Raw genomic sequence first — 116,312 nt, 5'->3', positions numbered from 1 at the left:
AGTAACTCGGAGGTGAGAAGGGAAATTCTGCCTCATCCCCAGGGCAGCTACTATGACCCCCCCAACTTGAGACCGTCCTCTAAGTCTGACTGCAAGGTCGCTCAGGCCTTGCTAGCCAAGCCCATTCCCTCAACAACAGGTCACCACCCAATGGCCCCTAAAGGCTGACTGCTTCTCACTGTGGCCGATGCAGGCAGAGTACACCAAAAGCAAAACCCGCACTTTCAAGTTCCAGTGAGATCAAAGGCAACGTAATGACCGGCATAGAGTGTGTGATTAATTACCTAGGGTACCAGGGTGAACTGGGGCTGGCCCCAGGGGAGAAGAACTTCATCAAAATGGCAACAAGTTTTCTGAGAAGAGGCCTGGCCAGTGGAAAAGGGGGCTTGTGCACAGCTGCTAGGAAAAGAATGAGCACAAGTCCCAGAAGTCAGGTCCCTGCTCCAGCCAAGACACCGTGACAGCCCTGCCTGTTCCTGGCCAAGGATAGAGCTGTGGAGCCAGCCACCCAGCCCAGAGATGGCAATGGGGCTTCCACAATGGCAATGTTATCTATGGCTCCATCATGACTTAGAGCCAATCCAGATGCCAGGTGGCAAGGCATGGTGAGATCTCAGGAAAGAGCAAATAAACAGGCCTGGGGCCAACTATTTCAGGGGGCTCACCAAAATTATGTTGTCCATCTTCACTTGCTGGGACAAGGAGGCTATGTTCTTATTCCATTCTAGAGCCCTGAGAGTCACAAGAAACATGCATTTGACCAGCCTTAGCTGCATCTCTCCTTAGAGAAACTGTCCTTGGCCACTGACAGCTGGCCAAGGATTTGGGAGATCTTGAATTCTAGCCAAATCTTCCATCAAGCTTAAGGTCCACATGGGGTAACCTGGCCTGTGTATCTCAACAAATCAGTCAGATTCCTGCAAGTCAGTTACTTGAGCTTGCAGAGTCCAAGTAATTGGCTTCTCAGCAATGCCGTTCAGTTGATAAGTATCTGTCACACACTGATGCTATGCACTAGAAATGCAAAAGGCAAGAGGCCTGGCCCGGCTATGGAACAGCTCAGTTCAGCAGAGGAGAGAGCTGATAAACAGACAAGAAGAGTCTGTGGCAAGTCTCAACATAAACCATGGAAGCTCAAACGAGAGGCATCTGGCCTAGGATTAGCAGGGAATGTGGTGGAGATCAGGGGGTAGCTTCCTGGAGGAAGAGACATTTCAGCTGAACTTTGAAGGAGCATAGGGATCCATGAGATAAACAAGGAAGAAAGGGCATTCTAGAAGAAATAAAATGAGCAGGGGCATGGGAGACATGACACAGCATGGTGTGTGCCAGGGACGTGGTGTTTCAATGTGGCCACAGCCCTGAGTGAGGGCCATAGCAAGTGATGAAGGACAGAGGGGTGCACCTGAAGTTGATCCCTTGTGAAAGTGCCAGCCCCTCTTTTCCATAGTCATGGCATCTCCTCCATCCACATGCCAGCCAGCTGGATGGCCACTATGTCTGGGATTACTTTTAAGAAACAGGGTCCATCTTCTGTACCCAGACCCCAAACCATGTGAACACCTGAACAACCAGAAGGCAGGTGTCAGTCAGCTGGAAAAGTGGGCTGAGAAGGGGACTCAGGAGGAAATCGATGAGTTTGGTCTCTTTCAGTCTTCAAGAGTCTTAAAAGCCAACCAGATGCTCCTCTGGTCAATTCAAGCATCCTCTGGAGAAGCTATTTTGAGTTCAAGCACATCCCCCTTGAGCGACTCTCACAGGTGCTGAGAGCCAGGCAGCAGAAAGCCATTTTTCCAGCCTAAAGAAACATTATGCAGGGATTCAAAAGCTGATGTTTCCCAGGTTGCTGTGAAGCTAGGCGCTGTATATTGTGCTCCTCAACTACCCCTACTTCTCCTGTCCCACCCCCCGTGAACACAGCCTTTATTCCAAGGGGAGGGCACCTTCTCCAGTGCCCTCTCCAGTGGAGCCAAATGCTGAGACCAGCTCGGTCATGGAGACCCTAACCCAGCAGCACTAGAGGAATGAAAGACACACACAGAAATATCACATGTGGAGTGGGAAATCAGGGGTCTCACAGCCTTCAGAGCTGACAGCCCCGAACAGAGATTTACCCACATATTTATTGACAGCAAGCCAGTGATAAGCATTATTTCTATAGGTTGTAGATTAACTAAAAGTATTCCTTACGGGAAACAAAGGGATGGGCCGAAACAAAGGGATGGCGCTGGCTAGTTATCTGCAGCATGAACACATTCTTAAGGCACAGATCGCTCATGCTATTGTTTGTGGTTTAAGAATGCCTTAAGAGGTTTTCCCTGGGTGGGAGAAGTGTTCCTTGACCTCATTCCGGTAAACCGACAACCTTCAGCGTGGGCGTCAAGGCCATCACGAGCACGTCACAGTGCTGCAGAGATTTTGTTTATGGCCAGTTTTGGGGCCAGTTGATGGCCAGATTTTGGGGCCTGTTCCCAACAGCCAAACATGCAGGTGGAAAGAATTTGCTGAGTGTTAACTGCTCCCAGCCTCAGGCTAACACCTTCTCTGCATTCTCTCCTTTGAAGTACAGCACAGAAGAGCAGTCCCTGGAGCCGGAGAGCCTGGGTTCAAGTCCAGGCTCCACCGCGTACTTGCTGTGGTACTCTGGTCAGGTTACTTAACCTGCTCTGCCTCAGCATTCTTCACCCATGAAATGGGGATAATAGTAAGAACTACTTCTAGAATTATTGTGAGAACATCATTAGTTGCTACATGGAAAACCCCTAGAACAGTGCCCAGCACTTAATAAGCACACAATAACTGTTGGCTATTGCCATTACTATTCATCCACAGAGTAGTTCTGGAAGATAGAGTGGATGCTTCTTTATCAAGATCAAAGGGGGCTTTTTTTTTTTGAGACAAAAAAAAAAAAAAACTAACACCCTGCCGCCCAGTCTGAAGTGCAGTGGTGCAAGCTCACTACAACCTCCACCTTCCAGGTTCAAGCGAGTCTTGTGCCTCAGCCTCCTGAGTAGGTAGGACTACAAGCACCTGCCACCATGTCTGGATGTCTGGCTGATTTTTTTGTATTTCTAGTAGAGACGGGGTTTCACCCTGTTGCCCAGGTACCGTTGGTCTCAAACTCCTGAGTTCAGGTAATCCACCCGCCTCAGCCTCCCAAAGTGCTGGGATTACAGGCATGAGCCACCTCAGGGTTACACTTCCTTGATGAGTTTAATTCAGAAGTGACCAGGAGGCTTTGCTTAGCCAATGAAACACGGATGGGTGTGATGTGTGTTGCGTCTGAGCAGAGGTTTTTCGAGCCAGCTCATGGCTCACCACCTTTCTATGGCCCTTCTGCTATGAAATCAGCAGCATCCCATGGAGAGGCTGACGCAGCAGCCTGGGTTCTGGAGTGAAGCACCACTGGCTACCTGCAGCATGAGCAAGAAAGTAAAGCTTTGCTGCTGTAAACCACTGAGATTCAGGGATTGTGTGTCATGTGGCCTAACTCAGCCTAGCCCAGCTGACTCAGTCAGTGGGAGACACAGGCAGGAGATCCGCAGGCAGGCAGAGGGCGAGGCCAGGGCAACTCTCTACTTCAGGCAGAGTCTCTCTCAGGGGCCACATTTCCCCTGTGGCCCCATCATCTCCTCTTTTTGTCCCTCTGGCTCTAGGGAGGATAGAAGCCTCCTGCTGTCACTAACAACAGGGCTGCCCCCACCCCTGTTAGCCCTCTCGGGTCTTCCAACTGCTTCCCCATGTTAAAGTCTGTCTTTTCAACTTTCAGGCCTGGGTTCTACTGTCATGAGTGGACTCTACCCTAACAAAGTGGCGAAGCTGGAATTAGAAACCGCATCAAACTACCTCAAAGCCGAAGCAGTTCTCTCCTGTCCATCCTGCTGCAACTCTTGAAGACTGTAGTACTGATGTGGCAGATGGGAGGATTAAAGAAGAGTGATTCCAACACAATAATAGGGAAAAAATGCAGCATTTGGCCAAAGACAGGATATAGCCTCAAAATCCTGGTGGGAGGAGAGGAGGGGAGCAACATCACAGTAGGCAGGCAGGTAACTTGCCTGGCATGTGGTGGGGAGTCAGCAAATGGGAATAAAGCAGTGGCCTATAAAAAGAGGGTCCTACCCCTCGCCATCCTCACAGAACAGAAGGTGCTTTCCACAGCTCACAGCTACTCTGCTCAGCTGAACAGCCCGTGGGTGAAGGAAGCGAGGAACAAAAGTCAAAGAGAAAGGCAGATGAGTTGAGGGCCATTTAAAGAAGTTGTGAACAGTAAACCAAGCCCCAGTGAACTCTACATGTGTGTTGACCTCTCTCAACCTAGACCTGCTGGCACTACCCTGGAACCATAAAAGTTCATGATTCCTGAGTCCACTCAGCAAATCCCTATTCACACAAGAACATTCATCACCTTTCTTCCAAAAGCTTCCATGACACCAGGTAGAGCTATTTTCTTCTCCTCATACACAGAGTTTCTAGTGATTTAAAATTGTATTTTTATCATCTGTTCATGTATCTTGCTCTCCTTATAACTATGAACTTCTTGAGAAGAACATGCGTGGGTAAAACACCTTCAGATCACTTTGCAGAGCACCAATGGTTAAATTAAAAAGTGCTTGATTCATATTTTGTTGGAAGACAGGGAGGGTAAGAAATGAATAGATATAACCTTTACACAACTTCATCTAAGCTTTATCAAAACACAAAAACACAATCTATCTTGGTGATTATTGTATCAGAGGATCTAACATATCCCCTAGCACATAGGAGGTATTTAATAAGTATATCCTTCATTCATTTATCCAACAATTCTTTATTGAGAGCCTACTGCATCCGCTGGGTTCTAGGCACTAAGGACACCATAATTAAAGGACAATGAAGAACTCCGTTCCTCTTAGTGCTGACATTCTATGGGGTAGGCAGACCACAGACACATAATATCAAGTGATAGCAAGTGCTACTGAAAATACTTACAGTAAGAGGTCAGAGTGTGATAGAGCATGTCTCCATAGCTGTCAACAAAGGTTTCCTCAATCTCTTCTGGTGGACAGTGGACTACTCTTTTAGTGGCAAAGAGATTTCAGGCTGCGATGGGATCCTGGCTTTGCTGTGTACTGGCTTTGGGACCTTAAGAAAGTGACATAAATTCTTTGAGCCTCAGTTTCTCATCTGTAAAATGGGAAGAATATTGCCTATGTTAAGCATTGGTGTGAGGATTTAAATAAATAATTCATTTAGCACAGTTCTTTGTAGATAAATGACAATGCATACTGCTAGAGAATGTAGTAAAAATACAGGCACAAAGTCCCATATATCATCACCATCAAAATCATCATCATCACAGTAACAACCTCAAGCTCATATTGTGTTCAGGCTGTTTAAGAATTTCCCATGAACTCACATTTAATCTTCAAACAACCCAACTATTATTAGCCTTATTTAATAGATGAGAAAACAGAGAGAATTAGACTGAAGCCTAAACAGAGAGAATTAGACTGAAGCCTACAAAGGCTAAGTGGTTTGCCAAGGACAAATAGCAAGATAGTGCCAAAGTCAGGCCCAGGTCCAAACCTTCCAATTCCCAGGCCAATACACTTGCCAAGCAAGTTTCATCTCCTCTGACACCATATATCTACCAAGAAAATGGGTGTGAAGTGAATTCCTGCAGTCCAGCATCTACAAAGTATTCTGGAGAAGTTAACTGGGGTCTTCAAAAAGAGTTCTGTGATAGAGTACAATTGGGAAATGTTCTTGGGTTGGGCAGGATTAGAAAACTCTTTACCCGGCCGGGCGCTGTGGCTCACGCCTGTAATCCCAGCACTTTGGGAGGCCAAGACAGGTGGATTCACCTGAGGTAAGGAGTTTGAGACCAGCCCGGCCAACACGGTGAAACTCCATCTCTACTAAAAATACAAAACAAAATTGGCCAGGCGTAGTGGTGGGCACCTGTAATCTCAGCTATTTGGGAGGCTGAGGCAGGAGAATTGCTTGAACCCAGGAGGTAGAGGTTTACAGTGAGCCAAGATCACACCATTGCACTCCAGCCTGGGCAACAAGAGTGAAACTCCATCTCAAAAAAAAAAAAAGAAAGAAAGAAAGAAAAGAAAAGAAAAAAGAAAGCTCTTTACTGCTCATCTTTTGGAAGCGATTAATATGCTAATTATGCTAATGAGCATGGAGATTCACCCAGTCTCTTCCTCCATATCATATCGGCCACAGAACCCTTCCTTCCCAAGCATGGCACTGGCTGTCCCTGAATGTCCTGGGGAGGCGCTGCAGGGACCAGCCTGCAGACCCAACATTGTATTTTCCACGTTGCCAGGATCCACAGGTCACTACTTCTTTGAAATTCATTACTTCTCATTATGAGCTCTAGTGTTTTTTGTTTTTTTTTTTAAAAAGAGCATTTTTAAGAAACATTTCTCCCAAACCCTTTAATCTGTAAATGCCTTGTCTCTAATCAAATATGTACACATACATCCCTATTTCTCTGCTGGAATGGCCGTCTAAAAGGTTCGGTACCGAGTAAACAAGCCTGGCTAGTAAGCACTTGTCTCATGCTGATAAGCCCATCATTGGAGAAGCAGGAACAAGGCCACACTTGGCAAAGCAGGTGGCCTCCTCCAGGGAGCAGCTCAAGTGGGATGGAGTAGAGCTCCCAGCGCTGCAGCCCAAACACAGCTGCCCAATCAATCAGCTGGGAGTCCATCTCTTGCTCACCCTTGCCTGAAATGTTCACCATTAAGTGATCCCCTGAGTTAGATTAAGAAAAGCCATTAAAATGCATCACATTCAGCAGTTTCACAGCACTCCCAAACCCATTCTCCTTGGCCGATCTCCCTATCCTGTAACCCCCTTGTTTCTTTGCATTGTCCATGTTATAACTTAGATAACTTAGATTCACCACGTGCAGGAGATGCCACCGTAGCTGACTGCAGCTGCTGCTCGGGGGGACAGTTCCTGGGCACCCTGATGGCTTCTCATCTCAATGCCCTCTGAGGCTCAACTTTTCTACCTCAACTTCCTCTGGAGCTATGGAAACTGGCTCAGCCCCTAGCCCAGCAGTTCAGGAGAGTTAATGTCTGTGAGAACCACCCTCAACGATGGGGGATGAGACTCACTGGGTTAGACCCTCAGCCGCTTATGCTTCAGAGCTACAGTGTTGACTGCATTCTCCACAGCTCACTAGGGTCTCCAGCGGGGTTGAATTTATTGTGTAAACCAGCTCAAAAACACACCCTCAACTGGCTTTTCCTCTGTGAGGTTATAATTATCCTCAGTTAGCAGTAGCTACTGCTGGAAGAAACCACTCCTCCAAATTGTATTTAGCTTGTAAGTTTACCAGACAGTGGCCCAGGAGGGTCTCTTCTGGGCTGAACTAGACTGATCTTGGCTGGGTTTGCTCACGTGTGTGTGATCAGGTGGTAGCGAGGCTGAGAGACTGTGGGGAAAGTCTGGGATAGCTTTGCTCACCTGCCGGGTGGTTGACTGCCTGTCAGCTGGAGGGAAAGAGGGGACTGAGCCATGTGTCTTTTTTTTTTTCCTCTTGACAACAAAAGCCACATTCAAATGAGCCATGTGTCTTACACATGTGGTAGAAGCAGGGTTTCCAGAAGCAGCCAACACCAGTCTGCAAGTGCCTTCCATGCTTCTGCTTGTGTCATGGTAGCTGGTGTGGCATCCATGAGAAGAACCTGGCAGACCTCCAACTCCAGGGACTGTGCCTGACTGCATGAGTGTACTAGGACGGCTGGAACAAAATACAGTTGTCCCTTGGTATCCATGGCGATTGGTTTCAGGACCCCCAAGGATACAAAATCCATAAATGCTCAAGTCCCTGATATAAAATGGCATAGTATTTGCATATCACTCCACACATCCTCCCATCTACTTTAAATCATCTCCAGATTACCTATAATACCTGATGCGATGTAAATGCTAAGTGTAAATAGTTGTTATACTGCATTATTTTTATTGATGGATTGTTATTTTTAGTGTTCCTTTTCCTGAATAATTTTGATCCGTGGATGCTTAAATCCAAGGATGCAAAACTCACAGATTTGGAAGGCTGACTGTACCACAAAGTGGATGGCTTAAACAACACAAAAGTATTTTCTCACAATTCTGGAGGACAGATGTCCAAGACCAAGGTGTCATCAGGGTTGATTTCATTCTGAGAGCTCCCCACTTGGCTTATAAATGGCCACTTTCTTTCTGTGGTGTCACATCATCTTCTATACACGCCTGTGTCCAAATTTCCTCTCTTGATAAGGACACCCATCATATTAGATTAGGGGTCCACCATACTCCATAGGGCTTTGTTTTAATTAATAATATCAGCAAGGACATTTCTAAATAAGGTAACATTCTGAAGTATTAGGAGTTAGGACTTCAACATATGAATTTGAGAGGGAACAATTCAACCCATGTCCATGACCTAGAGCCCAGCTGCAGCACTCTGAAATTCAGCTCTGCACTGAGTTCAAGATCCCACAAGCTTCTCCCAGCCAGTAACTGAGCTTGGTAGGGATACTGAGGCAGGCCCCTTCCTGGGAGAAATGGGACTCCAGAAGTCCTGGACCCTCTCTATTTCTTTTTATACCTGCTTACAATTTAGCCAATTCTTTTCTGAGCTCATCTCTTTCTTACAGTAGTGACCAAGGGATGTTACTAACGTTCAGTTTCCCCATCTTTTCACCTTAAGCTTCAAGTTCCTTCAGCACATCATCCGCCCTTCAAGTTATTCCTACAACAGCTTTACCAAATATTTCACCACTGCATAACATAGATTACCATCTTTCCAACCCTCAGTAACGGTTCTCTTGCTGACTGCCATCTGGCTCTAGAGCCACATATTTTAGGCCTTGTGTTTTGGCCGCTCCCCACTCCTGGTACCATAACACCATCTATCAAATCTACCTGTAGGTCATGAAATTACATAGGGCTTCACCAAAACTGATGTGGAGGTCGGGGGAGGGACAATTGGAATGGAGCTCAGAAAGCTGCACTTGCAGAGTCATTTACGTAAGACTGACAGTGTGCTGCTGGTCCACATCAGAGGATGGAGATTACTATAGTCTGAATGTCTGTGTCTCTCCAAATTTCATATGTGGAGATTTAATCAAGGTGATAGTTTTAAGAGGTGGGGCCTTTAGGAGCAGATTAAGGCATTTGGGCAGAGCCATTCTGAATGGGATTAATGACCTTATAAAAGAGATGAAGATGAAGTCTTTTTTGTTGGTGTGCAAAGGTATTTTCTTAATGGCCCTCCAGCCCAGCCATCACAAAAATGCTTTCCAGCTCTCAGGGAGAACATTTCTGATGCATGCTGAATCCAGAATTCAAATGAAGCAAAATAAAGGCACCAGGGGCTCTTATGAGACTGAGTGACTCAAAATAGAGAGAATGTGGGGACTTGGGGAATAAGATTGATCATGAATCACCAAATAGAAAAATCCTGGGATGGCTTTCAAGAAGAATCCTCCTTGAGGTTTCAACTTTCAGGTACAAGCAAGTTTTCTCACTGCTCAGTACAGCAGGGTAAGGACAGCAGCCTCACAGCATCAGTCTAAGGATAGAATGGGTTAATATAGCTGGGCACAGTGGCTCATGCCTGTAATCCCAGCGCTTTGGGAGGCCGAAGCAGGTGGATCATGAGGTCAAGGGATCGAGACACCCTGGTCAACATGGTGAAACCCTGACTATACTAAAAATACAAAAATGCTAGCTGAGTGTGGTGGTGCGCACCTGTAGTCCCAGCTACTCAGAGGCTGAGGCAGGAGAATTGCTTGCACCCAGGAGATGGAGGTTGCAGTGCGCCAAGATTGCGCCACTGCACTCCAGCCTGGGTGACAGAGTGAGACTTTGTCTAAAAAAAAAAGAATGGGTTAATGCCTGAGAACTCTTTGGCACAGTGCCCAGCACAAATTCGGCAGTCACTCAGTGTTGGCTATCATCTTTGGTGATGTTGGCCCCAAACCCAGACTTCTGCTCTGGTCCTCGGCTCATACACCCACCTGGATAGCCCATATGCACTTTAAACATGAGTCCAAAATGGAATCCAAAGTATCAGATCCCCTTGTTGCCACCACCAGGTTTGCTTTCTTCTCAAGCTGCTGAGGGATCCACAGAAGCAGAGACCATGATGAGAACCCATCTTTAACTCTGGGTCGCTAGCACAGGGGCAGAGTAGGCAGTCACTACATCTTCAGAGCTTGTGAGTTTTATTTTGCTTTGTTTTGCAATCTGTCATCCCCACATTCTTACTATATAAGACAGTGCCTAGCCAGACAAGCATAGGTTTAAATCTCCACCTTGTCACTTCTTAGCTGTGTGACCCTGAGCGAGGAGCTTGAGTTCTCTGAGCCTCAGCACCTTTAGCTGTACAATGAGAATGAACAGACCTCCTCACAACGCTACTATAAAGAATTAACGAGGCCGGGTGTGGTGGCTCCCGCCTGTAATCCCAGCACTTGAGGCTGAGGTGAGTGGATCACCTGAAGTCAGGAGTTTGAGACCAGCCTGACCAACATGATGAAACCCTGTCTCTACTAATAATATAAAAAATTAGCCGGGCGTGGTGGTGGGCACCTGTAATCCCAGCTACTCGGAAGGCTGAGGCAGAAGAATCGCTTGAAACCAAAACCAGGAGGCAGAGCTTGCAGTGAGCCAAGATTGCACCATTGCACTCCAGCCTGGGAGACAAGAGTGAAACTCCATTTCAAAAAAAAAAGAGAATTAATGAGATCACTCTGCACAAATCCTAATGTGGCATATGATATGGGATGAGTTCTAGTAAATGAGCATTTTTTACACTCAAGATGTAAGCATGATGGTTTCATTATTAGACATGAGAGAATCAACTTCAGAAACGTTTAATCATTTACTTAAAATCACACAACTGGGACTCATACCCAAGCCCTTTTCTTCCTGGTCTGGTGTTCATTCCTTGTTGTCTGAAATGTCAAATCATTTTACCAGAATAGCAGGGGAGAGAGGGACAGAAAGTTGCTTAAATTATTGATTTTGTTTTAGCAGCCTCTCATCCTGCAGGAGGGGCTTGCAGTAACAAAGGCCTGGCACGTTTGAATTTGTTTTCAGTCCATTTTTTAAATCTTCATTCCCTTTAGCTCTTGTTGAAAATGGCTTCCTGCCACTTTGCACAGAAAAATCTCTTTCATGAAATACCAAAACCAAACAAAAAACAGGCCTTTGAAATGCTGTTTTGCCTCCTCCTAAGAGCTAACATTTGCCAGTTGTAAATTAACATTCCTTTCGCTTCTTTCAATAGAAAATCAATCAGGGCCCTAAAATCCCTGCACATCTGTATTTAATCCACAAATAATTCCATAATGTTCTATCTTAATGGGATATTGTGAGAAAAACATAAATGTCATCAACTTCTTTTACATGGAAAGAACAATAGGGCATGAACTTGTTTGTGCTCCTGATGTCCTTTGGAAATGGATTCCCAAGGACCAGGAGTGTTCTCCCCACCGACGATGCACAGTGCCACAGCAAGGACAGTCAACTGGGAGTTGGGAGACCTGGACTTCAGTTCATACCACTTTGCTGGGGTACTTGGGCAAGTCCCTCAGGGCCTCAATTTCCGCATCTGCACAATATGGGGAGTGGTCAACATGATTTCTGAAGTCTCTAGCCAGATTTCAAATTTGCTTACAGCACACAGAAAATTGCTAAAGAGAAAAAACTATAGTGGCCGTTTCTGTTCAGGCTGCAAAATCTTGTGCACTATTTACATATTTAGGTATGAACTGTCTCAAAGGGTCTTTCACTAAAAAATGAGCAACATGGAGAAACCCCATCTCTACTAAAAATACAAAATTAGCCAGGCGTGGTAGCGCATGCCTGTAATCCCAGCTACTCCGGAGGCTGAGGCAGGAGAATGGCTTGAACCCAGGAGGCAGAGGTTGCTGTGAGCTGAGATCGCGCCATTGCACTCCAGCCTGGGCAATAAGAGTGAAACCCCGTCTCAAAAAAATAAATAAATAAAGAGGATGTAGGCTACAGCCATATACTCTGAACATGCCCAATCTCATCTGATCTTGGAAGCTAAAAAGGGTCAGACCTGGTTAGTACTTGGATGGGAGAAAATGAAGGTGGAGATAGTTCTTTGTGAAGACACATGTGTGTGCTTATTTGTGCACTTGTGTGCTCGCAATTGCATCTTGGCCACATGTGTATTGTGGAGGCATCTGTGTGCCTCTGGAGTGTGTGTACATAAGTACCTGATGTGTGTTTGGCTGCAGAGGCACAGAAGGTCAGCAACAGCAGGTGGCTGCATGCAGAGACACTAATAATTACTCATTTTATACAAATTGTTTAGCAACAGTGTTAGCTATTTTACTGCTGACTTTACGAACAGAGAAAATGTGGCTGGACACAATGGCTCCTACCTGTAATCCTAGCACTTTGTGGGGGCTGAGGCAGAAGGATCCCTTGAGCTGAGGAGTTTGAGACCAACCTGGGCGACGTAGTGCGACCTTGTCTCTAATAAAAATTAAAAAAAAAAAAAACTATCCAGTTGTTGTGGTGCATGCCAATAATCCCAGCTACTTGGGAGGTTGTAGCAGGAGGATCACCAGAGTCCAAGAGTTTAAGGCTGCAGTGAACCATGATTGCTCCACTTCACTCCAGCCTGGATGACAGAGCAAGACCCTGTCCCCCTGCCACAAAAAAAAAAGAAAAGAAACATAGAATAGAAAACACCTCCTGGTTTGCATCCTGGAATAGAGAAATGAGCACAGGCTTTCAAATCAAACAGTAGTGATTGCATATCCTGCCCCTGGCACTCACCCAACATCTCTGAACCTGAATATTTTCATCCAGGTTGATGTAAGGATGAAATGGAAGAAGGTTTACAAAGTGCCTGGGGTATAGTGAAGGACTCAATAAATGTTCTTTCTCTTTTCTTCTATATTAGTTATCTATTGCTAAGTAACAAATTAACCCAAAACTTAGCAACTTAAAACAGCAAGTGTTTTTATGATAGTATCTGTGAGTCAGGAGCCCAGGCAAAGCTTCACTGGGTCTTCTGGCTCACAATCTCCCAAAGGCTGCAATCAAGGAGTAATATAAGGCTATGGTCTCATCTGAAGGCTCAACTGAGGGAGGCTTCCTTTCCAAGCTCACTCACGTGGTTATTAGCAGGTTCAGGTTTTGGCTGGATCTTGGTCAGACACTCCCCCCACCTCCAGTTTCTTGCTACTAGGCCTCTTTATAGAACACCCACAACATGGCTGCTGGCTTCCATCAGAACAAGAAAGCAAGAGAGAAAGAGAGGGTGAGCAGGATGGAAGTCATTGTCTTCTTCTAACCTCTCAGAGGTGCTGTTCATCAGTTTCACCATATTGTGTTTGTTAGGAGCAAGACATTAGGTTCAGCCAAGATGCAAGGGAGTGGAGAGGATTATAAAAGGGCATGAATACCAGGAGGCATGGATCACTGGAGGCCATCTTAGGGGCTGCTGGGAAGCCTGTCCTCCAGCCCCCAATGATTCACATCCCCCGCCCCATGCAAAATACACTTGTGTCCTCCCAAGATCCCTAAAAATCTCCTCCCCCTTCAGCATCAACTAAAGTTCAGAATCTCATCAAATCAGGTATTGGGGTGGGGACTTCTTGAGAATGACTAGTCACATGCAGCTCCTAAAGTACAATTCCTCTCGATCTGAGAGCCTGTGAAACTAGAGAGACACAGTATCTGCTTCCATACACCTAGCATTAAATGGTGTAACAGGCATGGGTTAGCTCTATATCTGTCTCCTTTTTCTCTGGATGTTTAATGAGAGAAGTATTTTAATTTTGTATTCCGCTAATTTATTCATTCAACAAATACTTATTAGGTACTGACTATAGACTCCTTATTTATTTTGCATTCCCATTTTGCCAACAAGGAATCTGAGAATCACAGGCAAAATATTACAGCCTGGCCCACTGAATTATTTTTCTTCTCTAAAAGGACCTCTAGGATTCTCCATCAATGAGGACTTTCTAGTCACAGCTGCATTGAGGTTTTAGTTTAGCTATTTAGACCATCAACCACAAAGACTATACATTCAAATTCTTTTATGTGGCAGAATATCTAAGAATAATTCAAGCTAATAAAAGATCTAGAGAATAATTAGATATATTCATTGTTAATAAGAGCCCATTTAATATTGTAGCAAAGGCAAGATCAGGGCAGGATCAAGGCAGATAAATTTCAAACATGCCTAATGATAGTGCAGACCAATGGTGTTTTTCGATTGTGGCTATATACATTCTAACACATTCAATTTTTTTTAAAAAGTGAAGCTTAGGCCCTATTCCTTAGAAATTCAGATTTAACTAATTTAGAGTGGGCCCCAGACATCAATATTTTAACTTTCAAGTGGTTCTAGGACAGACAGGTTTAGGGGCTACGGAGAGACCCAGAATGGCAAGTACTTAGAACATTCACACATCCCCCACCTCCCAAACTCCTAATAGAAATCATTTATTAACCAGGCTCCTCAATGTCATTGGTTGGAATGCAACTTTGTAGTCTTTCTCATCCCAGGACTCCAGGCAGCCCCTACCCATGAAGCCAAGTTGACATATGAACGAGGGCATATGTGTTACCCCTGACAAGCCATACTGGGCATGCTTTCCCAAATCTACAAATTATCAAGGATGTAGAAAAATAGAGCCCCCTCCATGCTGAGCAGATCTTACTCATGTAGACAACTGAGGTCTAATGGCCCATTGGAAAGGGCCATTGGAAGAGTGCAGGAAAAGGTTCAAGATGGAGAGGGAATTTACAACCAAGTCTAATAATGGTTTCAGAACCTCAAAATACTTCACCTGGAGAGGATCCATGGGCAATATACACGAAGGAGCTCTCCTCTTCCTGGGTCCCTCCAAAGAGTTGTGTAAAGCCCAAAAGGGGGGCTCTCCAGGAGTAGATGCTCTTCAAATCCCACTTCTATCACTTACTAGACGCATAACCTGGCTTGCTATTGAACCTCTCTCAGCCTCCTTTTCCTCCTTTTTCAAATGAGGACAATGGTGCCTATGTCACAAGAATATTGCAATGATTGCATGAGAAGTTGTATACAAAGCACCTCACCCAGTATATAGTCAACAAATTCTGGTTGTCACCTTTATTCTGTCAGTGTTGGTGGAGTGCTGGTACTCTCAGTTCACTAAGAGTTTTCAGGACAGGAATGGTCTTAGAAGAGAATCAGAACAATGTTCTGAGTGTTTTCCCTGGAACTGGCATTGTATTATTAATATCCTACAAATGGGAGACCTGTATCCCCTGGTCTCATACCTGGAATATCAAAATGGTACTTCATTAACAGTGTCAAAGCAAAGGTCTGATGGGTCTGCCTGCTCTTGTGAGTAGGGGTACTCATATTCCCTGTAAGCCCTTCCCCCAAATTGGCCTAGAGGCCCAAGGGGTTCCACACTGGCTCAACATTCTCCTCTTAACTCTCCCCTCATATCAACAACTTCCTCCTATCAAGCTTGACATCTTTTCCTATTTCTTCCTATTCTAGGTGTAGGCAAGTCTAGTTTGCTCTTTAGCCACTCTATCCCTCTCCTGCATATTGACTCTTGAATTCTTGATCCCTAGTAGCTTCCCACACTGCCTGTAAAATGGAGCACAGAACCACTACATAGAAACAGGAAGGTTCTGCCCTCTACTCTCAGCTCTTAAGGACACAGTCACGAGAAGACCATTTTTAAATTCTCATTGTGTAATGCCCTTACACATTCCACATGCATCACAGCACATAACTGTGACAATAAACTACAAGGTAAGCAACTAATTATTCCCTTTTTGGTATTTTTTAAAACCTAGGAAGGTAACTTAATCTCTTTGACTTCCAGGTCTCATGAACTAGAACATTAGAGAATCAAGATTTGAACCAGAGGTGATGGTTTTTAAAATATGTCTGCTAGATATCAAAATGAATGCATGGGATTTGATATATGTACATAGGTAGGCATAGAAATAGATAGAGATGCTCACGGATATGTGTATATGCACATATGAATATGTGTGCATGTATATACATGTATCCATTTCCCAACTCTTGTCTTTTAAGAGGATATAGAAACAATATCACCCCAGTAACAATAAACACCCTAGTGCCTACATCTTGATTTCTCCATATAATTTTCTACTAGAAGGAACCCTGGTCTTCTTGGAAAAATGGCTGATTCCAAGGCTTGGACAAGGAATATACAAGATGAGTCTGATATATCTCGTGTTGAAAAGTAACAAACTACTCAAAGAATAATGACAGCATGTCAAAAGGACACAAGAACCAACTTAAAGGGCTCCCACTAACCAAATCTAGGGCAACCTAAATATCATGATAAGTATGGATACCCTCAGTTCACTGAGAGATATGAGGTCAGGGACTGTCTTAGAAAACAGTGTTCTGAGTGTTGCCCCTAGACTGAGCATTGTGTTAATATCATATAAATGGGACACATGTGTCCCCAGGTCCCATACCTGGAATGTCAAAATAGTATCCATTAACAGCATCAAGTAAAAGATTATAACCTATTATAAAAACTAGAAACCTGGGCTGGGCATGGTGACTCAAGCCTGTAAATCCCAGCACTCTGGGAGGCTGAGGCGGGAGGTCTGTTTGAGCCCAGGAGCTTGAGACCAGCCTGGGCAACATAGGGAGGCCCCGTCTCTACAAAAAAAACCAATTACAATGGCATGGTGGCATATGCCTGTGGTCCCAGCTACTTGGGAGGCTGAGGTGAGAGGATCACTTCGGCCCTGGAGTCAAGGTTGCAGTGATCTGTGATCATGCCACTGCTCTCCAGCCTAGACAACAGAGTGAGACCCTGTCTCAAAAACAAACAAACAGAAGACTAGAAAACCAGGATTCTATGCCGATGTAAATAAATATATAAACAAATGTTCTTCCTTGCAGTAGAAAACCAACAATACATTTAGAAAGATGATGGAAGTTTTTTAAAAAACACCATTTGACAACCACAGTAATAACTGATTCAGGGAAAGGTCACTAATAAATGCTAAAACCAATGGATGCAAGTTTGAGAAATAATGGAATATCTTCATAGTCTCAAAGTATTTCTCCAAAGGAAATACATATTAATTATAAAGAGTAAAACAGTGAACAGCACCATAACCCCATGAGCAAAGTTAACGTTGCTAGTAATCGACTAATTAACAGCACCTGCCTCTCATGCCATGCGCTAGAGGAGCTCAGCATGGCATCTGTGATATTCCTGCCCAATGTGCATGACAGAATCTAATCATGGAAAAGCACCAAAAAACCTGAGTTGAGGGACAGTTCTACCAAGTAACTGGCCAGGTAATCTTCAAAAATGTTAGTGTCATGAAAGACAAAGCAGTGGAAACTTTCAAATTACAGGGGACAGCTAAATGCAACACAGGGCCTTGGATTGTTTTGTTATAAAGGACGTTATCGTGAAGTCTGAATAAAGTCTGTAGATGAGATGAGAGAATTCCCTGTTTTTAGGAAATATGCAACAAAATATTCAAGCGTAAATGGGCATCACATCTTAGATGACTCAGAAGAAAAAGGGAAGAACAGAGATAAGTGATACAGTGAAATATTGATGTTTTGGGGACCTGGGTAAATGATATTTAGGAATTATTTGTACCGTGTTGCGAGGTTTCTGTAAGTCTGAAGCTATGTGAGAACAAGTTTTTTAAAATAATGCATAAAATGTAAAACATCTCTTCTGCAAATTCTTTGGCACTTTTCCCATGAAGAGGTAACATCTAATCACCTCCCCCTGAATATGATTTCGACTTAATGACTCACTTCTAACCAGTGAATATGGTGTATGGATGCCTAATTATAAAAGAAGATTCAGCGTGTATCAGAACAAGGAAGTTCTGGGGCACGTGCTTTGTGTAATACACACTCTGTGTGGTTCGTGTGCCCATTGCTGAGATAAAGAAACTGGCACTCAGAAAGGTGCCCAAATTCGGATGACTAATAAATGGTGGAGCCAAACTTCACACCCAGGGCAGTGGAGCCTCCAATCCTAGGCAGGTGGCCTTGTGGACAGGGAGCTGGGACCTGGAGTCTGTCCGCCTGGCCAAGGCTGCAGCATGGGTATTTGGGGCTGAATAGTTCTCTGCGCACCATAAGTTGTTTAGCAACATCTTTGGCCTCTACCCACAAGATGGCAGGAGCACCTGACACCCAGTTGTGACAACCAAAAATGTCTCCAGACATTGCCAAATATCTGTGGGGTGCAGGGTGCAAAGTTCCCTCAATTAAGAACCACTGATCTGTAGTGAACCCTGGTTCCACTACTTACTTGTCACGTGACCTTGGACAAACAACCTTGTCCTCAAGGTCTTCTGTGCCCCCCTGTCCTCATCTGTAAAATGGAAAAATAATAACATGTGAGGTTAATGTGAGGAATAAATGAGAATCCAGGAAAACACTTGGCCCGTCATGTAAGTGCTACTTTGCGCATAACCCTAGGGTGCCTTCCCTCCAAACACAAAGCTGTGCACAGAGCAGGTACACAATGAAGATCTGCTGTCGTATAGCTGTGGGGATGAATCAATTAACCATTTCAGTAATAAATGAACAAAAAACTGAATGTCCTGATCTGTGCACTAGTGCATTTGCTGACTGAAGATGTCCTGGAATCCTCTTTCACCATCAAAGAGCAGTTAGGATTAAAGACTCCACGGCCAGGCTACCTGGGTTCAAGTTGAGCTCTGCCACTCAGGAGCTCTGTGACCACAGGCTGGTTATTTAGCCTGCCAATGCCTTCATTTCCTTATCTGTAAAATGGGGTAATAAAAGTGCTTACCTCACAGGGCAGTGAGAGTCAAATGAATTAACACATGTATTGTACCCAGCACAGGCTGGGACTCCATCATGCCTGCTGCAATTGCTGCTATGGCAATTGACATTAATCCTATCAAGCTCCTCTTTTATAGCCCTCCAGCCACACTCCTCTGAGGGCGCCAAGAACAATCCCATTTCCAACATTTGCACTTGCCACTCCCTCTGCCTGAATTACTCTCCTTCCCAGACATTAGGAGCCCTCCAACTCTTACTTCATCAAGGTCTCTCTTCATGTGGCTCTTGGGAAAGTCCTCCCCTGACCACCATAAATAAAACAGCAGCTTCACCACCCTACTCACCCTGGGTTTTTTGCAACATAGCAATTACCCCTGCCTGGCATTATCTATCCTGGTCAGTACAGCACAGTGCAATGCAGTGCAGTATAGTTCAGATCTCTTTATTGGCTTATCTCTCCCCCGACTCACATAAATGTTCCAAGACAGCAGAGAATTTGATTGACAACTATATTCCCAGCATCTAGAACAATGCCTAGAGTGTAGTACATAATTATAATGAATGGTGAGTGATACTTTACAGAAGGAAATTCCAAAGTCCTCACATAGTCCATTTTCCATAACACAGAACTTATTTAAACTGGAGCCTAGAACAGTGTTTTTCACAAAAGATTTTGCTTATAGCAACCCTTGCTTTAGAATAGAATATTGTAAAGACTTCCAGATCAGTTAGATTTGAGTTTCTCAAGCCGTGACTGTGGACTCCAGAGAAACAGTAACAGGAATTCCACCAAACAAGGTTCACGAGGTGAACGGCATTGGGAAATGATACAGAATCTTCTCCCACTGGAGGATGCATCATGCACAGGAGAAGCTCTAAGAAGTCCTATCGAGAAAACAGGTGTTGAACCTGGGTTTGCTGAACTTATTTCACCAGAGACCCCATCCATTAACATCTGCATCACAAAGCACAATTGGGTAAACAGTGATCTAGTTGAAGTCTTTCCATTTACAGACACAGACAGAAAATTGAAGCCCAGAAAGGTTAATTGACTCACTCAAGGTCATGCGACCATCTCCTGATCCTAGAGCTGTGTGCTTTTCACTGCCCCAATGTTGCCTAATGGTTCGCTTAGCTATCCATTCACAGGAGGTCAGAAACTGAACACGGTGCTCAGATTCCAGTATCATTTTGACTAAATTATGTATAAAAATTGATGTACTGAATAGGATTTCCTTTCAATCTCACTGTTCCAGAAATAGTCATTCATTCAACAAATATTTATTAAGCACGATGTGCCAGGAACTGCACATTTTGCAGTGATCAAGATATGGCTGCACAGAAGACTGACAATAAAATTAGCCTTAAAGAGATCAAAATTGATTGAACTGTCCTTGATAAAACGGCTTCAAAGCAGGGACTTGCAAGAAATTGCATATTCACATTTCATTTGCTTCCATTAATAGTGCTCACATTTAGATCTGATGGTAATAATATGCTCTCAACTGGTGTGGGTCTGGAATAAAACACTCCCCCTGGCTGTGCACACCGCAGAGAGGAAAAACAAAATGATTGGAGTCAGCTGGGCTTTTCTATTGAGCACCTCGACCTACAGATTTTCCAATTTCAAGTTCATTCACATTTCATCTCTGGCTTCTACATTTTACTTAAAAAGCATTTCCCTATTTGCTATTGTCCACTAAGGAAAATGCCTATTTAAAAATAGGGTTTCTTTTTTAAAGCATCTTGATTCACACATTTCAAAGCTCTTCAGAAAACACGATTTCTCAAAAGCCATGTCATTCTAAAACATGCTACAGATTTCAGATGGAGAAAGATTCAAGATATTATTCTACATGATCTTTTCAATGAACTGATCGCATCTGTCTAGGATTAAGGACAATTGTCTTATGTTACTTCAAAAAAGATTCCAAATGAGAAAAAAAAAAAAAATCTGGTCTTGAGAAGATCTAATGCCATGCCATTGAAGCCAGGTTTCAGCACAGAGCCAACATGGGTATAAGTAATAAAAAGAAACCTGAGAAAACAGAAGCCCCTTAAGGTCCTTTGCCCTGGTGTATCTTAAAGGCCAAACTGTAAAGAGATTAAACATGTACTTCCAGACCCAGCAAATATCTTCTTTGCATTTTAAGGATGCACTCATCGTTTCTTCAGAAGCAATCCTGAAACCCAATGTAGCAAAGCAAAGATAGTCACCCCACAATACAAATAATCTGTGTTTATTAGACACCAGAATGAATCAGGGAGACTTCTTAAGCTATGGTAAAGAGGACCCCACCAGCACAGAGAGAAGAAATGACATAAGCACAAAGCCACGGGAATCCAGACCCAGGAAAGCTGTGCTCCCACAGCATCACTGCACACACACACAACCTGCTGTTTAAAAATCAATTCAAACACAAACAAGTGACTGAACAAGCCATTTGTTTAAATAGGGAGGGGAGAGCATATTTTTTAAGGACCAAGTATCACTTTTTTTTTTTAAGGACCCAGCACCATACTCTCTTCTCTCATAGGATCATTGGTCCGTCTCTGGTAGGCAGGGTATATTTGACTGAGTTTATTGCAACTGCTTCTGCCAATTCTTTGAACTACCAATCGATGGGGTGAGGTTTCTAAGCACACGAGCTACTGCACAGAAACACATGATAAAGGGAGCAGCACTGGAAAGGCATGTATTTGCGTGTATGTGCATACATGTCAATGTCTGTGCGGTTATGCAGATCCATGAGGGGGTTTCTTAATGCAGTTTAATGGAATCCATTTGGGGTGAAAGGTGTTATTTTGTCTAAAGAAATCTCCCCCTCGCAGTCCAGCTCCCAGACAGACTCAGCAACAGGGTCACCATCTGGGGACGTCTGAGAGATCTGGGACATGCGATCGAAAGGACCCTCCACCTCGTCGTTGTCCACCTCCCTGATGCCGGAGGTAACGGCGTTGGGCATCATGTGGATGTAGGCAGCTGTGATTTCCTTGTGGAAGACGGTGTCTTGGTTGTAGGAGACGAGCTCATTGCTGATGTTCACCGTCTCCACCGGCGTGCGGGAGCAGCAGTGGCTGCACCCCAGCAGCTGGGCAAACACCTTCCGGAAGTCGGCGTTGAAGGCATAGATGACGGGGTTGAGTGAGGAGTTAGCCCAGCCGAACCAGACGAAGACGTCGAAGGTGGTCTCACTGACACAGGGGAAGCCGGCCGGAGGGCCTTCGGGGTGTCCACTGCAGAAAGGGACCATGCAGTTAAGGATGAAGAAGGGCAGCCAGCAACACACGAAGACCCCCATGATCACCGACAGGGTCTTGAGAACCTTGGTCTCCTTCTTGATGGAAGCGCGCAGGCTGGTGTCGGGCGCGCAGGCTGCGCTGCTCCGGCAGCTCTGCGCGTGCTCTGCAGCCCTCTCCAGGGAGGAAATCCTGCGGATCTGCACCTGGGCGATGCGGTAGATGCGCGTGTAGGTCACGATCATGATGGCCACGGGGATGTAGAAGCTGATGAGCGAGGAAGAGATGGCGTAGGTTCGATTCAGGCTGGAGTCACAGTTCTCTGCCCTCACGTCGGGCTCCCAAAAGTCCTCCTCCCAGGGCGTCCAGTTGGCCAGGTTGTTTGGCAGGTCCAGCCCGCCCCAAGAGGCTGCCTGGTCCCTGTGCCAGTTGAGCTGGACCGGAATGAAGGAGATGAGGATGGACAAGGTCCATGCCAGGCCGACCATGACCAAGGCCATGCGCTGAGTCATCTTGCGCTCGTAGCGGAAGGGCCTGGAGATGGCCCAGTAGCGGTCCACGCTGATGACGCACAGGTTCAGGATGGAGGCGGTGGAGCACATGATGTCGAAGGCCACCCAGACGTCGCAGAACGCTCCAAAGGGCCAGTAACCGGCCACCTCGGCGACTGCCTTCCAGGGCATGACCAGCAGCGCCACGAAGAGGTCTGACACGGCCAGGGACACGATGAAGACGTTGGTCATCTTGGCGCGCAAGTGGCGGCTCCGCACGATGGCTGCGCACACCAGCACGTTGCCCAGCAGGGTCCAGATGATGAGTAGGGTCAGCAGGCAGGCGGTGACCACCTGTGCGGGCCCCAGTGGCGGTGCCCCCGCCGAGCCCCCCACGGCGTTCCCCTGCGCCAGCTGCTGGTATAGCGCGAACTGCCCCGGGTACGCGGTGCCGTTGCTCCCTGGCGGCAGCATTTCGGGCTGGGCTGCAGGGGCGGTCTGTGCGCGGTCCCAACTTCAGCCCTGCGACCCCCAGGCAGCCCCATCGGGCACCCCGAGGATGCGCCCCCTCAGCCAAGGGACCCTCGAGCCCCAGAGGGCGCTCACCATGAGCTGCGCCGGGCCCCGGAGCGCGCGGGGACTTCTCTTGCCTCCTGAAGCGCCTCTGGCTCGGTGGCCGTGGTGCGCCCCTCCAGTCTCGGCGATGGGGACAGGAAGCGGCTGGTGCCCGCTGACAGCCAGGGCTGTTCTCGGGAGTCTGCAGCGCGCCGGACGGCAGCGGCAGCGGCTGTGTCTGGTTCGGAGCGAGAGAAGAGAGCAAGCCGCCACTGAGGGGCTGGGGCAGGCAGTCGCCGGCGCCGGGCTGGCAGTGCGGCGCTGCCGCGGTCCCTGGCCGCTCCCGGGCCCCGCGTCCCGCCCCCCCTGCGCCTCCGCGCTCGACTCCCGCCCCACCTGTGCCTTGGCGCCCTCGCTCACCGCGCTCAGCGCGCCAGAGTGTAGGGGCGATCCCGCAGGTCCGAGGGGCGCCCCAGCGCCACACCCTAGCCCCGGGCCGGGGAAAATTCTCCCCGGGAAAACCGAATGGTGCTTGGCGTATCCCTGGAGCCCTAGCCCTGGCCACGCTTGGGGAACAAGAGGTGGGGTAAGAATGAGGATGCGAGGGCTTCCGGAGGGGGAAAGAGCATTTGAAGGGTAAGCGGAGCGGCCTTGGATTACCCACAGACCTGAGTCCCAATCCTGACTTTATTCCTGGCTCTGCAACTTTAAGGGCCCTACGTAACTTTACCTGGCCTTGGTTTCCTTCTCCACAGCGTGGGATAATGATTCCTACTCCTAGGACAGTGTCAGAACTCAGGGAAGCCGTCTAGGATGAGGTGTCCAGTAGACAGTGTCTCCTAGGAACAGGCTCCGGCTTCCCCCAGCCCCTCCCTCAACACCCTGAGGCTGGGGCTTCACCTGACCTCTTGGGAGACTGTCCTTTTCCCCACCACCGCCCCCAGTCCTCGAGCGATTTTTCATTTGGGGAATAATTTGGAATTAACTCAGAAGACAAGAGGAGGAAGAGAGCCCCCCCATAGAGTTGGAAGCCTCTTCTTTGCAGGGCACTTTTATAGTCTTTTACTTTTTCAACCTTGAGAGGGATGGATAAATAGCTCAGTGTTTAACAGAAAAGGAACTGAGGGGGCCCAAAACCCAAAGTGAAAAAGAAGAATGATGGAAAACAATAAAGAGGGAAAACAGTGTTCCTGAGCTCTGAGTGCACCTCCCAGCTGACAAGTTGCATTTGTGAAGTGTTTCGGCCTCTACTGGCATTAAGCTCAGCTGAAGGCAGCTAGGAGAGAAAGGGATGTGACAGCAGCTAGCTGCATAGCTCCGGCTGCGACCTGCTGTCTCAGACACCTGCAGCATGGTGAGGTCTAGAAACAGATTGGACTTTCTCCTCCCTTCCTAGTCTCCCCCTCCACCAAACGCACCTGCACCCTGGACCAACATCTGCAAGTGGCCCAGCTTCTCAGACTTAAGCTGCTCAGCCTACGCAGTCCCTTCCCCCAGCCTCCTTCCCCCTCAGTGCTTTTTGCCGCTGGAGAGGGCAAGACCATCTCTCTAGGTGCCTAAACCTGAAACTGAAGGGCCATCCTCACCTCTGGTCTCTCCTCATCTTCTGGGAGCTGGACCACTCCTCCGGCCATGGACATCCCTGTCCAGAATTGTGCCTCCTCCATCCTGTTTGATGGTGGCACTTTCCTGGCCTCCAGGCTCTGCCCTGACCCTCTGTCTTCCCAGCAGGCAGTGATCTTTCCTGAATGTGACTATATTCATGTCACTCCCCTGATGAAACACCCTCAGTGTGCTTCATGATGAGCTCCCTGTGGCCCGTGTTCCTGGCCAGGCATGCAAGGTCTTTTCCTCATATTGCCCTTGTCTTTGTCCACAGCTCCTGCTTCTTCTCCTTTCACTACTCCACATACAGCCTGGATTCAAGCTGCCGCCACCACCATTGCCACCAAAAAAGAACACCCATTGTAAACAGTCATGTGGTACTTCCTCAACCTGGAATGACCTTCCCCTATCCTCTTCTCCTGGAGAACACCAAGTCATGAAGTCAGACAAGAGCTTGGATTTTGGAGACACGGGTTTGAATTCCAGTCATTCATTCTTTTATTCAGCAAATATTTAACAAGTACTGACATGTCCCAGATGTTGTTTTACCCACTGGTTATACAATGGGAGAGAGAGAGAGAGAGACACGCTATTCTAAAAGCTTGAAGTCTAGGCCGTGCACGGTGGCTCACGCCTGTAATCCCAGCACTTTGGGAGGCCGAGGTGGGTGGATCGTGAGGTCAGGAGATTGAGACCATCCTGGCTAACACGGTGAAACTCCCTCTCTACTAAAAATACAAAAAATTAGCTGAGCATGGTGGCAGGAGCCTGTAGTCCCAGCTACTTGGGAGGCTGAGGCAGGAGAATGGCGTGAACCCAGGAGGCAGAGCTTGCAGTGAGCCAAGATCACACCACCACACTCCAGCCTGGGTGACAGAGCCAGACTCCGTCTCAAAAAAAAAAAAAAAAAAAAAAAAAAAAGTTTAAAGTCTAGATAGACTTTAACCCAGGAATAATCCAAAGAAATACACAGTTACAAATGTGACAAGGGCTGTGAAGGGAAAGTTCACAGCCTTATCGAAGTGTACAGCAGTTGGGGAGGTTGGCCAAGGCAAGATGTTTAGGGAAGACTTTCTGGGGAAATTTCTCTTTGGGTTGAATCACAGTTAAGTAGGCAAAGGGGAAGACAGAGGGAAGGGAAGTACGGCAGGCAGGAAGAATAGGCACTTACTAGCTTTGGGATATTGGGCAGGTCACAGGATCTCTCTGAGCTTCAGTTTTCTCATCTGGAAAATGAGTTAATAATAGTCGTTTAGAAAGTGTGATGAGACCAGCCAGGTGTGGTGGCTCACGCCTGTAATCCCAGCACTTTGGGAGGCTGAGGCAGGTAGATCATGAAGTCAGGAGATCGAGACCATCCTGGCCAACATGGTGAAACCCTGTCTCTACTAAAAATACAAAAATTACCCAGGCATGGTGGCATCTGGGAGGCAGAGGTTGCAGTGAGCCAAGATCACACCACTGCACTCCAGCCTGGGTGACAGAGTGAGACTCCATCTCAAAAAAAAAGAAAGAAAGAAAAAAAAAAGAAACTGTGATGAGACCAAAACAATTAATGCATGAGTGTTCTGAACCTCCTTTCTCCCTCTGCTCTATCTGTGCAGTTTCTTGACCTGGGTGGTGCTCCAAAGAGGATTCTAGCTTGGCTTTTGTGATAGAGAATGGATACATTATTAGACCTGAAAAGCCGGAGGAGGGAGGAATGGTCCCAAAAGGAAGAAACTGTGCTTGTCTTCACAATAAAGAGCAGAGAAGTGGGGAGAGGTATTGAAAGCTGTGGGTGGAGTTTTGCAGGGAAGATTGCCTGAAAGAGGTGAGAGAACTACGATCTGGGGGAATGTGGATAGGAGAGTAAAAGGGAATTCTAGAGAACAATCCCTACTGACTTCACACAACTTAAGAAATGCAAGTAAAGGGCCGGGCGCGGTGGCCCACACCTGTAATCCCAGTACTTTGGGAGGCTGAGGCAGATGGATCACTTGAAGTCAGGAGTTCGAGAAGAGCCTGGCCAACGTGGTGAAACCCCGTCTCTACTACAAATGCAAAAATTAGCCAGGCGTGGTGGCATGTGTCTGTAATCCCAGCTACAGAAAGAGAGAGAGGTGGCTGAGGCAGGAGAATTACTCAAACCCAGGAGTTGGAGGTTGCAGTGAGCTGAGATCGCACCACTGCACTCCAGTCTGCTGGACAGCAGAGCAAGACTCGGGAGGGGAGAAGAAGGAAAGAAGGAAAGAAGGAAGGAAGGAAGGAAGGAAGGAAGGAAGGAAGGAAGGAAGGAAGGAAGGAAAGAAAATAGAAATAGAAATGCAAGTAAAGAATTTCAGTTTGAAAATTGCCTTTTGTCTACTGAACATGAGACTGCTTGGAGACTGGGCAACATGGATTTTTATAAGTTGTACAAAGCACTTAGCAATGTTCGAACCTCTCCATCCTGCAAAGCCAGCTCAATCACTTCTCCAGAAAGACTTACTGAGTCCTCTGCACTGAACAGGTGTCCTGTGTTCCAGGAGAGCCCTGGGCTGGCTCCTAGTGCAGCCGTTATGACCCTGGACTACACCATCTTTCACATCACCGCCTGGCCCTCTAGAATCTCAGCCTCTTAAATCAAGAAATTGTGTCTTGTTCATGTCTGAATTCCCCAAGCGCACACAGTGAGTGGGTGCTTGACAAATCTTTGTTGGTAATGAGCAAAAAAGGGGATTCTGTGCCCAACACCATGAAATCAATGCACAGAAGATTCAATCAACCAAGAAAGGGGCACATACGCTGGCCACACACACTGACATTTGTTTTCAGATGTTCCAGTCCCCCTGACTTCCACCAATCCATTCATTCATTCCACAAGCATTTTTGATGGGGTGGAAGCAGGACAATACATGGTGTGTAAGTCACAGAGAGGGTGGGTTTGTATAATGAGTATAAAAAAACTTCTAGCAGAAAATGATAAACTATATCAAGAAAGGGCTCTCTTCAAGATCACACCACTGCACTCCAGCCTGGGTAACAGAGGGAGATTCCATCTAAAAAAAAACAAAAAAACAAAAAAACAAAACAAAAAAAAACCAGAGATGGGGGCAAGGGAGCTCTTTTTTTCTAATTAGCACAAGATTGCCATTTCAGCTAGGGATTCTGCTGCAACCATCTCCCAGACCCTATTCTAGGGCCCGGGGATAGAAACAGAATTAAAAACATATTCCTTATCTTTCTTGGGCTTATATTATTGAGGAGAGAGAAATAAACAATTTCAAAATAAACAATGTCATACAGTGCTAAGTGCTATAAATAAAATCAAACAGAATAACGAAAGAGGGAGTAGCTAGATTGGAGGGAAAAGCTGCTTCAGAATGAGTTGTCAGGGAAGCCTCTCTGCAATCAGAAAGGTGAGAAGGATTTAGTCAGGCCAATATCAGGAGTAAATTATTCTTGGAGGAAAGTAAGCCCATGCAAAGGCCCTGGGGCATAGTGAGCTTATTTGATAAAGAGGTAAAAGGGTCAGGATATCTGTAGCAATAGTGGCCAAGGGAGGGAGAGGTATGAGACAGAGGAGGTGAGCCCTGTTGCCATGGTGAGGGCATGAGGATTTGTTCTAAGTTCCAGATACCCGGAATTAAAGTCCCCTGAACTGGACGATAACTACGAGCCTTCATATCTCAATGCTACAGTCTTTAAGCCCCTGTTATAAGAGCTCAGAGGCTTCAGAAATGACAGGAAACACCAGAACGCTATGGTGGAGCATATCTAGGTGCCTTCTCCCAACTCAGACCCTTTGACTGTAAAAAGACACAGGTTTCAAGGCTGAGATCCACAAAACTCTAGCAAATACTGCACAGACAGCAACCAATGACAGCAGGTGCTGCCTGTCACCCTGGAGCACCAGGCAGCATTTCAAAGCATTCTTGCTGCACCAGCCTCTGATTGCTGGTTATAGGGAGGTCTGGGGTAGTCCCAAAAGCTGGGATGTCCAAGGTAGCTGGGGTCAGTCAGGAGGCTCAGGGCAGTGGCAGGAAAATATTTTCCTCCCTGGTAGAGCAACAGGGGGGTATCCAGGCTGAATATCAGTGGCGAGAAGGACCATGGCACAGCACCAAGACCTGCAGAACAAACTTTGTTGGAGCTGAATCCAGAAAAACAATCTTCTTCTAAGCCACTCTCCTGCCCCTCATTTAATTATTGTGCTTTTGGGTGTACTTGGACTACTCTGAAACATTCAGAACTCTGTCAAAAAAAAAAAAAAAAAAGAAAGACCTCTTTCCTCAGCACCTCTCCCACTTGGGCATCAGTCTTGGCTTCCTCTCTACTTGCTTTCACTTGCTCCTTGTGGCAGAGATGGCCCCCAGCAGATCCCTTCCCTTGGGTTCCCTTGCTGTCAAGTGGAGGCTAGGGAGCGAGATTATGGCCAATAGAATGTGGGCGGAAGTGATGTGAACCACAGATCTGAGCCTTAGGAACATCCCACAGGACCCTGAGCTCTTCCTCCGGCTGCTGCAGTAGCCTTGGAAGCCACGTGTGTTCTAGAAGTGTAGCTACAGATGTAGAAGGCCCATGGGCTAGCTAGTCTCCAAAGATGGCATATTAGGCCATTCTTGCATTGCTATAAAGAAATATCTGAGACAAGGTAATTTATAAAGAAAAGAGTTTGAATTGGCTCATGGTTTTGCGGGCTTTACAAGAAGCACAGTGCTGGCATCTGCTTGGCTTCTAAGGAGGCCTCAGGAAGCTTCCAATCATGAGCAGGCACATCACGTGGCCAAAACAGGAACAAGCAAGAGAGAGTCGGTGGGTATGGGGAGGGACATGCCACACACTTTTAAATAACCAGATCTCACAAGAACTCACTATCTCGAAGACAGCACCAAGCCATGGGGGATCTATCCCCATGGTCAAAACAATTCCCACCAGGCCCCAACTCCAGCACTGGAGATTGCAATTTAACATGAAATCTGGGTGGAGATAAATATCCAAATTATATCAGAGGGCCTTCCCTGGAAGCAGACCTCTGGTTTCCAGGTCCCCTTTCTTGCTGCTTCTGGGCTGGCCTCCTGGGAAGCCAAGACTGCAGTGGCTCTGATGCTGCATGGGGGCTGAGGCTTGGCCATGAGGAGGATCGCAGCTGCCACTTTGGTCTTTTGGAAACTTTGCTCATGAGAGTCTCCCCGCTGGGCCCCAGCCACCATGCTGTGAGAAGTGAGGGTCATGTGGAGAGGCCACATGGAGGTTTTCTGGTCTAGAGCACAACTGAGCTCCCAGAAAACAGCCAGCATCAATGGCTGGCCATGTGAGCCAGCTGGCATGGACATTCCAGACCAGTCTGTCCTTCTGTCACCTTAGCTACAGGGAAGGCCCCTGACCCCAGAAGTGCCCGTCATTATGCTGCATTCCCTGGCCTCAGTGGTCCACCGAGGTGTGGAAGCATGTCTTACAAGGGTCAGATGGAGTTCTGGCCTGGATTGATGTGTAGATGCTGGAGAGAGAAGCTGGGTTTCTTTTGGCTGGGGTGGCTCTGCTGGGATGTGGTGGGCCTTGGGTTTCCAGGTGGTCATTTTCCTTATTTGCAGTAGAAGGAATGAGGCCCATATAGAGAATAGAGCAAATTAAAGGGAGAGAAAGAGAAAGAAGTAGGGAGAGAGGAAGAAAGAGAAAAAGAAGGAAAAAGAAGAACAGAGGGAAGGAGGAGAGGAAAGAAAAAGAGAAGGAAAATGAGGAGGAGAGGAAGAGGAGAGAGAGAGAGAAAATGACTTCTTTGAACCTCAAAATTCAGGCATACCATGGTCTTTGCAGTTACAGAAGTCAATAAGTCACCCTTTAGCTGAAACATGTCTAAGTGGAGTTTCAGTTGTTACAACTGACAAAGCCCTGCCTAGCACAAGGAATAAACAATGTTCAGCAGTGGATGAGAAAAAGGGACAGCCTGTTTGGTGGGCAGCACGGCAAATGGCTGTCCAGGAAAGATGACATTTGGGCTGGAGGGCAAAGTGGAATTCACCAGCATGCAGGGTGGAAGCACGACCCTAACAGAGGGAACAGCACGGGCAAAGGCTCAGAGGCAGGAAGCTTTACATGTGAAAGGATACATTTTTAGAACACTAAACATTCTCCCTGTTATCCAAAACACTGAGTTTCTCATCATTTTTTGGCCAGGTGTGGTGGCTCACGCCTTTAATCCCAGCACTTTAGGGGCCGAGGTGGGTAGATCACCTGAGGTCAGGAGCTCAAGACCAGGCTGACAAACATGGCAAAACCCCATCTCTACTAAAAATACAAAAATTAGCTGGATGAGGTGGCAGACACCTGTGATCCCAGCTACTTGGGAGGCTGAGGGAGAAGAACCGCTTGAACCGGGAGGCAGAGGTTCCAGTGAGGCGAGATCGCACCACTGCACTCCAACCTGGGAGATAAGACAGAGCAAGACTATCAAAAAAAAAAAAAAAAAAAAAAAGACTGAGTTTCTCATCATTTTTTTGAAACTGAGAGTTTTCTCTCTATCAATAAGACCTTATGATGCAAAATATAATATAATGTGCAGCTAGGTCTCCACAGCCTTCAGTCTTTCCCGGGGAGGGCTCCATGAGCTGCTTGTCTGGTGGGGATGGTGGTTTTGAGTAAGCAGTGGGTGTCCTCTCTTACCCAGGCTCTTTCCCACAAAGAGTTGGGCGGTATTAAAAATTACTAGAAACCAAGATCTCTCTCTGACACTGACTTGTCGGAGCTCAGCCTCATCAGCACAGGCTCTAATCAACTAAGCAGCTAATAAACTCCTGCCTCATTTCATCCAGCCAGAGCCCTGATCTCAGGGGATGATAACGAGGAAATGATCCTTTCACATGCCTGGCTCCTGCAAAATTGTGCTAATAGGATTTTCCTCAAACATTTTAGCACAGAGCGAGTTTTCCTAATCCAGTTAGAAAATATTCTTCTATTTGAACTCATTGACCCTCCTTTTTCTGAAGATGTATTTTAAATTGGATTTGCTTCACTGACACAAATGGAAAATTGATAAGAAAATCGGTGGGATTTTGCTGCACCCACTGCTGATGTCAAAAGACTCAACTCTGTATTACAGCAACGAAAGCTCTGTTCTGTGGCTACAGGATACACGCTGAGCTCCCAGCCACCAGCCCTGCCAATGTGCTCAGCTTGGCACGGGGCAGGGAACAGGGTAGAGGGGAGGGGATGGGGAGGGGCAGGTGGAAACGCCCAGGTGATGAGCCAGCCACATCACCTCAACCACAGGACCCCTGATGGTGGCCCTAGGGCCTCCTCTTGAAATCCGAAGCTCAGTCTCTCTCTCCAGTTCAGGAGCAAGGATGTTTCTGGCAGGTTAAAATGGCTAACTCAGGAACTTGCCATCTTTGAAAGGCAGCACTGTGTAGACAGAGGCAGAAGGATGGGCTTACAAGACAGTCCTGGGTTCAAATCCTTCTCTGACTTACCAGCTCTGGAACCTTAAGCAAGTGACGTAACCTCTCTAAGCCTCAGTTGCCTCATCTTTAAAATGGCATCCCTAATCCTTACTATGAAGAGCTATCATGGGTAAATGAGATGCTGTACTTACGAAAGCGCAAGTCCCTGTATTGGTCAAGTTTTTTTACAGCAATGCTGCATAACACACAGCCCCAGGGTCTCAGCAGCTTAAGACAAGTGTTTATTTCTTGCTAATAATTTGCAGTCAGCTGGGAAGCCTTGCCTTGGACGGGGGGCCAGGCTCTGTTTGCTTCTGTGTGTCTCATTCACAGGCCGGTGGTTCCCTGGAGATTGCTCTTCTCATTGTGCACGGGTGGGGTCCATGCGGCCACCCAACACCACATTCAGTTAGAGCGTCCGGTCAGACCAGGTGTGCACTAACTCTGCTCATGCATCTCTAGCCAAAGCTGGTCATGTGCACAGCAAGAAATCTGCTCTGTCCTGTCTACAGGGAAGTCGCAGGAATGTGGAAAGGCCAGGAAGGATTGTGAGCCAATAATACATCTTGACAATCCACAATAGATGGAAGCTATTATTGATTCATTATCTCAAAATGGCTCCACCAGCCAACCCCTTCTATCCATCCCCAGTGCCACCTCCTAATTCAGGTCCTCGACGCTTTTTGCTTGCATGGCTGCCAGAGCCTTTGGGCAGGTCTCTCTGTGTTGATGTCTTCACCTCCACTCCTATCTCCTCCATCCAACACTCTACCACCAAGGCAATCCTCCTGAAACACAACCACAGTGTTCTTCATACTCCCTATTATTCCCTGCAACCCACATTATTAATCATTAATCCAATTAATAAAAATTAATGCACTAATTCCCAGCTCCTCAGTGTGGCCCTTCACAATCTGCTTGTCCAGCCTCATCTCTTGCCTCCCCAGCTTTCCCCAGCAGACCCCTCTCCCACTCATTCCAAAGCTGTCCTCTTCTCCCAGCCTAGTTCTTTCAGGCCCTGTGCCTTTGCACTTGCCCCTGTCTGAAATGTCCTTCCCACTTCTTCTTGAAGGGGATGAGTGCCCACTCACCTTTCAAACCCCACACCAATGCACACCAGGATCTCCCCAAGACTCCAGGGTAGTAGTCACCATCTGTATTTCTGCAGCACACTGCACCTGCCTCTAGCACAGCTCGACAGCCCACTGAAGTGAATGATCTGTTCGCTCGATGCTGACTTGCCTTTCTTTCCCAGCTGCAAACCACCCAAGGTGAAGTCATCTTAGCCTCTTGGAGTCAGCCTGACTGGGGTGGACCCATTGATATGTATTGCATAAATGAAGATATCGTGACAGTAGTGATGAGGGATCTCCAGCTATCCATGTACTCTCTATGCTTCCCAGACTCTTTGGCAGTTGCGCTGGGTACTGGCTGAGTTCTGGAAAACAGGAATGTGAGCAGAGTGCTGCAGATCTCCTTGTCAGGAGCACCTAAGAACTGGCATGACTCTACACCCTCTCTCCTTCTGCAATGATCTCGTGTCAAGATGGCAGACCTGCAGAGATGAATGTGCCTGGATACCTGAGTCACCAGGTGGAGGAAACTCCCATTGACCTGCATCACACTCCACGTATGAAACCCTTCTTTTTCTGCACTGTCACTGAGGTTAGGGATTATTACTCACTGCAACTTAGCCTAGCATTAATTTGCTTGACTAATACAAGTTTCAATAAATGTTGCTCCATTTCCCATGGCTTCTGACTGAATGCTGTGCAATATCCACAAACCATCCAGATGGTGGTTTATAAATACCACCCTTCACTAAAAGGACTCAGAGCTCCTTGGAGAAGTGGCTGATGCTAAGGTTATGGTAGGGAAGTACAAGGTGAGCCCAGAGTGCTGTGTGGTGCCAGAAAGCAAGGACGCATTTAAAAAATGGCAGGAACATGTCAAAGGACACATCAATCAACTTGAAGGGGCTTCCACTGGCCAAATCTGGGATGATGTGAGCATTCAAATTAATAATGATAATGGTAGATTATAGTCTATTGAATAAAATGAGAACCTACAGCTATAGAAAGAAAGAAAAGGAAAGGAAGAAAAGAAAGAAGAAGAGAGGGAGGGAGAGAAGAAGGAAGAAGACTTTTTTACAGTAGAATGTCAATGAATAAATATAGAGGAAATAATAGAAAACTCCATTTGCAAACATGATCATAATAGTTTATTCAAGGAAGAATCATCACTGAGTGAAAATTTAAAAAGGTAAAGTATATTTTCATTGTCTCATAGCACTTCCACTCATATGGTTTATTAATTGCAAAGAGAAAAAGTGGTAACTTAACAGTAGAGAAACCCGGCAGGTCCTCCCTTAATGAGCTGAACAAAGTTAACATCACCAGGAATAGGACAAATGGGTGCCAAGTGTCTCTTGATGTGATACACTGAGAACACAGCATCGCTTCTGTAGCATTCCGGTCCCCGGAGGAAACATCAGACACACACAGATGGAGGGAACTTCAAGGACTGACCTGAACTGTTCATCGGTGTCAACCCCATGATAGACAAAAAGAGGTAGAGGAACTGTTCCATATTAAAGGAGACTAAAAAGGTATGACAGCTGGATCAGGGGAAACGTGCCTTAAAGGGCATTATTGAGGCTGTTGGCAAAATTTTAAGTGAACTGTATATTAGACAGTTATCAACGACTAGACGACTGTATGGCATCAACCTCAAATTCCCCGAACTTGAGCACTAGACTCTTCTTGTTCTAAGGGAATATGTTCTGAAATGTTTAAGGGAGAGGAGAAGGATGCCTGCAACTGAATTTCAAATGGTTCAGGGAAAGATAATAGAGTAGAATAGACTATATAGATGGAGAAAGTAAATGTGGCAAATAACAATTGGTGAATGTGGGTGAAGGGCATGAAAGTTCTTTGCCTTACAATTAATTCTTCTATAAGTCTGAAATTATTTGAAAATAAGGGAAATGCTTTCAGCTGTGAATAACATAAAGCCTGACTACTTGTGGTTTTTGCAATAAAGACATTTAGTTATCTAACATAACAGGATTTAAGAGGAAGAAGGCAAGGGCTTGCAAAGGCTCAGTGATGTAGCTGAGGCCCCAGATTCCTTTTATCTTTTTGTCCAAAGGCTCCACCTTCCTGAATATTACTGCTTTATACCCTTGAAGCCTCATGCTCACAGGATGGCTGTTATAGCTCCAGCTATCATGACCAAGTTCAGACTCCAGGAGCAAGATGGAAGAAGCTACGTCAAGGGGGGCTTTTCTTGATGTGTCTCTCGCCTTTAACCAGTAAAGAAAATCTTCTTAGAAGGACACACCAGACTTCTCCTTATGTCTCATTATCCAGAAGTGGACCACAGGACAGTCCCTACTGTAAACTCTTTCAAGTATCAGGCAAAAAGGAACAAAAGGCCCCAGCCTGGCTTAAACCAACCATGAGTCATCACCTGACACTGGACACTTTGTTTCTCCCAGCAAAATCAGGATTTTCGGTTAGCAAGCAAAGGAACTGCTCATGGGTAAGAAATTAACAGTGTGTGCCATAATTCATATTTGCCACCAAGCATCTCCTCAGGCTGATGCTGTGCCAAAAAAGGGATTATAGAGATGAAGATGCAGCTTCCATCCCAGAAAGCTCACAGTCCATTCTCTCAGGGCAATCCTGGTAACCTCCTCATCACAATTATCCATCCAGATCATGGAAGTCCCTTTACTCCCCAAATAGGAAGGAGTGGCAGGAAAAAGTGACCTCATCAAGCTGACTTGAGTTTTTCCAAAAGCAAATAAATAAATAAATAACTTTTTAACCTGCACAGCCAAATATCAAATAAATACATGTATGTTTTTTGGGGGGGTTGGGGGTGTGTTTTTGGTTTTTGTTTTTTCTGAGCTTCCTGTTGTATTGAAACTATCTCCCACTTCCTCCTTTTTATCTCAAAAGATCTTAAGCATTGGGCCAGACACAGTGGCTTCTGCCTGTAATCCCAGTACTTTGGGAGGCCGAGGTGGGCAGATTGCTTTAGCCCAGGAGTTCGAGACGAGTCTGGGCAACGTAACAATAGCCCATCTAAAAAAAAAAAAAAAAAAAAAAGAATACAAAAATTAGTCAGGCATAGAGGTGGATGCATGTAGTCCTAGCTACCTGGGAGGCTGAGGTGGGAGGATCACTTGAGCCCCAGAAGTCGAGGCTGCAGTGAACCGTGATCATCACATCTGGGCAACAGAGCAAGGCCCTGTCTCAAAAAAAAAAAAAAGATCTAAGCATCCTTTCATTTTAGTTCATTTGAGGATAATTATTGAGCTCCTCTTCTACCATCACTAGGGATACAGAGGGGGAGCAAACAGACATTGTTCCTTCCTCCTGAGGCTCATAGTTAATTGGTAAAGAGGGACCACTATTCAGAAAGTCCCACACATCATTGTATGATCAAAAGCTATGACAGATGAAAGGAAGGAAAGCTAGATGGTATTGTAAAACTTCATGGCAGGGACACTAGACCTGGTCTAGAGGTGAGGGAAGACTTCCCTGAGGCACTGGCTTGAATGGAGAGCTGAAGGAGGAGTAGGAATTCACTAGAAGAAAGAAGAGGAAGCAGCAAGTGCAAGGCCCTGCTGCAGCAGGAGGCAGCATGGCATGTTCAAGGAACTCAAGAAGCCGGCAGTGTGGATTACAGAGGAAGAGTGCAGCACGAGGGCAGTGGCTTGAGATGAGGCCGGAGAGGAGGGCACGCAGGACCAAGGGTACCAAGGCAAGGATTTTGGTGTCCATCAAATTGGAGGGTGCTGAGCAGGGGAGGGGTAACCGTGTAATTGCCTTTCTCAAATGCCCCTCTTGCCATAGCAAGGACAGACTGGTAGAAGCAAGGGATGAACTGGAGAGATGAGTGAGGAAGCTGCTCCAGAAGACCCATCAGGAGATGATGGTGACAGGGAATTGAGTGGTAGGAATGATGATGGGAAGAGATGAGTGGAATCCAGGTATTTGTGGGTAGAAGTGGCAGGTGTGGCTACTGATTAGAGATGGGGCTGTAGGGCTGTGAAGGTGTGAGTCCTTTACTTATCCATCTTAAGGGTCACGGCTGACACTCCTATAACAAAAGACACATTAACAAGAGAAAAGCAGAGCAAATTTATTTAATCCAAGTTTTATGTGACATGGGAGGCTTCAGAAATGACAACTCAAAGGCCCAGGGAAAACTGTTGATTTTTATGCTTAGGTTAGATGAAGAATGGAGAGCCGGATAGAAATGTGATTGGACAAATGGGTATGACCTACTGGGAACAGACAGAAAGGGGACCCAGCAAAGCTGTCTGCTCAGATTCTCAGCCTCTCTGTGTAGCTTTCCTTCCTCCCGGGTATGGAGCAGGACCCCTTCTGAAATGAGAGTTTTCAAAGGAGAAGGAGAAGATAGAGAGTGACCTTTGTAGGTTTTATGGTTTGCTTTAGCAGGAGGGTTTCTAGGTTCTGTGACCCACCTTGAGGAAGATGAATTCTGGTTTCTGTGACTCACTTTGGAGGACGAAGGCAAGCAGAAGAGAGGGTGTGAGGAGAAGGTTGGAAAGACCTTGCTTCTGAGTTCCTTCCAATGTCCTTCAGTTCAAAATACTCAGGCTGAGGCACCACGCTTTGGGGTGTCATGTTCTGAGCCCCGACAGCATAAGGGCAGCGTCGAGACAGCCTTTTCATGTCGGCTTGCATAATGGACAGACGCTGGTGCAATCCATGGGGTTGGAAATGTGGAGGGAGAACCGGCTGGCGATGCTGGGAGCCTTGAGTTCAGTGTTGGACACATTGAGTGTAAAGTGCCTTTGAGACACCCAAGTAGGCTGTTGGAAATAACCAGCCTGGAGCTGAGAGGTCAGGTTGAAAAGCAGTGTCTGGACAGCAGGTGGGCCCTTGGTCATGAATTAGACCACCAAGGAGAGCAAAGTGAGAAGTCAAGAGGACCTAGTAGAGCCTCTGAAAACTCCAAATGGCCAAGAAGAGGCAAAGAGCTACAAACAATCCTGAGAGGGAGCCGAGGGCAGAGCCACCTGGAGGGAACGTTCATCGAAGTCACATCCTGCCCCTGCATCTGCCCCTCACTCTGCAGATGGGAGCTCGAGAAGCCAAGGGGCTTGCTCTGTACTCGGGTCACCCAGCTTCGTCCTGGGCAAACTGAGATCACAGTCCCCGATTCTCATTTGCCCTGTTTTCTGCTTTTGGGTTTTTTTTTTCTTTTATACTCTTTTTTATTTTTTTCTGGGTACATAGTAGGTGCATATGTATGTGAGCTACATGAGATGTTTTGATAGACACATGCACTGTGAAATAAGCACATCATGGAGAATGGGGTGTCCATCCCTGAAGCATTTATCCTTTCTTTTTATTTATTTATTTATTTTTTTGAGACAGAGTCTCGCTCTGTCACCCAGGCTGGAGTGCAATGGCGCCATCTCCGCTCACTGCAAGCTCCGCCCCCTGGGTTCATGCCATTCTCCTGCCTCAGCCTCCAGTGCAGCTGGGACTACAGGTGCCCGCCACCATGCCCGTATAAATTTTTTTGTATTTTTAGTAGAGAAGGGGTTTCACAGTGTTTGCCAGGATGATCTCGATCTCCTGACCTCATGATCCACGCGCCTTGGCCTCCCAGAGTGCTGGGATTACAGGCGTGAGCCACCACACCCAGCACATTTATCCTTTCTAATACCAACAATCCAATTACACTCTTTTAGTTATTTGTAAATGTACAATTAAGTTATTATTGACTACAGTCATCCTGCTGTGTGATCAAACAGTATGTCTTATTCATTCTTTCTAACATCATCCCCACCTGCCCTCAGCCCCCCACTCCTCTTCTCAGCCTCTGGTAACCACCCTTCTACTCTCTAGCTCCATGAGTTCAGTTGTTTTGATTTTTAGATCCCACAAATCAGTGAGAACATGCAATGTGTGTCTTTCTGTGCCTGGCTTGTTTCACTTAACATAATGACCTCCCATTCCATCCATGCCTTTTCTGCTTTTGTACAAGGCACAAAAAGCAGGGAAATGGGACTCAATGGATTTTCCATGCTGTTCTAACACACTACTGCAAACTCAGTGGCTTCAAACAACGCAGATGTATTCTTTCATAGTTTTGGAGGTCACAAATCCAAAATGAGTCTTCCTGGACTAAAACTGAGGTGTTGCCAGGGCCCTTGGTAGAAGCCCTAGAGGAGAATCCATTCCTTGCCTCTTTGGTGACTGCTGGCATTTTGAATTGTGGCCACACCACTCCAATCTCTGCCTCCACGGTCACATGACCTTCTCTTCTGTAGTCGAATCTCCTCTGCCTCCCTCTTCACTTATAAGGACACTTTGTGATTACATTGCGTATCCACACAGATAACCCACAATAGTCTCCCCATCACAAATCTTTGAAGTAATCTTATCTACAGAGTCTCTTCTGCCAACATCCCGTTCACTAGTTCTGGAGGTTAGGACATGGACATCTTTGGGGGTTATCATTCCCCCTTTCACAGGCTATCTGGGCTGTATACAGAACCAGAGATCTGAGAATCATCTTGGCGGCCTCACTCTGTGAGCAGAGAAACGTCTGTCTGTGCTCAGCAGCAATCCCTGGAGGCAGAGACTGGAAATTACACCTGCAACCATAGTAAGAGCTTGCCATGGGCTGGGATAGGTGCCATACCTAGAGCTGTACATGCATCCCCCACGATTCTCTCAGTGGCCCTTTGAGGTCGCTCTCTTACTGCCACCAAGGTGCAGGGTGGTGAAGGTAACTCAGAGCAGAGACCTGGCCTCGAAGCCTCGTCTCCCTGGGGAACGACCAATCATCAGGAATCTGTGAACACAAGCACGAGAGGCAATCTGAGCCCTTCCCCAAAGCTTCACTGTTCATTCACTCTGGCTGGAATCCTGCCCTCCCTTCAGGGCCCAGCTTAGGGACAAGGAGCAACCACATCCTACTTCCAAGGACACAGCCCTCACGTATTTCTGCAATCCGTCTGCAGCCGATGGTCTGAATGAGCATCGTGTCATCACAGCACTTGTAAATTGTTGGAGGGGCTCCTCCACACTGAGGGAATGTGCTTGTTCAGGGAAGGGCACACTCCCCCATTTCTCCCCGAACCACACTTCTGCCATGGGACCCTGCGGACACAAGGGCCCTCCCCTTACCCTGTTGCTTCATGTGGCTTAGTCTTGCTTAATGAATGTGCTAGGTGTGGAGGCTGAGGCCTGCGTGTAGTGTTGAGGGCAAGCAGGGACCACCTGGAAATGCTGAAAGCATTCTGTTAAAGTGGTACCTTCCCATCATGATTGCTAGGCCCATGATGAGAAGATATTGCAGGAAAGCACGACCTGGACCATAGAAAGGACAGATCAATGTGTGGGGCTTTATGTGCTTATCGCTCCCTCCACCCTGCTGCAGACCTCACCCACACTCAAGCTTCGCCCCTGTGGCTTAGAACCCAAGGGCGCTTCTGAGCTGAGGCAGACTTCAGGGAGTACTAGTTAGGATAGGTCAGCTGCGAGTAACAAACAAACAAACAAAATACACAGCAAACTCTGGCCCTCAGGACCAAATTCAGCCCACCATCTATTTTTATAAATAAAGTTTTATTGGAACATAGGTGTACCCATTCATTTACACATTGTCTATGTTTGTTTTTAGGGTTGTAGTGCCAACAGAGGTCTCATGGCCCACCCAGAGCCTAAAATGTTTTCCACGTGTCCCTTTATGGAAAAAGTTCGCCCACCCCTGGCTTGAACAATGACAACATTGAGTTATCTGCCATCACAAGAACTCCAGAGGAAGGCGGCTCCAGGGTCACACGGAGGCTCAACAACGTCCTCGAGGCCCCAGCCTCCTCTTCCCTCCTCGGCAGGAGGAGGGAAAGGCCCTCCCTCCTTGGCCTTTCTTCTCGGGCTGGTTGCTTCATGGTCACAAGCCGGCTACCACAGTTCCAGGCCTGACTGCCTCTCACAAGCACATTCAAGCCAGGAAGAAGGGCAGGCTTCCTCCTCACCTCTTCTTATTTAGGGATCAAACTCCTTCCAGGGTGGTGCAGCAGAGGCCCCTTATCTCTCAGTGTTTAGACCAGGGGTCAGCAAGCATTTCTTATAAAGGACCAGATAGTGAGTATTTTAGGCTTGTCAGGTCACATACGATCTCTGTAGCATATTCTGTGTGTGTGTGTGTGTGTGTGTGTGTGTGAGAGACAGAGAGAGAGAGGGAGAGAGAGAGAGATGACCCTTTTAAAATGTACACTCCATTCTTCTCATGAGCCATAGTTTGTCAACGCCTGGTCTGGCACTCTTCGCATGCCCACTCCGTGGCCATCTCCAGCAACGGGTAGCGGGCTTACCCTTAATATCAAAGGTGCTTGGCTTAGACCAATCACCCAAAACTGATGTTTCAGAGACGCCTGCCGGAGGAGTGCGTGCGGATATTACTGATGTCAGAAAAACAGTTTGAGCGCCACTTCGTTCTCCTGCAGGAAGGAGTGATTGGCTGCTGGTCCTCCCCTGTCCGAAGAGGAGGACAAAACCCACCCACCAAGCTGTGGAGAGGTGGACCCCACAGATCCCCTCGCAAGCCACGTCTGAGAGTGAGCAGAGCGAAGAAACTCAAGCGTTTGTAGACCTCTTTCTCAACAACCAGGCTTAAAGCGCCATCTTGTGTCTTGAAGGGGAAAGGAGGTCAGGACGTGGTGCTGGAAGCAGGCAGAGGATCTTCACCAAAGTCTCAAAAACTAGGGAAGGAAACAGGGCGATCCTCAGGGCCTGCGGAGGCCCCGGCCCTTCCCACGCCCTACGATAGTCTGGTGTTGGGAGGGTGGCCCACGTGTCCACGCAACCACATCAGGGAGGCCCTGGGAGAGGAGGAGGCAAAGCTCCTGCCCTCATGAGGCAGGCAGTCCCATCCAGGACTGGACTGGGTGAGCACCAATAAATAAGAAAACACAGCTGGCAGCCGGCTGTGAAGGGGCTGGACAGGGTGCCGAGGTGAAGTGTAATGGGCTGGACAGTGAGGACCCCACTACAGAGGGACATCTATCTATATACGGCCTGAAGGGTGAGAAAGATGGATCCTTGCCTGGAGCCAGAAGTGCACGCCCCAGAGAGAGCAGCTCCTGCGGAGGTCCTGTGGGGCAGGTATGGTAAGAATATTAAAGAGAGGAAGCCAGGTGTGGCTGCAGCCGTGCAGGAGGAAGGGCGATGGGGGAGGGGACGCAGAGGATGGGACTGGCATGAGAAGAAGATGGAGATGCAGAGCCCAGATCGTGATAGCCCCGATAGACCACGGGTAGGAGTTTGTACTTTCTACTAAAAGCAATGGGAGGGTGGGGCGCGGTGGCTCATGCCTGTAATTCCAGCACTTTGGGAGGCCGAAGCGGGTGGATCACCTGAGGTGAGGAGTTCGAGAACAGCCTGACCAACACGGTGAAACCCCATCTCTACTAAAAATACAAAAATTAGCCAAGTGTGATGGCTCGCGCCTGCAGTCTCAGCTACTCAGGAGGCTGAGGCAGGAGAATCGCTTGAACCCAGGAGGCGGAGGTTGCAGTGAGCCGAGATCATGCCATTGCACTCCAGCCTGGGTGAAAAGAGCGAAACTCCGCCTCAAAAAAAAAAAAAAAAAAAGCAACGGGAAACCATCGAACGTTTTTAGCAGGTGACGTGATTTGATTTCCATTTTTTAGACATGTAGCTTCACTGTCATGGTTATGGTGGTCCGTGTGTTACTAACATTGCTGAAACTACCATGCCAGAATTACCCTCCCATTTGGGGTTAAAACACTGGGCCCATCTGTCCCTCCCCAGAGTCCTCTTACTGGCTGCTCTTAGGAGGAACTAACATCGCCTACATTCTCCCATCACACCCAGCACAAGTGCCCTCCCAGCCAGCTGCCCCAGCCTCCCCTACCCAACTCAGTCCCACTCACACCCGGCATGCCAGGGACTCTCCCACCAGCGGAACACCCTGTAACCCCCAAGTTCCTCCAAAGCCTCTTGAGAGGGACCAGGGTGCCCTGCAGGGAGTGGGTCCTGGTGGGTCCGGTGGAGGGAACGTCCTTGCTGAAACTGGCTGGGTCTTAGCCGGGAAGTGGTGACAGGTATCTCACACACGCTATAGGAACCCAGCGCAGCCAATGGAGTCCAATCAGCATACCTTTCGCCCATCCCTTCGTTTGGTACCTTGAGGCCACTGCGCACCCGCCAGGTACCCTCTCTCAAGCGTGCCCTGAAGTTCAGGGAAAGGCGCTGGCGCCCCCTGCTGGTTGCCCTCTCCCATAGCAGGGCTCACATTTTGGGAGAAAGAAACCAACTGTTAGCAGCTTTCATTCTTCACCATGTTAAGCAAAGCGCAGCATTTTATAACTGGGTGAAAAGCCAGATATTCTGTTAGCTGATTTGATTGTTCTGTACGCATATCCCTAAGCCATTGTTTGACGGATATTTTTGCTAAGTTGACTTTCTTCATAAGATGATATGACTAATGAAGAGAAAAGGCAATGGAGTTTTTAAAACCAGCATGATGAACCAAATGCTGCCACTGACTAGCTATGTACATGTGATCCAAAGGTTCCCTCCGTTCAAAGAAAATAACAGTGCTTACCTAACCAGGTCAACTGTGAGCTGGGACTTCACAGACAGGCATGGAGAGAGATGGATGCAGGAAGGGCTTCCTTGGCTGAGAGGGTCGTGAAACTGGAAGGTAGTAGCAAGCATTTTCCAGTTGGATCTTTTGGCCGACACTTGTGGTGGGGAGACAAACAGGTCTAATTTGCCCCCCACCCCGCACATAGTCAGGTAGGAAGATGCCGGTGGATTTGGTTCGACAGTTTGGAGAATGTCTTGTGGAAGGGGTGCTTTTTTTTAATGCACACTCAGGCACCATGGGAGCCTGTTGTCACCCTGGATATCTAGCTCCATGCCCTTGCCCTTCCACTCTGCCTCGACAAGAGTCATGGCACCCAAAATACATGAGTTCAATCTGAGTTTCACAGGCTCAGGGATGAATCCAAGCTACCACATGCACAGGCCTGTCCTGTATACGGTTACAGCAGGTAAGGGAGTAACTTACTCAGTGCAAGCTGCTATAACAAAATAGCACAAGCTGGGTGGCTAATCAACAGCAGGCATTTATTTCTTACAGGTCTGGAGGCTGGAAGCCCAAGATCAGGCTGCCAGTGCTGGCATGGTCGGGTTCTGGTGAGGGCCCTCTTCCGGGTCACAGACAGCTGTCTTCTCATTGCATCCTCACACGACAGAACAGGAGTGCACAACCTCTCTGGCTCCCTCTTACAGGCACTAATCCCATTCACAAGGGTCCTACCATCATGACCTCATTACCTCCCAAAGACCCCACCTCCAAATACCACCACATTGCCATTAAGCTTCAACATATGAATTTAAGGGGGAAACAAACATCCAGTCCATTGCAGATTTTCCTGATAATATGTGTGCCCAGGTCATTGTCGCCACAGCAAAGAGTGACATTGGAAGGCAAACCAATGTCAGGTTTCCTAATGTGCACAGAGTCATCCCTGGAAGAGTGAGTCCGGTGATCTCACCAGCTAATTGCATTGAGCTATCCCTCCTTGGGGATCTACCTGCCAAGGAGAACAGAACACCACTGGCTTTGACACCCATTTCTCAACAATGATGGGTGAATACTGGAAATTTACCTGCTCGGGTGGCTTTGTCTAAGTTCATCTTCCTTATGCGGGACTTTCTCTTCTTGCTCTCAAATACTTTTATTATGAAATATCTCATTTAAAAGTTCACTAAAATACATTAAAAGTACATTTAAAGAGTAAATTTTAAAAGTGCAGATGAAAACATAATGAATACCTCTTTGCTTAAGAAAAAATATTTCAGACACAGCATGAACTCAGTTGTTGGTTCCAAGCCCCTCCCCTTCTCACTACACTGAACTTGGCATGTATTCTTTCTCCAGGTGTGTTTGTAATCTTACTACATATGGACATATCTCCCAGTAATATCAGGGATTGTTTTGCTTGTTCCTAGACATCATATTAATGGTATCATACCAATTATACCCCTATGCTACTTAATGTTTCATTCAACATTGTTTTGGGGGACTATCCATGTTGATACATGAATTCTGTTGTGTTCATTTTTTCCTCTTGTGAAATAGTCCATCATAGAAATAGTCCCTAGTGTGTCTATCTGCACTCCTAATTGGCAGGCATTTAGGCTGTTTTCCATTTTCCTAATTACAAGTGATGCTGAGTGAACATTCCTGAACACAGGTGTGAGGCTGCCTCTAGAGCACATGCCAAGGAACGGAATTCTTAGGTCATAAGGAATGTGTACCTCCAGCCTTAGTCAATATTGCCAATTGCTGTCCAATCTGATTTTATTCATTTACGCTCCCACTAGCAGTATATATGAGTCTTTCTTTCACTTCTTGCCAACTCTTGCCAATCTAATGAATGGGAAGTGGTAACTCATTATTATTTCAATTTGTATTCCCTGTATTAATCCCTGAGATCTTAACACTTGTGTATTGCACATTCTGGTTCCTCTTTGGCAAATGGCCTTGGCATTAAGATAGTAAATTTTCCTTGCCACCTACGCTGGTTGAGTCAGGATGCTTAATTACTCGGAGGTAAAAAGCACCTGGCTGAAATAGCCATCCCTGAGGCTGCCTGTTGAGGATAGGAGATGCTTCATCCATCTTTAGATCCTTTCTTGGAAACGCTGAGCCCAGCCAGCCATGCAGGCTTTTCCAAGCTCCGATGCTGCCATGTGTCCACAATAGCATCCCCACAGCCTGGATCCATCATCCCCAGCATAATTATGGCTCCTTTTTATCTCCTTGGCAGAGCCCAAAACCCACAGCTGAGGCCTCAGGGCTGTTCTAATGTGCTTAGAATGGGGGTAAAGGTAATGCCAACCAAAGTGAGGAAACTGGTATTGCTGCTCAGTCACTGCTGAGTCAGCATAAATCACTCCAGAGGATAGTTTGTCACTGACCTCAAAGACTCAGTTACAAAGATGATCACCATAGCATTGTTTACATAGCACCAAAAAAAAAAAAAAGGAAGCACCTAAATATCTCTAAATGTCCAACATCACGGTTTGAAAAAATAAGGAATGGTACATCCTTCCATGGAATGTACTTTAAAGCCACCCAAAATCATACTGCACATGGATATACAATGTCAAAGAAACTTGCTCAGGAGTCCTAGCTTGGGGTCCATGGACTCCCAAGGAGATGCTTATCAAAGGGAGTTGGCACCCCCTGAGATGCTCGTGAAAGTACAGACTTCCAGGCCCCCCTCCAGACTGAATCTGCACTTCCAGCTTGGAGGGCAGGAATCCTAACAAGTTCCCCAGATGAGTCTCAGGCACACTAAAGCCAGAGCGTTGGTGCCTGGGACCCAAAATAGGGAAGAAGCACTCTGGTGTATCAAGAGGAAAAAAGCAGGTTACATACAAATGCAGTATATACAAAAACCACACCCTTCATTTGTGTGTGGGTGTATGCTTACTTTTGAAAAAAAAAATTATCGGCTGGGTGCAGTGGCTCACATGTGTAATCCCAGCACTTTGGGAGGCCAAGGTGGGTGGATCACGTGAGGTCAGGGGTTCAAGACCAGCCTGGCCAACATGATGAAACCCTGTCTGTACTAAAAATACAAAAATTAGCTGGGCGTGGTGGCAGGCATCTGTAATCCCAGTTACTCCGGAGGCTGAGGCAGGAGAATCGCTTGAACCCAGGAGGCGGAGGTTGCAGTGAGCCAAGATCGTGCCATTGCACTCCAGCCTGGGCGACAAGAGTGAAAGTCCGTCTCAAAAAAATAAAAATAAATATATATATATATAATTTTTTTTAATTTTTATTTTTTAGAGACAGGGTCCTGCTGTGTCACCCAAGCTAGAATGCAGTGGCACGATCTTGGCTCACTACCCAATCTCAAACTCCTGGGCTCAAGTGATCCTCTCCACTCAGCCTCATGAGTAGCTGGGACTACAGGCATACTCCACCGCACCTGGGTTTTTTGTTTTGTTTTGTTTTGTTTTTTGTACAGACAGGGTCTCACTATGTTTGTGTTCCCTGGCTGGTCTTAAACTCTTGGCCTCAAGGGATCCTTCCGCATCAGCCTCCCAAGTATTGGGATTACAGGCGTGAGCCACCACGCCCAGCCTGTGTGCGTGTACTAATAGCTACCTAGATAACAAAACTTAATAGCAGTTACCTCTAGATTACCTCAGCACCATTGACAATCAGCCCAAAGACTGTAGTGGGGCTGTCCTGTACGTTGTAGGGTGTTAGCAGTATCCCTGAGTGCAGTAGTGTAACAATCAAAAATGTGTTTGGTAGCACAAAAGCGCAACTATAGTTAACAATAATTTATTGTATATTTTAGAGTAACTAACATAGTGAAATTAGGATGTTCCTAACACAAAAAAAGATACATACTTGAGGGTATGAATATCTCAGTCACCCTGATTTGATTATTACTTATTATATGTTTATATCAAAATATCACATGTACCTTATAAGTATGTACAAATATTATGTATAATTTAGATTTCTTTTAATTTTAATAAAAAATAAATATTAAAAAATGTCTTCAGATATTGCTAAATGTCTCCTCAAGGAACAAGGTCCCCAGGTGGAGAACCGATTCTCTAGATGGGACATGTATAGATGACGTTTTCCTTTGTTTTTTAGTATATATGCCTATTTTTTAGTTTTTTCTAAAATAAGTGTACTTTAGTCATATTAAAAAAAAAAAACTTTGTATTTATTACTGTCCCACTGCCTGCACTGTCTGAAAAAAATACACACAAATGAAAACATATTCACATTAATACTTACAGTAAGAAAATTAATTTTATTATTATTTTTAAATAGCTATGGAAAAACTATACAAAGTCCTCCCAAATGTCAATATTCCTTAGGCACCTTTGAAATATTTATAATCTTAATCTTTGGACTAGGCATCCTAATTGTAATTTCATATCTTAAAGAAGCAATTTTAAATATAGGAAATGCTTCAAAAATATGGTTGATTTTTCAGAGTTACTTATAAAAGCAAAAAGTTATAAACACTGTAAAACCAACGTAGGAAACTATGTTACTTAAGGTACATTCACTTGATAGACTATCATATAGCATTAAAATTATATTTATAAAGAACTTATAACAATATGGGGGCAAGGTTTATGCCATATTGTTAAGTGGGAAAATAACTAAATACAAAATCACATATGTTACATCACCATTCAAAGGTATAATAATGACAATAAAAAGAATCTCATCAACATGGTTGGAAGAAATACACCAAGATATTAAAAGTAATTGTTAATTGAACAATGGCATCATAGGTGACTTTTTCTCTCTACTTTTCTGAAATATCCAAATTTTTTACAATAAACGTATGTATTTACAGTGAAAGAGAGAACAGTGAAATTTCTTTTTAAAAATACTTGAAAATGATCACAAAAATGTGCCAACATTTCAGGTAAGAAATATGTTTTTATATTGGTCTGTACACAAATTTCTATCCAGATGGTACAAATAACTTCAATTCAGAAACAATATAAACTCATTGTGATTGTGTCTAAATTCATAGGCTTTGAGAAGGATAAATTTTTAAAGTGTAAATTACTATGCAGGTGGTCAGGAAAAGGTTGTATGGAGTCACATGATAAATGACACAAAGAAAATGCTTTTTATGAAAAACAAACTGGATAGATTTTTTTCCAAGCCAGAATCACATTCTTCTAAATCATTTAGAAGGAAATAAAATAATTTGGGCTTGATTAGCATTTAACTAACCAAGGACAGATTCCAGCCACCTCATGGATTTTGATCTAACTTGTTTACATTCATCAGGGGTGATGGGCAGTTCCAGCCCACAGGAAGCACAATCTTTGCAGACAAAAGGTGGCCCTTCTCATATTTGTCAGGCAATATTTGTCCAACCTGGCCACTCCCAGTTGGCGCCAATGAACTCTTGTTAGCTCACTCCTCAGTCTCTTGTGGACCCAGACTATATCTTACAATAGACCTCAAAGAGGGAGGCAGCTGCATGCATTCGGTAGAAAATAGAAAAAGGCATGGCCAGGTTGACCACAATTATCCAGGGTTCAAAGCCAAAAACAATCTCCTCCAATCCGTTGTCATACTCAGGTCGACAGCCAAAGGCGGGAGGTATCCAAAGCTGCAAGAGAAGAGAAAATGGCCTGTGGTGGGGAGCAGCTTCCAAGCCACCACGGAGGCCCCACTCAAGTCCCAGGCCTCATGGGAGCTGACCCTGATGCACAGGGACTGAGTCACCCCTGACAGAACAATAAGGAGACCTCGTGGCATTTCCCATCTCCACAGAAACCACCAAATCCATGTCTGCCATGATCCTGCTCACTTCCTCACCCACCCTTCCCTGCAATCCCTCCCAAATGAGCACTTTTTGAACCCATCCAACTCTCTCCATCCCTACAGCCCTCGCCCCGCCTCGGTTTCCTCATTTGAAAGGTGGGAATTCTAACCCGTGTCTGAGAGGGCTTAGATGAGAATTAAGTTTGCAAAACTGAAAGCAATGACTTTTGTTTGTGTTGCTCAGGGAACCTACACACTGTTCCCTGCTTCTCAGGCTCCTCTCTGTCCCAGTTCTTTCCCGCTCTGCCACCCCTTGAGTTGTCAGGCTCCTCACTCCCGCCTCAGGCTGCACACTTCTTCAGCTTTCTCCACTCCCTGGCTGTGGCAGGCAGCCTCTAAGATGACCCTCAATGACCCCCAGCTCCTGCAGTCACCCCCTTGTGGAGTCCCCACCCCTTGAGTGTGGGATGCACCTAACGACTCACTTCCAACTCACAAAATATGGCAAAAGACACAGGAAGTCACTTCTGAAATTCGGTTGCAAAAGGACCTGCTATCCCTCTTGCTCATCTTCTCCTATAAGACAGGTGGCAGAGCTGCCATGCTGCGAAGCACCCTATGCGGCAAGGGGCCCAGGGCGTACTCCCGTCAACAGCCAGCAAGGAACTCAGACCCTCAGTCCAACAAGCCACAGCTGAATCCTGCCAACAGTCACATGAGTAGATTTGGAAACAAATCCTCTGCCACCTCTCACAAAGTCAAGCCTTGAAATGAATGCAGCCCCAGCCAACAGTTTCAGCCTGGGAATGGCCCTGTGCAGAGACACTCAGCTAAAACTGTAGCTGGATTCATAAGTCGGAGAAACTATGAAATCATAAATGTATATTGTTTTAAGTTGCTGAGTATTGGGGTGGTCTCTTCCATAGCAATAAGTAAGTGAGACACATAGCCTTCATTAGTATACCATACAGAACACTCCCTGGTATATACAGCCAACCTCTGTATCCAGGGACCTGCGTCTGTGGATTGAACCAACCACAGATCAAAAATATTCAAAAAGTAGGCTGGACACAGTGGCTCACACCTATAATTCCAGAACTTTGGGAGGCCAAGGCAGGTGGATCACCTGAGGTCAGGAGTTCAAGACCAGCCTGGCCAACATGGTGAAACCCCATCTCTACTAAAAATACAAAAAATTAGCCAGGCATGGTGGCATGTGCCTGTAATCCCAGCTACTCAGGGGGCTGAGGCAAGAGAATCCCTTGAACCCGGGAGGCGAAGCTTGCAGTAAGCCAAGATCATGCCACTGCACTCCATCCTGGGCAACAGTGAGGCTCTGTCTCAAAAAATAAAAATAAATAAATTCAAAAAATAAAATGGTTGGTTGTGTCTGTACTGAATATGTACAAACTTTCTTCCTGTCATTATTCTCTAAACAATACAGTATAACAACTATTTACATAGCATTTAAATTGTATTGGTATTCTAAGTAATCTAGAGATGTCTTAAAGTGTATGGGAGGATGGGTAGGTTACATGCAAATATTACCCCATTTTATATAGAGGACTTGAGCATCTGTGCATTTGGTATCCACCATGGGGGCCCTGGAACCAAGACCCCTCTCTTCTACTTTGCTTACTGGCTGCTGTGACTCTTAGGGGCTCTCCTACCTGTTCGGTGGGTCCCTCCCAGTCTCCCTTGCTGTTTCATCCTTTGCTCTGCCTCTTAATGTTGGCCAGCATCCAGGGCTCATTCCTGAGTCCCTTTCTATTCTCTCTACATGTGAGCCCTGGGGCTCTCTCCCAGTCCCTGGTTGTAAATACCAGCTGTAGTCCTATGACTTCCCAGTCTCAGTCTCCAGCCTGGACCACTTCCAAGAACCCGAGGCTCATAGTTTCTGGTGGCAACTTGAGTGTCTAAAACACATCTCAAACTCAACCCACCTTCCCCATTTCTCTATCTGCTCAGCTACATCGTCCTCCCAGGTGGTCCATCGAGGCTCTAGGTGTCATCCTCATTTCCCTCCTAGTCTCATAATCATGCCCCCTCCCATCCAGTCCGTCAGCACATCTCCACTGTGCACCTCCAAAGCAGTATCTTCAGCCCACCTGTGGCTCTCTCTCTCCACCTGTCCAGCCGGCCTCTCTCACCTGGACCATGGCGGTGGCCCCCTGCCTGGTCTCCCAGCTCGAACTAGGGCTCCACTCGGCCACCAGATTTACATTTTATGGAAATCAGATCCTGTCCCTACCTTGATTAAACCCCTAAAGTCTTCCCAAAATATTTAAAATAAAATCTACACTCCCGCATGCGGTGATAAAGCGCTCTGTTAGCTGATTTCTAACCACCCACGCTTCTCCCCACTCACCCCACCCACATGGCACGCAACTCTTCTTCCTGTTTCTCAAATCAGACCCGCTCACTCCCGCCGGGGGTTTTATACCAGCCATTGTTCCCTCAGCCCTGAACATGCGTGGCCAGCCCCTCCCTGTCTCACGTCACCCTTCAGCGAGGTCTTCCTGCTAAGCTGGTCCATCTGATCTACAATGGCCGCCCAAGAGCTATTTCCCACACCCTCCTTTTCCACTTCTCTGCTTAGCACAGGTAGACTATAAGGTGTCTTTCCTGCTCAGCTGATGGTTTTGCCTGTTGTTGCCTGGTTTGTAAGCCCCATAAGAGGAAGACCAGAGATCTTGGTCATTGCTGTACTCTCACCATTCGTAGCAGTCCCTGGACCTCTGTAGGTACTTAAGGGACACTTTTTAAAGGAAGGGTGAGAGGAAGGGAAAGGGAGACAGGGAGGAAAAGGGAGAAGAAAGGAAGGCAGGAAAATGGGACCTCTTTTCTGAAATCCACATCTGTATATGTGCTGTTTAGTTGGCTGTAAATTCTTGTTACTTATCCTATTGAGAAGTGGCCTATGACCTCTTTCCTTGAATCTAGATGGACTCTGTGACTACATGACTAATAAAATATGGCAGAAATGACACCATGCAGTTTCCAAGCCCAGGCCTTAGGAGACAGGCAGCTTCCAGTTCAATCTTTTGGAGGGTCGGCTCTGGGGCCCTGAGCCACCACATATGGAGTCCAACTACCCTGAGACGTCATGCTGGAGACCCACCTGTGGATGCCCCAGTCAAGAGTCCCGGCTGAGCCCAGCCTCCCAGCCACCCCAACCCAAGGCACCAGACCACGGAACTTCTGCCCAAGGCTTCACCAACTTCGCTTGATGCTGTGAGGAACAGAACTGCCTATCCAAGCCCTGTCAGAATTTCTAACCCACAAAGCCATGAGTCACAATAAATGCCATGAGACAAAAACAGTCATGCATGTTGGTTTTGTCATACATTTGGGGTAGTTCATTGCATGGCAATAGAAAACCAAAATATCTGCCTACTGGGGTCGTCCATTTGGATGCCACAGAGGCACCTGAAACAGAACACGTCCATTACTTAACTCTGGTCCTTCCTTCCACACTGACCTCCACCCACTGCTCCCAAGGTTGCCCCTCCTCCAGGGTCCTCCATCTCCAACATAGTATCACCGTCTCCCCAGGAACTCAAGTGTGAAGGCAGGGGTCACGCTTGGCATCTGTCACCCTTCCCGAGTTGCAACCTGGAGACCCTGGAGGGTGTTATGATGAGTGAAATAACCCAGTCACAAAAGGACTAATACTCCACAAATTCACTTATATGAGGAGTCTAAGAGTCAAATTCCTAGAGACTGAAAGAACGGTGGTTGTCAGGGGCTGGGGAGAATGGGGAGTTCATATTTAATGAGGGCAGAGTTTCAGTTTTGCCAGACGAGAATAACCTGGAAATGGATGGTGTGATGTTTGCACAATGTGGACGTATTTTACTCCACTACACACTTGAAAGTGGGTGCAATGGGAAAGTTTATATGATGTGTTTTTTGCCACAATTAAAAATATAATAGAATAAGCATGTGTCAGATCCCGTCACTCTCAGTGTAGACCCTTCCATGTTTCTCTGTTGCGTTTAGGATTGAGTCTTGGCTCGCAGGCCCTGTGTGGTCTCCCCTCCGCCCTCTGCTCTGTGCTCCCAGGTCGTGTCCAGTGAGCCCTGCCTTGCCTTGCATCTGTCCCTTCCCCACACCTGCAGCTCTGCCCTTATAGTCTTTCATCCCAGCCCCATCCACACCCTTTCTTAGGAGAGGCCTTCCCTGACCCATCTCCCACAGCATCCTGCCCTTCCCCATCACCACACCCACCCTCTGTTGTCTCCAGTGCCACGGCTCCTGGAAATTCAACTAACATTTCCATGTCCATCTCTGGAGTGGAGCCCACTCCACCTGGACCTGCACATCAGCACCTGCAGCTGGGGCCTCTGGACTGGCTCCCGATGCTGGAGAAGACAGCTCTTGCTCTCTGCCAGATGCCTTTGGCACCACCTGGGGTCAACCACAAGGTTTCAAAGTGCCACCCCATGAGCCAGCATGGGTATCCTAAGACTCCACCCTGCAATGATTTCCTCCTCTGGTTCAATCTCCCAGAACCCAGCCAGTGCCTGAGGGCATCACAGGCCAAGCGCAGGGAGGAAGAGACGAAGCCCACCCTTCTCCTTGGACTGGGCCCTGGGTCTGGCTTTCAGGTCCTGACAGACCATCGGTTGCCACTTGATTCTGGTATTTCGGACAGTGCTATCTTTCTTCAAGTGGGTCCAAAAATGCAAGCCAAGTATTTCACCCAGTGGTCAACCAAAAAGGCAACCAGGGAAAAACAACTTTTCAGAACTTAGTTTTAAAAAGATATATTAGGCCAGAAGCAGTGGCTCACGCCTGTAATCCCAGGACTTTGGGAGGCCTAGGCAGGCAGATCACCTGAGGTCAGGAGTTCGAGACCACCCTGACCAACCTAGTGAAACCCTGTCTCTACTAAAAGTAGAAAAATTAGCTGGGCATGGTGGTTGCATGCCTGTAGTCCCACCTCCTCAGGAGGCTGAGACAGGAGAATCACTTAAACCCAGGAGGTGAAGGTTGCAGTGAGCCGAGATCGTGCCATTGCACTACAGCCTGGGCAACAGAGCAAGACTCCATCTCAAAATATATGTATGTTAATATCAATCACAGGATATGTACAAAAAGCATATGCTTGAGGAAGATTCTAGAACTAGCTCTGACTTTATAAGAATTTGCATTTTGGAATATGCACCTCAAAAAATGCAGCCAACTAGTATCTATCTCTCTTGTTAACTCTTTCAATTCCTGACTCACTGCTGTGCCCCTGACATAGTCCCTGGCATACAGCAGGTGCCTGGCAAATGTCTGTTAGATGGAGAAGAGGGTCTGCCTGCAGCCAAACTCTTCTGGGCCTTCCCCCTTCAGAGCCCCTCCTCACTGCCTAGCAAACTGAAGGAACCCGGGTGATCCAAAGCTAGGGTGGATCAGGTTTGCTTGGCAGACACACAGCCATTCTGACTTCAGAAGGGACTTTCCCAACTTTGCGTTCTTAGGGCAATATCAAAAGCTGCAGGCCCTGTATGCACCATCTGAAATTCAGGGGAGGAAGCTCAAAAGCCTCTGAGCTGCTGGGGCAACAGGGAGCAGGCTTGATAACAGAGGCTGGGAGCACAGAGCTGACTTCACCCAGAGTGATGGGCAGGCAGCTCTGTGGACTGGGGCACTCCCCTCCAGCCACCAGTCACCATCACTGCAGAGACTCATGCGGTGGCAAAGGCTGCTTCCCCCTCCTTCTCACCAACCCCCACCATCCTTCCTTTATGTGTCTTTAAAAAATCCCAACAGCACACAATGCTTCTTATTCCTTTTTCTTCTCTCCATCCCTCCATCACTGCCCTGGTTCAAGCTCCTCCCCTTCCTGCCTGGGCTATTGCAGGGCTTTCTCTCCCAGTCTTTCTACTTCTGGCCCTATCTGTCTCCATCCGTGCTACACACAGCTACTGGGAGGATCATTCCAAAACACAAATCTGAGAGTCCTCCCTTGCCCTCAGCATAAAGACCAGACTCCAGTCAGGCCTAGGAAGCCCTGCTCAAGCCAGAGTCCACCTAGCTGGGCCCTCTCTCCTATTTCCTATCCTGCTACTCTGCTTAACACACGTGGAATTTAAGCCAAACTACTTGGTGCTCCCAAAACATGCCATGGTGTCTTTCGCCTCTGTGTCTTCACATATTGTGTGCCTCTGCCTGAAATGCTTTTCCCTGCCTTAATAACCTGGTGAACTTCCAGTCATTCCTCGCTGATGCAGACAGATGGGTGAGTGACTGTACACCTTCCTCTCATTTGCTACCTTCCATCAGAGAGACTGGAAAGCAAACCATCCACTTCCCCAGCCTCCCTTGCAACGAGGGGTGCCCACGTGAGAGACAGTGCCTGGCACCAGCCCTTCCCTGCTGCTTTCTGTCTTGAACCCAGATGTGATGCCTGGTGCAGCTGCAGCCATCTCATGACCATGTGGCAACAAGCACCACACCACCCAAGTGACAAGATGAACAGTGCCTGGATGCCTGATGGCATGGTTCAGCTGCCAGGCCAACCCCAAGCAGCCAACCTCTGGAATTCTCATGAGATAATTAAACATTGTTAAGACTGAAGACACTGCGAATCAAATTGCCTGTCACTTGCAACCAAAAGCACTCCTGATTGACACTGGGCCTCCCATCAAGCACCCACTACTCACTGAAGTCCTTCTGGATCCCTGCTCCTAGTACACCTTGCACAAGCCCATCTCAGCACTCGTCCTGATCACTGTATTAGATTTTCTCTTTGTCTCCCTCCCCCATTATACTGAGACCTTTTAGAGGAAAGAGACCGAGTCTTTCCACTTTAATCTTTAGTACCCTGCCCAGCACCTAGCACACAGCAAGTCTTCAGTAGGTAGATTTGTAGAATATAGGTCTATTTTCCAGCCTTATATTGTAATTTTGTACTTACAGTATTTTTATTACAAGCTGCCTCCATTCCTTATTTTAAAAAGGCAAGACAAAACTAGATGTCCATCAATAATGGACTGGATAAAGAAAATGTATTATGGCCGGGTTCAGTGGTTCACATCTGTAATCCCAGCACTTTGGGAGGCTGAGGCGGGAGGATTGTTTGAGCCCAGGAGTTCAAGACAAGCCTGGGCAGCACAGTGAGAACCTATCTCCACAAAAAAAAAAAAAAAAAAAAAAATTTGACCAGGCGTGGTGGCTCACACCTGTAATCCTAGCATTTTGGGAGGCCAAGGTAGGTGGATCACTTGAGGTCAAGAGTTCGAAACCAGCCTGGCCAACATGGTGAAACCCCCATCTCTACTAAAAATATTTTCAAAAATTAGCCCAGTGTGGTGGCAGGTGCCTGTAATCCCAGCTACTCTGGAGGCTGAGGCAGGAAAATCACTTCAATTCGGGAGGCAGAGGTTGCAGCAAGCCAAGATCATACCATTGCACTGTAGCCTAGGCAACAAGAGTGAAACTCTGTCTCAAAAAAAAAAAAAAGTTTTTAAAAATTAGCCAGGTGTGGTGACACATGCCTGTGGTCCCATGTACTCAGGAGGCTGAGATGGGAGGATTGCTTGAGCACAGGAGGTCGAAGCTGCAGTGAGCTGTGATCATGCCACCGCACTCCAGACTGGGCAACAGGGCATGACCCTGTCTCAAAAAATAAATAAATAGAAAATGTGGTAGTTCTACACCATGGAATATTATGCAGCCTTAAAAAAGAATGAAATCACATTATTTGCAGCAACCTGGATAGAACTGGAGTCCTTATCCTAAGTGAATTAACACAGGAACAGAAAACCAAATACCACATGTCCTCTCTTATAAGTGGGAGCTAAACATTGGGTACTCATGAACACAAATGTATGAACAACAGACACTACCAGGGACTACTAGGGGGAGAGGTCGGAAGTGGGGTGCAGGTTGAAAAACTACCTATCGGGTACTATGCTCATTACCTGGGTGATGGGATCATTTGTGCATCAAACCTCAGCGACACACAATTTACCCTTATAATAAATCTACATGTGTACCCCTTGAACCGAAAATGAAAGTTTAAAGTAAAATTAAAAGAATAAGAATAACTTGGTGCAGATTACCGAAATATTGCAGAGGAACAAGAAGGCTGCAATATTCCTCAGGACTTTTCTCTTGGCGTTGCCCTGTAAGAAATGGGGAAGGCGGACTGGACTTGGGCTCCCTTCCCAGCTGCTCTCCTCCTGCTTCTCCTCCTTGTCACAGCTTTCTCTCATGCACACATTTCCACTGGCTGCTGGTGACATGTCCTTGCCCCGGGGAGCCACATCTCCGGCCACACCTCCACTCTTGAGGCAGGAAGAAGCAAGGGGCATGGTGTTGCCATTGCAGACTGTGACCACCCGAAGGGTTTGGATGTCCTCAGAGAGTTTTTCAGGCTCTCGGTGAATGGATTCGAAGATGAAGAGGTTCTGGATGTACTTCTCCACGATCACCAGGATGGAGTAGGGTAGGTTGTACCAGGTGTAGCAGGGGTGGTCCTCAGCACAAAGGATGGCCAAGATTGAGCCCCAGGAGATAAGCCAGGAGCCCGAGGCAGTGCCCACCAAGAGGTCCGAGTCCAGTTTGCGGGCCGGATTTTTGGACTCGTCCAGTGACTTCTCATCTATCCTGTAAATCCGGATTCCAGCCAGCCCTGCAGCCCCCATAAGCATCAGCAGGGTGATGGCATACAGGTAGAACATGATGAGTGCCGACTCGCTTTTGGTCTTGGAGCGCCCGATATGAATCAGGTACACCACCACCACGGCAATGGTGGCAGCCAGCGCGGTCAGGCCCAGGACTGCGCCCACCATGACCCCATCAGACTTGAACTGCATCTTCTGGTGTTGATGGCTGTCAACTTTGCGCCCGATGTTCTTCCATAGGACGTAGAGCATTGTGGAGGCCAGGATCTGATACTCTATGTTGAAGGGGTAGAGGTAGTAGATCCCGTGGGAGATGGCAGTGCAGAGAGTTGGGGGCGTGCAGTTACACTGTGGTGTGTGGTCATCTAAAACTAGGGGAGACAGGTAGATCACACAGGAGGGCGATTAGCAGGTGCAAGGGGGAGCAGAAAAGCACAGAAAACCGTTTCCACCGTGGATTCAGGCTTGGGTCTTCCCACTGGATTACAAGCTTTTCATGTCATAGCTTATTATCACGTTTAATATCATGGCTAAGCTGACAGCCCTGAGTATCCCCAAAGCATATTCATTACCTAAATCATATTTATTTGGTGAGTTGCCAAAGAGGATAGAGAAGATGACTCTATTGTTGTAAAAAATAGATATGTAGATGATAGATAGATAGATGGATACACGCACACACAGACAGACAGAAAAAATCTGGAAGGACACAAACTAAAATGTCAACAATGGTTATCTCTGGGTGAAAAAATGACAGATGATTTTTAATCTCTTCTAGATTTTGCTTCCCTGTATTTTCTAAATTTTCTCTGTGAAGATGATTTACATGTGTGATTTTTTAACATCATTTTAAAAAAATACTTTCTGGAGAAAATGCTCCTTTTAATTAGCAAAAGATATGCCTCTTAAGACTCCAGTGCTAGCAAGCATGCAGGAGACAGGCGCTCTCCGATATCAGTGCGGGGAAAGCAAACGGGCACCACCTTCCGGAAGAGAAGCTGGCTGCGGTATGGAGGGCCCTCTCATCACAGGGGGGCAGATGCTGCAAGTAAATGATGAAGTAGGTCACCAAAGCCCTAAAGGCGATGCAGTCTCTGACCCATAATTCCATTCTTTCCATTGTACCCTTCTACTCAAAGGGACAAATAAAAAAAGTAATCAAAGAGTCAGGTAAGGCCAGGAGCGGTGACTCAGCCCTGTCATCCCAGCACTTTGGGAGGCCAAGGCAGGCGGATCACTTGAGGTCGGGAGTTCGAGACCAGCCCGGCCAACATGGCGAAACCTCATCTCTATTAAAACTACAAAATTAGCCAGGTGTGGTGGCAAGCCTGTAATACCAGCAACTCGGGAGGCTGAGGCAGGAGAATTGACTGAACCTGGGAGGTAGAGGTTGCAGCGAGCTGAGAGTTGCAGTGAGCTGAGGGTGCCACTGCACTCCAGCCTAGGCGACAGAGTGAGACTCAGTCTCAAAAAATAATTAAAAAAAAAAGTCAGGTAAAATTGTGTGTGTGTGTGAGAGAGAGAGAGAGAGACAGAGAGAGAGAGACAGAGAGAGAGAGAGAGAGGAACAGCTCAATGTCCAACAATTTAGAAATTGTTAAGTAAATTTTAGTGTATCCCAACAATGAGATAGTAGACAGCCACTGCACATTATAATTAAGATGTGCTTTATGGTTTTGGGTATTTTGGGGTTTTTTTTGTTTTGTTTTTTGTTTGTTTGTTTTGAGACAGAGCCTCCTTCTGTTGCCCAGGCTGGAGTGCTGTGGCACAATCTTGGCTCACTGCAACCTCAGCCTTCTGTGCTCAAGCATCCTCCTACTTCAGCCTGCTGAGTAGCTGGGACCACAGGCCCGTGCCACCACGCCCGGCTAATTTTTATATTTTTTGTAGAGACAGGATTCCGCCATGTTGGCTAGGCTGGTCTTGAACTCCTGAGCTCATGCGATCCTCCCACCTCAGCCTCCCAAAGTTCTGGGATTAAAGGCATGAGCCACCGCACCTGGCCAGGATGTGTTTTAATATTAGGAAAGTAATCTCACTGCAAGGAAAGTGGAAAAAAGTAAGAACAAACTGTATATCTATTTTTTAATGCAAGTCACAACCCAGTACCAGGCTGTAAAATCAGGTAGCAACCAACTTTTTTGTAGCAGAAATAATTTTCAGTGGACTAGAATAGGATAGAATGGAGTGGAATCAACTACGATAAAATTTGGAAGCATCTCTGATATAGTAAAATTAAGTATTATTTCATCAAGCATACACACATACGTACATGCGTGTTTGGGTTACAATGTAAAATCTGTCTCTTATTGAAGGTTGCAATAAAAAAAGATCAAATATATAGTATAAAATCAACTATAAATAAATGGCACACTACAAAAAGTAACCAAACGTTCACAGCATTTACTGCATTTATGGGTAAGTGTTGTGGATTTTTTTGCTTCACGCTTTGTCATTGTTTTAGTTTATGATATGTATATATTACCTATAAAATCTGAGAAAAGCAGCTCGGCGTGGTGGCTCATGCCTGTAATCCCAGCACTTTGGGAGGCTGAGGCAGGCAGATCACAAGGTCAGGAGATTGAGACCATCCTGGCTAACACGGTGAAACCCTGTCTCTACTAAAAATACAAAAAATTAGCCAGGCGTGGTGGCGGGCGTCTGTAGTCCCAGCTACTCGGGAGGCTGAGGCAGGAGAATAGTGTGACCCCGGGAGGTGGAGCTTGCAGTGAGCTGAGACCATGCCACTGCACTCCAGCCTGGGCAACGAGAGAGACTCCGTCTAAAAAAAAAAAAAAAAAAAAAAATCCGAGAAAAACTAAATCGTAGCATTAATTTTACTTTCACAGAACACTACGAAATTTTCTTTTTCTTTTTTTTTTCTTTTTTATATAGGGTCTCCCTCTGTTGCCCACGCTGGAGTGCAGTGGCACAAACACAGCTCACTGCAGCCTTGACTTCTTGGGCTCAAGTGATCCTCCTGCATCAGCCTCCCATGTAGCTATAGCTGGGACCACGAGCCCATGCCACCATGCCTGGCTTTTTTTTTTTTTTTTTTTTTTTCAGAGCTGGGGTCTCTCTTTGTTGCCCAGTCTGGTCTCAAATTCCTAGGCTGAAGTGATGCTCCAGCCTCGGGATTACAAAGTGCTCAGATTACAGGCATGAGTCACTGCCCCCGATAATAATCTTCAATTCATGCAGGGCTTCCCTAGCACTTAAAATTCAATACGGTGTTATGCAGAAGACAAGGGAAGAAATCAGGAGGAAAAGTTCATAGTAACAGAATGTTAGAGCTGACAGAGTCCTTTTTTAGAAAATTAATCCAACCTCATCTTTCACAGACAGCCTTGAAGCCGGATTGTTAGGATTCAAATCATGGCTCAATCACGTGTTCACTGTTACCCTGGGCTAACTTCTCCGTGGCTTGATGACTTCATCCATATAATGAGGTTAATATTGTCTACCTGAGGCCAGGCACGGTGGCTCACGCCTGTAATCCCAACACTTTGGGAGGCCAAGGCGGGTGGATCACAAGGCCAAGAGTTCGAGACCAGCCTGGCCAACATAGTGAAACCCCGTCTCTACTAAAAATACAAAAATTAGCCAGGTGTGGTGGCACGTGCCTGTAGTCCCAGCTACTCAGGAAGCTGAGGTAGGAGAATCACTTGAACCTGGGAGGCAGAGGTTGCAGTGAGCCGAGTTCGTGCCACTGTACTCCAGCTTAGGCGACAGAGTGAGACTCTGTCTCAAAAAAAAAAAATAGAATAAATATATATATATACACACACACACACACACACACACATATAGCCTACCAGAGAGTGTGGGGGTACAAATTAAATGACATGTGTAAATTTCCAAGAACAGTGGCAGGCACTCAGCAAATGCTTAATAAAAATTTACTTTTGTTATTGTTGTCATTGCTGCTACTGATATTGATACCAAGGAGGACATGAGGCCCAAACACCAAGAGTGGCTGCTGGTTGGGGGTGGTGACTTCGTTGTCTCCACCCCACTGATGACGAAACAGGTTCAAAGTGGCTCTCCAGGACAGCCTGGGTTTACACAACTGGCACAGACTTGCTGCATGTTAAAGCCAGAAGGGATCTTTGCAAGTGCATGATTTGGATACCCTCACTTTACAAATGAGAAAAGGGAGGCTCAGAGAGATTAAATGTCTTCTAAAGGTCACACAGCTTGCACATGATGGGAACAAACCTGAGACATCCAGTTCCCTGCTCCACATTCCCCTCAGCCTGAATGTTCTCATATAGAAGTGACATATTGTAAATGCTAAAGGATTTTAGATGAAAATATAAAGATTAACCCAACAGGCTCTCAAATAGGAACAAGGTGGAACAGACATGAGCTAGAATTATAAGCCAATACAGTTAAATTAAAACTTCAAATGAACTACAGCCTATTAACCACAACCTACCATTAGACTCCTGTGAATTTTTAAAAGCCATACTTTTACTAGAAAGAACTGGTAATAGAGGTTTAATTAAAAACACAAGCAGAGGCAACCATCAATCTTCTGTAGTTGAAAACAAAGACATTTATTTCTGCAGCAAACTGGACCATGAAAAATGGCCATCAGAATGATCACTGTGGGTCTTACAAGTCCGTGAGTCATGGAAGAAACCTTTAATTATGCTCAGTACACATCACTTATGAGAGATTCAGGTTTTGGAAGATTTTCAACAACAGGGGGCTGTCTGGCTGATGCTGAGTTGGGTGGCCCTGAAGTTCTTTGGAACCTGCACTCCATCTCTGAACACTGTGGACTCTGCAGGTTTCCAAGACATTTCAACATGGCAGAAGGGCCACTCACTTCTCTCACCACTCACCTGTTGTTATGTTCCCAAAACCCAGAGTGGTGAGCCGTTCCTTGTGCTCATTGAGTTGGTGCTTTGACTCATTGAGGACGCCGTTGGCCCACAGAAGCAGGTTGGTGAACACCGAGTGGATCACCCCAAACCTGAAAAACACAAGGACTCAGTTCTCAAGCAGCCCTGGGAGAGCCTCAGGCACCATGGGGTGGGACAGACGTGTGCACACAAATACACGGCTCCTTCTCAGCCATGATTCTGGTTTCACCTGGCAGCTCAGGCTCTGGGTGGGCCACCTGCCTGGCTGGGTGGGGCAGATCCATGGAACCTTCCAAAACCACAGAATCTTGGCATTCAGCCTTAGTCTTGAACTTGCCAGTACTCAGCTCAATGCCTATAGGACATCAAAGAAGCTGGGTCTTGGAAGCAGAGCTAGAGGGATGAAAATTTACTAAAAGCAGACAACCCACCCCACCACACCCCAAATCTTTTTCCCAGAAAGGAAGAGGAGAGGAGAGGAGAGAACAATGAGGGAAAGATGAAAGAGTACCATTGGAAATCTGGAGAGCATGTCCACCCTTACTGCTGATTGGCCAACCCCAACCATCGTCCACCCCCTCTGCCATGCCACCTACTTCTAAGGATACTGAAACAAGCCAGAGACTCCTTGGCAGCTAGCCTGGCCATTCTGGCCAGTGAGATGTGAGCTTTAGTCTACTGGGCACTACAGAAAAGCTTTTGCTTTCCTGACAAAAGAAACAAGAATAAGAAAAGTCTGCTATGGTCCCTTTCTCCATTTTATCTAGCCTTGAATGTGGACATGAAGGCTGGAGTTGTGGCGGCCATCTTATAACCATGAGACAGCCAGCTTGGGCTAAAGCTGCAGCCAACTGAGGATGGCAGAGTGGAAATCTAGAAAAAGCCTGCTCGGTAATGACATTGTTGAGCTGCGGGAGATCCAGATAGGCTCAAGAATGAGCCCATGGTCATACATGGAGTAAGCAGCCACATGGAGGTTTGTGGAGTCGGTAAGCAGCAGAGCTCTTCCAGTCTGACTCCAGAGCCCTGCCCTTGGCTCTGTGCCATGCTGCCTCCTAAGGCAGAAGATAGAAAAGAGAACTAAGTGGAAGGTAGACATTGTACTCTGGGTTGCAGGCGAGAGATCCATGGGGAATGCGGTCCCCATAGGGTCACTGATTTCTTCAAATACTCCAAAGTCTTCCTACACCTGCAGGCTTAAGATGTATTCACATTGGTAGCTTTCAGGGTACTTAGCAATGTGCCTCGCAGGTAGCAGGTGCAGCAAACACTGGTGATATGAGAGAGGTATTCTTTAAAACTTTCTGTGGAATTGATCACTCCTAAATTGGAGAGCGGAGGCCCACAGGAAGCATGATTCTGGTTTCACCTGGCGACTCAGGCTCTGGGTGGGTCCCCTGCCTGGCTGGGAGGGGCAGATCCATGGAACCTTCCAAAACCACAGAATCTTGGCATTCAGCCTTAGTCTTGAACTTGCCAGTACCCAACTCAGTGCCTATAGGACATCAAAGAAGCTGGGTCTTGGAAGCAGAGCTAGAGGGATGAAAATTTATTAAAAGCAGACAACCAAAGAGAACCCTCGTCCATGATCTGCCCACGGGAAAAACGGCGCAACCACATCCTCAACCTTGACCCTGCCTCTCCTCTCAGTTTTAACCTCAGCTGATCTCTCTGGGTCTCTCTCGGGAAACTGCAGGCAAAATCTTGCCTCATTTGAATCCTGGCTTCCTTTGGCATAATGTCCAAGCACAATTGGAGAAGGAAACAGAATCCCAGGGTGTCTGAGTCAGGTGTTTGCCCATCTGTTTGCCCCTTGCGCTTGCCCAGTTGCTGTAGATCATGGCCAGCCTTCCCCAAGGCATCTGGGAAGCATTATATAGAGCCTTTGACAAACGTAGACAATGCTGTTTGCCTCATACTGGCTGGCTTTTCTTTTACTCATAATGCACACAGCTCCCCTTTCTTCTTTCATTTTTCCTGGTCCAAATGGCACTGTCCAGTCCCAGGCCCACTGAACTCAAGGAGGTAGCACTGTTGCCACACATGACTGTAAACTGTTCTGCCACGCAAGCTCCCTGCAAGCTGGCAGCCTCCTGTTGACTTGATGTGGAAATGGTCCACAAACCAAGGGCAGACGTCATTTTCTCCTGCCAGGCTGCCTTTCTCATCACTGGATTTGACAATCCCAGACTACAATAAAGGGAAGGCTCTCATGAGCCATTTTTAATCTCAGTGTATGTTTCCTTCATCTGTGTGTGTGTGTGCATGGTGCTTTCTTTCTTTTTTTTTTCTTTTTGAGATGGAATCTCGCTCTGTTGCCCAGGCTGGAGTGCAGTGGCACGATCTCAGCTCACTGCAACCTCTGCCTCCCAGGTTCAAGGATTCTTCTGCCTGAGCCTCTGGAGTAGCTGGGACTACAGGTGTGCACCACCACACCCAGCTAATTTTTTTTGTATTTTTAGTAGAGATGAGTTTTCACCATATTGGCCAGGCTGGTCTCAAACTCCTGACCTCTTGATCCGCCCGCCTGGGCCTCCCAAAGTGCTGGGATAACAGGCGTGAGCCACCGCGCCTGGCCCTACATGGTGCTTTCTTACACGGTAACAACGCCTTGCAGTTAGGAGATTCACTCCATTACCCTGTCGATTCTTTCCTTCCATCCTCACCATACCCTGGGAGGGTGGTGGGTGGACCTAGTAGCAGATCCTACACTTGCCGAGTGCCTGTTACACGGTGGTTTACATCAATTCCTTCATTCAGTCCTTGAGGCAGGCTATGTTATTTTCTCTGAAAGAAACCAATAGATTCTTCTCTACAATACTGAAGATTATCAAGCTTCAGAAGGTTAAAAATGCAAGGGACATTGCCTCTCCCTGCGCCTGCCTGAAGGCAGGACGGCGATTCACAAAAACAAAAGATCTTGCTACCTCCCCTTCCTTTCCTGCATACAGAAAGAGATGTGAGTTTTGTTCTTACTGGGGACAGCTCTGGGCTTTTACCAGCTCAGAAACGAGGCCAGCAGAGTTAGGAGAATCTGGGAGCAAACTTAGCTTTGTTTTGTCCTTATAGGATGTATGGCTCTTTGTTAAAATACTGTCTAAGCAAGGCCCCTAAACCACGGCCTTAAGAGAAATATGTTAGAACTGAGGTCCCTCCCACATGATGGGCACACAGCAAGTGTCAATAAACTCCTGCTAGTTTTTCTGTTGTCAATCTGACCTTTGTTTTCAGGACAGCATCTCAACTGAGAATTTATAAGGGTTAAAAAAAGAAATTACATTTTCTTCCCTTCATCTCCATTTTATAGATAAGGAAACTGAGGGTCATCAGGGAAAAGTGTCTAAGATGCAGATTCAGATTCAAAATTCAAGCCCACCCCGTGCTACTTCTGGATCTGTCCCATGGAGAAGCCAAAAGCAGCGACCCTCTTCTCTCGGCCACAAGTGAGAGCTTAGCTTTCAGGACCAAGTGGAGAGTTGGTCTGTTTTTATAACCAAAGCAAGATGGCAGTGATGAGTTTTGATAATTCTAAATGAATGCCAAATTCAACATATAAAGCAATTACCCACGATTTTTACCTTTCCAGTGTTTTGAAAGACTGGATAATATCCTTTGCATGCCCCCAAAGAAAATATACCTAGATGGAAATAAAGAAAGAAAAGAAAAATCGATGAGACACTCATCTTTTCACTTGCAAACTTGAGAAGCTATAAAACTCAAAGAAAAGGTATGAGAAAATGCTGGGACATCAGTGACTTCCTACTCCATCTTAGGTGGCAGAGCCACTCCTCACTGGGGACAATGATCCAGGAGTACTGTGCAGAAAAATAAAGTGAGGCCTCTTGGTTCAGGAAGAAATGGTGCTGCAATTGATTAAAGATGTCTTCTGTGATATGGGGTGATTGATTGAGGATGTCTGCTGTGGGACAGGGTTTGGAAGTAGTAGCCTGCTTGACATTAATCCTATAACTGGTTTATATCACGTGTTAGTTTTCATCTAAGAAATATTCACTGTACAGTTACTCTCTGCCAGTGGCCAGAAAGGAAATGTTGAGAGCTTTAAATAAATAATGAAATTGATTTGGGCTGGTCTTTTATTTCACTCTATTACATATGCTAGGCAGTCCCCTGGTTATGCAGTCACTAGCAGCATGCAGGGAAGGGATTGAAATCATGGATGCTATATAGTATCAGACCTGTGAAAATCCTGACTTCCTCACTGAATAGCCCATGGCCTTGGGCTAGTCAGGGAAACTTGCTGAACCTGTTTTCCCATAGGAACTTACCCTAGAGGGTGTTGTGAGCAATTAAATGAAATGATCCATGTCAATCACTTAGACTAGCACCTGGAGAAGCGTGTATGTTTTCAATAAATATTCTCCATTGTTATCTCACTAATTCACTGAAATTGTCTGAGCTTCTCCTATATACCAGGCATTATTTGGGCTTCTAAAATGTTTTGGGCTTTATTTTAGAGATAAACACATATTGAGCACCTACTGCATGCCAAACACTGTTAGGCATTTTATAAATTTGTCTCATTTAATCTTTATTCTCTAGTTAAGAGTTATAAAAATAAAATCAGACAGTACAAAATAAAATACACTTACACATATCACCTCTTTCACATTCTTTTACCTAAGATTTACTCTCTTACTCAGGAAAACACATTGAGGGCATTAACTGTCTTGAAACATCCAATAATAAAAACAGACAGCAGTGACTCCTTGTTAAAGCATTCAGCCCAATAATAGGGAAACAGTTAAGTAAATTAGCAATTATCAACGATTTGAAATTAGACAGCCATCTAATTGATGCTTTTTATAAAAACTACCTACCAACATTGAAAACTTTTTTTAGTGAAAAACTTGTAATAGAAAATTCTACACCCACAAACTTTGAGAAGACTGTACACTTTAAGTACAAGGAATGGAGGAAATACATAAAAACAATAGCAAATGCTGGTTTCAGTTGATTTGCTTACAGGTGCATTTTTATTATCTTTCCCATTTTTTCTCAGTAATGTAACATATTTTTTAAATAAATGCTTTTTGCTTTTTTTTTTTAGAATTACCATACGGTCCAGCAATACCACTTCTAGGTATATATATATATCCAAAAGAAGTGAAAGCAAGTTCTCACAAAGATATTTGTCCACCCATGTTCATAGCAGCATTATTCACAACAGCCAAGAGGTAGAAGCAACTGAAGTGCCCACTGATGGATGAGTGGATGATCAAAATGTAATATAAACCAAAAAGTACCTGAGACAGGTCTCAATCAATTTAGAAGTTTATTTTGCCAAGATTAAGGACACGCACCTGGGAGACAGGTCTGTGCCTCTTACAGATGATTTTGAGGGCTTCAATATTTTAAAGAGAAAGGGCAAATACTGGGAAACAAGGAAGAAATTTTTTTATAAAGATGTGGGTAGATAAGAGGCAAATGGTTGCATTCTTTTGAGTCTTTGATCAGCCGTTCACATGTGAGAGGGGGTAGAGGAATAGTTGCTTATGAATCCATCTAGCTCAGTGAACCTGCATTTCTACTAAGATAAAACAAACGTCGGGCACAGGAAGCCATCAGGTGTGCATTTGTCTCAGGTGAGCAGAGGGATGACTTTGAGCTCTGTCCTTTATCCTGTACCTGGGAAGATCGGCTATCCATTTACATTGTGAGGGTGAAATTTAACACAGCTGTTTTAGGGTAAAGATCTTGGAGCCCACAAGGAATTTCCTAGTGGACAAATTGTGAGGGAGGTTTGTAGCTTTTTAAAATCTTTAAAATCTTTGTAGCAATCTTTTTTAGGAATAGTATGGGAGGCAGGTTTGCCTGACACAGTTCCCAGCTTGACTCTTCCCTTTGGCTTAGTGATTTTGGGGCCCCAAGATTTATTTTCCTTTCACAGTGGTATAGACATACAATGGAATTTTACTCAACCTTAAAAAGGAAGAAAATTCTGATACATGCTACATCATGGATGACCCTTGAGAACATTATGCTGTGAGAAATAAATCAGACACACGAAGACCAATACTGTCTGATTCAATTTGTATGAGGCATCTAGAATATTCAAACTCATGAAGACAGAAAGTAGAACAGAGTTTGCCAAAAGCCAGAGGAGGAGGAAATAGAGAGTTGTTTAGTGGGCTCAGAGTTTCAGTTTTCCAGGATGAAAAAGGTCCTCAGATTGGTTGTACAACAAGTGAATGTACTTAACATTACTGAACCGTACGCTTAAAATGACTAAGATGGTAAATGTTATGTGACTGTCAACCTAAAAAAAAAAAAAGACACTAGAGAAAATTATCGCTAAATATGTTGGATTTACTTGGAAATAGAAATAGGAATTACAATCCAGAACGCATGGAACGGCAAGCCACCTGCGCATTCGGTGAGGGAAGGGTAAGGAGGAGCTGTTATTAGAAAAGAGAAATTTACATAATCCACTGAGAGAAAGAGTTCATCGGTTCTAGAGGCTCAAAGCCAGAGTTGTCATCAGTTCATTGGTGGAGATGCCAGTGCTGGGCAAGTGTTCTTCCAAGAGCATCTTATCTGCTTTACTGCAGTCCTAAAGAATGTCTAGTAATGTCTAGCCTCATCAAAGCAGGAGATGCATGAAGGGTTTTTAGAAAGTCCTTGGAAACACTTTGTATCTCAGACACGTAGGCAGAAGTCCCCTCTCCTTGGTGCTTTCCCAGGCCTATTTTGCCTGGGTCTGACAAAAGCGATTTCATCCTGATATCTACAGGTTTTTCAGTATTTGCCACAATTTTAAAATAAATACTCTGTTTTTTAGAACAGTGCCTAATTGTTATATATATACACATATATATACTTTTTTCTATTCTCCAGTCATCTAATGTAGCAAAAGTACATGGTAAGTGTCCAACAGGTACAGAATGATTAATTCATTGACTTGCCTGGCCAATAAAATGCCTTAAATTAGAAAGCTAAGATCTCCAACCCACCAACTGAGAGGGATATTTTGAAAATTCACATCTGTCCCGGTCATTCTTCTGCCTAAAGCCTTCAGTGGCTCCCCACTGCCCTTGAGGTGAAGCCAAAGCCCCTAGGTGGTGGTCAGCCTTGACCAAGAATTTGCTGCACACCTAGCCCTGTGCCAAGTGCTTTTCATACATCTGTGCCTTTAATCTCTACAACGAACCCATGAAATAGGTACTGTGATTGTCCCCACCTTGCAAGTAAGACCCATGAGGCCCAGAGAAGTTAAGTAATTTGCCTGAAGTCACACAGCTGTGGTCAGAGCCAGAGTCATGCAATCTGACCAGAGAGCAAGCTTACAAGCCCTACACCAAACAGGGATCCAGCCTGTGCCCACACATCGCCCCCCTACCCCACTCTGAGGAAAGACTGCACATCCCAAAGACACCCTCTTCCAGTGGCCTCTGACCCACTACCCCTGTGCTCCTCCCTCTCTCACAAATGGTTCTGGGCCCTTCCCTGGCAGAAATCGACCCTCACCCCAAGCTGCCGAAATGGCCTCCTTTGTGCTCCCTCATTGCTCTGGGACATTGTGGTCAAAGCACTGAGCCCAGTGTTGTCACTGTTTTGGGGACTGTCTCTCACCTAACTGACACCCCCATGGTGTGTGCCACAGACCACGGCTTTGCACCCTTGTACTCCCCATGCTGAGAACCATGTTCACCCAGTACTTAAAGATGAACTGCATGAAAAATGAATGAATGAATGAATGCAGTTCGTTCTGGCCTCATTAAAGCTTTCCACATTGTCACTGTATCACTATAAGGCTCTGTCTTCATGGGATTCCCCTGGAATGAGCAGCCTGTTATCTTTGATCAGCTTGGGCTGTCATAACAAAGGACCACAGACCATCAGCTTCAATAACAGGAATTTCTCTTCTCAGGGTCCCGGGGCTAGAAATCCAAGATCAAGGTGTTGGTTCCTTTTGAGGCCTCTCTCTTTGGCTTGTAGATGGTCAATTTCCTCCAGTGTCTTTACGTGGCTGTCTCTCTGTGTGTGTCTGTGTCCTTCGCTCCTCTTCTTATAAAGACACCAGGGCCAGGCGTGGTGCCTCAGGCCTGTAATCCCAATACTTTGGGAGGCTGAGGCAGGTGGATTGCCTGAGGTCAGGAGTTCGAGACCAGCCTGGCCAACACGGTGAAACCTCATCTCTACTAAAAATACAAAAAATTAGCTGGGCATGGTGGCAGGTGCCTGTCATCGGAGCTACTTGGGAGACTGAGGCAGGAGAATTGCTTCAACCCAGGAGACGGAAGTTGCAGTGAGCCGAGATTACGCCACTGCACTGCAGCCTGGGTGACAAGCAAAATTCTGTCTCAAAAAAATAAAAAATAAAGACACCAGGCATATTGAATTTGGGCCACCTTAATGATCTCATTTAACCTCAATTTCCTCTAAACGACCCTATCTCCAAATACAGTCACATGCTCAGATACTGAGAATGAAGGTTTCGGCATATGAATTTCACAGGGGACACAACTCAGTCCATAACAGCTTTCAAGTGCAAGGCAGCCCCTCCAAATGAGCCCCTCAGCAAGCTCCCCAGTGATCCCCCCATGCCACCATGGAGCTAAACCGTTTCCAGGCTCACTGGGCATGTTCTGTCTGTTAGCTTCACTATTTGAGAATGTGTTTGATCTAGAGAAACACTCTGAGGTCATTCAGTGCTGTCTGGTAAGTCAGCTGGGGGTACAAGCTGAAGGTCACTTTGGATAAAAAATGAAGTTTTAAAAATGTCATCCCTGGTTTTCTAGAGGTAGAAAACTTTCCAAAGAACCTTCTCAAACTGGAAATCCAAAAATGTTTCCAGCAATGGCAGTATCACTAGAACAAGCTCATGGTCTTCCAGGGTGACTTGTCAGAAAGAAAATAATCATTGTGTCTCCGCAGTGACTTTGAGCAAGTTACTTGTCTTCTCTGAGCTCCAACTTCTTCGTTAGAAAAAAATGAGGGCAGAGCCTGCCATTTGCAACAACATGGGCAAATCTGGAGGACATTGTGCTCAGTGAAATAAGGCAGACACAGAAAGAAAAATACTGCATAATCTCACTTATATGTGGTATCTAGAAAAACGTTTTGAATCAAATGCATAAAAACAGACGGTAGAAGCTGGGCATGGTGACATGGGCCTGTAGTCCTACTTACTAGGGAGACTGAGGCAGGAGGATCACTTGAGCTGAATTCAAGGCTGCAGTGATCCGTGATGGCACCACTGCGCTCTACCCTGGGCAACAGAGCAAGACCCTGTCTCTAAAATTAAATTAAATTAATAAATAAAAACAAAATAACCTAAAGAGTAGAATGGTGGTTGGAGGGGAAAAATTAGAAGATTTTGGTCAAAGGGTACAAAGTTGCAAATACGTAAGATGAATAATTCTAGAGATGTAATGGACAACGTGAAGACTGTAGTTAATAATATTGTATTGTATTGTATACTGGAAATTTGCTAAGAGAATAGATTTTAGGTGCTCTTACCATACCCAAAAAAAGAAAGGCAACTATGTGAGATGACAGACGTAAATATGCTTGACTGTGGTAATCACTTCCCTATGGATAGGAATATCAAAGAATCACGTTGTATACCTTAAACATATACAATAAAAAAGAAAAAAAATGAGGCTGACATTTCAACAATTCAGATCCTGACTCTGATAACATTACCACGGATTTCTGCCAAGGGCAAACACTACCCTGAAGGCCCGTCTAACATTCTTTTCAACCATGAAATTTTTCTGACCCTAAGCTATGTATTTAAATTATATTTATCAAATCCTTCCTTCTGAGCCACACCAAGTTTACCAGTGCTGTGGGAAAAAATCTTCATACATTTCTAAAAGATTTTAATCCCCAAACGAGAAAACAAAAGTGTTTCCATGACCCAGAGAAGGCACTGCAATGGCACAAGGTTTCTATGTAGGAAGAATATTAATTTTAAAAAAATTGATTTTGGCAATGGCTGCATAACTCTACAAACAGACTAAACCACTGAATTGCACATGTTAAATGGGCGAATTATACGCCACGTGAATTCTCTCAATAAAGCTGTTACATACCTAGAAAATAAAATTCCCTCAAGCCTTTACTGTAGACTCTGGCTTGGCAGAATTTCCTGACTCTTCATCATTAGAAGTTCTGCCTCATAGGATCCCTGCGAAAATGGCCATGGGGACACAGAGTTTTATTTTGCAATGGAGGCAGCTGAAGAACTAAGCCTCAAACAGACTTCAGTTCACCTCAGTTCACTTCAGTTCACAGCTGCTCACACTAGCTCCACTTGCCACACGTCTTGATGTTACAAGTTTCTGCACAACCTGGGATACACTTCACAGGAATGAGACAACATAAATAAACATCAGTGGTTTACCTGCAACAAAGTATGCACTGAATGGGTGACAGGGAAAACTCCTTCAGTGGCTGATAAACATTCTGAAAATCCAATGAAGTATCCAATTTTAAGGCATCCCAGGATGATGGTAATGACTGCAAACAATGTGATACTACCTAAATGTGGGATGAAGGGGGAAGTGGAAACACACACATTCCATTAATATACATTGATGTCATTTCAAAATAAATTATATTATGTATTAAACCCTTATGTATATGGTCAAACGATTTTTCACAAGGGTGCTGAGACCGTTTAATGGGAAAAGGGCAGTCTTTTCAACAAATGTGGTGGGAAAACTGGATACCCACATGCAAACGAATAAAGTTGGACCCTCACCTTACACCATATACAAAAATTAACTCAAAACAGATAAAAGATCTAAATATAAAAGTATGAACCTTGTAAAAGAAGACATGGGGAAAAGCTTCATGACATTGGCTTTGGCAATAATTTCTTGGCTATGACACCAAAAACGCAAGCAACAAAAATTAAAATAAATAAGCTGAACTACACGAAAATGAAAACTTTTTGCACATCACAGGACGCTACCAATGAAGTGGAAAGACAGCCCACAGAACTGGAGAAAACATTAGCAAATTATATATCTAATAAGTCATTAATATCCACAATATACAGATTTGTTTACATTAAATACCTCATATAATGAAATCGTACAGTACTGTCCTTTGGTGGTTGACTTTATTTTACTTAGCATAATGTCCTCATGGCACATCCACACTGTATCATGTGTCAGAATTTCCTTCCTTTTTAAGCCGAATAATATTTTGTTGTATGTTTATATCTCATTGTGTTTATCCATCTATCTGTTGATGGATGTTGGGTTGCTTCCACTTTTGGATACTGAAAATAAGCTGCTATGAGAGAATTTATAGAGAATTCTTATATATTAACAACAATGGGCTGGGCACAGTGGCCCACACCTGTAATCCCAGCACTTTGGGAGGCCGAGGAGGGTGAATAACTTGAGGTCAGAAGTTGGAGACCAGCCCAGCCAACGTGGTGAAATCTGTCTCTACTAATAATACAAAAATTAGCCTGGTATGGTGGTGCATGCCTATAATCCCAGCTACTTGGGATGCTGAGGCAGGAGAATCCCTTGAACCAGGGAGGCAGAGGTTGTAGTAAGCTGAGATCATGCCATTGAACTCCAGCCTGGGCAACAAAAGCGAAACTCTGTCTCCAAAAATCAATCAATCAACAATGACAAAAGCCAATTTAAAAATTGGCAAAGGACACGAATAAACATATCTCCAAAGAAGACATAAAGATGGCCAGCAAGTACACGAAAAGATGCTCACCATCACTAATTATTAGAGAGATGCAAATCAAAACTACAAAATACCGTCACACTATCAGGATGGCTACTATCAAAAAAAAAAAAAAAAAGAAAATAATAGAAAATAACAAGCATTGGTGAGGATATAGAGAAATAGTGCTCTGTTGGTAGGAGTGTAAAATGGTACAGCTACTACTGAAAACAGTAGGGAGGGCCTTCAAAAAATTCAAAATTCTATTATGGCATGATCTGGCATTTTTCACTTCTGAGTATATACCCAAAAGAATTGAAAGCAGGGACCCTAGGGGATATCTGTATTCTCCTGTTCATAGCAGCATTATTTTCAGTATCCAAAAGGTGGAAGCAACCCAGCATCCATCAACAGATGGATGGGTAAACACAATGAGGTATAGACATACAACAAAATATTATTCAGTTTAAAAAGGAAGGAAATTCTGACACATGATACAGTATGGATGAGCCATGAGGACATTATGCTAAGTAAAATAAACTCAACCACAAAAGGACAATACTGGAGGATTTCATTATATGAGGTATCAAATGTAAGCAAATTCATAGACAGAAGTAGAATGGTGGTTGCCAGGTGCTAGAGGGAGGGAAGAATGAGGAGTTAGTGTTTAATGAGGACAGAGTTTCAGTTTTGCAAGACGAAAAAGTTCTGGAGGTTGGTTGCACAACAGTGTATATGTACTTAACACCACTGAGCTGTACACTTAAAAACTGGTAAGTTGGTAAATTTTATATATATAAATGCGTGTTTTACCACAATTAAAAATATATTAATAAAATAAATTCTAGCCCGAGCATGGTAGCTCATGCCTGTAATTCCAGCACTTTGGGAGGCCAAGGTGGGAGGATCACTTGAGGCCAAGAGCCTAAGCAACCCCATCTCTACCCAAAAATAACATAATAATTATTTCTAAATAAATAAATAAATTCTACTGTTGAGCTGCGAAGGTAAAACTAGAAGGCAGGTGCTGTGTCCTGTTCATCATTGTACCCACCCCATAGCCCAGAGTCTGACAAATGATACACAATCAACAAAGCCTGGTCCAATCAACAGAAGGCTTCTAGAAGCTTTCTCAAAAAGGAGCAATTTAAGAATGTCACTGCTCTACTCAAAAATCTCAGTTCTCTAATCCTAAAATCCTGTTCTCTAAAGAATAAGAGCGCAGCTGGCCGGGTGCAGTGGCTCACACCTGTAATCCCAGCACTTTGGGAGGCCGAGGAGGGTGGATCACCTGAGGTTGGGAGTTCAAGACCAGCCTGACCAACATGGAGAAACCCCATCTCTACTAAAAAATACAAAATTAGCGGGTGTGGTGGTACATGCCTGTAATCCTGCTACACGGGAGGCTGAGGCAGGAGAATCACTTGAACCCAGGAGGTGGAGGTTGCACTGAGCCGAGATCACATGATTGCACTCCAGCCTGGGCAACAAGAGTGAAAAACTCTGTCTCAAAAAATATATATATTAATATGAAATAATAAGAAATAAGAGTGCAGAGTGTGCAGGTCATACAGGTATACAGGAATTCTCTTTGCAACTTTTCCATAAATCTAAAGTTTTTCTAAAATAGGAAGTTTATTTATTTATTTATTTATTTGAGACAGGGTCTTGTTCTGTCACCCTGGCTGGAGTGCAGTGGCATGATCTTGGCTCACTGCAACTTCCACCTCCTAGGTTCAAGTGATTCTTGTGCCTCAACCTCAATCCCAAGTACCTGGGATTATAGGCGTGCACCACCACGCCCAGCTAATTTTTTGTATTTTTAGTAGAGATAGGTTTTTTGCTATGCTGGCCAGGCTGGTCTTAAACTCCTGGCCTCAAGTGGTCCGCCTGCCTCAGCCTCCCAAAGTGCTGGGATTACAGGCATGAGTCACTGAGCCTGGCTGAAAGTATATTAAAAAAAAAAAAATAGATGGGTAAGGGCTCTATAGTAGTAGTTGAGGAAGGGCCTGTGCTAGGTGTACTGAAGAAAGGAAGCAATCTTTGATAATATAATGAGCATGGTTTTGCCCAAAATATGAAAACAAACTAATAAAAAATTTGCATATAAAAAGACTGGAAAGGAATATACAAAATACATTAAAAAGACACTTGGTGACAAATGAAGAAATTCGTGAGAAAAAGGCAGTGATCATGAGCGCTTGATCAAGTCAGAGTTCCTCATCTCTCTCCTGGGCTAGCATTGACCACCATTTACACATTTGCTCCTACCAACAGGAGGAAACTGGATCGTGTATGACGTGCATTAAGGCACTGAGCAGAGAAGAGGGCATGAGCCATAACATTGGGCTATAACGTTACAGCCCCAGCCTGAGAAGCCTCCTCTGAAAAGTAATGCAATCGCCTGGCACTTTTCCACTGCTCAAAGCCTTATAGAAACAACTCTAACTCACATTTATTTTTTAATCCTGGAAACATCCCAATGAAATCAGGAACTTTGTAAGAGTGGAGATTCGATCCCAGTGCTTTGAAATGTTTTGACAAATACGTGGTCAGTTTTAATTACAAAAAAACATAGCAAGATGAGGCGAGGCAGCATGGTTGAGTGGCAAGAGCACAGGCCTGAAACTGTAGAGACCTGGACACTCACAGAATACATGAGTCACTTCCTGCTCCCAGCCTCAGGATTCCCATACAGAAAATGAGGATGGTCTACAGCAGTGGTTCTCAAACTGGAGACTGGATCAGAATCAGCTGCAGGGCTTGTTAAAACACAAATTCCTGGGCTCCGCCTCCAGAGTTTCTGATTCAGTAGGTCTGGGCAGGGCCCCGAAATTTGCATCTCTAACAAATTTTCAAGTGGGGCTGCCACTGTTGATCTAGGCCCCACTTTGAAAACTACTGGTCTAGACCATCTCTGTGGTTGACATGTCAAGGGTTCAGTAATAAATACTTTACATATTTTCTTATACTCTTTAAGTTCTCCCTTTCTTCCTATGTTCATCCATTCATCCATGGATTCATTCACCTAGTTATTTATACAACAAATATCTTGGGGACTCCTACTATGTATGAGGCATTGTGCCAAGGGCTCAAAGACAGACATATGAGATTGCTGTAGAAACAAAAATATACAAGTATAATATTGCATAAATTGGGGTGTGCACAAAATATCAGAGAGATGAGCTGGCAACAGACTTTTTCTGTGCAGCCTGGGAAACCAGAAGACAGTGGAGGAATGTGTCGCAAGGAAAGGACTGCACCTCAAAAACCTTATTCCCAGCTAAGATGTCGCCCACGTGTCAGGGCAAAAGGCAGAATGATGTTTGAAGATACACAAAATGTAATTTTTTCAACAACTATTTATTGAGCAGCAACCATGGGCCAGGCATTGTCCCAGGCATTGAAGATATAAAGGTCAATAAAATAGAGTGTCTGCCCTTGAGGAGTTTCACATCTAGTGGGAAAGGCACAAAATAAACCAGTAAATAGTAAACATATAAAGAATGTCAGGAAGTGCTAAGTGCATGAAGAAAAGTAAAGCAGAAAAGGGGACTGAGGTTGAAGGTACATGGGCAGGAAAGGAGGTGATTGTTGAACAGAGAACAGAGGGTGAGAGAAAACTGTCATCCACATAACTTGTCTGACAAAGGACTCTAACCAAGCAGCTTGTGAACTGGAAGAGAGTCCCCAAAAGAGGGGAAGATGAAGAGGAGAGCAAATTATAGTGACCAATCAACTTTGTGGAAACCTGGAGGAGGGTGGAGGTATAATGGATGGAGAGACAGATGGAGATAGATAATTAGATTAATAGGAGAGAAAAGAAGAAAAGAACTTAAATTCAAATGGATAAACTGCCTGAGATGTGTAATTTACATGCCCTATAAAGACTTGTCATACAGAATAGACATTTTGAGGTGAAATTCTATTAACTATCTCTACAAAACCCCTAAGTTCGGCCGAGCACAGTGGCTCACACCTGTAATCCTAGCGCTTTGGGAGGCCGAGGCAGATGGATCACCTTAGGTCAGGAGTTCGAGACAAGCCTGGCCAACATGGTGAAACCCCGTCTTTACTAAAAATAAAAAATTAGTCAGGTGTGGTGGCAAGCACCTGTAGTCCCAGCTACTTGGGAGGCTGAAGCAGGAGAATGGTGTGAACCCGGGAGGCAGAGTTTGCAGTGAACCAAGATTGCGCCATTGCACTCCAGCATGGGTGACAGAGCGAGACTCCAACTCAAAAAAAAAACAAAAAACAAAAAACAACAACAACAAAAAAACCTAAGTTGGGAAAGGACTGGATAGGGAACAAAGAAAAACCTTTGAAAGCCCTCATGGTAAATAAATAGAAAAGGAGAGGGAAGAAGGGAAAGGAATAGGGAGGCAAACGTATCCTAAAGGTCTCATCCCATTAGGTAGAGAGGAAGTGACAGCAGCAAACATCTTGGAGTGGGACACAGTGTGGCTCACTGAGGGAAATGTTCAATATTTTGTTTTCAAATAAGAACGCAGTAATAGGCAGCTGGGTGCGGTGACTCACACCTATAATCCCAGCACTTTGGGAGGCCAAGATGGGTGGAACACTTGAGGTCAGGAGTTCGAGACCAGCTGGGCCAAGATGGTGAAACCTCATCTCTACCAAAAACACAAAAAATTAGCCCAGTGTGGTGATGGGCACCTGTAGTCCCAGCTACTTAGGAGGCTGAGGCAGGAGAATCGCTTGAACCTGGGAGGCAGAGGTTGCAGTGAGCCGAGATCGTGCCACTGCACTCCAGCCTGGGTGACAAAGCGAGACTCTGTCTCAAAAAAAAAGAATGAAGTAATATGCATCTGATTATGAGAGTGAGGGAAGAAAAAAATGGCCATTAATGGAATAAAAAATCACAATAAATTTTTCAAATGCTCAAAAAAGGCAAACGTGGAAAAGGAAAAGGAAGAAATACGAATGTAAAATATATCATCATAAACATCATAAAGAAAAATGGAAACAAAAAAGCCAACTATAAATTATTACTATAAATTAGAATGATCTAAATCCTCCCACTAAGTAGTAAGCAAGAATAGGAAGACTGAATTAAAAACAAAACCTAGTTACATGATCTTACACAAATTGCACTTTTAACAAAGTAATAAAGGTTTAAAATAAAGTAGTGGACAAAGGAATGCAAACAAAAAGAAAGTCGGAATGGCAATATTAATATCAGACCATATGGGATTTAAAGTTAATGTAATAAGTAGGATAAAGAATCCTTCCTCCTTTATCACTACATATGATAAAAGACAGATTGCCGGGCGCGGTGGCTCACGCCTGTAATCCCAGCACTTTGGGAGGCCGAGGTGGGCGGATCACGAGGTCGGTAGATCAAGACCATCCTGGCTAACACGGTGAAACCCCGTCTCTACTAAAAATACAAAAAAATTAGCCAGGCATGGTGGCGGGTGCCTGTAGTCTCAGCTACTCGGGAGGCTGAGGCAGGAGAATGGCGTGAATCCAGGAGGCAGAGCTTGCAGTGAGCCAAGATCGTGCCATTGCACTCCAGCCTGGGTGACAGAGTGAGACTCTATCTCAAAAAAAAAAAAAAAAAGACATACTGTATGAGGAAGATATAACAGCCACACATGTGCCCAAATAAAACAGTTTTTGCTTTATATATATGCACATATATATGTATAAATGTATATACGTGTATATATACATATATGTATACATATATACATGTATATACATATATAAGTGTATATACATATATATGTATACATATATATATATATATATTTTTTTTTTTTTTGAGATGGAGTTTCGCTCTTGTCGGCCAGGCTGGAGTGCAAAGGCACAAGCTCTGCCCACTGCGACCTCTGCCTTCCAGATTCAAGGGATTCTCCTGCCTCAGCCTCCCTGCTTTATATATTTAACTGCTGGTAATAAAAAAACAAAATGGAAAATTTCAGAACTAGATAGATCAAGTAGACAAAATATAAGACACAGAAGAATTGAATCATACAATCAATGAACTTGCCTTTATATGTATATAAAATCTTGCATACCTCAAAACAGAGTATACAATGTTGGATGTCCATGGAATATTGACAAAAATATGCTCTGAAAGACAGTAGAACATAGAGTGGCAGAGGCCAGCTGCCCATTTCCTACCACTTATTAGTTGATGACCTTGGGCAATTACTTCACTTACCTTTGCCTCAGTTTCCCCATCTCTAAGATGTAATGACAGTAATAACACCTATCTCATAGGGGTGCTGAGGAGATTAAGTGAGTCATTACATGGAAGTCACCTAGAACAGTGTTCCTTACCTAGAAAGCTCTATAAGCGGGATGTTATTATCATCACTCAATCGCCAAGAAAAAGTTGGTGCATTAGAACAATCAGAAAGTTTACCAGCTACAATACTTGAGAATAATCCAAAGACTACCTAGGGTATCCATCTAGTGATGGCAGAGGGAACCCCCTCCTCTTTGTTAGGCACCCAAATCCCTTCTAGGAGTCTAGAATCTTGAATCCCCCTCTTAGAGGTGGAAAGTCCCACAGAGTTAGTCTACATTCTATCCCATGCAAGAATGCTTTCCAATGCATCATGACCGGCAGCCATCTGATCTCTACTTGGACAAGCCCAGGGCTGGGAGGCTCAACATCTCTCAAAGCGCACCCTTCCATCACCAGCTGCTACTTACTTTTATTTTATTTTATTATTTTATTTTATTTTATTTATTTTAATTTAATTTTATTTTAGAGATGGAGTCTCACTCTATTGTCCAGGCTGGAGTGCAGTGGCATGATATTGGCTCACTGCAAACTCTGCCTCCTAGGTTCAAGCAATTCTCCTGCCTCAGCCTCCCAGGTAGCTGGGATTACAGGCACCCCACATAGCGAGACCCGTGTCTCTACAAAAATCAATTTTAAAAAAATGAGCCAGGCGTGGTAGCACACACCTGTAGTCCCAGCTATTCGGGAGGCTGAGGTGGGAGGAGCACTTGAGCCCCAGAGTTTGAGGCTATAGTGAGCTATAATCACACCACTTCGTTCCTGCCTGGGAGACATAGGGAGACCCTGTCCTTATTAAAAAATAAAAATAAAATAAAGAAAGAAAGAAGACTGTGCAGGTGTTGCCTCCCACCTGAACCTCTCAGCCTTCCTGCAGACCTCCCAGGCCCCTGGTTGTAGCCCTGCTCAAGGGTGCTGTGCTGCTTACTCTGTCCCCACCCCCAAGCTCCTGGAAGTCTCACAGGTCATGCTCCCCAGCTTCCCAGTGACGGCTCATTAGCTGTTTGTTTATTGCTGTTTCTCTACCTGAACATCAGCTCCACCTGAGGAGAGCCTTTCATAGCTGCAACCCCAGTGCCTAAAACAGAAAGCAGCAAATGATTCATAATTGGCTGTGTCCCACCACGCCCATCTTTTTGTATTTTTAGTAGAGACGGGGTTTCACCGTGTTGGCCAGGCTGGTCTCAAACTCCTGACCTCAGGTGATCTGCCCACCTCAGCCTCCCAAAGTGCTGGGACTACAGGTGTGAGCCACCACGTGTGGCCTGGTGCTTACTTTAGAATGCTTTTCTTTATATTGAAGTGCAGTTGACTTCCCAGAACCATCATCCTCTTCCCTGGAGCTTCTATCATCATTCACTTATTCATCCACCCATCTAGTCATCCATCCATCCATCCAATCATTCAATCATTCAATTATTCAGTAGATATGAATTGGCATTTACTACATGTTAGGCACTGTGCCAGGAGCTCAGGATACAATGGTAAGCACATTCAGACAGGGTCTCTGCCTTTAGGGGCTCAGTCTGGCTACCCCAACAGTCACTGAATAATACAATCTCCTGCTTGATTAGTGCTAGAAAGAAAATGAAGAGTGCTATGAGACCATACAACCTGGGGGCTGCCCCTGGTCTGAAACTATCGGGACAGGCTTCCCAGAGGAAATGACTCTTACTTGCTGATAGACAGAGGATGGCCTGGAGCTGACAGGTGCAAGGCAGCAGCACTTTCTACCCTGTGACCTCCACATCCTTCTCTCTTCTGGACTGACCCTCTTTTTGCTCCTCCTGCCGCCACTCTTTCCAGGGGCCTGTGAAATTCTCAAGGAGGATGAGACCCTCCACACACAGTCTGATTTCCTTTCCAATGAAAGCCAAGCCTGCATCTGACTTTTTGGCAACCACATTCGCTTGTTTGTGTTGAAATTGTGACACTGTGTCTATATCTTCCATTGGACCGGAAATATCATCTAAGAAAACAAATATGTAAGAAAACACATGCAGTTAAGCAAGACCCTCATAGTGGCCCCAGAGTGGATCTTGGGGATCATTGCTCTTTTTCCTGAGGGACTTGCCCTCTGTCTATTGGTCTAAGATTGTCACCAACACCAGGGCAGAGCTGAGTTCCTGGGTCAAACCTGTCTTTCCAGGTAGAATTCCAGAGGAAACCCCAGTCCCTGTTGGAGCTGAAGGTGCTTCCTTTTGGCACCAGAGCCTCCCGACACTAATAATTAGCTTCTTGCTTCTTTGAGGAACCCACAGGAATGGCCAGGGCTTTGCAAACTGCTTCTCTCGACATCCCCCAGCTCCTCCCAGAGAGGCAGCTGGGATTCTTATCTTACTGATGAGGAAAGCAGGACTCAGAAAGGTGAAGGTGATACAGCTGAGACCTCAAGCCAAACCTTCCAGAGCCAACACCATTTCCATGATACACACACCTCACTTGAATTACATTATTATGAGGCAACTCAATGAATGTCTAAACAGCCACCATCTACTGAACACCTATCACGTGCTCTCTCTACCTTGCCCATTTATTCCCTCTCTACTTAGTGTCCCAAAGACACCTCAAACGTAGCATGTCCATAAGAGAAATATAGCATGTCATTGGTGTTGTGTCCCCACCCTGCTCTTCCCTTTGGCTTCCCAATCTTGGGAAATGGTGCAACCATTCACCCATAGACTCAGGCGCCAATGCTCGGAGTCAACCTGAAAGGAGGCAGAGAGAGAGGAAGAACAAAAAAACATGGATGGATGGATAGATGGTTGGATGGATGGATGGATGGATGGATGATGAATAAGTGTGGATGGGTGGATGGATGGATGGTGGATTAATAAGTGAATGATGATAGAAGCTCCAGGGAAGAGGATGATGGTTCTGGGAAGTTAACTGCACTTCAATATAAAGAAGAGCATTCCTTGGATAAGCACAGACTGAGTAGAAAAAAGAAGAAGAAGGAGGAGGAGGAAAAAGAGGAGGAGGAGGAGGAGGAGGAGAGAAGGAGAAGGAGAAGGAGGAACATTCTAAATGCACCAGGCTGGGCATGGTGGCTCACGCCTGTAATCCCAGCACTTTGGGAAGCAAAGGCAGGCGGATAACCTCAGCTCAGGAGTTTGAGACCAACCGGGCCAACATGGTGAAACACTGTCTCTACTAAAAAATACAAAAGTTAGCTGGGTGTGGTGGCATGTGCACCTGTAGTCCCAGCTACCCAGAAGGCTGAGGCAGGAGAATCACTTGAACCCAGGAAGTGGAGGTTGCAGTGACCCATCATCTAGCCACTGTACTCCAGCCTTGACAACAGAGTGAGATTCCAACTCAAAACAAAAACAAAAACAAAAACAGCAGGGGAGAGAGGAAGAGAGGAAGGAAGAGAAAGAGAGGAGAGAGGGAAGAGGGATAGTGGAGAGAAGGATAGAGGAAGGAAGAGAGAAAGGAAGGATGAAGGAGGAGAAGAGAGAAGGAAAATGAAAAAAATAAGGAAAGGGAGGCCGGGCATGGTGGCTCACACCTGTAATCCCAGCACTTTGGGAGGCTAAGGCAGGCAGATCACGAGGTCAGGAGTTCGAGACCAGCCTGGCCAACATGAGGAAACCCCGTCTCTACTAAAAATACAAAAAATAGCTGGGCATGGTTGCAGGCGCCTATAATCCCAGCTACTCAGGAGGCTGAGGCAGGAGAATCGTTTGAACCTGGGAGGCGGAGGTTGCAGTGAGCCGAGATCACACCATTGCACTCCAGCCTGGGCGACAGGGCAAGACTCCATCTCAAAAAAAAAAAAAAAAAAAGGAAAGGGAGAGAGGAGGGAAGGGGAGGGAACAGGGAGGGAGGGAGAAGGAAGAAAGGAAAGGAGAAGGAGGGAAGGAAGAAGGGAGAAAAAAGGATGGAGGAGAAAAAGAAGTGAGGAACAAAAAAGGGGGCTTTGACTGCAGGAAAACACAGGTAAAGGCTCGTGTGCATAATACTTTTTAGCCTGTGTAAGTCAATATCCTAAAATAACACTTTGTGCCTTGTTTTAAATAGCACCAGATTCACTGTCATTCACAGAGTCACAAAACCATTAACTTCCCTAAAACAACCATTTTTAGGACAGAAATTTGGGCCACCCTGCAATGGTGTCAAATTTCCCCAAAAGCAAGATGAACTAGATCCAGTCCCTGAGCCTAAGAAGTCTAAAATCTCTTCTGGATGATAAGGCTAATATCCAACAGTCATAATACAAGGCAGAAATGGACAACGACCAAAAGAGCTTTACACAAGGAGGGCCATGGTGGCCCATGGAAGTGAGGAGTAATTCCTGCCAGGCATTTGTAAAGAGGGTGGCATCTGGCCAGGACCTTTGAAAGAAGTGTGGAAAGGAGGCCTAGTGTGTGCTGGGCAGCCACCTCATTAGTCACTGGATCCTATGCAGTGTGGGATCCCCATTCTACAGATGCTGAAACCAGGGTTCAGGATGAGGAAGGCAATCAAGTAACTTGCCCGAGGTTACGCATGCAAGGCACACGGAAGCCCCACTCTAATGGAGATTTAAATTCAGGTCTAATATGAGAATCCAAGTGGCAATGTGTGATGTGTCTGGACCACGTGGTGTGAAATGCACTCGGCCTCTCCTGGGAAGGTTACTCAGACAGAAGCTTTCTTCACAAGCATGCTCCCCACGGCCTCCTCCCTTTCACCTGCACCATGTCTGTCTCCCATTCAAGACTGGCAGCCCCAGCCAGGCACAATAGCTCATGCCTGTGATCCCAGCATTTTGGGAGGCCAAGGCAGGAGGATCCCTTGAGGCCAGGAGTTTGAGAACAGGAGACAACACAACGAGGCCCTATCTGTACAAAATATAACAAAACTTAGCCAGGCAAGGCCATGTGTGCCTATAGTTCCAGCTATTCAGGAGGCTGAAGTGGGAGGATTGCTTGAGCCCAGGAGGAAGAGGCTGTAGTGAGCTGTGATTGTGCCACTGCACTCCAGCCTGGGAGATAGAGCAACATTGTCTCAAAAAAAAAAAATGTGGCAGCCCCTTGAGGAAGGAAGAGTTCCTATCTTGACAATTTCAGCCAATGCCTGAGTACCAGCAGGAGCCTCTATCCCTCTCTGCCCCACCCTGCATCCACGCATTCATTACTTCATTCATCCCCCCTCATTTTCTCAACACCCACTTCGTGCCAGGCCCCAAGGTGGCTCTAGGACGGAGAGACAGGGATTACAGAGCTCGCCAGTGGAGTGGAGGGTACAGACATGTCGACAAGAACACTGGAGCCCAGTGCGGGCTGGGGGCGTGTGGTCAGACCTGCAAAGCGGGGAGGAGAAGGCGGTCGGAGAAGCTTCGCGGGGAGAATGGGGTGAGGCCTGAGCCCTGTCTCGGAAAGCAGAGGGGCAGGCGGGAGAGTGGAAAAGACATTCCTGGAGGAGGGAACCGAAGGCGCCGAATGTGCAGAGGCAGAGATCCTGCGATGGGAGAGAAAGTCCGCAAGAATGACCCCAGCACAGGATGAGAACAAAGGAGGGGATCAAAGGAAACGGGCCCTCGGGGGCCGGGTGTTAGAAGGCTGTGTGTCAGGAGAGGAAGAGTGGCCTCCATCATGGGGTCAGTAGGGCCACTGCATGGCTTTAAGCCAGGGAAGGACAAGAGAGGTTTCTGTAATTGTGGCTGTAATGATGGAAGCGTCTGGAGGCGGAGAGGAGGCTCCTGCGGCGACCCAGGCTTGAGAGAGAGAGAGAGAGGAAAGAAGGAAGGGCAGACAGGAAATCTAGGAAAGATGCACAGAGAGACCAAGACAGAAAAGGCTGAAGAGAAGACGGCAGCGGTAGGAAGGGCGCAGAGCCGCCTCAGGATGCAGCTAGCGGGCGAGGAGACGGAGACCCGCTCGCCCGGCGCCTGGACTCACCGCGCAGCCAGCCGGCCCCGGCGTGCGTGTCCTTGAGGCGGAAGAGGCGGCGGTGCGCGGAGCTGCGGCCCACGTACCACAGCATCCACAGCAGCTGCAGCAGCATGAGCGCCGTCAGGAAGCACAGCAGGTCGCTCTTGCTCACGCCCGCGGCGTGCACGGCCCAGGCCAGCAGCAGCAGCAGCCCCACCACGAACACGATCAGCCCGTACTGACTGCTCAGCATCTCGGCCAGCTTCTGTGGGACGCTGGCGCGCACACCGCCCCGCCGGGGGGCCGGGGACTCCGGGGACCTCAGGGCCGGGGGCGAGGGAGGCGGGCAGGCCGCTGGCCCCGATGACCCCGCGACCGAGGCGCTCGCAGCTGCCCGGGGCGAGGCGGGCGACCCGAGGCCCTCGAGCATCTTCGAGACACCCGCGCCAAGTCTGGTCCCGGGGGTGGCTGCCGTCGGGCCCCGCCTGCGCTCCTGGCTCCTGTCCTTGCCCCGACGCCTCTGCCAACCAGCACCTCCCTTTTCAACTCCCCTCCGATTCCTACCCCACGCCCCTGCCAACCTGCCCCGTCTCCTGTCACCTCCCGACGCCCGCCCTCCCCTCTTCTGCCCCTTCGTCCTCCGTCAAGGTACCACCCTGTCCACTTACCCAGCGCCCCACCCCGCTGACCTGGGATTCTACGAGCTCCCTTGCCCACTGCCCCTCACTGGGCAACGCCCGGGGCAGCCATCTGCCCCCTCCGGACCCACGCGGACAGCTCCCCGCTCCTGATCCCTGGGACACTGGCCAGCCCTGCCGCGACACTAGCGCGTCCTCCCGCACCTCCGCCCGCGCGCCCGGCCCCCGTCCGCCGTCTGCAGCCCTCACCCCTGCGCCGACGCCCGCCCACCCAGCCCCTGTCCGGGCGCCCCGGAAACGCTGGGTGATGAGAGGTGCCTCCCGGGGTCCCGGGGTTGCCGGGCCGGGGAGAGGGGGTCTCCCGGAGCCAGCCCGAGGTGGGTGTGCGCGGGGGGCGTGGCTGCTGCCAAGTGGGGCGCCCGGGGCTCCACAGTGGCGTGCGATGCTCCGGGCCTTCCCCGAGGGTCTCCGTTGGGGAACCCAGAGGTCCAGGTGATCCTGCCTGGGTCCGTGTCCGAGCGTCCGACGGTCTGTCCTCGTCCCTGCGTATTTCTGTATTGTCTTCTCTGTGCGGGTCACTCTATGTCTGGCCGTCTGTTTTCGGGTGTGTCTGGTTAGGGGTGGAGGAGCGCCCGTCACTGGCTCTCTGAAGTGGGGGAGGGGCCGCCTTCTGTGGGTTTTTCTGTTTGTCCGTCTGGTGTGCCTGTGTGTCGGCTGCAAGATGCCCAGGCGCAGAATAAGACCTGAGCCACTTTCTAAGAAAAGAGACCATCCCGCACCCTCCCCCAAAGGAGCGGCAGCCGTTCTTGACCCAGAGGAGCTGGAATGAGGGACGCCCCGGGGTCTGCCCTGTTGCTACCGGCGCCCAAGCGTCTTCACCAGCCCCTTCCAAAGCCCGGGTGCCCGCCTGGCACCCGCCTGCTCCCGGAAGGGGACTGCGTCTGCCAGGGCGCCCCGCTCGGGTGCCGCTAAGTGGAGGTCTGGGAAGTTTCTGCAGAAGAGCGTTCTACGGGTCCGGCGCGGCTGACAGGAGGCGCCAGACCCCAGGCCCCCAGCCGCAGGTTGGAAAGGGGAGTTGGGAGCGAGCCTGGGGCTAGCCCCCAACCCACCGTGCAGCAGCCCAGGGCTGGGTCCCGGAAGACACTCTCTCCCTCTTGGTTTAAGGTTCTTGCCGTCTTGAAATTCTTAATTTTTGAACAAGAGGGCCCAAGTTTTTGTTTTGTGCTAAGCGCAGCAAATTGCAATAGCAGGTCCTGACTAGTAAAGGAGGGATGGGGAGTCCTGGGCTAGCAAGGAGTCAACCTGGGGGACCTTACCTTGCCGCCATCATTCTTCCAATTCATGCATTCATTCATTTGATCAACACATATGTATGTGTTGACCTATGAATCATTTGCTGGTCTCTGTTCTAGGCGCTGGGTTTTCAGCTATGAAAGGCTCTGTTCAGGTGGAGCTGATGTTCAGGTAGAGAAACAGCAATAAACAAACAGCTAATGAGCCGTCACTGGGAAGCTGGGGAGCGTGACCTGTGAGACTTAGCCCTCAACTTCTAGGAGCTTGGGGGTGGGGACAGAGTAAGCAGCACAGCACCCTTGAGCAGGGCTACAACCAGGGGCCTGGGAAGAGCCCAGGTCTGCAGGAAGGCTGAGAGGTTCAGGGAGGAGGCAACACCTGCACAGTCTTCTGTCTTTCTTTCTTTTATTTTTATCTTTTAATAAGGACAGGGTCTCCCTATGTCTCCCAGGCTGGAATGAAGTGGTGTGATTATAGCTCACTACAACCTCGAACTCTGGGGCTCAAGTGCTCCTCCCACTTCAGCCTCCCGAATAGCTGGGACTACAGGTGTGTGCTACCACGCCTGGCTCATTTTTTTTTAAATTGTTTTTTGTAGAGACAGGGGTCTCGCTATGTTGCTCAGGTTGATCTCAAACTCCTGGGCTCAAGCCATCCTCCCACCTCAGCCTCCCAAAGCACTGGGATTACAGGCTCCAGCCACCATGTCCAGCCTCCTGCACATTCTTTAGGCTTAGGAGTGGATGGCCAGGCGGAAGGGAGCAGGGGTCTGGAAATGCAGTGCAGAGAGAGGATCCAGCAAACCTACTAGGGACCCTCCACCTTCTCCCCTCCTCTTCCTACCAACAGCCACAGCAACCTGGGAGCCTGAGCTGAAGATGGAAGAGCCTGTCCGCATGTCTCCCCAGTGACTGGTGAGGGGGCTTTCCCTCCAAAGCTGAACCTTACATGAGCGAGAAATAAACTTCCATTGTGCTAAGCCACCAAAGTCCGAAATGTTACAGCAGCTAGCAGTACCTTAACCGGTTGAGTACAAAGATAAATAACACTCAGTCACCATCTGAAAATCAAGTGGAATGCCTGTCTCTGGGCTACCTGCACTTTTTTTTGTTTGTTTGTTTGTTTGTTTGTTTTTGAGATGGAGTCTCACTCTGTTACCCAGGCTGGAGTGCAGTGGCGCAATCTCGGCTCACTGCAAGCTCTGCCTCCCAGGTTCACGCCATTCTCCTGCCTCAGCCTCCCGAGTAGCTGGGATTACAGGCACCTGCCACCATGCCTGGCTAATTTCTGTATTTTCAGTAGAGATGGTGTTTCACCATGCTGGCTAGGCTGGTCTCAACTCCTGACCTTGTGATCCACCCCTTGGCCTCCCAAAGTGCTGGGATTACAGGCATGAACCACCGCACCTGGCCTGCATTTTTTTAAGAAGCAATGAAATGAAAGTTTCTGGAGGCTAAATTCAGCCCCCTTTATTGTAATCTCAAGACAATGTTAAAACTCACTGAGAGCCTGTAATCCCAGCACTTTGGGAGGTTGAGGCAGATCACTTGAGGTCAGGAGTTCGAGACTAGCCTGGCCAACATGGTGAAACACATCTCTACTAAAAATACAAAAATTAGCCAGCAGCGTGGTGGTGTGCACCTGTAATCCCAGCTACTTGAGAGGCTGAGGCAGGAGAATCTCTTGAACCCAGGAGGCAGAGGCAGAGGTTGCAGTGAGCCAAGATTGTGCCACTGGACTCCAGCCTGGATGACAGAGTGAGACTCCATCTCAATAAATAAATAAAATAAAACTGAGAGATTTACCCACACTGTGTTCTGCCTTACACCGGTGAGATTTTTTTCAAAACTCTGAGCTACACGGGGCCCCCAATTTCTTACGACTGACCCCTGCTCTGTGGTGGGCAGATACAAGGGGTCAGAAATGATGCTCTGGTGGCATCCAGGCCTGCTGTTTTCACCACATTTGGCGCATCTTACCCCTGCCCACACTGTGTCCTGAGAACTGTGTGGCATGGCACAATCGGTGTAAAAGCTGGAAACGTCCTGACCAGGCAGCTGCCTCCCAGTAATGATTCAGTACCACGCAGAGGGACAGGGAGGCATGCTGCCCTGGGACACGGGCTCCCTTCCCTTTTTTCTTTTTTTTTTTTTAATACGTTAAGTTCTAGGGTACATGTACACAACGTGCAGGTTTGTTACATATGTATACATGTGCCGTGTTGGTGTGCTGCACCCATTAACTCGTCATCTACATTAGGTATTTCTCTTAATGCTATCCCTCCCACCTCCCCCCACCCCACGAGAGGTCCCAGTGTGTGATGTTCCCTGCCCTGTGTCCAAGTGTTCTCATTGTTCAATTCCCACCTATGAGTGAGAACATGCGGTGTTTGGTTTTCTGTCCTTGCGATAGTTTGCTCAGAATGATGGTTTCCAGCTTCATCCATGTCCCTACGAAGGACATGAACTCATCCTTTTATGGCTGCATAGTATTCCATGGAGTATATGTGCCATATTTTCTTAATCTAGTCTACCATTGATGGATATTTGGGTTGGTTCCAAGTCTTTGCTATTGTGAATAGTGCTGCAATAATCATACATGTGCAGGTGTCTTTATAGTAGCATGATTTATAATCCTTTGTGTATATACCCAGTAATGAAACCACCAGGTCAAATCTAGTTCTAGATGTTTGAGGAATTGCCACACTGTCTTCCACAATGGTTGAACTAGTTTACACTCCCACCAACAGTGTAAAAGTGTTCCTATTTCTCCACATCCTCTCCAGCACCTGTTGTTTCCTTTTTAATAATCGCATGGGCTCCCTTCTTCCAGTGAAGATGATGGGATGTCACAAGGCCAGAGGCCCACTGGCACACTCAACTACCAGAGACAACAGAAGGTCCCAAGGGGCACTTAGAACATTTTGCTCCCAGTCACCTTTGGTGGTAGCTATGTAATCCCAGTATTTTTAAGAACAAAAGAGTTAGTGTATTCGTTTCTGTTCTTTTCCTTTATTGAGACAGAGTCTCACTCTATCGCCCAGGCTGGAGTGCAGTGGTGTGATCTTGGCTCACTGCAACCTTTGCCTCCTGGGTTCAAGTGATTCTCCTGACTTAGCCTCCCGAGTAGCTGGGATTACAGGTGCACACCACCATGCCTGACTATTTTTTTGTATTTTTAGTAGAGATGGGGCTTCACCATGCCAGCCAGGCTGGTCTCGAACTCCTGACTTTGTGATCCACCCATCTCAGCCTCCCAAAGTGCTGGGATTACAGGCGTGAGCCACTGTGCACAGCCAAGTGTATTTATTTCTTAGGATGGGTGTAACAAAGTGCCACTAACTGGGTGGCTTTAAAACAATGAAAATTTATTCTTTCACAGTTTTGGAGGCCAGAAGTCCAAAATCTAGATGTCAGAAAAGCCAAGTTCCCTCTGAAGGCTCCAACAGGGGGTCCTCGCCAGCCTCTTCCAGTTTCTGCTGGTTGCTGGCAACCCTTAGCATTCCTTGGCTTGTGGCTATATCACTCCAATCTTTGCCTCTGTTGTCACTTGACCATCTTTCGTCTGTATCTGTGCCTCTTTTCCTCTTCTTATAAAGACACCAGTCATAATGGGTTAAGGGCCCAACCTACTCCAGTATGACTTCACTGTAATTTACATCTTAATTAAATCTATAAAGACTCCCTTTCCAAATAGGGCCACAATCAGAGGTACCAGGGGTTAGGATTTCAACAGATCTTCTGGCGAGCAAAAATTAAATCCATAACACACAAATGATAGTCAAGATATGGAATTAACCTATGCATCCACCAATGGATGAATGGACAAAGAAAATGTGTGTATGTATACACATTGTGTACATACAGAAAAGAATACTATTCAGCCTTAAAAAGAAGGAAATGGCCAGGCACAATGGCTCATGCTTGTAAACCCAACACTTTGGGAGGCCATGGTGGGTGGACCGCTTGGGCCCAGGAGTTCAAGACCAGCTGGGCAACATGGCAAAACCTCAACTCTATTAAAAAAAAAAAAGGCTAAGCGCAGTGGCTCACGCCTGTAATCCCAGCACTGTGGGAGGCTGAGGCGGGAGGATCACCCGAGGTCGGGAGTTCGAGACAAGCCTGATAAACATGGAGAAACCCCGTCTCTATTAAAAATGCCTGTAATCCCAACTACTCAGGAGGCTGAGGCAGGAAAATCACTTGAACCCGGGAGGCAGAGGTTGTGGGTGAGCCAAGATCGTGCCATTGCACTCCAGCCTGGGCAACAAGAGTGAAACTCTGTCTCAAAAAAAAAAAAAAAAAATTAGCCAGACCCAGTGGTGAGCACCTGTAGTCCCAGCTACTTGGGAGGCTGAGGTAGGAGGATCATTTGAGCCTGGGAGGTCCAGGTTTCAGTGAGCTGAGATTGTGCCACTGCACTCCAGCCTCGGTGACAGAGCCAGACCCTGTCTCAAAAAAGAAAAAAAAGAAAAAAAAAAAAGGAAATCCTGACATTTGCAACAATATGGATATGAACCTGGAAGATACTATGTTAAGTGACATAAGCCAAGCACAGAAAGACAAATGCCACATGATCTCATTTATATGTAGAATCTAAAAAAGCTGAGGTCATATAGGTAGAGAGTAGAACAGTGGCTACCAGGGGCCGGGCAGCAGGGGGAATTGGGGGGTTGGGAGATGTTGGTCAAAGGGTACAAAATTTCAGTTAAGAGTAAGTTCAAGAGATCTATTGTACAGCATAGTAACTATAGTTAATAACAACTTATAGCATTTTAAAAATTGTGAAGAGTAGATTTTAAGAAATCTCACCACAAAAAAATAAGTATGCAAAAGTAATGCCTATATTAATAAATTCAATCTAGCCATTCCACATGTACCCTTGGACTTCAAAACTTGGAAAAAATGAATTGAAAATATAAACTTTATGTCTCAACATAAGCTCCATCAAGTTCAAGACACTTCTATAAGTCATGCTGCAGCCATTTAGCCCACCCCTAAGGAACTGAAGGTCCTGAGAATTTAACCATATCAATGCAGTCTTTTACACATTAACTGAAGATAAAGGGTACCCTTTACAGATTTTTTAAGATTAGGAAACAAAAAGAAGTTAGGAAGAGCCAAATCAGGACTGTAATGATTTCCCATCAAAATTCTCCCAAAATTGCCCTTGATGACAGGAATAAGCAGAAACATTGTCATGGTGGAGGAGGACTCTGCTGAAGCTTTCCCAAGAATTTTCTGCTAAAGCTTTGGCTTTCTCAAAACCCTCTCATAATAAGCAGATGTTACCATTCTTTGGTCCTCCTGAGTCAACAAGCAAAGTGCCTTGAGCCCCAAAATACTGTTGCCATGACCTGTGCTCTTGACTGGTCTGCTTTTGCTTTGACTGACCCACTTCCACTTCTTGGTAGCCATTGCTTTGATTGTGCTTTGTCTTCAGGATAGTACTAGGAAATCCATGTTTCATATCCTGTTGCAACTTTTTGAACAAATGCTTCAGGATCTTGATCCCACTTGTTTAAATTTCCATCGAAAGCTCTGCTGTTGTTTGCAACTGATCTGGGCACAACAGTTTTGGCGCCCATCAAGTGGAAAGTTTGCTTTCAGTCAGAATTGTGTAACCTGAACCAACTGAGACGTCTCTGACACTGTCTATTGTTTCTGCTATTGTTAACTGCTGTTAATCATCAGTCCTCTTTGATTAGGGCTAAACAAGATTAATTTTTTCCTCAAAGATTCATGTGTAGGGTCTCTCACTGAGGGCTTCCTCTTCAACATCATCTCATACCTTCTCAAAACAAGTTATTCATTTGTAAGCTGTTGATTTCTTTGGGGCATTGTTCCCATAAACTTTTCATGATGCATTAGTGATTTCACCATTTTTTCACCCAAGCTTCACAATAAACTGATGTTTGTTCTTGCTTCAATTTTAGCAGAATTCATGTTGCACTGATGTGGTCTCTTTTCAAACTGATGTCTTATCCTTCTTAGTGTCTCAAACTAGATCCTGTTCAGACATGTTATGACAAGTTAAAGACTCTGTCTCAAAAAGTCTTTTTTTAAGTAATAGGATAATCTTCATACCATCCTAATTGGCCAGTTATTAGCTCTTAGGAAACTGGGTTTTAACTAATTGTTTTAAACACATCCCAGCCTTAGATTTCTATCCATATTGTAAACATACTCTTCAAGAAAAAAAAAAAAAAGATATAAAATGTGTGAAGGCTGACACTGGGGCACTCTCCACCCAAGCTCCCTCCAGGAAGTCTGATCCAAATGCCCTACCTTCCAGGGCTGCAGCCTCAGTTGTACCAGACCCTCACATCACTGCCTGATTAATCACTGCCTGACTCAGCTGCCTGATTAATCACTGCCTGACTCGGCTTCCTGATTGTGGCCTTTGCCTGGCCTTGCTCCCTATTTTAAATGACACTCTTGCCACACCTTCACATACCCATGACCACAAACTGGGTTTGCTTCTGTCTACTCATCATGCCTGACTTTCCCCTTTGCAAATATCATGACCGGATATGATATTCCTGATCCTATATTCTGCTTTCCCTTTCTTTCCCTCTCCATTACCATTTATTGAGTGGACACCTACTGTGTGTCAGGCACTGTAATTGGTGTTTTACAAACATTATTACTATTACTCACAACCCTACAAGACAGATATTGTTCCCACTTCACAGCTGAAAAAAGATTACAGGCTGACTACCCCTTCTATGAAATGCTTGGGACCAGAAGTGTTTTGGATTTTGGAATATTTGCATTATATTCCAAAACCCAAAATGCTCCAATGAGCATTTCCTTTGAGTGTCACATCAGTAATCAAAAAGTTTCAGATTTTGAAATTAGGGATACTAAACCTGTACTACTGAGGGTCTTGCAGCTAGTAAATGGCAGGGTATGATCTGAACCAGACATAAGTGGTGATTAAGTCAGGTCATTATTAGAAGTCACCTTACAGAGAAAACAATCAACATGAGATACATTCTGTCACAATGCTTATGCTGTTTAGATTTAATGTAGATATATTTGCATTTGAAAGTGCAAATACTGTCTTTATAAAGTCTTTGAAGAACAGAGTTAGCCCTTGTTATTTCTACAGTTAATTCAAAGTGCTAATAGCTAAAAACCAGAAGTTATTCCAAAGTTTGCATGAACAAAACTCACAAGTTATAAAAATATTTTATTTAAATGATACAGAAAAAAATATGTATACTTAAAAATGATTAAAACTTCATATTAGGAAATGCTAAAAACCCAGTAATTTACACAACGATAAAATCTAAAGTGATGAGAAAACATAAAATATTTTCATTTGGTCCTGTCACCTAACAAAACTATCATAAATATGAGATTATAGTAATTACTAAAGCTGGTTAAAGGCACATGACAACATAATTCCTTTATACACATCCAGTCATTTTATACAAGGAACTGCTATCCCTTAAATGGAAGAGTGAACTATTTGTTTAAAATATTAAGAGTGCATTATGCACCTATAATGAAACCACTTTCTCCAAAGACTCAAACAGATTAGCATTGCAAAATAGTATGTCTGTATCACTGACTTCTGAAAATTTTAATAATTTAAGAATAGCAAGTGAAATATAAGTTACTCTGGTTTCAACAATAGTTATACAAAGTCACAATTTTTCCCAGGAAACCATTCATTTCATAGTTGCAAAAACACACTGTAACTTTTCTGTTAGGGTCTGCCATGCTTTCAGCTAGCTGGATGTTTAACCATTCACTTCAAATTGATGTGTCCAGCCAGGCACGGTGGCGTGGGCCTGTAGTCCCAACTACTTCGAAGGCTGAGGCAGGAGGATCACTTGATCCCAGGAGTTCAAAGCCAGCCTGGGCAACATAGAAGACCCTGTCTCTTAAAAAAAAATAAAAATAAAAAAAAGTATATGTCCTTAAATCTGAAAGAAAACCAGCATTTATGTACCAAGTAAAACATTCTATCTCAAGCTATTGCATTTAACACTAAAAAGCATAGTTCACTCTGTGATCTACAACATTGTCTGAGTCTCCATTACCAATTATAACTTCACGTCAGAGTAAGAGCTCCCAAACATCTGTAAAAACTCAAAATTCGAGAGTCAAAGAAGGGGCTGAGAACACGAGAAGGGGAGATGGGTGACAGGGTCAGGTGAGGAAGTGTTCTGAGATGTGTAGGATTCCTCCAGGCCCAGAGCCACTTGTGGCACCACACGTGTACACGAATGAAGGGCCTCCTGTGAGGGCTCCCAGTGGTCCCAAGACACAGCAAGGTGCCTGAAGAAGGCTGGAGACATTGGCGTGGGCATGGAGGTGCTAGCAACTATTTTCAGACTGCTAACAAGGAGACTATGTCCATTTCTTCTTTACACAGTTACCACTGACCTTCCTTTAATATCCCACAGGGAGAACATGCTGTTTTTAGCAGAAATGTCAGTTTTCATTAACTCCTTGAAAATTTAGTGTATGAACTTTTATTTCCATGAGCTTCAGTTTCCACACCTGTCAACTGCTGTATAAAGCAGGTTTCCTGCAAGTTCTGATGTAAGTGACCTGACAGGAGGCACTATCTTTGTCCTTCTCACTATGCCCCTAAGCATCTGGAGTGAGTATTCTCAATACACACTTATTTAATAACAGAGTTATCCGACACTCAGAAAACAGCCTCCACTGTGTAAGGCAGCAGATCTCAGGATGGGGTGATCTGTAGGGAGGCAGAAATTCTATAAATAACACCAAACAAAAGCTGATTGTGACATCCAACACATTGTTATGAGGAAGTCAGAATAATTAGAAGATGGCAGAATTTTTTTTCCCAATTGGGTAAAATTGTCCATTCTTCCTGTATTCCCATTTCTTAAGAATGATCTAGCCAACAGTCATTCAATATAAGCTGACACAAATTAATATAATTTCAACACAAAATGGTCTAATGTGTGAATTTAACTATATTGGAAGGTACAAATCCTGTCTTTATGAGGTCTTTGAAAGGCAGGGTACCTTCTCTAAAAAGTAGTCACTTAGAACCAACTTTTACAAAAGAAAGTGTCTCAGCCCCCAACCCCCGCCAGCCTGGGCAACATAAGGACACTCTGTTTCTATAAAAAATTTTCTAAAAATTAGCCAAGCATGGTAGCACATGTTTATAATACCAGCTACTTGGGAAGCTGAGGTGGGAGGATCGCTTGAGCCCCCAGGTGGTCAAGGCTGCAGTGAGCTGTGATCATGCCACTGTACTCCAGCCTGGACAACAGAGTGAGACTCTGTCTCAAAAAAAAAAAAAAAAAGTCTATCTCAGAGTTCAATGAATGAATAATTCTAGTGTGGACAACTCTGGTGTAAACATGACTGAGAATAATTCACAAATAGTCTGTTACAGCTCCATCCACTGAAAATTGTCATAAAAGACATTTTTCAAACGAGTTCATTTTTAGAAAAACCATTCCAGATATCTTACCTTCGGAAATCATCCAAGGAGTGTGATAAACATTACAACCCCCATAAACTGGGTAAACAACAACAATGGAGTGAAAAACGACCACACATGCCATAAAGCGATGTTGAAGCTGAAAAGAACAAGACATAAACAGTTGACAACTCCAATATGCATCAATATATTTTATTCTAGAATCTAGATTTAAAGAGTTCAATGTAGAAAAGTTCATCCAGTCAGCAACTTTCTCTGTGTATCATATTTCTCAGCTATGTGACTTAGCCAATGCTGGAAAGGAAAACTCTAGATAGACTTACACAAGTATCACAATTTCTTCAAGAAGGCCCTGGAACTGGAACCACTAAAGGTCTCCTAATAGGAGTTGACATGGCTTAATAGAAACTGAAGTCTCTTAGTTTCTGCACTTGAACAAGAATTTAAATGGCTACAGCCCATTTTTATGACATCACACACTAAACTATCATGGTAAAAAAGACCAAAGTATTTTCTCTTAAAAACAGAATGAAAACAGTTATCACTTATAAGCTGCTATTATATCTTTCATTGAGAAAAACACTATTCCTGTCATCAAAGTAAAATTAAAACACTTTCTAAGTATAAAGATTTTTAATGACTGAAATTTCTAAGAACAGAATAGGGAAAACTATATTCAAATAAGTTCAGATGGTTATTGGTTTAAATATATAATATTTTGGTAAGTATGAGTATTAAATAACTATAATCACACTGTCTAAAAAATTAATATTTCTGGAGATGATCTTAGCCTTATGGGAAAAAGTAAAACAACATATCTGCATGCCCCCACATACAGGTTAACAATAACCACATCACACTGTCAAACAACCTTGAACTTCAACTACAGAAAATAAGTCATAGAAAGAATATGTATAAAGGTATATGGTTCTTCCAAAATAAAAATTCAATTAGGCCGGGGGTGGTGGTGCACGCCTGTAATCCAGCACTTTGGGAGGCCAACACAAGCAGATGGCTTGAGGCCAGGAGTGTGAGACCTGCCTGAGCAGCATGGCAAAACCCCATCTCTACAAAAAATACAAAAAATAGCCAGATGTGGTGGCACACGCCTGTGGTCCCAACTACACAGAAGGCTGAGTGAGGTAGGAGGATCACTTAAGCCTGGGAAGTCGAGGCTGCAGTGAGCTGCGATCATGCCACTGCACTCCGGCCTGGGTGACACAGTGAGACCCTGTCTCCAAAAAAAAAAAAAAAAAATCCAATTGATATAAAGAAAGAAAAAACTAGAGAGCTACACACAACATAGGAAAAGTAGTTTTCTTTCTGGTTGGATCATAGGATACATTTCCTTTGTGTTTTTCTGTAATTTACAGATTTTTTTTCCTCAGTGAGCAAGTATTACTTTTACAAACCCAAAAAACCCTGTATTTTTCATTGAGTATTTATTTAACTTATGAAGAAGGTTATTCATCGTGGCATTGTGTGAGTATAAATATAACGAAGTCCAACAACAGAAGACACGTTAAATAAATCATGTTCTGTCCATGCTGTGAAAACTATGCAACTGTTTAAAAAAATGAGACACATCTACATGTACCATTATGGATGAATCCCAAACTGTAAGGATCCACTGAAAACCAAAAGGAAAAAAAGACGAACAACCACTTTGGAAAGCAGTTTAGCATGATTTACTGAAGTCAAAGGTATGTTCATCCAACAATTTTACCCCTTGGAGTAAATATATACATATATATATACACACATCTCTACATCCAACAGAAATGTGTTCACTGTGCTACGAGAGCCATGTACAAGAATGCTCTTTATAGCATCCTTCATAGTAACCCCAAACTGAATAAAATCTAAACACAATCAACAATGGAAAAGAAAACTGGGATTCAATTAAACAATGGAATGCTAAAGAGCAATGAAGATGAGTCACTGTTCCTGGCGACAATATGAAATAACTGCACACAATGCTGCACACAGCCAGCTCAATGTGAACGAATACACCCTGTACGAATCCACTTCTATAAAGTTCAAAAGCATAGCTGAAACAAAAATAGAATATCTAATGGAAGCAAAGCAAGTAGTTACCATGAAGGTCAGGTCAGCATTTACCTGTGGCAGGAGGGAAGGTATAGTAACTGGGAGGAGAATGAAGGGGGTTCCCAGTGTGCTGGCTCAGTTTACACCAATGCTCACTTCATGAGAATTCATTCACTAATTCATTCACTTCAGTTTTTCCACTTTTCTATATGTATTCTATGTCATAATAAAATATTTAAAAAGCAAAATGCAGAATATGTACAGAATGTCACCATCTGTGCTTAAATAACTAGATCCATAAATAGAAGGAGAAAGAGATACTAACGAAAAGGGAACCAGAGAGCATGAATGACCAGGAGACTATTTTTCTGTTTTAACTTTTTTTCTTTCGAAGTTTGGACCAAGTATATCACTATCTGATCAAAAAAAAATTTGTTGTTCATTCCTGTTAGTCATTTCAAAGTTAACTTACCAAATTCCTGCTGCAATAAAGGAGGCAGTGGTAATGGGTATCAAGGCTGGATACTTGACATCATATTCTCCAATTCCACAATACCATTCCAGGTAGACTATGCAGTAAAATGCAATTGATAAACTGACAAGCAACAAGGCACTGCCACAGAGAAACCAGCTGTGGAGATAAAAACAGTAAGAGGTCTGACAGCACTTAATGAATCGTCAGATATCTTAAAAGTTTTTACTAATAGCTTAAAAATCTGCTTCTAAGAATATCAAGTGTTGCAGAGGGAGCCATACTTAAACAATCCACGCTTTCAGAAAGTCTCCATCTATGGGAGATGGGGGTGAGAAAAAGAGATACACAACTCAGGAAAGAATGAAAAGTAAGACTTGAAATACATGCATTTATATATACACTCTCATCAGCCAACCAACCAAGGGAAAATTCTGGTCATGACAATGCATTTTCTTTAAAAATACAAGGAAGAGGCCGGGCGCAGTGGCTCACGCCTGTAATCCCAACACTTTGGGAGGCCGAGGCAGGTGGATCACCTGAGGTCAGGAGTTCAAGACCAGCCTGAACAACATGGAGAAACCCTGTCTCTACTAAAAATACAAAATTAGCCAGGCGTGGTGGTGCATGCCTGTAATCCCATCTTCTTGGGAGGATGAGGCAGGAGAATCGCCTGAACCTCGGAGGCAGAGGTTGCAGTGAGCTGAGATGGCGCCATTGCACCTGGCCTGGAGTGCCTGGGCAACAAGAGTGAAACTCTGTCTCAAAAAGTAAAATAAATAAAAACAAAAATACGAGGAAGATAGTGGCTTTCTGGTTGTTTCTGAAGTTTTGAGTGTGACAGGATTAAAGAAGTTTATCAGTGGGAAACTTCATTTCTCCAAGTTAAGTGAACTTTCTTGGAATACTGAAAGACAATTAGGAAGATCAATAATTCAAATTTTCTCTCATAAAAGATTTCTAAATGAAATCCTCCCATTTTCAAAATATCTTCTACTCACCACCTCACCCTCAACGCCAATGCCTTTTTACTCCCTTCCAATTCCACCTGTGACCTGATTCAGCAAGTGTGAGGCAACCTGGACAACCCCTTCCCTCCACCCCAGCTGGACTTGGGGACTGAAGTCCCTTTCCCATTCTCCCAACTCAATCCAACATCCCATCATCATCTGCTGCTCTATGGGAAAAGCCTGACAGTCCATGTGGAAGAGAGAGGGAGCACAGATGGCTACAACAGTTAAGTTACAACGGCACAAAGTGAACTTCCAATAATGGCAAGGTTCCGGATTCCATGAAGGCTTTTTACCATGATGCAATTCTGAGATTTGGAGTCATGAGAGGCAGTAGAGTGAAGGGGTTAAGAGCACAGCCTCTGAAATCTGTCTGTATGGGTTTGAATCTTAACTTGAGCAAGACTAGTTTTGTAACTCTAGGCAAATTACCTAACCTCCGTGTGTTTCAGAAATATTGACAGTACTTAACTCAAAATAGCTATGAGAATTAAATCAAGTGGTCAGCAAAGTGCTCCTCACAGTTCACTCTCAATCATAATCATTATTATTCCACTCATGTTATTTTTATTTCCACTTATTTATTTTTGAGACAGAGTCTCACTCTGTCACCCAGGCTGGAGTGCAGTGCCACAATCTCGGCTCACTGCAACCTCCACCTCCCGGGTTCACCAATTCTCCTGCCTCAGCCTCCCGAGTAGCTAGAATTACAGGCACCGGCCACCACACCCAGCTAATTTTTGTATTTTTAGTAGAGATGGGGTTTTACCATGTCCATGTTGGCCAAGCTAGTCTCAAACTCCTGACCTCAAGCGATCCACCTGTCTCAGCCTTCCAAAGTGCTGGGATTACAGGCGTCAGCCACCGTGCCCAGCCATCACTCAAGTTGTATCTATGAGGAAAAAATTTCCACGTTCATCTTTAGGAGTCTTCAAAGACCTCTCTTCTGCTAGAGCATGCAATCTCACTGGGGGGTTATCACCCCCAAAGTGAAGAAAAAAATCTGGCTCTAACTGTATGTATAAAGCATAGATATGCATGCAGTATATAAGAGAATATATAGTTTATCTAATTCCACATTCCACAGGGATGATTAGGAAAAAAATGTCTAAAAAGACTCCTTAGGGGTAATGATAAAAGGCTGAAAAGCACATGTTGGCAAAGGATGTAAGAAAAAAAATTTTTTTTTTTTTGAGATGGAGTCTCGCTGTTGTCGCCCAGGCTGGAGTGCAATGGCACAATCACAGCTCACTGCAACCTCCACCTCCCAGGTTCAAGCTACCCTCCTGCCTCAGCCTCCTGAGTAGCTGAAATTACAGGCACCCACCACCACGCCCAGCTAATTTTTGTATTTTTAGTAGACATGGGGTCTCACCATGTTGGCCAGGATGGTCTTGAACTCCTGACCTCAGGTGATCCACCCACCTCGGCCTCCCAAAGTGCTGGGATTACAGGCATGAGCCACCGTGCCCAGCCTAAGAAAATTTTTTAAACTGCCTGAACAAAATATAATACTATCAGTCAGTGGTCCTCGGCCCTGGCTTTATATCACAGTCACCTTGCACCTTTCTAAGAGAAATTACCTAGTCCCCAGTTTCCAAAATTCTGGGCCTGAGCATCTGGGATTTTAATTTCACTTTCTGCCTTTAACTCCACAGTTGATTTTGATGCACACAAGCAGAGTTTTTTAAACGGTGATTTCTAAAGCATCACAGTGTTGTTTTGTTTTTAATACAGACCTGCTCTCCCATCTTTGAACAATATAAAGAACCTTAAGGCCTCAAGCTTCTAAACTTAGGCTAGAGCCAGAGGAAAAAGAAATCGCCTCAGGCATCAGAAGAACGAGCCATTTTAGCCATTTTCCAAAAGCAGAACTCAGCCGGCGCTGTCTTTTGTGAGCCCTCTCATTTCACGGCTGTTCAATACCCCCTTAATGAATCCTTCCCAAGAAAACAATGCGACTCTAAATCCTCAGCCTTTGACAATGCATTTATGCCTTTTTCTCTCTAAGATGACACCTTGTTGAGGACAGATCTACGACTTCTACTTTCTTTCCAACCCCCACAGCCCTCGTCCCAATGTCTGCGTCCCGGATTTGCCACACGCCAGCTGTGTGGTCCTGGGCACTCCACTTCACTGCAGTTGCCCCCAAATATCTTATGTGTGATCATTTCTTACTCTGCCATTTCTTTAAACTAATAAAAATACCCAATATAAGGACACAAATAGAGAAGTTCTCTCACATCTCCCAAAACCTCAAAAAGGTCTCAGTCCTGAGGCTGAGCTGGACTAGGTACCCCTCCTAGATGCTCCCATAATACCCTACGCCTACACTTACAGAGCACATACCATGCGGCCTGGTAACTTGTCTGCTGCAGCCTAGAATGAGCTGTTGGAGAGCTAGAAATGCACCTTCCATGTGTTTGCCACCGACAGCCAAACACATTTCAGGCTCCATAAAGTACCTGATGAAGGGAAGAGCAGCTGCTATTGGTGGTGGTTAAAGTACCCATCCCCTCCAGCCAGGCGCAGTGGCTCACACCTGTAATCGCAGTACTTTAGGAAGTCAAGCTGGGAGGATCACTCCAGCCCAAAAGTTTGAGACCAGCCTGGGCAACATGAAGAGACCTCATCTCTACAAAAAATAAACCAAATTAGCCAGGCATGGTGGTGTGCGCCTGTAGTCCTAGCTACTCGGGAGGCTGAGGTGGGAGGATCACTTGAGCCTGGGAAGTCAAGGCAGTAAGCCATGATCGCAGCACTACATTCCAGCCTGGGTGAGAGTGCAGCAAGACCCTGTCTCAAAATAAAAATAAAGTATCCATCCCTCTTTTCCCAGCCCAAGTTCTAAGAGAGATGACTGAGTAAAGCTAATGAAGATTAAATGTCTGTTATACTGATGCAGCTGTGGGAAGAATATGGCTTTGGTGAGTGATGACAAAGCACTTCCTAATACTGGGTCTCTGACACCCAGAAACAGACAGGCTTACCCACTGGGTTCCAGGTCAAAATGAAAACCTAGAGACCTTTTCCTGTGGGGGCTGCCCCCGTGAAATGACACCATGGGAAGGCAGACCAGACTCTGCACTTCCTACGGGCAGCCGACTTACAGCAGAAGAAGGTGCTGAGCTACCTTCGTCCAGTTCTTCATCACACACTCAATCAGTCACGCCACCTCCCACAAAGGAGTGAGTGACATGGAAGGGCAGAAGATGGGAGTGTGCAGGGAAAGTTTCTCCCCTAGAAAGTAGAGGACAGTTTAAATAAACTCCCCTCTGCCTACTTTCCCCTGTGGGCTTGTTCCTTGTGGCTCGACAGTCTCCTCCGCCAGAAGTCACTGCTCCTCCTGAAGGCCCTTGAGGAGAAATCATGTGTCCTGCCATGATACAAGGGGACCACAGTCCTGTCTGCATCTTCCTACCCCCACTGGTACTTCCAAATTATTACTCTTGACCCTAAGCACACCAGCCCTCCCAATGCCAGTTCTGATGCTCACCAACACACCTCTCCCTTCCGTTTATTATTCAAGGGTCTCCACATCACTCTCCCATGTGCAGTAAGGACCCTAGGATATGATTCCAACCCTCTCCTCCATGTCAGCTCTGGAGACTATACTGAAAGGATCTCAGTCCCTGTGAATGAGGAACTATTGGACATCTGGCCTGGCCACAAAGCTCTCACTCCTCCCACTGTGGACCTTCACCTCCACTCTAACGCAGTCACACCCTGTAGTTACCTTGTCAGCTGTAACTACCCTCTGAAACGAACCCTGAGACCCAGTTCTCACTGGCCACAGTTCTCGACCCTTCCTCCCAGTACTCTTGTACTTGGTCTTCATGAAGACCTTCAGTCAGTCTTTCTCCCTCCTTTTTTCCCCAAATGGATTAGGTTCTTCTTAAATTTAGTACCTTCCTCATCCTACAACACATTTATTTGCACACAAATAATTTCCAGTTCTCTTCCACTCTACTGTGTATGCTCAGAGCACACACCCTCTCATTGGTTTTATTTTTTCCAGCTTTACTGAAGTATAATTGACAAATTAAAATTTTATACATTCAAGGTATACAATGTGATGACTTGATATATATATACACACACACATATATACACATATATGTGACTATATATGTGTATATATGTTCATATATATTCATAGTCATATATATTCATATATATGTATATATTCATATATATGAATATATATATATACGTGTGTATACACACACACACACACACACACATTGTTAAATGATTACCACAATCAAATTAATTATCACACTCATCACCTCACATAGTTACCACTGGTGGGGGAACAGGGGGAGGACACAAGACCTACTCTTAGAAAATTTCAAGTATACAATACAGCATTATTAACTATAGTTACCATACTGTATGTACATTAGATCCCCAGACCTTATTCATCTTATAACTAAAAATATGTACCCTTTGACCCCCATCTCATATTCATCTTCGTATCACCAGCACCTCCAACACAGGGCCTGGCAGAGAGTAGGTGCTTACTGTTTGAAGAATTCAACTAACAAAATATAACATGAAAAACCAGACATGGGTTTAATTTACGAAGCAATAAAGTTTTCTTACCTGCTAGTGTGGAAGTTTTCTTTAAGGGTTTTAAAGAAGTCAACATAATAGGTCACAACAATGGATGCCAAAATCCAGAATCCAGAATGGATATTAAGTCTTGGAAGAGGTTTCTCCTTTTTCTCAACGGCTGTGGAGGTTTCTGCAAATAAGGGAGATTTCAACTTATTAAGTTACCACAATTTTGTGAGGAAAAATTATACTTAATTTAAGCCAAATAAAATCATTTCCTAGAGCTAAGAACCAGAGTCTCTCCCATAACAAATCCTTCTGTAAAACCCTTGAGATAGGTTTATATTTACAAAAAATAAGAGCCCACTATAAAATGCGGTCCATACAGTCAATTTATTTCCTCTAAATATATTTTGAAATCAAATTTACACTTTCATCGTCTTTCGGAAGTAACAATGTCACCTGGAAATGTAAGAATTTTAATATTATGTTTCACATTTCTTCTAGGAAAGGAATTAGTCCTGTTAATTAGGAAAAATGCCAAAGGCAAACGTTAGCGCATGAACTGGACTTGTGGTCTTCCAAGAACACTTTTATAACTAAATTGCTTTGTTTTGTTTTGTTTTGTTTGAGTCAGAGTTTTCCTCTGTTGCCCAGGCTGGAGTGGAATGGTTCGATCTCTGCTCACTGCAACCACCGCCTCCCGGGTTCAAGCAATTCTCCCGCCTCAGCCTCCCGAGTAGCTGGGATTACAGGCACCCGCCACCACACCGGGCTAATTTTTGTATTTTTAGTAGAGACGGGGTTTCACCATCTTGGCCAGGCTGGTCTCGAACTCCTGACCTCGTGATCAGCTCACCTCAGCCTCTCAAAGTGCTGGGATTACAGGCGTGAGCCACCGTGCCCAGCCTATAACTGAATATTTTAGTTACTTTAAACACAGCTCAAAAGTGGAAATGGCACACCAGAGCTCTAGTTCCAGCACAGCACTGTCTAGACAGGTGATGGACAAGTCATTTTTCCTGTCTGGAACGCAATCTGAAAGAATGGATGGATGGGGGTTGGGTCAGATGGATGATTTCTAGAAAGTTTTCCGGGGATTCTGACATGCCCTCTATGTTCACGTGAGAATCAATGGTCCACATCTGAGGTTTTGGGCCTTTAGATGACCATCGGAAACCCTGGGAAGCATGTTCATAATATTCTGGGATATCCTCAAAATGTATACATCATCATGCCTGGGCATGAGGTTATTCGTGTTTATTTTGAAAAGGTAATAAACGGACACGGTTTTAAAACATATGACATACAAAATATCCAAAATGAAGTATCTGTCTCCCATCCTTAACCTCAGATCTAATCCCCGGAAGCAACCACCACTTACAATTTTTACTGAATTCTTCCATATCCTATGCATCTACAGGTGAACATACATCACAAGTCACCTGTTTTGTACCCAAATGGTGGCATACCATAGTGTTCCGCACTTCTCTTTGAAAATCATCCCCACTGGTACATACGAGTCGATATGGCGTGTCATGTATACATATATCCAAATTTACTTAACCAGCTTTCTGCTGACGGGCAAGACAGATATTACTAGTCATTCGCTATTACAAGCAATCCTGAAGTGAAACACTGCGCACATCATTGTACACTGCGGCACAGGCATGTTTCTGGTAAATTCTTAAGACTTAGAACCGGTGGGTATTTTTAATTTTAATCGCTATTTCCAAACAGGTGTCAAATCAGCTCTCCAGAGAATTCTGAAGCGCAGCTGAGATGACGATGCACATCCCTACGCGATTCTAAGGATCTTCCCTGACATTAAATATTCGACTTGCAAAGCCGAAACTCGGTCCCTCCAGACTGGGCCAGGGCTACAGGAGGCCGGCCGTTTTCCGGCGCCTCGCCTCTGAGAACCTCGGGGCGGCTTGGTGCGCGCCTCACCCGGCCCGGCGTCACCCTCGCGGTCCAGCTGGGCTTCGGTGTCCGGCAAGAGGAGGAATCGCCGCCGAAGCTGCTGCCGGGCCCGCGAAGAGTCCATCTTGGTACCGCCCCGAAATGCGACGGAAGTGATGTCAGACAGCGCTTCCGGCGTCGGCTCCAGGTCTGGGCCTCCTGGCGTTTGGATTGGAGACTGTGTTCTCTTCGCTGTTTAGTTAGCGAACAGCTAGGGTGGAGTCGGCCTCAAGGGTTCAGCTCTCATGTCGACAAGTGTGATTTGAATTTTAAAACACTGAGCTTTCCCGGTCGAAAAGTTTCCAAGTTTATTCCGACCTACGGAAGCCCAGGAGGACCAAGATTACCGCTGCCGCTGGATGCGTCCAGGGCCGGGATGCGCGACCGTGAGACGCTGAGCTTCCGAAGCCCTCGCAGGCTTCCGGGTGCCAGAGCAGGAGACATACCCTCTGTCCAGCCCTCCACTCTCAGCCCCCAGTTTTTTTCCTACTTTTGCTTTTCAGGAGTCGCCCAGCAAGAGTTGAAAGGAGGAGAAAGGCCTGCTGGACAGGATGCTAGAGCCTGGCAGTGACCACTTGGGGGCCCCTGGGCATTAAATAAACTTCTTGGGGCCCGTTTCGTTATTACACTTGGCCGTAGATTTGTTGTGCGTTTCAGTGAGAAGTACCTGTATGTGGTTCATGTGAGCCCCCTCCTCGCCACTTGTGAAAAATCCTCCCAGCCTGAACCGAGGGAACTAAATTGCTTTCCCAGCAAACTTCCGTTTTCCACACTGCTCACGCCCACAAACTGTGTGTTACGAGTTCACAACTTTTTCTTCGTCAATAATCCCGCGTATTACTCTCCCAGCCCTTTCCCAGCGAGTCATGTGCTGAGAAATGGTGGGCTTAGCCACGCAAACGTTTACTGAGCATCTGCTATTTGCTAGGAGCTGTTACGCACCATGCTAGCAGTGGAGATAAAGATGAGTAAGACATGGCCTTGCACGTGAGGAGCTCCTGGTCCAAAGAAAACTACAGAGGTATATTACAACATAACTCTATTTATAACTGTATGAAAGCATTTCATCAATGCAGCCAACATTTTCTGAGCAGCTGCATGTGATAAAATGGTGAGGACAGAAGGATCTAGTAGAGGAATCAGCTTCAATACAGTGCCATAATAAAAACACTGTACATGGGGCATAATAGAAACACTGTACGTGTAAAGGGCAGTTTATTCTGCTGGAGTGTGGGAGAGGAGGGAGAGTGGTTTCAGGTGAGTTGAATACAGGGGTGGAGAGCCAGTGAGCTACATAGGAAGTAAAATTTGAATTAGTAGGCACTGTTTAATATCTTCGATGTGTTGGGGTGTTTGTAAAAGGAATGTAATAAATATTCAAGAAAAGAGTGCCAGCCGCGCGCGGTGGCTCACGCCTATAATCCCAACACTTTGGGAGGCCGAGGCGGGCGAATCACAAGGTCAGGCGTTCGAGACCAGCCTGACCAACATGGCGAAACCCCGTCTCTACTAAAAACACAAAAGTTAGCCGGGCGTGGTGGCCGGCACCTGTAATCCCAGCTACTCTGGAGGCTGAGGCAGGAGAATCGCTTGAACCTGGGAGAAGGAGGCTGCAGTGATCGTGCCACTGCACTCCAGCTTGGGCAACAGAGCGAGACTCCATCTCAAAAGAAAAGAGAGAAATACCAAATCTCTACTGATTTATCATTTCTTCAGCCTTTCTTCACCCTTCGGAGCACAGGATTTAACAGCTGGGTGGATCATATGGCCTTTCTAAACAATACCTCCTTTTTCCTGTTCTTTTTTTTTTCTTTCAAGACTTCTAAAGAACTGGATTCATTTATTCAAAGCCAACTGAAGTCTTTGCCCTCTCTTCTTCTCTCTCATACAGGGTTAGAAGCCTTGTTAACAGGAAGTGAATTTGTCCCATCAAATACAATCTTCTGTTGATTGTCTCCTCGAAAAAGGGTCAGTGCAGGGCCTCCGTGGTAACTGAATACTCCCAAGAGCATCGCGGCTATCCCAGGTTCCCATACATGGTATGTTCAGGTCAGATCAGGTTTCTCCTTTTGTGGTTTCGGGGCCTTTGAATTTGGATCTGAAATCCTTCCAGAGTTTTTTTCTCTGCAATTTTAAATGGCACTACTTGCACACCATATTGATGATACTTAAAAGCAGGTTGGAAAAATTCCAGTATTTAATGACCACATCTTCATTTCTGAGGTCTATTAAAGAAGCCCTTTGGGCAGGTGCAGTGGCTCATGCCTGTAATCCCAGCACTTTGAGAGGCTGAGGCAGGTGGATCACCTCAGCTCAGGAGTTTGAGACCAGCCTGGCCAACATGGTGAAACCCCGTCTCTACTAAAAATACAAAAAAAAAAAAAAAAAAAAATTAGCTGGGCATGTTAGCAAGCACCTGTAATCCCAGCTGCCTGGGAGGCTGAGGCAGGAGAATGGCTTGAACCCAGGAGGTAGAGGTTGCAGTGAGCCAAGACCGCCCATTGCACTCCAGCCTGGGCAGCAAGAGTGAAACTCTGTCTCAAAAAAAAAAAAAAGGAAAAGAACCCCTTCAATGTGTGTACTGTGGCACCCTAATTATAGATAGATATGTGATACCAGATCTGCTACCAATTAAGAAATTTTCATTTTCAATGTGGATTACTTGTGGGTAACAAATGAATTTCATTGTGACCTTTTCTGGCCCCCCGCTTAGCAACATAGTTAAATCCAAGGTATGTATAGACTGTTGAATCCTGCCTCCATCGCTGTGGGTCCTTGGGCAAGTTATTTTATTGTTCTAAGTATCAGTTTGCTCATCTGTGAAACATTGGGTATTGGAGTGAAGATACATGTATACAGATTGTTTAGCTTAGTGCCTGGCATATATAGTTTGCCTCCAAACAGCAGTAGTTACTATTCTTAGTAATTTGGCTTGCCAGGCCTTCAAGATCAGGCACCTGTTCACCCCTTGATCAGTGTTCCCTTGTCCCTGGGTTCCAGTGACTCTTTATTCATGTCTCTCTTCCAAGAATTACCAAGCTTTATTGTTATTTTCCTTTTGCCTGTGTTTCCCCCAGTTGATTGGGAGAAACAGCCATGTCCCCCAGTACCTTGCAAACACTGAGCACACAGCAGGAACTCCATTACCCGTGCTTACTTTGGTCCTTGAGCACAGCTAACTGGTCTTCAGTACGGACATACATGTGTCTGCCTACCTCTGAGAAACCACTGCTGCTTTCTATAGTGGTCCTGCTCAGTTCCCAGAGACTGACCCCGTCCTAGGGGAGGGCACAAGACCCAAAACAGACCTCTCATCCTCCAGGTCTTAGGCTGGGAAGATGTTCACGGTTGCTTTGATATGGTGAGCTGTGAGGTCAGTTTGGGCTTGGGGCTGCTGTTCTGGAAATGGGAGCCCACGTGGGAAGGAAGCACTGAGAGGTAAGCTAAGAGGTCTTGGTAGCATTGTGCCGCCTCCCAGATCTAGCTAAGCCTTAGTTAACCCTGTTAAGGAACTGAGCTCTGGAGCTAGCTGCCTGCCTGGCTGTCATTGCCAGTCCTGTCATTACTGACTCTTTGAACCTTGAGAAAGCATCTTATCCACTCTTTGCCTTAGTTTCCTCACTTGCAAAATGAGATTAAGAATAATACCCACCTCACAGGATTGGGTAAAGATTAAAAGTATTAATACATGCAGTCTTTAGAGCAGCCCATAGAAAACTCTCAGTAAATCTTAGCTGTTATTATCCATTGCTGAGACTTTACAGATGGTTAAATTTTCCCTTTTTTTAAATTAATTTTAATTTCAGTTGTTTTCTGTTACTTGCATCTCTGAGGCCAGACCAGTACCACCCTGTTCTCTCACTGTGCCATGTAGCTGCCCTGTTGGTCCCCGGGTGTTCTGTGAGCACCTCCAGGAATGAGAATACAGGTAAAGCTCTTAGAAAAGCACCTGGCATATGGAAAGTGCTCGGTGAAAGTTAATATCTATCATTTTGGATACTGTTCTTCATTCCAAGAAGAGAGCTAGTTTTAAAAAGTTCTTCCATTGATTGTATAAAAACACAATAAAATGTGTGCCTCTTTCTACACAGCTGTAATTATTCCTCTGGTAAAAGCTATAGCATTGGAATCCCTAGATCAAAAGATACAAACATTTTAAAGACTTTTTTCTTTTTTTTAGATGGAGTCTTGCTCTGTCACCAGGCTGGAGTGCAGTGGCACAATCTCAGCTCACTGCAACCTCTGTCTCCTGGGTTTAAGCAATTCTCCTACCTCAGCCTCCCGAGTAGCTGGGACTTACAGGCACATGCCACCATGCCCGGCTAATTTCGGCTAATTTTTGTATTTTTAGTAGAGACGGGATATTTTTTTTTTTTTTTTTTTTTTTTTTTTTTTGGAGACGGAGTCTCACTCTGTTGCCCAGGCTGGAGTGCAGTGGCATGATCTCTGCTCACTGCAAGCTCCGCCTCCCGAGTTCACGCCATTCTCGTGCCTCAGCCTCCTGAGTAGCTGGGGCTACAGGCGCCCGCCACCACGCCAGGCTAATTTTTTATATTTTTAGTAGAGACGGGGTTTCACCATGTTAGCCAGGATGATCTCGATCTCCTGACCTCGTGATCCACCCGCCTCGGCCTCCCAAAGTGCTGGGATTACAGGCGTGAACCACCGCGCCTGGCCATTTTAAAGACTTTTGATTGATATTTTCAAAGAAGCTCCAGAAAGGACTTACCATACTACTGTAGTTTAAATTTCCACCAGCAGAGGGCAGGAGAGGCCATCTTCAATGTTTGCACCAACAGTGGGTTTTATCATTTTGATAAATTTTTTCCAAGTGATAGTTGTTGGCCGGGGCGACCTGTCATTTTAATTTGCTTTTCTTTGCTAACAGATTTTTTTACATTAATTGACTATGCATATATCTTTTTCCTTTTGGAATTTTCATTTTTGCATATTTTGATAGATCAAGGCTGTCTTTGAACCTCAAATATGTGGCAAGTCTACTTTTCTTCCAATTTGTTTGCCTTTTCAGTTTGATCATGTTCAATATACATTCATACCTATGTTTTGTTTCTTACTTCTCATACCGTGTGATGAAGAGAGTTGGAATGGGCTTGCCCTGTAGGGTCTAAATGGAAAAGCATGTTTCGTGGAAAGTGTTCAGTCGATGTTAGTGTCTTTCACTTAGGGGACATACTATGTGGTAAAAATCACTTGAATCATCTTCAAGTGAGCCTAGTTATTCCTCACCCATTCATTACTCAAACTAGCTGTACTGTGAGAGGTTCTACCCACAACAGAAACCAATTTTAGCCAGCCTGTGATGGTTAGTACTGAGTGTCAACTTGATGGGATTGAAGGATGCAAAGCATTGATCCTAGGTGTGTCTGTGAGGGTGTGGCCAAAGGAGATTAACATTTGAGCCAGTGGGCTGGGAAAGGCAGACCCATCCTCAATCTGGGTGGGCACCATCTAATCAGCTGCCAGTGCGGCTAGACTATAAAGCAGGCAGAAAGATGTGAAAAGGCTAGACTGGCTTAGCCTCCCAGCCTACATCTTTCCCCTGTGCAGGATGCTTCCTGCCCTCAAACATCGGACTCCAATTCTTTAGTTTTGGGACTCGGACTGGCTCTCCTTGCTCCTCAGCCTGCAGATGGCCTATTGTGTGACTTTGTGGTCGTGTGAGTTAATAATAAACCCTCCTTTATTTGTATATATTTGTGTGTGTGTATATATATATCCTGTTAGTTCTGTCCCTCTAGAGAACTCTGGCTAATACACAGCCTAAGCAAAATAATAACAGTAATGACAACAGTAATAATGGGCCGTGCACAGTGGCTCACGCCTGTAATACCAACACTTCAGGAGGCTGAGGCGGGAGGATCGCTTGAGCCCAGGAGTTGGACACCAGCCTGGGCAATATAATAAGACCTTGTCTCTGTCTATAATAATAATAATAATGACAGTAATAATCATTATCATCATAAAATACATGTGCAGTTTTTTAAGAAAGAAACCTATTAGAATTCCTCTGAACTGTTTCATAAGATTGAAAGAAAAATAGGATTTCTATCAAGCTTGAGTGAGTGTGAAGCCCAGGACAGCTGGTGATGCAGCTCTGAGGACACTGTGCGTCTGTCACATATGGTGTGCCCACCGTCATCCCCGTGGAACTCACCACTTCAGTGCCTGCCAGCCCTACTTCTAACTCTCAGCACCTGCGCCACTTTGCCTGGGGTTTTCTCTGGATGCATTCTATTTAAGCAGCCGGATGGAGGGGTTTCTCACAGAAGCGAAGTCAACGTGAGCACAACAGCTGTCTGCTGCACTGGCAGAAAAGGGCCGCGAGTGAGCCTCTAAGGACAGGCAGTGTGTTGTTTTCTGAAATGGGATGTTGGGGAGAAGAACAGAGAAGTGAGATGCTGGTCTCAACCAAAATATCAGGAGCAGGGAAAAAGACAGTTCCTATAACCAGAAAGAAGAGGGGAGGGGTAGGAGGGAACTGGCCTCGATTGAGAGGCCAGGTGGGCAGGACTCTTGACTATGTAAGTGTCCCCAAGCACTCCTGAAATTTCTGGCTGTGCGGCAACATTTGGGTTCCAGTTCTGTGGGAGGACAATTTCTTTTATTAAATTGCTGCCATTCAGGTTGAGGGCCACTACCAGGCTGGCAAACCTAGAGGAGAATGGAGGTGGGTCCTGGCCGATTGCCCTTCCCAGGCAAACCCTGCAGCCTTCTCAGTCTTGTCACTGGCTGATTGTTCGGTGCCTGGAACTTGGTCTGTTACTGATTTGCAGATGATCAAATAAAGCAGACTCATTTTTTTCTCTTTCAAAAAAACCCCTGTATATTTGAATGATGGTTGTGCCTGATATTGCCATCCATGAAACAATGATAAAGGCTTTCTGATCACATGGCCCGTCATGGAACCCACTTAGAAAAACCTGTTGTTTTTAATTAAAACCCTACCTGCAAGATCTTTATAATAGTGATCTAATCAGTACTGAGAAAGGGAAGGGGGAAACAAGAAGGATGTCCTGACCAACGGAAAATGCTGGCCAGGAGAATACAAAGAAATCAAGGAGACACCTGTTGTTCCAAAACCCTGTTGACTCCAATGTGGATGCCGCCAGGTTCAACAAGCTGAAGAAGAGACCCAGAGCCAGAGCAAATGAGACACAGAGTGTTACATACAAAAGAGGGTCCAGTGGTGGAGGGCTGGCCTGGATAACTGCATCTGCTTTCAAAAGGCATGCAGCCTATATAGCATCTTCTTTTAACACCCACCCCTAACAACCTCCACCCTATCCCTAGCAACCTTCATGCAACCCAAAACTCAGGGCTTCAGTATCCCCTGTATAGCTCCTGTTTCGCAGGACAGGACAGGACAGGGGTTCAGATGACAAGGAAAGAATCTCTGGTTGGCCACTCCTGGATTCCCTAACCTGGAACACACATTCAGGTGCATCTGCCATAAAGGTCATTCCCAGGGTCTGCTTAAGTTATTGCTATCAGGAGCATTTACCATACAGCACCTGAGTTCAAATCAGTCCTGATTCTGCTACTTACCATGTGGCCTGGGACAAGTCACGTAAGCTCTCAAAACCTGCTCATCTATGAAGTGGGAGCAATAACGCCTCCCTCCTAGAGTTTTTGAAAGGCTTAATGATACATGTAAAGGACTTATCACTATGCCTGGCATATAGGAAGTACCCATGAAAGGGAACAATTCATATTAAAGTGGAATCCAGGCAGTGGGGAAAGGCTGCCCATGAAGGCCTCATGGTCACTCCCAGGGGAGCAGCAGCAGGTCACTGCAATGCAGCCTTGAAGGGGTGAGGCTGGTGGCCATGCCAGGAGGAAGAGGGCAGGAAGCAGTGGAAGAAAGGATGACTGTGGTGCAAAGTGGCCATCATTTACCATACCCCTCATGTGTTAACTATGCCATCCTCACAGCAGCTGGAGGAGGCAGTTACTGTTATAATTCCCATTTCATACATGAGAAAACGGAGGCACCAGTCTTTCTTGTAATGAGATTCAAAGGAGCTTCTTTCAATTATTCCTTTGATATAAATGATTAAACTCTCCCTTTGGTAGTTTAATTACAATTACTGAGAA

At 45.6% G+C, this 116,312-nt stretch overlaps 3 protein-coding genes across 8 annotated transcripts; all 3 read right to left on the bottom strand.

Annotated features, from left to right (window-relative positions):
- Positions 1 to 21,050: 21,050 nt before the first annotated feature.
- On the bottom strand, positions 21,051 to 23,530 carry DRD5 (dopamine receptor D5). The gene has a single exon (XM_002814584.5). The coding sequence runs from the start codon at positions 23,029 to 23,031 to the stop codon at positions 21,598 to 21,600; it is 1,434 nt and encodes a 477-aa protein (XP_002814630.1). The 5' UTR covers positions 23,032 to 23,530; the 3' UTR covers positions 21,051 to 21,597.
- Positions 23,531 to 47,982: 24,452 nt separating this feature from the next.
- OTOP1 (otopetrin 1) lies at positions 47,983 to 87,270 on the bottom strand. The gene is made up of 6 exons (XM_002814582.4): positions 86,803 to 87,270; positions 73,349 to 73,485; positions 66,558 to 66,616; positions 62,959 to 63,089; positions 57,545 to 58,479; positions 47,983 to 49,332 (listed from the first exon to the last, which is right to left on the bottom strand). Exons 1-6 carry the CDS (start codon positions 87,203 to 87,205, stop codon positions 49,162 to 49,164), a joined length of 1,836 nt encoding a protein of 611 aa, XP_002814628.4. The 5' UTR covers positions 87,206 to 87,270; the 3' UTR covers positions 47,983 to 49,161.
- Positions 87,271 to 91,073: 3,803 nt separating this feature from the next.
- Positions 91,074 to 108,365, bottom strand: TMEM128 (transmembrane protein 128). Of its 6 annotated transcripts, none has more exons than XM_063723318.1 (6): positions 108,186 to 108,327; positions 106,284 to 106,425; positions 102,448 to 102,570; positions 100,669 to 100,827; positions 98,178 to 98,286; positions 91,074 to 94,715 (listed from the first exon to the last, which is right to left on the bottom strand). In XM_063723318.1, exons 1-5 carry the CDS (start codon positions 108,280 to 108,282, stop codon positions 98,187 to 98,189), a joined length of 621 nt encoding a protein of 206 aa, XP_063579388.1. In that variant the 5' UTR covers positions 108,283 to 108,327; the 3' UTR covers positions 91,074 to 94,715; positions 98,178 to 98,186. The 6 variants fall into 6 exon arrangements, with proteins under 6 accessions (XP_063579388.1, XP_009238062.1, XP_063579387.1 ...); XM_063723317.1 differs by lacking the exon at positions 91,074 to 94,715 and adding an exon at positions 95,881 to 97,424; XM_063723316.1 differs by lacking the exon at positions 91,074 to 94,715 and adding an exon at positions 95,881 to 96,599.
- Between the last annotated feature and the right edge of the window lie 7,947 nt (positions 108,366 to 116,312).

The sequence above is a fragment of the Pongo abelii genome, chromosome 3, assembly GCF_028885655.2.
Source record: "Pongo abelii isolate AG06213 chromosome 3, NHGRI_mPonAbe1-v2.0_pri, whole genome shotgun sequence".
Lineage (NCBI taxonomy): Eukaryota > Metazoa > Chordata > Mammalia > Primates > Hominidae > Pongo > Pongo abelii.
This window is presented reverse-complemented; position numbering and strand designations above follow the sequence as displayed.

Coding starts and splice junctions, on each gene's coding strand:
- DRD5 (XM_002814584.5), bottom strand. CDS start 23,031: ATGCTGCCGCCAGGGAGCAACGGCACCGCGTACCCGGGGCAGTTCGCG.
- OTOP1 (XM_002814582.4), bottom strand. CDS start 87,205: ATGCTCGAGGGCCTCGGGTCGCCCGCCTCGCCCCGGGCAGCTGCGAGC. Junction 63,090..66,557: donor TCTTTCAAAACACTGGAAAG/GTAAAAATCGTG, acceptor TGTGTTTTTCAG/GTTTGGGGTGATCCACTCGG. Junction 49,333..57,544: donor TGTTCCTCTGCAATATTTCG/GTAATCTGCACC, acceptor CTTCTCTTGCAG/CTTTGGATACCTCCCGCCTT.
- TMEM128 (XM_063723318.1), bottom strand. CDS start 108,282: ATGGACTCTTCGCGGGCCCGGCAGCAGCTTCGGCGGCGATTCCTCCTC. Junction 100,828..102,447: donor GCTTGGCCAACATGGACATG/GTAAAACCCCAT, acceptor TTATCTCCACAG/CTGGTTTCTCTGTGGCAGTG. Junction 98,287..100,668: donor TTTATTGCAGCAGGAATTTG/GTAAGTTAACTT, acceptor TGTTCTTTTCAG/CTTCAACATCGCTTTATGGC.